The sequence below is a fragment of the Hemicordylus capensis genome, chromosome 3 (assembly GCF_027244095.1).
Source record: "Hemicordylus capensis ecotype Gifberg chromosome 3, rHemCap1.1.pri, whole genome shotgun sequence".
NCBI classification, from domain to species: Eukaryota; Metazoa; Chordata; class Lepidosauria; order Squamata; family Cordylidae; genus Hemicordylus; species Hemicordylus capensis.
In genome coordinates, this window is record NC_069659.1 from 63354909 (window position 1) to 63499087 (window position 144179).

The window sequence follows — 144179 nt, forward strand, 5'->3', positions numbered from 1 at the left end:
TGTTGTTGTTGCTCTTGAATTATGGGAAGGAAATTAGGCAACTGCCACCAATTTCAGGGACTCTGCATCCTAATGTGGCACAGGCTTATTACATGACACACATTTGGAAAGGCTGAGTGAAACCAATGGTATCCCGTTCACCAGAAACTGAAAGATATACTAGCAGATTGTCAAATGCTTCTAATATACCGCTTGAATGCCCCAGCTCCAAAAGGTTCTGATGGCACTATGGACTTCACAAGTGGCTGCATCAAACAGCCATGTAGCTGTTAGTATAATTATCTATACCGCATTGCCTTGTACAAAAAGGAAAACAATTGTTGTAATAGGAACTTCTACATTCTGCTTGATATGAATCCACAATCAAATCAATATCCAACGATTCAGGATTTTAGTGCCGCATTCAAAACTTATGGAATAGCTATGTTTTGGATTATGTTTCTTTGAAGTGAAATCTGCATTAAAGTTCATGCTCCTTGAAAATGAAATTCATAATTTTCTTGTGTCATCCTTGACCATGTGTGCCTTCCCCCCAACCTCCACACCACTCCCCACTACCAGGCCTTAATTTGGGTATGGAAGGGGCTTTCTGCACTCTGGTCCTCCACTCTTCTCTGGGATGTCCTGACAGTGGGCAATATCCTGCTATGACCTCCACCCACATGTCCATCTCCTCCTCAGACTCTCCTTGATCTGTCTTCAATCTCTTCTCCCCTTCCCCACTACCAATATCCTTGCTCACCTACCTCCTGCTGCCCCGATCCCTGCCTGGCTGTGTATGCTTTGTAGGTGTCTCTTGCCCTGTCTCTGATCCTGCTTCCAAATCTCTCCCATCAGACACATCCTGGGGCTATTCCCATGATTTGCAAAAATTGGGCTAGGAGAGCCTAGCCCGATTTTTGCAGATCGTCAGAACCACCGGGCTCGGCTGTGATTCCGGTGGTTCTGGAGCGGGTAATCCGCGCAAGAACCCCTGCCCCAAAACCAGGTTTGTGGAGTGAGTGCTCTGCAAACCTGTTTTTTTAATAGCGAGTAGCCACGGTGCGGCTTCGTGCCACACCTACTCATGAGTAGACCCCCAGAGGGGAGGCAAAAAGCTGCGTCCCAGCTCCGGGGTTCTCCCCAGTATGCCCTGCATGCTCGCGCAGGGCATACTGGGGCTTCCGGGGGCCGTGTGACCCCCGAGCTCCCCAGCCCTGGCTGGCTCCATCTCAGAGCCAGCAATCGTGTGGCCCAGGGCTCCCTCCCCACTCGTGAGTGGGGGGGAGTGGGCTTAGCCTGCTCTTCCCACTCACTGCCCCAAACTGGGTCTCATGGATCATGAGACGCGGTCCCCTGTCTGCTGTGGGAGGAAACCCCATTGTTTTCTCATCAGCCCCACCACCTTCTGGTGCCAACCTCACACTTCATGAGGTGGGCAGGTGTGATGGACATCACCACAGTGGGTGCATGAAGGTCAGATCTTGGCATGTGTGGTGGCCATTCTTAGTTGGGAAGTGAGACTCCTGACACTATGGGGTTATTCACATAACCGCCCATCTGCACGGTCAGATGGGCAGGTGGTGTGGAGGCAGGGTTCAACCTCACTTCCCCCCGACAGCCTCTCTGAGCCCCTGTGGCATGCAAGCCATGAGCTCACATGGCCAGTGCTGCCAGGAGCAGCATGGATGAATATCCGTGCTGTTCCTGGCAATGTAGGTAAACAGAGGCAAGAACTCATCCAGCTTATGAGAATCCCACAGTGCACTAGGTGGATTCACTGACACATGAACCGTGATAAGGGCATATTTGCGCACTTAACCTAGGCTAAAAGCCGAACTTCGGTGCTGGGTTTAGAGCTGCTCACCACTGGGATCCCTGCGGATACTGGCGGTTCTCATGGACAACCAGGCCCAAGCTTGGCTGCTTGAACCTGGGCTTGGCTGCTCATGAGGACCGCCTCAGCATATAAAGAAAAACTGTATGGGTGAGAGTTACATGATAAATCTATTTCATTGATTGATTAAGTGCTGTCAAGTCGGTCTAGACTCTAAGTGACCACATAGATAGATTCTCTCCAGGATGATCTGTCTTCAACCTGGCCTTTAAGGTCTCTCAGTGGTGAATTCATTGTAATTCTGTTGTAATTGAGTCCATCCGCCTTGCTGCTGGTCATTTTCTTCTTCTCTTTCCTTCAACTTTCCCCACCATTATGGACTTCTCAAGGGAGCTGGGTCTTCACATAATGTGTCCGAAGTATGATAGTTTGAGCCTGGTCATTTGTGCCTCGAGTGAAAATTCTGGATTGATTTGTTCTGTGATCCATTTGTTTGTTTTCCTGTCTGTCCATGGTATCTTCAAAAGTCTTCTCCAGCACCAAAGTTCAAAAGTGTCAATACTTTGTCTTTCTTGCTTCTTCAAGGTCCAGCTTTTGCATCCATAGAATGTCACGGGGAAAACCATTGTTAAGTTGTATTTATTTGTTATTTCTCTGTGTAAACTGCCTTGAGCCATTTTTGGGAGGGTGGTATAGAAATTGAATTATTATTATTAGTATTAATACTAATTAATAATAATAATAATAATAATAATAATAATAATAATAACGTGGTGCAGCAGGGAAATGCTTGATGAACAAGCAGAAGTTTGCCAGTTCGAATCCCCACTGGTACTATATCGGGCAGCAGCTATATAGGAAGATGCTGAAAGGCATCATCTTATACTGCATGGGAGGAGGCAATGGTAAACCCCTCCTGTATTCTACCAAAGAAAACAACAGGGCTCTGTGGGCGCCAGGAGTTGCCACCGACTTCATGGCACACTTTACCTAATCTTTGTAGCTATAGACACATCACAGCATCTAAATATCCTTTCCAAGGCCTTCATTACAACCCTACCAATTGCTAGTCTGAGATATTTCTTGACTGCTGAATCCTTTACTTGGACAAAAACTCAAGTTCATCTTCATAGGATGCTATGAAGACAGTGAAAGTGAAGAAGTGCAACTGGTTAAATGTATAATGTATTGGACAGCTGCCCTCTTACTAACTGGCTCATGCCTCATCTTCAATTGATTTTGGTTGTGAGTTCCTCCAACCTATCCTTTAATGAGTCAAACAGAATCCATTGCAAATGTACGCCTTTAATTAACCAGCCATGTATTAGTTAATGTATCCTAAAAGATAACTGAAAAGAAAAAAATAGAACCAATGCATTTAAAGAGGCAGGTAGCCATCTGTTTTTCAGCACTCACACAGATTTTTCACAAACTGTAAATGTTGCAAATAGCTTTTATTTAAACCAAGTAGAATCTGTTTTGACAAAATACAAGGTGACAGAACCTCATTTACGTTGTGACAAGTTGTTCTATGATATTTATTCACAATTATCATGTGTTGATGAATATCTGTCATATAAATACAAGTTTACCAAACATTAATTTTCCCCAATTACCAGTGGGAAATCATGTATAAAATAAAATGTAGTATGCAGCAACACTAACTCCTTACATTATTTCCCCCCCCGACAAAATCTGTAGTGCAATTTAAATTTTACCCATATAATTCAGTGTCTATTAAAATGGTAAGCATTATAAAAACTGTGATCATTACAGAATTATAAAGTAAGAGAACAAACTGCTGTAATGGGAGGGAGATAGCTTTAATATGTAGGAGAGAAATGAATGGCTGAGGGATTAGTAAAGGAATATGAGCTGCCCACATCTACATCACTATTGTTAACTCCAGCCAAGCTAAAATATTATGAGAGGTATAATTTGGCAGCTATTGGTGTCTGATATGAATCGGCCTCTTAGCCAAGCATGGAAAATTGTTCTCCCCCAATCTGCAGTCTCATGAGAATTTTGTCATAGATTCTGAAGAGTTGCTGGAGGTAGAAGGAAAATTACTTCAAACAGGATGGATTTCATATATCATTTGATAATACTCCACATGTGACCCAGGGCAGACATAACACTTGCTCATGGTAAGAGCTAACCATGGTTTGTTGCCTTAACTATTGTTGATCCAAACATTTCCACCCATTTTCCACCCCATTTTGCTGCCCAGTGTGGTAAAAATGTGGACTACTTCTGGCAATCTAGATGGTGAAGGGCAAAATTCTGTCAAAATTTATGGGTTACACAGTAGTGTTGGTGGCTCACTTTGGTCCCTTTTAAGAACCAATTTCATACCTTGTCTCTGTGAGCAGCAGTAACATTTGAAATGCTGGGAGTCTTTCAGTCAGTGGCCTGTCAATAGCTTCAATCAGCGGCCATTTTTAAAACTCTGAATGCACCTGGGAATTTTGCTTCATCATAACACAGTAACATTCTTTGGTGCATAAAAAGGACAGTGAGAGAGAGAGAGAGAGAGAGAGAAGGTGACTTGCCACCTCCTGGGAGTTTCTTAGCACTTCAGGCAGCCGCTGACTACAGAAGTGCAATGCAAAGATAGTTGGTTTTTTTTTAAAACCCCAAAGGAGACCTTTACTACTTTGTGGTAAGTCCTCTCCTGCAATTTGACAGAAATTCAAAAATATATGAATTTTGGCCTTCCTCCTGATATCACCCCAGTTTTGTCCCTTCATAAAGCCCCCCTCAAATTAGCCTCAGCATTAACCATGGCTAAGATCTCAAATGTTCATGGAATCAACTTTCGGTTGCCAGCTTAAGTCCTGTTCCTGAAAGACATGTACAAGGAGAAACCAGAAGGATCTGTATGCTACCTTGCAAGCCCGGAGACTAGAGAGGTAGGAAATTGAGATAAAAAGTTTCAATCATGGCTCACAAAATCCATGGTTTGCAAATGTGCTTCCATTTGTGGTTTGCACACAATCCCTAATGGTGGTTTAAGTATTCAGAGTAGAAGTGAGCACACATCATTTTTTGCAGTTCAATTTGATGCTGAATCGAATCACAAAAAGTCAAATTGATTCATCAAGCCAGATGGCCATAGCTGAATGATGAATTGAATTGGAAATTTGTGAAAAAAATTGAGAATCAACCATAGAGAACAATGGAGAACTTGAATCACCCTACTGTTCCTCCTGGGTAGGTCCTAGGGACACTAAAGTGGGTTGGGTGTTAGGGCATGACCCAATCTACCAACCACCCAACCCACCAAACAATTGGGCAATCAGGCAATTTTAAACACATTTATGAATTATTATCTGGGTTCATAGGTCACTGACCTACTAATCCAGATGATAATTCAAAAATTTATTAAAAATTGCCTGTTTGTTTGATAGGTTGTATGGTAGGAAGGTAGAGTCATGCACTTACACCCACCCCACTTTGGTGTCCCTAGGACCTACCCATGGAGAACAATGGGATGATTCAATTTCCTCATTGTTCCCTATGGACAAAACAAGCAGAGTGCACACAACCCTGCCTTGCAAAACAACAACAACACTGCAGAACAGAAGCAAAGTCTCTCCCAACACAGTCCCTCCCAACACAGAACACCACATTTTGCCAAACACAGTCCAAAAAAAGAATCACTGGCCAAGAATCCATTGCCAGCCATAGTATATGTGCTGCAGTAGCATCACTGGCAAAAGTTGCTCTCACACACACAATTATGACTCTTTCTTCACTTGCAAGAGCTGCCATAGCCCAGCAGCACCCTTAGCAGCCAGCAACCATAGCCATAAGCTCTGGTACAGCATCTTCAACCACATTTTAACTGAGCGAGTAAACCTTACAATGCAGAATGCAAATTGCAGCGCAGACCAGAGCAGTGAGTGAAGCACAAGTTAGTCAAAGGCCAGACACGGAACTCATCACAACAAGAAATATTTATTTATTTATTTATTTATTTTATTTTTGCATTTATATACCGCCTTTCGTTAAAAAGATAACCCCAAGGCGGTTTACAAAAGTTAAAAACATACAATAAAAAGATAATAAAAACATCATGTTAAAAATATAAAAACATAAAAACAGGCATAAGAACAATACAACAAATACAACAAATATGATAGATAGATAGATGAAAGTGAGAGAGAGCGCACTGAGCTGAGCTGCCACTGTCCATTTCTTGAGACTGCAGAGAGGAGGGAAAATTGGCTTTCTGGGGCTTCCTTCTTGAATGAAGGACATCCCCAGCAGCCAATAGCAGCTGGAGTGAGGTAGGAGCTTCCTTCCTCAAACTCCAGTTGCGGAACAGGCTGACTGTGGTGCCACATTCGGATGTAATGCTGGCACCACTAAACTGGAGGTCAAGGATTCGAAACTCACTACAAACTGAAGGTACAAAATTGAGTCTGGGGATGGAAACCATGGGTCCATTTTTTATCTTTACTGTAGTTGCCGACTTTCAGACATACACAAATTGAAACTGGAGACCTCTTCACCTCTGGTTTTGTGTTATGTGCAAACGTATATACTATGATAGAGTCTATATATATATAATGATCTAAGGTGTACCCATGGGTAATCCCATGTGTGCCAACTCTTGCAAGTCTCTAGGCAGAAGCACTGTGGTGATGGGCAGTGGAGATAACATATGGAGATAGGGAGTAGGAGCCTGTAAGAGCAGAAGCACCATGGTAATTAGGCAGTGGGGATTCCCCATGCAGATAGGGAGGATGAGCCTATGGCACTGTAGTGATTGGGCAATGGGGATTCCATATGCAGATAGGGAGGAGGAGCCTGTGATGGTTTAGGACAGTTGGAATGCAACTGTTACTGGTCGGAAGATGTTCTTGATTGTAGAGGAGAGGAATATATATATTCCTCTCTCTCTCTCCCCCCCCCCCTCTCTCTCTCTATATATATACATACATACATACATATATATATGAATGATAGTGGGTAGGAGTCTGTGATGAGAGGGGTCATTAGGGAGCAAAGAGCCTCTTCAGGAGAAGGAGGCTGCCATCGTGTGAATTAGATGAGGAACAAGATAAACAAGGTCTGTTAACTCAGGAAAAGAGATGGAGGGAGGGAGGGAGGGAGGGGAAGAACGAGTGGAGGAGAGAGAAAGAGATAAGAAGAAGGGAGGAGAGAGAAAAAGAAGGAAGGGCAAACGACAGGCCCAAGCCTGTCAGTGGCCTGAGGGGAACGAGTAGTCATGGCAGTGCCTATTGGCAGCAAGGAAAGGCCCAGTCAACCACTGCTACTGTTTGGGGATACCAAGTCCACTGGCAGCGGGAGGCAGGCAGGCAGGCAAGGGACAGGCCCAGGCCTGTCAGCAGCCTGAGGGGAATGAGTGGCCAAGGTGGTGGTGGCAGTGAGGAAGGGGCCAGTCAACCACTGCTGCTGCTGCTCCTGTAGGGAGGAGCAGGAGTGGGGCTCAGGTGAGGATGGTGAGGTCTCTAGGGATAGGGGGCTGTAGCTTGGCCAATAGGCACCAGCAACACTGCATCCATGACCAAGAGGGGTGAGGGGGATAGAGTACAGGGATGGAGGAGTGACAAGAGGGGTGTGGAAGCAACCGGATGGAGGAGGAGGAGCAGGAGTACAGCTCAGGTGAGGGTGGAGAGATCTCTGAGGTGTTTAGGGGTGCAATCAAGTACTAGCGCACAGATGCTCTGTGTAGGTTAAGCTAGCTATTTACTTTTCTATTACTAGTAGAATGTACTTAGCCACAGTCTCTCTAAAAAGTCTGTCATTTTGATAAATATGGTTGACAAGTAGGAAGATGACAACCCTCTTTATCTAAATGATACATGTTTTTGTCTGGGACAAGAAAAATCACAATGAGAATAATTAGATTTTAGAATGCTCACAGAACAATGAATCTTTAAAGAAACCAGTAGCTGAAATCTGGACTAATGGGGCACTAGAATAGTGTAGTGTAGTTAATGCTGTAAGCATAACCATTTGGGAGCAGGGAGCAGCCCCTCTGATGATGACTCCTGCAAATATGTCCCTGTGGACTGTGCAACCCTCAAACATATTTTCGGAAGTCGTAGTTACCTTTAGAGGGAAGTGGAGAATGACAAAATTGCCCTTACCCCAAAGCTGTGTTGCTGTGCCAGCACTTCATAGTACAGTGACACTGTTTCAACAGCTCATTCACTGTGTTTCTCAGATGCTCCTAGATGTATTTTCCATTCCAAAACTCTATCCTCAAGAAGACTTTGGTAAAATACTTCTGGAAGCTGGAGAAAATCCTTGGACAACAAAATAATTCAATGGAATAATCTCTGCAGCACAAATATGTAAGGAAGCTCTGGACTCCAGAGCAAAGGTTCCTGTCCTAGTGTCATTTGAATCAATGAAGATAGACCCAGGAATGATAAATAAGCTTTCCTCATAAAATCTGTTTTGTTAACAATCATGCCACAAAGGCTGGGGCCCATATCCTGACCTCATATCTTTCAAGGTCAGCACAAGTAGTCTATAGAGAACGTAAGAAATGGGATATGAAGAGGACAATGGAGCTATATTAGATTTTTGTGGGCTTGGCTAAGGTCCCTTTACATGTCCTTTTACCCATGTAGGTTATAAAGACATTTTCTCTTCAGACATTTTGTAAAAATGATGACATACTCAGGTATGCTGTCCAAATTGGGTCTAGAACTCCCACCTTTCTGGCACATCCCTCCCTCCCTTCCCCCTCCCTCCTATGCTGCTCACGATTATGGTGTTCATCTGAAGAGGTAAACGCCATAAGCATGACGATGGGTACTTCCATGATTAACAGCCTGAGGCTGTTAATGAAACTACACCAGGGTGATTGGCGAACACCCCTAAATGCATTCGGGCTTTGAGTGGGGAATTAGTGAGGTGGGGTGGAGCAGTCCCACGTCATAATAATTTTTGTGCAAAGCTTGGGTTACAGGAAAATGAATTGACAGAGAGGCTGACGTTCAAAACAAAGTAAGGTTTCATTTGGGGTTCAGGGAATAAGAAAGTTGATTAAAGCAATATTACTACCAAAAATATGTTACACGATGAACCAGATATCTGCAAAAAGGAAATGTAGCTTAGTGTCTGAATTAAAATGACTTCCAGGCTGGCTAGAGAAAGGAGGCGTGAGAGAAACAAATTTTTGGATTCAAGAAAAGGAGAAGGGATAGATAAAGCCCAGAGGGGCCCAGTGATTATCATACAACCTTGTCCTTCCTTTAGTGGTGATTGGACCCTCATGGCTCAGGTGCAACCAAAAGACCTCTCTCCTCAGGGATGGAACCAGGCGATGAAAAACTGAAGGCAGCTTGAGGGTTAGATAGCAGGGCTAAATCTAAAAGCTGTATGTTCTTGTGTAGCCTGCTCCTTGTGGCAGCTAGGCAAGCTGGATGGATTGAGCCTGCAAGGAATCGTGATTGGCACGCAGAGCAAGGCATGACAAGATATTACAGCAGGTGCCAGGTCTAGCGTCCAAAACATGGTGACTCCAAGGTGTAGGAACCAAATGAAGCACACTAGTTCAAGAACCAGGGGCAATTATAACCCAAAATGTGTCCTGTGGCAACATTCCAGTGCCTCTTCTTTCCTGGGAAGAAGGGCAACTTTGGTGAATCTCAAAAGGCTTCATTGTCTGTGCTTGAGTAAAACACAATGAGGTGCTTCACACAAGCAGTGTGAAGCACTGAAAGGAGATTTGCAGGGAGAGTGGATTTGCCTGACCCTCCCCGCAGACGAGCACTCACCATTTGCTGGGCGGGCAGATTGCCCACCCAGACATGCAGCAGCTTGGTTCCAGCTCTTCCACAGCTCATCTGGCAGCTCCAGGGGTCAGGCTCAGGGAAGCACCACTGCGCAGCACTGCCCCCCAGAGCCCCAATAATGCACCACACAAGTGTGCGGTGCATTACTGGGACCCCACTCCCCACAAGTGTGCCCACTGTGGCTTCAAGCAGCCATGGCAGACACATTATCACTTAGCCCAGTTTGGGGGCACTCATTTGGGCCCCAAACCCTGGCTAAGGAGCAGGCGACTTTAGAGGGCTTGCTGGTGGCAGGAGCTGCACGGCTCTCAGTAGTTCTCACGCATAACGAAAAGCAGGCTAGCCTTCCCTAGCCCATTTTTCACTGCACATGAGAATAGCTTCAATGATTTGAATGGGTCAAAAGCAAACTGTATGCAAATGGAGTGAATGAATGTCCAGGTGCGGTATCTCTCAGGTCAGAAGAGCCTGGTAAAGCAATCAGTAATTTTAATGAGTATACCTTTGAGTTCCTATCACCCACTTAGTTCTTTTGTGATGAGAAAGGAGTTGCATTAACTGTTCCTTGTCTGGAGAGGGTTATTCTCTGCACTTGCACACATGCTGGCCTGAATTTTGCTCCTCTGATTTGTTCAGGCACTGTGTTTACAAATCATGCAACTAATGCCACTCCCTCAGGAGATCTGTCACCTGTGTGGTTATGAAAAGCACCTGAGCAGAAGCCTTAACATGCCTCCAGTCCATTACAGAGAAATAACACAAACAATAGCACCAGCATGACTAAAAGGCTCCCCAAAGAAATTCAAGGCATAAGAAAGCTGTCTGGGCAAAGTTATTGTCCAAGTAACACACCATGTGTATGACTGTATGAAACCAGAATGATTGAAAGTGTCCACTTGCTTCTCCCTTGGCACTCAGTCCTGAGCAATGAGCACTGTGGCACAAAATTGCCATCCCGCTGCAACATGTCTGTCTCTTTGAGAACTATCTTACCTTTGAGAGACCTACAGCAGGAGAGGAGAACCACACCAGGAAAGCATCTGTGAGAATGTAAAAGAAGAAGATGTTTATGTATATGAGGCATTATAATCCTTGCTCAGCCCCACAGATAACCCATTTTAAATTAGCATCCCATTCCCAGGCCTACTTTTCACTTACCTGGAAATGTACACTATATAAATAAATCTTCCACACATATGCAGACTGTCAAGACATCTCCCAGCCTGTCCCACGCACTGCCTCTTCCTCTCCTGTTTGCCTATTGACACTTGAAGCAGTAATTACGTTTGGGAGGAAAAGAAGCGGAAATAAATTATGCAGAGATATGCTTCATAAAGTGAGATGATAACAGCATTTGGGGGCAACAGAATGTTGACAAAAATGAGCATTCCATTTTATTAGCATCTTGGAGAATATATATTTTTGTCACTGTTAATGTACTAAAATACAGCAGGTGCTTCACTCTGCAGATGTTTCTCTCTAAAATGTAACAAGCCCATAACGTGTGTTTATAAATAATGAGGTAAGGATTGGCTATTAGAAGAAGGAAATATGAAGATCATAAAGTGAAGAGCCACGGCAAAATTCATTGAAAGGGAGGAAAGGCTCCCGCCTTGGTATGAAGAAACAAAAACAAACCTTATCATTAATCAGCCACAATATAGAATCTCCTCTGTTTAAAAATCCAGCTTCCAAGCATGAGCAAGAAACAGAACACAAGTGGGGGGCTAAACAAACAGCTTAATTTACCATGGCCATAGGCACATAGGAAGCTGCCATATACTGAGTCAGACCATAGGTCCATCTAGCTCAGTATTGTCTATACAGACTGGTGACAGCTTCTCCAAGGTTGCAGGCAGGAATCTCTCTCAGCCCTATCTTGGAGATGCCAGGGAGGGAACTTGGAACCTAGATGCTCTTCCGAGAGTGGTTCCATCCCCTGAGGGGAATATTTTCCAGTGCACACACATCTGGTCTCCCATTCATATGCAACCAGGGCAGACCCTGCTTAGCTAAGGGGACAAGTCATGTCTGGAATCTGCCTGAGAAGTAGGAGTGGAACCGCTGCAAAGCAGTGCCTCCCACCCCCAACCCCTGCAGACGCTCCAGAAGGATACTATGATTGATAGTATCAAAAGCTGACAAGAGGTCCAAAAGGACCAACTGAGTCACACTTCCTCTGTCAAATCCCAATTGGAGATCATCCATCAGGCCAACCAAGGCAGTCTCCACCCCATAGCCCACTCAAAATCCAGTCTGAAATGGTTTGCAGTGGGTTTTGCCGCTCCTACCTGAGGTTGTTATCTGGCAGCGATATGTCTCAACTGTACACTGAGCTGTAAGCAGAGTTGAAGGAGGAAGCTCCTCTCTCGCTCTGGCTGTGATTGGCTGCGTGGGCTGTCCTTCATTTCAGAAGGAAGCCGATGCAGTCAGTTCCCCCTCCTCTCTGCAGTCTCCCTGACTGCAGTAAGGGTCCCACAGGTTATGTCTGAATGGAGATAGGTAACCACATGGGGAGGGAGGGGGACTCACGGCTCCGCATTATGTGTGAATGCGGCCATTGTCTCTTTATTTCCTGGCTTCAGCTTTTCAGGATTTCAGACAGTGGGTCCATCCCAGCTCTATCTAAAGATACCAGGAATAAAACCTGTAGCCTTCTGCATGCAAACCATGCCCTCTGACACTGAACGACAGCCCCTCTCATAAAAACCTGTACCATGAAGAAAGATGTCCTACACGAAAACAATGATTATCAACTTCATTGACCCAAACCTCCATTTATCTTCTTACCCAGGGCTGTCTGTATTCCACTACTTGGCAGCTACATCAGATAAGTATAGAATCAGATTTTGCTCATCAAGTTCATCCTGAGTTTACATCTTATCCTTTAAAGCTGCTATGCTAGGCTTGAAAGTGTCCAGAAAGTACGACTTGAAAAAATTAGGAGGCTTGAAATAGCTACTGGATGCATAGAAAAAATCATCGAGGGGCCTAGACAAATTCATGAAGGATAAGCATATCAACACCTATTAGGTCTTATAGACAAATAGAATCTACAACATCAGTAGTATATATCTCTGTTACCAGTTGCTGAGAGAGTGAGCAACTGCAGTGGAAGGCTGTTGCCTTCATAACATAAAAACATATGAATGGCCATGCTGGATCAGGCCCAAGGCCAATCTAGTCCACCATCCCGTTTCACACAGTGGCCCACCAGATGGCGCTGGAAGCCACAGGCAGGAGTGAGGGCACACCATCTCTTCTGCTGTTATTCCCCTGCAACTGGTATTCAGAGGCACCCTACCTCTGACTGGAGGTGGCCTTTAGCCCTCTAACCAGTAGCCAATGATAGACCTCTTCTCCATGAAGTTATCCAACCCCTTTTAAGCCAGCCAGGTTGTTTGCTGTCACCACATTTTGTGGCAGAGAATTTCACAAGTTGATTATGCATTGTGTGAAAAAGTATTTCCCTTTGTTGGTCCTAAGTTTCTTGACAATCAATTTCTTGGGATGACACCTGGTTCTAGTGCTATGTGTGTGAGAGAAGAATTTCTCTCTATTAACTTTCTCCACACTATGCATGATTTTTTAGACCTCTATCATGTCTCCCCACAGTCATCTTTTTTCTAAAGCCTTGCCTCGTAAGAAAGGTGTTCTAGGCCCCTGATCAACTTGGTTGCCCTCTTCTGCACATTTTCCAGTTCTACAATGTCCTTATTTAGGTGTGAACCAGAACTCCAAGTGTGGTAGCACCATAGTTTTGTATATGAGTATTATAATTTTAGCAGTTTTATTTTCAGTACACTTTCTAATTTTCCCTAGCATGGAATTGGCCTTTTTCACGCCTGCCGCACATTGAGTCAACACTTTCAACGAGCTGTCCACCATGACCCCAAAATCCCTCTCCTGGTCAGTCACCGACAGCTCAGATCCCATCAGCGTATACTTGAAATCAGGTTTTTTTGTCCCATTGTGCATCACTTTACGCATGCCAACGCTGAACCGCATTTGCTGTTTTGTCGCCCACTCACCCAGTTTCGAGAGATCCTTTTGGAGCTCCTCACAATCTGTTTTGGATTTCACTACCCAAAAGAATTTGGTATCATCTGCAAATTTGGCCATCTCGCTACTTACCCCTACTTCTAATTCATTTATGAATAAATTTAAAAAGCACCGGTTCCAGTACAGATGGGGGGGGCACTCTCCATTTATCCCTACCCTCTGTTTCCTGTCCTTCAACCAGTTACCAATCCACACCTGTACTTGTCCCCTTATCCCATGACTGCTAAGTTTTCTCAGGAATCTTTGATGAGGAACTTTGTCAAAAGCTTTTTGGAAATTCAGGTTTACTAGGTCAACTGGATCACCTTTATCCACACACCTGTTGACACTGTCAAAAAAACTACAAAAGGTTCGTGAGGCAAAATTTACCTTTGAAGAAGCCATGCCTATTCTCCCTCAGCAGGGCCTGTACTTCTTCTATGTACTTTACAATTTTATCCTCGAGAATGCTTTCCATTAATTTGCCTGGAAAAGATGTTAAGCTAACTGGCCTGTAATTTCCTGTGTTTCCCCTAGATCCCTTTTTGAAGATCGGTGTTACATTTGCTACTTGCCAATACTCCAGTACAGAGCCTGATTGTAGAGATAAGTTATATATTGTTGCAAGGAGATAGGCATTTTCACATTTGAGTTCTTTAAGGACTCTTGGATGGATGCCATCTGGCCCTGGTGATTTGCTAGTTCTTAATTTTTTCAGACAGTTTAGAACATCATCTCTTGTCACCTCTATCTGACTCAGTTCTTTAGCTTCCATCTCAGAGAAGAATGGTTCAGGAACATGTATATGCTCAGTATTCTCTGCCGTGAAGACAGATGCAAAGAAGTCATTTAGCTTCTCTGCAACCTCCATATCCTCCTCAATAATCCCTTGCACTCCCTCATTGTCTAACGGTTCAACTGCTTCCCTGGCAGGATCCCTGCTTCTGCTGTATTTAAATAAGTTTTTGTTATTTGTCTCGATGCATTTAGCTAAATGTTCCTCAAACTCTCTTTTTGCCTCCCTTATTGTCACCTTGCATTTCTTTTCCCAGAGTTCGTGTTCCGTTCTGTTCTTTTTTGTTTGGGCAGGATTTCCAATTTCTGAAGGAAGTCTTCACTTTCATGCCTTGCTTATAGGCTTCCTGGGCGCTTTCCAAACTAGACTCTACAATGGGATCAGGACATATCTCGGAAGTGTGCTTCCACACTTCCTGCATCGTGACATTGCAGTCCCTATGGGGACAGCAGGGTGCCGTTCACATTTCCAATACCTTGTTGTGAATTTAACAGCTGCGATGTAGAGCAAGGACGTCATACATCCAGTGTGAAAATGCTGCTGTTTTTTCGGGTTGTTAGTTGCTGCGAGATTGCTCCACCTGCTGTTTAAGTTCTGAATGTGACTTGCCCAAACCGAGGCATTTTACTGCTGATGAGAAGCTAGCTGGAAAGTGCCCTGGAGTTGGTCACTATGGGAATCACGATTCTGTGGGAACCAGCCAGCATAGTATACTGGCTAGAGTCTTGAACAGGACTGGGGAGACCCAAGTTCATATCCCCTCTCAGCCATGAAAATCACTGTGTGACTCTGGGACTAGCGGTGTGCACAGAACTGGCTGCTCTGGTTCAGTTTGAGTCTGGCACCGCCTCAAACTGGGCCAATTCAGTCCGGCACCCCCTCGAACCCACCCACCCCCACAGATTGGTTTGGTCTGGGGGGATTTGTGAACATTTTTATATTAAACATTCTTTTGTTTTGTTTTTTAAAATTATACCCTCCTGGGGAGGGTTCTCCAAGGTGGCAGTGGGTCCGCGGAGGTTCCCCCTTCCCCTGCCAGCCTCCTTGCCTTCAAAAAGCTGCCCATTCAGCCATTCTTCAGCCCATTCAGGCCTTTTGGACTCTGTGAGGCTTGGGCATGACCCAGGGCATGCCCAGGATGCCTGAAGAACAGCCAAATGGGCCAGTTTTGGAAGGCAGGGAGTGGAGGGGAGGAGAGGCCTCCACAGACCCCCCTACCACCTCAGAGAATCTCCCCAGAGGGGTAGGTTAAATAATAATAATAATAATAATAATAATAATAATAATAATAATAATAATACTAGGTTTATAGATTAAAATGTTTGTGGACCCCCAAATGGGTTTGGTCCAGGTTTGAGCCAAACCAGGGGTGGTTTGGCCCAACCATGAACCTTCAAACCAAATTGGTTCAACTTTGAACCGGTTTGGTTCTGAACTTGTTTGCACATCCCTATCTGGGACATTCATTTATCTCTCAGCCTAACCCACCTTACAGGATTGCTGTGAGGATAAACATAACACATATACCTTAAACATACAGCAGAATATAAATAAATAAATAAATAAAATAATATGCATATAGGCACTTGGCCTGATCCAGAAGGACTCTTCTCATGTTTATTCTATGCACTCCAGTTGTATGCACTCCAAACAACCAGTGTTTTGTTTGTGTATGCAGTTTAGTTGTCTCTGTGGAAAGGAAACTGCTTGTCAGGAGTTGGTAACTTGTAGCTTCTAGGGCCCTGGCAAAATCCTGAAAACAACTGGCAAAATCCTACATTAATGTAGTCTTTGGCATATATGTATGCCTCTATCACACAGAGAGGCAAATCTCATGAAGGGGGGTTTGCGGGAACGCCAGAAGGCAGTTTGCGGGGAGAGCGGGCGTAGCCTGGTCTCCCCGCAGACGATCAGAAGGCAGTCCTGCCTGGCCGGATTGGCCACCCACATGACTTCCGGCTCCGTTACGGAGCTGGTGGGAGCTGCAAGGATCGGGGGCTGTGCGCCCCCCGGAAGTTGATGGCTAGCTGCCTGGAGCCGTGCGGCTCCCGTTGCAGCACACGACCACCCAAAAGCGGGCTAGGCTCCCTTAGCCCACTTTTAGGTGATTGTGAGAATCGCCTCAGAGTATTTCTTCTGGGTGAGCAGCAACTTATTCTGTGAGCCCCATGGAAATGAATGAGGCATACACAAAGCAAGTTCCCCATTAGCAAGAAGTGCCCTTTCTCCTCATCTCCTGCCTTCTCCTTTCTAGCGGCATGTTTTCCTGTGACTTGGTTGGACATTTCCATGCAGCTTCCCACTGGGTTATGCCCCAAATCTTCCTTTCCGGATTTTACAATCAGGCTCTGTTCTTATCAGAAATAACTTGTTCACACATATACATTGAAAATTGATCTTAGGGAAGCAGCCTCTGGAATGTATGTAATACGTTTATCCCTTCTAAGTGGGCAAAGGTTATCTTTTAAAGTGTTGACTCCCTTATACTTAGCAAGGAAAAGAGCTATTCTGCCCAGCATAGCTTCTCTCTGGTGGCAGTTGCAGGTGTGTGCATGTCCGGGTGTGCATGTTTCTCTGTATGTGGCTGTGTGTTATCCCTTTTGGGACCAAGAACTATTTCCCATATTTTTTGCTATGTAAACCACCTTTTCAACTCATTTGATTGAAAAACAGCATAATAACATCCATCATCATCATCATTATCATCATCATCAATGAGCAGCTATCAGTGGAAGCAGGTCATTTCTCCTCAGGCACTTACAAGCATGCCTGCACACACATGCACATACACAGACACACCCTTCACAAAATACATTAAAATGGTGGTGTTTTTAAAAAAAACAAAAAAACATTTGTAATAAAAGAGAGATAGATGTAGTGCATCTCTATTTTTTCCCCAGAACAGAGCCATACAGCACTGTTTAAGGAACTAATACATGTCAAATCAATTAAAGTACTAGGGGAAAACCCACCATACCACAGAATTATGCAGCTGAAAAATCTTCCCTGTAGGAAGGAAGCAATTTTACCCACTATCAAAGTAAGTTTCTCAGCAAATGATTCTAGAAAATGTGCACGCTGTTTCAAGTAGACTTCTCTGAGTTGTCCTTCATATGAACTTTGAGTCTTCAAAGGGGGAAAAGAAGTTAAACTAAAAAGGAAATAGCTGAACCAAACATTTATGAATTTTGTTAATTGCGGTGCTCTAATATTTCAGTATAACTTTTGCCTTGGCAAGTATATCAGGGAGCTTAGATGTTTCAGAAATTCATTTCTTATTTCCCCCCTCTCACATAATATCAGAAGGTGTGATTGCCTGATGAAGTTGAGTAGATACAGGAGAGACAAAATGAAGTACAACACATAATTAACTTATAGAATGGAGTTCATTATCTTCCTTTGTGGCGATGGCCTGTATCTTAGATAGCTTTTAAAAAATGATTACAGAAATGCATGGATGATAGATTTATTAATTAATCTATGGTTGGAAACCTACTGTGGAGAGAGCAGGAGCAACTGCCTTTCCCCCCTTTAAACTAACAGGAGGAGGGGAGACTTTAAGGGGCTGGTTTCTCTTTAAGGGATAAGTTCTAGTCTGTGTTTGTGTTTTATGCCAGGGCTAGCATAGTCTGTGCGTATGTTATTAGCCAGGATTAGCAAATTCCTATGTTTTAGTTTGTCTCTGCCCAGAGGGGGTGGAGTCAGCTAGGGCTGGGGGAGGCCCCACATTCCTTTGACCCACAACTTGTGTCTCAGTTAGAAGCCTACTCTCTACATAAGAGGCGTAGGCCAGAGAGCATAGCGAACAGAACATAGTGAGCAGGGATAGCAGACAGGATGTTGGAGTTGCGCAGGAGTTTTCCGGGAAGTGTGCAGGGGAGGCTAGAACAAGCCCCTGTGTTCACAAGAAGCCCGGTGGAGAAGAGAAGGTAAGTACAAATCCCTTCCTCCTATTTCTGAGAAAGGCTGTTTGGACAGTTAAATAGCTGACCATTACAGCTTAGACCTAACCTTCAAACAAACTATCTCTTAATACTGTAAACAGTACCTGCCTGGTGCAAAGGTTGCAGACATCACACAGCATCTAGATAGGCTATTAGGCAGTGCTGGGGAGGAGACAGCTGTCGTGGTGCATGTCAGCACCAGTGATGTGGGGAAATTTAGCTGGGAGGTTCTGGAAGCCAAATTTAGGCTGATAGGTAATGTATTGAAGTCCAGGACCTCCAAGGTTTCTCAGAAATGCTAGCTGTTCTACATGCAGGTACAGTAAGACAGGCAGAGCTGAGGGGTTTGATGAGACATTGGTGCCAGGAGGAAGGGTTTAGATTTGTTAGGCACTGGGACACATTATGGGGCAAGCAAGGCCTGTACAAAAGGGACAGGCTGCACTTGAACCAAGATGGAACCAGACTGCTGGCACTTAAAATCAAAAAGGTTGCAGTGCATCTTTTCAAATGACACCTGCAGAATAGCCGACGGTTGCTGGACAGTATCTGGTATAGCAAATGCAATCCCTTAAAGTGTGAGGGTGCAGAGGATTCAGATAAAACAGAAGGGGACAAAGCAGAACCATATAAAGAGCAGACAGAAGGCTGTGCCAGCTGATCAAATAGTCAAAAGAAAAATAGCAGACACCAGGGAAGAGATTCAGAGAACAGGTGCTTATATGCCAATGCCCGAAGCCTCCATGCCAAGATGGGTAACCTGGAGTGCTTGGCTGCTAACACAGAAATAGATATAGTGGGCATAACAGAAACATGGCGGAACAGTGAGAACTAGTGGGACACTGTTATCCCTGGATATAAACTCTATAGAAAGGACAGGGAGGGGTGCCTTGGAGGTGGAGTAGCACTGTATGTTAAAGAAGGGATAGAATCTAACAGGGTAGAAAACATAGGTGGACCGGAGTCCTCCTCAGAAACTCTGTGGGTGACAATACAAGGCCTGAAAGGAAATGTGCTACTGGAGACGTGCTATCGCCCTCTGGATCAAAACACTGACAGTTACTGGGAGTTGCGGGAGGAAATCAGGGAGGCATCAAGGAGAGGTAAGGAAGTAATAATGGGTGAATTCAAATACCCACACATAGACTGGGTAAATTCACAGGCAGGTAATGACAAAGAGGTCAAATTTCTAGATATGTTGAATGACTGTGCCTTAGAACAGTTGGTCTTGGAACCAACCAGAGAGAAGGCGACCTTGGACTTAATCCTGAGTGGCACCCAGAACCTGGTGCGGGATGTCAGTGTCATTGACCTTTTAGGGAACAGTGACCATAGTGTGATGAAATTCAGCATACATGTGGGGAGAGAATCACCAAAGAAGTCTAACACAGACACTTTGAATTTCAGAAGAGGAAACTTCTCCCAAATGAGGGGTATGGTGAAAAGAAAGCTGAGGGGGAAAATCAGGAGAGTCACTTTGCTCCAGAGTGCATGGAGTTTCCTCAAAACCACAATACTAGAAGCCCAGTTAGACTGCATACCCAAAAGGATGGAAGGTACCACTAAGTCCAGGAGGATGCCAGTATGGATAACAGGTAAAGTCAAGGAAGCCATAAAAGGGAAGAAGACTTTCTTCTGAAATTGGAATGCTTGCCCAAATGAGGAAAACAGAAAGGAACACTAACTCTGGGAAAAGAAATGCAAGGTGACAATAAGGGAGGCAAAAAGAGAGTTTGAGGAACATTTAACCAAAAGCATCAAGGGGAATAACAAAAACTTCTTTAAATACATCAGATGCAGGAAACCTGGCAGGGAGGCAGTTGGACCTTTGGATAATGAGGGAGTTAAAGGGATTATTAAGGAGGATATGGAGGTTGCAGAGAAGCTAAATGACTTCTTTGCATCTGTCTTCATGGCAGAGGATACTGAGCATATACCTGTTCCTGAAACAGGCTTTTTAGGGATGGCGGCTAAAGAACTGCGGCAGATAGCACTGACAGGAGATGATGTTCTAAACTGTCTGGGAAAACTGAAAACTAGCAAATTGCCAGGGCCGGAGGGCATCCATCCAAGAGTCCTCAAAGAACTCAAATGTGAAATTGCCGGCCTCCTTGCTAAAATATATAACTTATCCCTGCAATCAGGCTCTGTACCTGAGGACTCTCTCAGCAAATGTAACACCGATTCTCAAAAAGGGATCTAAGGGAGATCCAGGAAATTACAGGTTGGTTAGCTTAACATCCGTTCTGGGCAAATTGATGGAAAGCATTCTCGAGGATAAAATTGTAAAGCACATAGAAGAACAGGCCCTGCTGGGAGAGAACCAGCATGGCTTCTGCAAAGGTAAATCTTGCCTCACCAACCTTTTGGAGTTATTTGAGAATGTCAACAGGTGTGTTGATAAAGGTTGACATAGTATACCTGGACTTCCAAAAAGCTTTTGACAAAGTTCCTCATGAAGGAGTCCTGAGAAGACTTATCAGTCATGGGATAAGGGGACAAATACAGGTGTGGATTGCTAACTGGTCAACGGAAATGAAACAGAGGGTAGGTATAGATGGAGAGTTTTCACAATGGAGGGAAGTAAGAACTGGGGTCCCCCAGGGATCTGTACTGAGGCCAGTGCTTTTTAATTTATTCATAACTGATCAAGAAGTAGGGGTAAGCAGCGAGGTTGCCAAATTTGCAGATGATACCAAACTCTTTCGGGTAGCGAAATCCAAAACAGATTGTGAGGAGCTCCAAAAGGATCCCTCCAAACTGGGTGAGTGGGCGACAAAATGGCAAATGTGGTTCAGTGTTGGAACGTGTAAAATGAAGCACATTGGGACGAAAACCCCCAAATTCAAGTATATGTTGATGGGATCTGAGCTGTTGGTAACTGATCAAGAGAGGGATCTTGGGGTCATGGCGGACAGCTTGTTGAAAGTGTCGACTCAATGTGCGGCAGCTGTGAAAAAGGCCAGTTCCATACTTGGGAACATTAGGAAGTGGATTGCAAATAAAACTGCTAATATTATAATGCCCTTATACAAAATGATGGTGCAGCCACACCTGGAGTACTGTGTACAATTCTGGTCACTATATCTAAAAAAGGACATTGTAGAACTGGAAAAGGTTCAGAAGAGGGCAACCAAGATGATCAGGGGTCTAGAGCACCTTTCTTATGAGGCAAGGCTACAACACTTGGGCAATTTAGTTTAGAAGAAAGATGACTGTGGGGAGACATGATAGAGGTCTATAAAATCATGCATGGAGTAGAGAAAGTGGATAGAGAGAAATTCTTCTCCTTCTCCCATAACACTAGAACCAGGGGTCATCCCATGAAACTGATTGCCAGGAAATTTAGGACCAGCAAACAGAAGTACTTTTTCTCACAATGCATAATCAACTTGTGGAATTCTTTGCCATAAGATGTGGTGACAGCCAACAACCTGGATGTCTTTAAGAGGGGCTTGGATAACTTCATGAAGGAGAGGTCTATCAACGGCTACTAGTTGGAGGGCTATAGACCACCTCCAGGCTCAAAGGCAGAATGCCTCTGAGTACCAGTTGCAGGGGAGTAACAGCAGGAGAGAGGGCATGCCCTCAACTCCTGCTGTAGGCTTCTAGTGGCATCTGGTGAGCCACTGTGTGAGACAGGTTGCTGAACTAGATGGGCCTTGGGCCCAATCCAGCAGGGCTGTTCTTACATTCTTATCCATGGATTACCATGCTTCTTCCTAGCAGGGTGTGGGGAGCAGCTTTGCCTCACCTCTGTGGCAAAGCAGAAAACAGGGAACAGGAGAGCACATGGATGCTGGAGAAGGAGGAGCTAGAGCAGCCATTAGGCTGGTCCTTCCACCCAGTGCCTAAGTTCAAATGCAAGCTGCTGCCCTGCTTATTCACACATCACCCACAAGATGGCTGATCACCAATTTGAAGGCTAAATAGGAATATTTTTTTGCCACTCACCAGATTAGGCATAATTGGGGAGTTTTTCAGCTACTTTACACGGTCTTGAATGTGTTGGATTTACAATAGCAGCTGAGATTAGCAGCTGAGCCATGCTAGTTTATCCATGGATTATCATCCTTCACCTAAGTAGATTATCCAAAAGCAAGCAGCTGACTACTCATTTGGAGGCTAAATGGGGGGTGGAGTTTGCCACTCACACTGGATGAGGCATCTTTGGGGAGGGTTCTTTTTTTAACTTACATTATACTGTCTTGAATGTTTACAATACCAAGTGAGTTTAGGTCACCACTGGCAGATAATGTATGTTGTTTTGAAAAGTGCAGGACGAGATTGATGAGCACACTAGTGGGGAAAGGAAGGGTTATCCAAAACAATCCCTAGAGCAAAACTTAGATGGAACCTCCTTTAGGCACTGGCACAATCACCAGGCTTCAGATGTTGACAGGATCTTGCTTGATCCCACAAAAGGTTGGTTATGAGAAACAGGGATCAGCTGGTCTTGTGGTAGGAAGCATGATTGTCCCATTTACTAAGCAAGGCCAACCCTGATTTGCATTTGGATAGGCGAGTACATGTGAGCACTTCCTGCTGTAAGATATTCCCCTTAGGGGATGGGGCCATAGCGCAGTGGAAAAATATCTGCATGCATAGGTACGCATAGGCAGCTTCTTATGGTTGAGTTCAACCAACAAAGACATCTGTGAAATGTCACCCCTCATGCTCTCTTCTACGACATAACAGCATGCACTATAAGTAGTGGAGTTGAAAGATCAGATGGGACCCACTGCAGACTGTCAAATTATTATTGCATACAGTGGTGACCCTTGAAATTCACTGAATTGTCCTGTGTCTTTACTGGGGCAAATTAACCATGATCAGAGGCACTCTTACCCCTGGACTCCGGGGCCGAAGTCCAGGGCCCCCACAGCCCCTGGGGACCTCCAAATCCTCTTTAGTCTGTCCTGGTTGGTGTGGTTGACCAGCAGAGGATGATGATGCTTAATTTGCAGTGGAGGGGGGGGGACCTTCAAAGGCCTTTAAGGTCCAGGCTCCATTAAATTACCTAGGTGTACCTCCAACCATGATAAGCCAAGTGCCTCTAACTAGAGGCAGTATAGTTTGGCTTGCTAGGTGCTGTGGGTAATCAAGTAGATATGGTTATATGTAAGCTTCCCAATGACACCTAACTGGCCACATTGGGAACACTGACCTTGATGGACCCTTAGTCAGATTCAACAAGGCAAGTCTTATGCTGTTAGAATGAAACATTTATTTGATGCTTTGTTATGTGAAAAGAGAGCTTCAGAAGCAACAAAAGAAATCAGTTTATTTACCACGAGCTTTAACACTTGGATTAATGTCAAGACTCTGATTTTAAAAACAGCCTTAATTTCAAGGACAGACCACCCTCATCTTATTATTGCATTACCTGGTTAGTGGCTCCCATGTTTCTCTCTCCTTAACAGGTGATCTGTTGCTTGTAAACAAAAGATATCCCACTGTAATCAGGAATGCAAGATAAAATTTAATAACACATCATGTAAAGCTGTTCACTAGGGAAATCAACAGCAAATACATTTGCTGTCTTATGGGGGCTCATCACTGGAAAATGACTGTTTAAAAAAAAGAGTCCAGCTGATCTACAGATAAAACTAATGTAGCTTTAAGGTGTTCTAGGTAATTCATTCCCAGGAGATATGTGGCCATCTGAGTGCCACTTAGAGACACCAGCAAAGCCTTACTTCAAATACTGCATCCTGGTTTGAGCACTTAGATGAAAACAAATACATTGTATTAAAATGAAAAAGATCACAAAACTGGATCCCTTTCATATGGGAATAGACTTGGTCAGATTTATCAAAGCAAAAGGAAGTGCATTCATATGGTGGAGCTGAATGCCCCTCCCTCCAATGTCACTGTCCTTTGGAGGGCAAAGGGATGAAGAGAGGTTGTGAGGCAAACTTGTCTCAGTGGCAATAATCACATTTCCTGCTTAAGGCAGGTATCATGATTGCCTCAAGTATTGCTCTCACACTGGTTGCTTCATGACAGTGGTTAATCAGTGATGAAGTCTTCTCATGAAGCCAAATCATGGTGAAGACAATGTTTTCCAGGATCCTTCACACAGTGCATAATTAATCTATGGAATTGCTTGCCATGGGATGTGGTCATGATCACCAGCTTGGATGGTTTTAAAAGGGGCTTCGACAGATTCATGGAGGACAGGTCTATCAATGGCTACTAATCTGATGGCTCTGGGCCATCTCCAACCTCAGAGGCATGATTCCTCTCAATACCAGTTTCAGGGGAGCAACAGCAGGAGAGAGGGCGTGCACATACCTCTTGCTTTGGGGCTGCCCAGAGGCATCTAGTGGGCCATTGTGTGAAACAGGATGCTGGACTAGATGGGCCTTGTTCCAGCAGGGCTGTTCTTATGTTATTCCTCAAAAAACCCCGCAACTGGGAGCACAACAATCACCTGAATCATAGGAACAGAGGAAGCTGCCTTATACTGAGTCATACCATTGGTCCATTTAGCTGTTGTCTACACAGACTGGTAGAGGCTTCTCCAAGGTTGCAGGCAGGAGTCGTGGTGAAAAAAAGGGAGGAAGGTTTGCTCCCCAAGTCTCCATTTTTGATCAAAAAAATTCTGAAAAGAATATTCTGCTCAACCCTAACTATAAGTGCACATTGCAAAGAGAATACATGTTTATATGTGTGATACAACAAAGAAAGGAGTACTGCCAGAAGCCCACCAAAGATTATTGTGAGTAAGCCAAGGGTATGCTTGCATCCTTAATCTCATCTACCTGTGTGTCAACAGTCACACAACTGTTTGTGTATCAGCACCACACAACCTCTGCGCTGACAGAGGCAGCAGCAGAACATCTGGGCCTGTGATCCATGTACCCAGGGGCAGCAGCAGGATTGACTGTGGGGAAGGTAAGCTCCTGCAGCCTTCCTTGCCACCCACCCTCAAGCTGTGAGAAAGGGCTCATTGTCTCTCTTCTTGCCTAAGGCATACTTACCTCTGCATCTGTGTGTCTATGCTGGGTCCTTGGGGTGGAGTCCGTCTTCAGTTCTATTGATTGGTTGTTTTATCAGTTCATTTGGTTTTGCTCTCCCCCTCTTACAGAAGTGACAATTACTTTGTTAGCTAATGTTAAGAAAGAATACATAACTGTTGTTTCTGCAGTGAAAGCTTCTTGTTTGATTCCTTATAAGTCAAGGATTCATTCTGCAACACTAGGGATGTGCGAACTGGTTCGAATTCGAACTGGGGTGGTTCGGTGATTTGATTTGAACCGGTTAGAACTGGTTTGAACTGGTTCAGACCTCCAAAGGTGGGTGGGGTGGTAGCTGGCACCCATGGCTACCTACCACCCAAACCCCAAAGCAATCGGACACTAATACAATATTTATGAATTTTTGAAAATTATTTTTATTTTTTTCTCATAGGGTATAATGGGATGTGAACCAGCCCATTATTCCTTATTGTGGAGCACCCATGGGTGCCAACAACCACCCAAACCCTGAAGCAATCGGACACTCCTACGATTTTTTATGAATATTTGAAATATTTTCAATTATTTTTCTCATAGAGTATAATGGGACCAGAACCAGCCCATATCCCCTATTGTAGAACACCTAGGGGCACAAAAGTGGGGTAGGTGGTAGACACCCAGGGGTGCCTACCACTCCAAAAACCCCAAGGCAATTGGACACTCCTCTGATTATTGGTGAATTTTAAAATTATTTTTGAATTCCTCATAGGGAATAATTAGGATTGCAGCAAATGTATAGCTTCACGGTGGGGGGTAAAGGGTGTCCTAGAGCGGAGTGTGGTGGGTGGTAGTTCCCAGGGTGGGCAAGGAAGCTATCAGAATTATTTGAAAGGAATTGGGCAAAGGGCTGATTTTTAAGTGATTTTTGAAGTTTATGTGTCTTTAAGGTTAGCAATGAGAGTGGATTCATGGTTTGTCATTAAAAATCTAATATGCTACCAAAGAATCTACACTCAGAACACTTCAGAAACAACAGAACGAGCATGGTGTAGTGGTTAGAGTGCTAGACTAGGACCAGGAAGACCCGAGTTCAAATCCACATTCAGCCATGATACTAGCTGGGTGACTCTGGGTCAGTCACTTCTCTCTCAGCCTAACCTACTTCACAGGGTTGTTGTGAAAGAGAAACTCAAGTATGTAGTACACCACTCTGGGCTCCTTGGAGGAAGAGCGGGATATAAAATGTAAAAATAATAATAATAATAACAAAACCCAGTACCCCATGGGTTAGCAACCCATGGGGGTGGTTGGCACCCTCTTTGCACTAGACTACCACTCACTCTGGGCCACCCCAGCACCCCACAAGTGGCTTTAAGGTTTTTCTCCATAGGGAAGAATGGAGGTTTCAGCAGCCCCATAACTGCACTTGGGGGGTGCTGGGGTGGCCCAGAGCTGACATGTCAGAGACCAAAGAGACAAAATGGGCAGACTAGAAACCTACACTTCAGACTCCACACAGAACTTAGAAATCAGTGAGCCACAAACCAGAGAGAGAGAGAGAGAGAGAGATATCTTGGGACATTTGTCATAACCACCAGCCCACAGATCCAATAATATACACTAGGATCACCTTGAATACAGGAACATAGGAAGCTGCCTTATACAGAGTCAGACCATAGGTCCATCTAACTCAGTATTATCTACACTGAATGGCAGTGGCTTCTCCAGTGTTTCAGAAAGGGGTCTTTCCCAGCCCTACCTGGAGATGCTAGGGCATGACCTTCTGCATGCAAGCATACGGATGTTCTTTCACTGAGCTATAGCCCCATCCACTAAGGGCAATATCTTACAGTATTGACAAGTAGTCACAAATCCAAATGAAAATCAAGGTAGGCCCTGCTTAGCAAAGGGAGCCATTCATGCTTGCTACCACGAGACCAGCTCTTCTCCCCAATGTACATTAGTTGCATAAGGAGCTCCAGCATTCGAACCAAAATGTCCTGTGTTCTTATGTACTGTAGCTCGTAGCATCAGGCTGTAAGATGTGTTTGTCTTAGCAGAAGCACATATGAACATACAGTGCAATCCTATACAGCTGTTAAGACAGAAATGGAAAGAAATGATGGTTTCAGGAAATGTCTGGTGCCTGGGCTCTGTGCTGGTACCATTTTGATGTTCATGGTGATAGAGCTCAGTTCCATATAAAATCTCAGACACAAAATGAGGTAATTTTAAGGAGTTAGTGAGGCTATTATCATGATCAGCCAAAAGCGGGCTAAGGCAGCCAAACCCGTTCTTGGCTGCTCATGATAAGCAGATACCAGCAATCGCGTGGGCAGGTGATCCACCCTCCCAGGAAGAGAAGAGAGATCATCTGTAGAGAGGTAAGTGCTATCAGCCTTCCTCCCTGCTTTCCCTCAAACCCTTTCTCACTGATCATGAGAAAGGGCTCAGTATCTATTTTTACTTTACATGTGTCAATTTATTTCAACATGGTTTTTTTCAATAAGTAAGCAACACAAATATAAATGTGATTTGCCAAAGAATTACAGGCTACAATACTCTGAGTTTCCCCTTTGTCTTATAATAGCAGTGAAACAGAGAGAAATTATTTCTTTCTTACTCTGTTTCCTTGCCAATGTACAACAGATGTTGTTTCCACAAATTAGTTTATAATTTCTTTCATAATTCAGTCAGAACTACCCTTCAATTTATAGTCAGGAACTAGATTTAGTGCTGCATATAGTTCTCATAATTATGTAACAAAACCGCACTTTGCTAGATGAAACTACGGCCATCAATCACTCCATTTAGTGTATGTGCAACTTTATCTTCTGTTGCACCAGCTGCGCATGGCTCAGCCAAATGCACAAAGGATTTGTTAGCTTCCCATAGGGTGAAGGGTAAATAATTAGTAAGGTAGATAATAGACAGGCAGAGAGTTAGAACAGGCTATTAGGTAGCTAAACAGAGTTGAACTGTCTCTCAAGCCTCTCATGCAGCAATTACAGACATTGTAGAGAGCAACAAAAATTCAGTTTGCAAATGTATAACACAGTTTGTCATCTGCTATGCCAACATGTAAATAATGCATATAAAGCTTTCTGTTCCTCTGATCTGGATTATGGTCCTCAAATGGCAGATTTAAATGCACAATTGATATCACAATCCACTGGGTTAGTTAAGGGAACTCATTATTGTTAAATTTTTAGGTTCAGTGTAGAGTATTACAAGTAGGAACGGCTGTGGAAGGCCTCGAGGTCTAATCCAGAAATAAAAGTGATGATAAGCTTGACATCCCACTAGATGTTTGAGTTGTGGTTGTAGAGCCTGAATTGTTTCCAAAATGCTTCTCGTCATGTGCAAACGTGGAGGACCCCAACTGCCATCTTTTCTTATTTCCATCCAGGTCAAGTTTAAGTGCACCAAAATGGATCAGAAGTGTCATTCATCTGTTTTGGCATACTAGGTCTGGGGTGAGATATAATGAAGCCTGACTATTTCTGCTCCTTCTCTTCAGAGGAGAAAGGAAATCTCTACAGAGAAGAAACTCTACAAAGAAAGGAAGGGCTCACTAGAAATCATGGCTTGTATCCTAATGAAGCATGTATGGAACAAAATTCCCACAAGGAAAGGGCAGGGAAGTTTCCCTGTGGGAATTTTGTTCCTCCCCAAAGCAGCACATTTGGAAAAGTGAAAATCTATTCCAAAGGGCTGAAGAACCCTCTGGAACAGGATGACATGCAGCACAGGGGGTGGATGAGAGGGTGGAGGATCAGCAAATATTGCCTTTCCTCATTGCACAAATGGAAATGCCTTCTTCTGCTTTTTGCTGTAGTTAAAAGAAATCCATATCAGAAATGTTACCCCTTCCCCCCCACCTTGCACATTTACTATTACTACTCTGCATTTTCAACACTACGAAGCTTTTCAACAATTCTCAAAGCGGTTTATGCAGAAAAATAAATAATAAGAAAGATGATTCCCTGTCCCAACAGGGTTAACAATATAAAAAGAAATATAAGGCACTGGCTGGATGCTACTGCTGGAGTTGGATAGGGACTAGGGATGTGCTTGAAACGTTTCAGCACCTCTATTTCCAGCTGCTGAAATGCTTTGAGCTGCCCCAGATGAATAATTTCAACTGGGCGGTGGGGAGCAGACACTTTAAACAGACGAAGGCATGTCTTACCTGCCGCTCCACTGCCCCCCACCACCCCAGAGCGGCATTGTTTGTATGAAGCAGCTGGGCACTTTGCCGGCTGCATTTGCTTAGGAACAGGAAGCTCCCTGTTCCAGCAGGAATGGCATCTGAGCATGTGCAGATGCCATCTTCAGTGGTCAGCAGCACTGACCTCTGGGGCGATGGGGGGCAGCTGTCCTGATGTGCACATAACGCTTTGTGAACATCCCTAATAGGGACAATTGTTCTCCCCTTGCAAAAAATAAGAGAATCACCACTTCAAAAGGTACTGCTTTGATCCATTAGCAGGGGCAATTTATTTATTAATACAGAAATCTACACTTTCTGCATAACTACTCGTAGTTGCCTATCTATGAACTGCTGCTCTGAGGTAGCAGCAAACTATACACTGGGCCCAGCTGCAGTACAAGGGAATCTTACCCCTTGTGTCATTTGTGGGGTCCTGCAGTGGCATAGCAGCAGCCATCTGCATGAGCCTTGCTTGGCTCAGGTGTGCCATGAAAAAGCAGACTTTCTGGTGGATAAGAGACATGAAGGCCATTCACACAACTGAAAACTAGGTATTCGGAACCGAATCACTCCCGGAGAGCCCTGAATAATTTCGGATCCGAAACGAATCACCCCTGTTTTGGATCCGAAATATTCAGATGTTTCGGCCCTCCATTTTGTGGCCTTCTTCCCCCCCTCCATTTTGGGCAATGATGTATTTTTGAATTTCCCGCCTTTTTGCCTCCAATTGACTTCAATGCAAAAAGGTCTGATGTGGTGTCTGCTCGAATTTCGGATCCAAGGGGCAAAATAGTGGGGTGGGGTGGTAGTGCCTAATGGGTGGAGGCTACCACCCCAATTGCAGAGTGATTGGGCAAAGGGCTGATTTTTGGTGAATTTCTGGAGTTTACGCGTCTTTAAGGTTTTCCCCCATTAGGTATAATGGAGGGTGTATCGCTTCACGTTAGGGGGAAAGGGATGGCCTAGAGTGATGTGGGGTTGGTGGTAGTGCCGGGTAGGGGCAAGGAAGCTACCTGAATTTTTTCAAAGGATTTGGGCAGAGGTCAGATTTGATGAATTGTTGAAGTTTACGCGTCTTTAAGGTTTTTCCTCATAAGGTAATTTATGGAGCTTTCAGCAGCCCCATAAGTGCACTTGGGGGGTGCTGGGGTGGCCCAGAGCGAGTACTGGTGTAGTGCACAATGCACATAGGGTGCCAACCCTATGCTAACCCATGGGGTACAGCGTTCTGTTGTTTCTGAGGTATTCTGTGTGTGGATTCTATGATAGCAAATTAGAGTGGATTCATGGTGTCTCATTGAAAATCTCATTTGCTATCATAGAATCTACACTCAGAATACCTCAGAAACAACAGAACCCTGTACCCCATGGGTTAGCAACTCATGGGGGTTGTTGGCACCCTATGTGCATTGTGCACTACACCAGTACTCGCTCTGGGCCACCCCAGCACCCCCCAAGTGCACTTATGGGGCTGCTGAAAGCTCCATAAATTACCTTATGAGGAAAAACCTTAAAGACGCGTAAACTTCAACAATTAACAAAAAATCAGCCCTATGCCCAAATCCTTTGAAAAAAATCAGGTAGCTTCCTTGCCCCTACCTGGCACTACCACCAACCCCACATCGCTCTAGGCCATCCCTTTCCCCCTAACGTGAAGCGATACACCCTCCATTATACCTAATGGGGGGAAACCTTAAAGATGCGTAAACTTCAGAAATTCACCAAAAATCAGCCCTCTGCCCAATCACTCTGCAATTGGGGTGGTACCCTCTACCCATAAGGCACTACCGCCTGCTGGGGCCTCTAGTGCCACTATCTATCCAGCTCTGATTTGCCTGCTTTCCTGCCCTCTTCATGGTCTGCAGCTCCAACATGCCTCTGAGTAAGGCTGAAGGAAGGAAAGGGGGCCATGCACGTCTGGTGAGTTCACCCTTCAAATGCCTCTTATCCTCCAGGGAGGAGGATCTGGGTCTCTTCAAGGCCTTTATTGCTGGATTGGGAGCCTTGGGAAAGCCTAGGTTGTCACCTCCACCAGGCCTAAGCTGACACCTCTACCACTCTAGCAGGACCATACTCGTGATCTTGCTAGAGTACCCAGTCGGTCTAGCAGAATTCATTAGGTCAGCTGAGAAGGCTAAACTAATGCAGTCTCTTTTGGGCAGGATAGCTCAGCTTGAGGCAGAGAAATGCCCAGGCAGCTCCTGAAGTGATCTAGTCAAGGATGGGGTGTCCTGCATCCAACCATCCATCTCTTGGGATGAGACTGATGGGACAATTGGCCCCACGTTAGTAGGTTGGAGGCTGAGGGTGCAGGTGCTACTTGCCTGCTGATTGCTCTTGACAACACCATTCCAGTGCCAGTACTACCAGCCCTGGTTCCACAGGGATGAGTCCCAGGGACTCCGGCACAGGTGAGATGCCCTTTGGATTTTGGCCTTGGCCAACAGGCCCATATGGCTTTTAACAACTTTTTCAAGTATTCCTTAGGGCAACCTGGAGTTTTCCTCAGATATGCAGGGCTGGCCCTCTGGGGGGCCTGGACAATAGTTGTTGTCTTTTGGGAAATATGCAATCAAGCTTGGCAAGAATGTGGTATTCTTGGATTGGCTGGTAGCATAAGAGCATAGGAACAGCCCTGCTGGATCAGAGATGACTGTTTCCCACTATGTTATCCTGCACATACTGATGTGGGAAAACACCCTGACATTTCCCCCATTTGTTTACTGGGGAGTGCCTGGGTGATCTGTGCAAGGGATTGGCTCCTTTTGCGTGGTTAATGGGTGGGCAATGGACCAAGCTAGGCTAGCCCGTTGTGGTGGAAGATACAGTGAGGAACTGGGGAACCAAATTTAGATTGGTGAGCACCTTAAGGAAGATGTTAGACATAAGGAAGAGTCCCTGTCAGTCCCTAGATCAGGGAGCACTGTTCAGGGAGTTCTTCTAATCTTCTGAAACACCACCAGTCCAAAACGCTTGACGACTTGGGGCTGGCAATGTGAAGGCAGATACCTGACTGTAGGTTGACTAACTGGGCAGCCTCAGCTCTAGGCTGGATGCTGTTCGGAGCCAAGGTGTTTTCGCCCTTTGCGTTATAGTCCAGACTCACACTATGGGTTGTGAGTCTGTAGAGACTGCACTGTAGGTGGGTGGAGAGCCATCCTCTTTGCTTAATTGCTGTCATATATATTCATAAAGTTAATATATACCCTCTATACCCAAAACATGCCTCATGTCCTTATTAGTGTGGATGCAATAGCTGCCTTCTTTCATTCTATCTACTAATATGTAGGGATGTGCAAAAAATTTCGGGCACAGAATGATCTGTGCCCGAAATGAACAATTTCGGGTGATTCGGGGCCGAACCGAATCACCCCCGATGTCCCCCGATATTTTTCGGGCACGAGCCAAATCACCCGAATTTCAGGCATGAAAAATTCGGGTGATTCGGTTCACGGTTGATTTTTGGCGATTTCTTAAAGTTTTAGTGACTTTGGGGCAGTTCGGGGGCATAGCATGGGATCTGGGCAAAAGGATTGGGGTGGGGTGGTAGTGCCTAATGGGTGCAGGCTACCACCCCAATTTCAGGGGGATTGGGCAAAGGGCTGATTTTTGGTAAATTTCTGAAAATTTCATGTCTTTGGGGCAGATTGGGGCATATTGGGGCAGAAAGCGGGGCCTGGGGCAGAATAGTGGGGTGGGGTGGTAGTGCCTAATGGCTGGAGGCTACCACCCCAATTTCAGGGGGTTTGGACAAAGGGGTGATTTTTTGAGAATTTTTGAAGTTTTAGTGACTTTGGGGCAGTTTGGGGGCAGAAAGTGGATCTGCCCCAAAATAATGGGCTGGGATGGTAGTGCCTAATGGGTGGAGGCTACCACCCCAATTTCAGGGGGATTGGGCAGAGGGCTGATTTTTTGAGAATTTTTGAAGTTTGGGTGTCTTTGGGGCAGATTGGGGGCAGAAAGTGGATCTGCCCCAAAGCAGTGGGGTGGGCTGGTAGATAGTGCCTAATGGGTGGAGGCTACCACCCATCCCCAATTTAAGAGTGATTGGGCAGAGGGGTGAATTATGGTGAATTTATTTGTATGAGGTTTGTCTTCATAAGGTGAAGTGTGCTAAATTGATTACTTCCTCATATTATTCATAGTAAAGGAAAGTGTGAAAAAGTGAAAGTGGGGTCATGAGAGTTGTTTAATTGAAAAAAATCTTATTTGCATTGATAGAATGAGAATTCACACCTCAGATTGGTCAAAAAAATCAGCCCTTTGTCCAAACCCCCTGAAATTGGGGTGGTAGCCTCCACCCATTAGGCACTACCACCCCACCCCACTATTCTGCCCCAGGTCCCACTTTCTGCCCCAATATGCCCCAATCTGCCCCAAAGACATGAAATTTTCAGAAATTTACCAAAAATCAGCCCTTTGCCCAATCCCCCTGAAATTGGGGTGGTAGCCTGCACCCATTAGGCACTACCACCCCACCCCACTCCTTTTGCCCAGATCCCATGCTATGCCCCCGAACTGCCCCAAAGTCACTAAAACTTTAAAAATTCACCAAAAATCAGGATTTTGCCCAATCCCCCTGAAATTGGGGTGGTAGACTCTAACCATTGGGCACTACCACCCCACCCCAAAATTTTGCCCCTGGGCCCCTTTTTACCCCCCCAAATCAATTCAGATTCGGATTCAGATTATATCCAAATCCGAACCGAATCAAGGGTGATTCGGGTGACCCAGATTCGGGCACAAAACAGAACAGGGGTGATTCGGTTCGGGTCTGAGCCGAATCACCCGAAATCCCGAATTGCACACCCCTACTAATATGGCAACTGATTGAATGAATAGCTTTATTACGATACGGTCATTGATCAGATGTACATACATACAAACAAATAATACTACATATGGCATCTGATTCAGGCTCAAATGATTCTAATAAATGCTAGTTTCTAGTAAGGGCTTGATTAAAATAAACATTAACTATTATTGAAATTTTTTGTAATTTTCCACCAAGTTTTGTTTTTCTGTCATTTTCACTGCTTTTCTCATGAACTTTTTCTTTGGAGGAGATTTTTTAAAGACATTTTTCTTCTTCTTGAGCAGCTATAAGCAGACTTTTTATTTTCAAAAGACTATTATATTTGCATAGAGGAAATAAGTATGTTAGTAATAACTGACCTGCTGTAAGAAGTAATGAAAAATTAATGTGGGTAAAGCACAACTTTTGACCAAGTTTCTTTTAGACATCTTTGTACCTGCCTGAAGTGCTCAGGATTTCAATATCCCCACTTTCCTCTGCATTTAAAGGGGGGGGGGCAATGGCCAAGTATGAATGTTTCAAGTGACTTTTACATGAATGTAAGAACCTTTTAGCTCAATAAAGATGGGCACCCAAATTCTGATTACAAATTTAATATTCATCAACCTATGTTTTATTTAAAGCTTTGAACAATAATAAAAGATTACCATCGAGACAAGGTCTTATCTGCCTGTTCAAGTTATACTGTGCTTACAATGAACTAAACAGTATGCATGATTAGCCTTAAACGGTCTCCGTGGTGATTTTCTCTTTTAATGAACCGGTCGGATTTCATTATATGACAATTGTATTGAGGTTTCCACAGATAAGCCTGGGTCTTTAGGGTGCATGGTACTGGCAGATTACAGGATTTTTATTTTATTTTTTTAATTTAGCTAAGAAAGGAAATCTGCATACCTTCTTTCCTGCTAAATGAACCATAGACATTAATTTGAAACTTTCTATGATCTAGGGAAAAAAGAAGTGCTGCTAATGGAAAAGTATTATGTGATTATGTGCTTGATTGTATGGCTAGGGAAAGTTAGGGGGAAATTCTACTTGCAAACCTCCAAGGGAAAGCTCTGAATGTACGTTTAATTTAGACATGCCTCTATTGAAATCGATGAATGCATGTGACTGTTTAAAGACCAACGAGTTTCGATGTGATATGTAAGGGCAGAGCTAGATGAGACTCAGAGCATTTGCCACCCCGTATTTCCTTGGCTTCTTTTCTTCATAGCATGCATTGCAAAATAATGACACCATACTGCATCTCCCTGAGCCTCTCTTAAAGGGGAAAGAGGTGAGGGTCAATGTTGTTACATCTTGCATTGCATTGCATTGTGTTATAGTATATGTTACAAGAAAGTGGAGGCAGAGAGATAAGAGTGGCAGCAGTTCAATGTCTCTGCTAGCTCGATATATACTGGCCGAATTCAGAGGTAAGGCAAAACCGGAGTTAAACACACAGAGGGGCAGAGGTTTGAACTCCATTACATCCAAATGCGTGCAACCACAGTTTCACAGCAAAAGTGACCTGCGGTTTGCCTCACCAAACTCCAATTTGAAACTTTAGTTTGAAGCAAGATTTGCTGTAAAATCCTCAGGCTTGGACATCAAAGTGTAACATCCAAATGTGGACAGCGCCATATCTGTTCTATACAGATTTTGGAACTGCAATAATAGAGATGATGGCCCACCTGGGATCGCATCTGCTCCATCTGTACCCTAGCTTGTCAGCCTGTCAAATGGCAAAGTCACACAAGAGCATTCCCTCTTCCAGTTCTGTCCCTTGCTCTCCCCGCTCCTGGCAACCAGGAAGGAAAGGGGACAGGATGGGGAGTATGTAATTTGCCCCGCTAGAATGAAGTGAAAATGATCTATGTTCACTAGCACAAACGCTGCAGATGACAACACAAGCAGGGTACCCCATTAGAGTGCTGGGATAGGGACATATGGCAGGGTGGGAATACCTGGGGTTGGGTTTAAAAGGCAGCCCCAAACAGGGATTCTGGAATGGTAAAAGGTCAGTTCTTTGCACAATGGTGTTTGGGAAGGGAGGCCTAGCCCCTTTCCCATCAGGGCACCTGTGCATTCCCTAGGCTTACTAATGAGAAGGACCAGGCAGCAGGATCAGCATTACCCCCATGAAAGGAGCGGTTTTACATTTGTGATGATGACGGATGCTGATCTGGAGCAGACCGCTAACTTATGAGAGTGTAAGGCAATGGGGATACCCCTTCACAAATCATGAGGAGAACTGTCTGTGGGGACAGAGGTGTCAGGTAGAATCACTAGTAATGTGTGACGACAATCCCCCTTCTCCCATGGATCACTCTCTCATGAGAGTGTCAGGCCATGGGGGCTGGCTGGTAGATGACTCCCAGCCAGGTTGCTATATACAAGCAAGCTGCAGGGATGGGTACCCCATCAAAAGCTCTCTCCCTGTCCTGGCGGCCACTGTCAAGAAGCTGTAAGAGCGTGCTCTCTGCCACCCCGTCAACCTATCTGGACATGTGTACCCTTGCTTGTGCCCAGAAAGGATGACCCCTCTCTGCTGCAGTTGCTGGAAATCGGGGCACCCCCTCCCATGATTCCCCATGGTGACAGGTTTGCATACAATGCAACGCCAGTCGGAACCTAGGAAATTTGAATGAGGGTAATGATCAGTGTTTCCCGGGTCCACACACGGGGTGAGGCCCTGACGGGCATCAAAATCTCTTTTGGGGGAGTAGGGATAGCAATGCAAATTATAATTAACCAGAGAGAGTTAATTAACCAGTACTATAATTAAGCAGAGAGAGTGGGTACCCCATGCAAACGGGGACCCCATTGTTGGCCCAGCTCAACTCATGAGTGCTCAGTCTGACAGAAGATGAAGGGTATTTTGCCCTAAGGTCCTCCACAGCAGACTGGCCCTCTCATGAGAGTGCTAGCCACCTGGCAGCAAGCTGTCAGGGGAGAAGGAGTGTGGTTTGGTCTGTGTGGACTGCTTTGCCAGGGTCACTCCTTACAAGAGCATCCTAGGTCACAGTGGGACAGACCCTCCAGGATCCTTTGCCCTCCCTCATATACATATCCCTTTCTAGAAAGTCATCATGTTTCCTTCCCTTTCCTGAGTTATGGGTGGGGGATGCCCTCCAAGCTCTCCCACAATAAAATGTGCTTGTGTGGACCATTTTGTTGAGGGGATCTTAGGAGGGTGGTGGTGCAATTGCTGTCAGAAGAAATGCTGGGATGGCATGGCATTTAAAGGGATTTAAATGTCCTTTCCATGCTGAGGGCAGGCAGCCCATTCCGAAAAAGTGTGATTTATTCATTTTATTATTTATTTATTATTAAAACTTTTATATCGCCCTTCCAAAAGGCTCAGGGCGGTTTGCACTCGGATTGCACTCGGCATGCCCCTTTGGAGATCAAGCCAGTGGCTGCTACCCTGCAAACGCTCTGACGCCTTGCCCATAGTCTAGTGACACCAATGCTACAGAGCTTGTTGGGATGTGTACTTGGAGGACCAGGAAGAGGGGCTTCCCTACCTTGAAACTGAAGGTTGCCAGGCCATGGTTGGATTAATATCTATGATGCAATTCACGGTTACAAAAATTAACCTCAGTTTCCTCTAACCACGGTTTCCTGTTCCATGCGAATGTGGCCTGTATGTCACTAGTGAAAATCTGGTATGGAAGATTTCCAGCATGGAAAATCAGGCATGGAAACTGCTAGGGAATCCTGAACCTTGCTAAGGGGTGGGAATCTTTTGTGTGTGTGTTTAAAACTTTTCATATGTACAATGCGTGTTGCCCTGTATCAGTTCACCTTCATGTGTTGTAGCACAGATCTCATCTGTGTGCTCTATCAGCGAATGGGGTTTTCTCTGCTAAATCAAGGGTATTTGTGTGTTCACTGTGTCCATTCTTCTCTGTGTGTCCTCCCTGATGTTTAGTTAGTAAAACCTCACATGACATTCGATACCCACATCTGCCCCTATTTCTTGGCAGATTCTCTAAAGAAGTGTGGGGGAAGTAAAGAAGTGTGTGGGAGGGCTTGCAGCAATGTTCTTGAAGAAAAGAAAAGTAGTTAAGGAATGTTGAGTGGTGCAGGAGAAGTGGAAGTACTCCTACTTCTTCACGGAACCAACATACTGTATTTCCACACAGCAGACAGCTGTACCCAAAGGGTGTGGAGTGTTTTCATTTCTGTTATTTTATCTGTGATAAATCTTCTTATGATCAATGTCTTGCTATTAACTTTTATCAACTGTGCATTATTATTGAAATTATTGAAGTTATTATTTTAATTTCTGATATTTTATCTGTGAGAAATCATTTTAATCTTAATGTTCTGTCATATGGCATTTTATTTGACAATATTTTTATCATCACTATTTTTTAATTATTATTATTATTAATAATAATAAATTTAATAAATACTAGCTTAACCCACTCAGAGCATCTGCGTGCTAGTACTTGATTGCTCCCCTTCCCCCCAGCCACAGCCTCCTCACTTCAGAGATCTCTTCACCCTCACCTGAGCTGTGCTCATGCTCCTCCATCCCATTGCTTCCATCCCCCTCACCCCCTCACCCCTCTTGGTCGCTCCTTCATCCTGTAGCTCCATCCCCCTCACCCCTCTTGGTTGTGGCTGCAGTATTGCCGGTACTGATCGGCCAAGCCACAGCCCCCTAGCCCCAGAGAGCTCGCCAACCTCACCCTGCTCCCTTCCACCTGCAGCAGCAGCGGTTGACCCGGCCCTTCCTCACCACTGCCACCATGGCTGCGCATTCCCTTCAGGATGCTGACAGGCCCAGGCCTATCTGTTGCCTGATTGCCTCCCTCTGCCAATGGCCTTGGTAGCCTCAAGCAGCAGCAGCAGCAGTGATTGACTGGCCCCTTCCTCATTGCTGCCACGGCCACCATGGCTGCTCATTCCCCTCAGGCTGCTGACAGGCCCAGGCCCATCCCTCACCCTTCCTGCTTTCTCTCCCTCCTTTCTCTCTCTTTCTCTCTCCTCCACTTGCTCTTCCCTTCTGTCTTTCTCCCCCTCCCCCTCCCTTCCTGAGTCAACACATCTCCTTCATCTTGTTTCCTCATCTAATTTGCAGAGTGGCTGCCTCCTTCTTCTGAAGGAGCTCTTTCCTCCCTCATGACCCCTTCTTCTCAGACCCCTGCTCACTATCCTTTTATATACACAGATTCTTCTCTCTTCTACAATCAAGCACATCTTCCAATCAGTAACAGTTGCCTTCAAACTGACATTAACCATCACAGGCTCCTCCTCCCTAGCTGCATATGGAATCCCTACTGCCCAATAACCATGGTGCTTCTGCTCTCATAGGCTCCTCTCTATCTGCATATGGAATCTCCAGTGCCCAATCAGCATGGTGCTTCTACTCTGTCACCTCTAACAGGTAAAGCACTGTGTGGGCAGGGCTTGCCACTTACGTCCTTAGCCTTTTTAATATATAGATGCTTAATACAGTATATATTTGAATATATACTTATGTAATATATACTTACATATATGGCCATTTTGGGTTGGTTTGCTACATGCAGCCCCCTGGAGGTGTGTTGGAATCAAATCTGGGCCCCCACGTGATTGAGTTTGACACCTCTTGAGACATACCTTTATCAGCTTCCAAATTTCTAATTTAATGAAGATTATAAAGCCAACTCATAGACTTTTAATCCAAGGCATTGTGTTCTATTAAGCACTCCTAGAGATTATTTCCCACTAATTTATTTTCTATAAACAATAAAAGTCACCAAGCTTCTTGCTGCTTAAAAATTTAAACAACAATTAAGAATCCAAAAGCAACTTTAAGACAAAAAATTACAGCAGTAATTAGCACAATATTGAATGCTGGCTAAAGAAAATGCAGTTTGTGAATGTGCATTACCATTAAATATTCTGCTAGAATATTTTATCATAGGAAATAAAGTGGTTACAGTAAAGCACTCCTTATAAACAACAATTCCTAATAGCTCAAGCCACAAGTCAGATGAGGTACTAGAAACATAGCTGATTTATTATTTCAGGGGCATAAATTGGTTTATGTTCAACAGTTTTCAAGTAAATGGTTTGTGGATGGACTAAGCATGGCAAAAGGCTTCTGAATGTACAATCCATAACTGTTTTACCAGGGACTGTGATTATTAAGCAACCAGCTATTATATCATTCATAGAGTTCGCCAGGCATAAATCTTAGATAAGTTAAAAATGTGTCCCAACAAAGCACCTATGTGAAAAAGAAAAGCAGCTGCACATTTCACAACTTATTATGGTGAAAATGTCATCTTCCAGTAAAGTAATCTTTTAACAATATCGTGTTCTTATAAGAAGAATATTAATCTCACCCTACCTAATTAAACTTGAGTTTAATTAAACTTGACCTCCATTGTTAACATCACAATCCAATTTTTTGTGTCTGTTCTTACAGATTTGCTTTCCCTTGAAAAATAGTTTATGCATTTTATTTATCATTTATTTCAAGTATCTCATGTTTCCAATCAATAGCCTACCAAGGCGGCCTACAAAGTATTTGAAACTGTGGGTCTAGCGACCTCTGATTTCACGTTACATGTTAATGTGGTCATAACTAATTGAGGAGTGCTGACATATATTCAATTGCACTGTATGACCTTCCATGGTAATATATATAAACATGAGCCTTGTTTATATGTACAGTATTAAATGTGTAATATGTGAGGGGGGGAAATCAAAATGTATATTTCAAAAGATATAAATATGAAAGACACAAGTTTCATTAGGGAACTGACAAAGCTTGGGTTTACGCACAATGAGAGAACCTTCAGGGACATATTTTCCAGAGGTATAGGTAGCTAGGACGGGGAAATTGCCAAAAATTACCCCCACCCACCACCTCACATGATAGAAAGTTGTGTTGGTGTGGCATTAGTCTTGATGTTGACCATCAACATGAAAGACACACCATAAGGGAACTGAGAGAGATTGGGCTTTCTCAAACTACTGTAAGTGTGTATCTTTTAAAAGGCTCCCTGCAATTGCTCATCTAAACCTGCAAGAAAGGGGGAAGGTGAAGAAAAAGAGATGGGACCTGATCAGACCTTGTACTGGGAGTTTGGGGCTGTGACATCTGAAGTCTTGCAAGGTCAAAGGAAGTAGAGGGGTGGTAAGAAAAGGAAGGCTGGAGGGGGAAAAATTCAATAGGAATGAAGGAAAGATTATTTCCTTCAAGAAGGAGTCTGAAAGGGAAACAAAACCAAGGTTTTCCCTAGAATAGAGAGGAAAAAGTGCTCATCCATTTCCCCAGAATGAGGACACATGACCAGGAAATTCATAAGAAAATAAGAATCACCCTGCTGAGTCAGGTCAAGGGGCCATCTAGTCCAGCACATTGTTTCTAATAGTGGCCATCCAGATTCCTCTGGATAAGTTAGCTTATAAGCAGGGTATATAAAGCCAATTGAGTTATTTGTTATCAGTCTCAGCTATTTAGAGGTAAATTGTCTCTGGATGTGGAAGCTCTGTTTAATTATCATGGTTAATCCCCACCGATGAGGCTGTTCTTCATGAAGTTGTATATGGGTAGTATTATGGACATTGCTGATGAAAACATAATGAAAGAAGTAGTTCACATATTGATCTGAAATCCTGAGCCAAATCGTGGGCTGTAGGTTTCTACTAACACTCTAACTATGCCAGTTATTTGGCTGGCTCCATGACTATCTGTAAGGTCACATCAGAATCTGAAGTGAGAGGTCCCGCCTCCTGTGCTGCATCATTTCTTGCTTATGATGCACAATATCAAATTCTTCTCTCCCTTCTACTTTGTGTCTTGTTGGAATAACAGGAATAAAACTGCATTTTTGCTTTTGCCTTTGCATTTTTGCTTTGCTTATAAATACAAATATGGCAGATATGTATATACTGCTTTTCAACACAAGTTCCCAAAAGCAGTTGACATAGATATAAATAAATAAAATGGCTTCCTCTCCCTAAAGGGCTCACAATCTAAAAAAAGAAACATAAGACAGACACCAGCAACAGCCAATGAAGGGATGCTGTGCTGGGGATGGAAACGGCCTGTCTCCTCCTGCCACAAGAGAATCACCACTTGAAAAAGTGCCTCTTTTTTCATTTAGCAGCTTATGAGGTAGTTCACTCTAACTAATTCCTCTGAGCACAATCATTTATTGTACCGAAAAATGTTGTCTGTTTCATGACACTAATTTATATTTCCTTGTCACATCATCTTTAAATACAATACAATACAATACAATACAATACAATACAATACAATACAATACAAGGGCCAGCGTGGTGTAGTGGTTAGAGTGCTGGACTAGGACCAAGGAGACCTGAGTTCAAATCCCCATTCAGCCATGATACTTGCTGGGTGACTCTGGGCCAGTCACTTCTCTCTCAGCCTAACCTACTTCACAGGGTTGTTGTGAGGAGAAACTTAATTATGTAGTACACCACTCTGGGCTCCCTGGAGGAAGAGCAGGATATACATGTAATAATAATAATAATAATAATAATAAATTAATTCATTGCCTCACACATGGATACTAAAATGTTTAGAAACAACTGGTGCCAACAAAAGCATTCAGATATTTATAAAAAAAGCAATGAGCATGTAGAGTACACAGTTAACAATCAATAGCGAGACACTTGGACAGGTTGGCATTAGAAGAGGCATTTTCCAAGGGGACTCACTATCCCCTCTCTTGTTTGTAATCGCCATGACCCCACTTTCACAAATACTAAACAAAACAGGCCTCGGATACCAAACATCTAAAACATCAAGTAAAATCAACCATCTGCTGTACATGGACGATCTGAAGTTGTATGCAAAGTCCCAGTCAGAAATCCAATCACTGCTAAACACTGTCCGTATATTCAGTAGTGATATAGCAATGGAGTTTGGACTAGACAAGTGTGCTGCATTAATAATGAACTGAGGGAAAATAACAAAAACAGAAGGAATAGAACTGCCCAATGGAAGCAAGATCAAGAACCTGGAAGAGAAAGAACATTACAAGTACTTGGGCATTCTCCAGGCTGATAACATCGCACACATTGAAGTTAAAAGAAAAATGGGAAGTGAATACATCAGGAGAGTTAGAAAAATCCTCAAGTCCAAACTCAATGGAGGGAACACCATACAAGCCATAAACACCTGGGCTATACCTATTATCAGATACACTGCAGGGATAATAGACTGGACCCAGGCAGAGCTAGAGACGCTGGATTGTAAGACCAGGAAAATCATGACCATCAATCATGCTCTGAAAACCCGCAGTGATGTAGATAGGCTCTACCTCCCTCGCAGCTCAGGTGGAAGAGGAATGCTACAAGTCCATCAAACAGTAGAGGACGAGAAAAGAGGCCTTGAAGAATATATCAAGGACAGTGAAGAAGATGCACTTCAAATGGTCAATAATGGGAAACTATTCAACACCAATGAAAGAAAGCAGGCCTACAAGAAAGAACAAGTCAAGAACCGAGCAGAAAAATGGAAAAATAAGCCCCTGCATGGTCAATATTTGCACAATATAAGTGGAAAATCAGACATCATCAAGACCTGGCAATGGCTTAAGAATGGCAACTTGAAGAAAGAAACAGAGGGTTTAATACTGGCTGCACAAGAACAGGCACTAAGAACAAATGCAATAAGAGCAAAAGTCGAAAAGTCAACAACAAACAGCAAGTGCTGCCTTTGTAAAGAAGCGGATGAAACAGTGGACCACCTAATTAGCTGTTGTAAAAAGATCGCACAGACTGACTACAAACAGAGGCATGACAAGGTAGCAGGGATGTTACACTGGAACATCTGCAAAAAATACAAGCTACCTGTAGCCAAAAATTGGTGGGACCATCAAATTGAAAAAGTTGTAGAAAATGAAGATGTAAAAATATTATGGGACTTCCGACTACAAACAGACAAACATCTGCCACACAATACACCAGATATAACTGTAGTTGAGAAGAAAGAAAAACAAGTGAAAATAATTGACATAGCAATACCAGGGGATAGCAGAATAGAAGAAAAAGAAATAGAAAAAACCACCAAATACAAAGATCTACAAATTGAAATTGTAAGGCTGTGGCAGAAAAAGACCAAAATAATCCCAGTGGTAATTGGCGCCCTGGGTGCAGTTCCAAAAGACCTTGAAGAGCACCTCAACACCATAGGGGCCACAGAAATCACCATCAGCCAATTACAAAAAGCAGCTTTACTAGGAACAGCCTATATTCTGCGATGATATCTATAACAACTGACAATAAAATTCAGCCATCCCAGGTCCTTGGGAAGGACTCGATGTCTGGATAAAACAAACCAGTCAATAACACCTGTCTGACTGTGTAAACAAGAAATAATAATAATAATAATAATAATAATAATAATAATAATAATAATAATAATTTCACATTTGAGTACCTTCAAAACTCTTGGGTGGATGCTGTCTAGCCTTGGCAATTTGTTAATTTTTAGTTTTTCAATACAGTTTAGAACAGCTTTGCTTGTCTTCTCAAATTAGCCCAGTTCTTCAGCTGCTAAACCTGAAAAACCTGCTCAATTCTGGAGAGGGTATATAGTCAGTATCTTCCACCGTGAAGACAGATGCAAAGAACTCATCCAGCTTCTCTACAATCCTCCTTAATAATCCCTTTCACACTCTAATCATCTAAGGGTCCAACCAGCTCCCTGGCATGATTTCTACTTCTGATATATTTACATAAGATTTTGGTTATTGCCCTTGACACTTGTAGCTATATGGGTCTCAAAGTCTCTCTTTGCATCCCTTATTGTGTCCTTGCATTTCTTTTGCCAGAGTTTATGTTCCTTCCTGTTATGTTACCCCATAACAGCATACTGCCCAGCACCTAATGGCACAGCAGGGAAGTAACTAGCCTAGGGAGCAAGAGGTTGCTGGTTTGAATCCCCGCTGTTATGTTTACCATACTATGGGAAACACCTATATCAGGCAGCAATGATATAGGAAGATGCTGAAAGGCATCATCTCATACTGCGTGGGAGATGGCAGTGGTAAACCACTCCTGTATTCTACCAAAGAATACCACAGGGCTCTGTGGTCTCCAAGAGTTGACAGCGACTGGACGGCACAACTTTACTTTACACCCCAGCAAATCCCTGGTGTCTTGACTACTGGAAGACCCAACAGCCTTCTGCTTGCCATTCTGCTTTGATTGGTCAGTGCCCCCAGCCAGGAGTCTGAAACCCATAGTACCACACTCCTCCTGCACCTTGGCACAAACCACTGAGAACTATTGCAGAGGGGCTGCTGTGCAGTGACCCATAACTCATGATCCACCTACAGAGCCTGCTGTATGGTTTCATCAGAAAAATAGGACTGTTTTCATCAGAAAAATAGAGGTTTTGTATAATACCCCAGCTTAATCTGCTTTATGTTAACAGAACATGTTTATATTTATATAAACATTACAGAATTATGTTTATATTTGTATTACCAGAACATCTTGTTTTATACTGTTTAAATCAGTGAAACATTCTGTAGCAAATTGAACATTTCACAAAACTAGGCTTATATGTTCTTTTTATAGCAACCTCACTGATTACACTTTGTATAGACTTAAAAGGCACACTGAAATAAGTCTGCATAAAATGGAAGTTAATGATAAAAAGTAGTTAATTATTCTTTACTAAACTACTAGTTGCATCAGGAAAAAAGAAATCTATAAAAAGCACAGTTTGCTTAAGTATACATTTTCAGAAAGGTGAAAGGGGATTTGAAAAGCAAACTTAAAATTCAGGCATTGTGCTGAAAATTATACTCTATCCAGTAGAGTTTGTTCAGGCATGCATTGCACCATATACTGCATTCCAGGAAGAATAGCAGTGTGATTTGCTTCCAGGGAAAACTGAAGATGCACATAAAAACCAAGGGCCCTCAATTCATTTCCTTTATGAATAACACATTTGCAGTGAACATAATCTGCACAATGGAGACAAGAGCAAAGAATTCCCATTTTGTTTGTCATCTGTACAGAAGTAAAATTCAGTAATCCAAAAACCTTTGGTTTAAGGTGAGAGTGGATGCTATACATTTTCACTCGTGCTTGAAAAATAATGGAAATTGCAAGTTAAAGTGCTTTTCAAATCCCCTTTCACCTTTCTACATACTTTCTACAGTCTGGTATATGATGATGGCTTTATAAATGAGGCTCCATGCATCTATATTTTGCCTTGGTCTTTCACTTGGAAATTGGGCTGGGGAGGGATGCATCCAGAAAGACATTTAACAGGTACAGCTTCCCTAAACACTTCCTAGAGATACCCCTGAATAATTTCTGTCTGATGCATCTCTGATCAAGGCAAAGTGTGGGTGCATGGAGCCTCATTTTTAAAGCCATTATCATATACCAGACTGTACAAAGTCTTTACAGATTTATTTATTTATTTGCATTTATATCCCACTCTTCCTCCAAGGAGCCCAGTGGTATACATGGTTATTGTTATTCTCACAACAACCCTGTGAGGTAGGTCAGGCTGAGACTTAAGTGATTGGCCCAGAGTCACTCAGGAAGTATCATGGCTGAATGGGGATTTGTACCCGGGTCTACCTTGTACCTTATAAACTCAGGTCTCCCTGGTACAAGATGGGTACCTTAACTTGCAATTTCCATTCTTTTTAGAGTACAAGTGAAAATTTAAAGTATATTAACTCTCACCTTAAACCAGGCCTGCTCAACTTAGGCCCTCCAGCTGTTTTTGGACTACAACTCCCATAATTCCCAGCAACAGTGGTCAATAGCCAAGGATTATGGGAGTTGTAGGCCAACATCTGCAGAAGGGCTGAAGTTGAGCCAAAGATTTTTTGATTACTGAATTCCTAGCCATTTTAAAAAGGAAAATCAGACTCAACACTGTAAGGAAGAGCTTACTCTTGCTGGTTAATAGGGATGGGCTACCTGGTTCAATTAATAATAATCTTTATTATGGTCGTTGACCAGCACAAGTTGTAAAACAGTAATACTATACAGTAAATGCAATATAAGGAAAGTGTTGCAGTATTACGGAGATTAAAATTGATGTAGCATTAAGACTGAGGGGGAGGGAATCTAAAAATACAAAATTTTAAAACATGATATAAAACACAAACAGAATAGATAAAATGCATGTAAGCTAAAAAGGACTCAGCCAAACACTTTGTTTCAGTCAAAAAGCAGTATAAAATCAGAACAAATTTAAAAGAGGGGATAATCAGCATTCTATGGGGTCCTGCTCAGCACAGAGTCACTGAAAATGCTAGTAAAATACTAGTGAAATAGATTAAAATAAAAGGGCAGCTTATTCCTGCTTACTGAACAATTACAACTCCAAACACAGCTCAGCTCCCAATCTGGGAGGAGATATACAATTCAGGGGCTCTATAAAGTGTTAGCATTGAATTAGCTACTTTAAAGCTGGCAATACCTATCCCCACATGCCCAGCTACAACTAGCCGAGATATGAGTACAAATTGCTCTGGCATTGTGTCGTTTATTTGTCCATTTTTAGGCTCTTCCGAAAGCGAAGGGCTGCACTGCAAAATTTGGCTACCTGTCTAGTGGAAGAGGAATTACTTCCTTCCAGGAGCCTGGCAGTCATCTGAGGTAGATCGAGACCTGGGAATTTGACTGTCAGAGGGTGAATGAAATCCCGGCGCAGGTCTCTGTAGAGCAGGCATTCCAATAGTACATGGGTAACTGTTTCAACTTGACCCTCGCCGCATGGGCAAAGCCTCTCCCCATAGGGGATCCCTCTGTATCGTCCCTCTAAAAGGGCTGAAGGCAAGGCATTACATCTTGCCAAGGTGAAAGCTTTTCTAAGAGGGGGCACCTCCAGGGCAGTAAGATAGGGTGCTGGGGCCAAGCAATACCTAACTGATTCTTGGCACTGAAAATCAGGTACCCTTGCCATGTCTGTCTGTCTCTCAATATCCTCAATTCTCTGTTTGATGGACTTCCTAGCTGTCTCCAACCTGGTTCAATTCATATCACGGTTTGAACTGAACTGTCCCAGTCTAGCCAGTTTGATTTCAAACTAGACCAGCCCCAGTTCAAAAAGAACCGGTCTCAACCAGTTTGGGGGATATACTTGTAAAGGGAATTTACAAGTATATAACAAGTAAAGGGGCCTTCCTTATACAAGCTCATCTAGCCATCTAATCCAAAGAGTTTTTAAAGTTTATCATTATCTCACACCTTCCCACACCCCTCCATCTTGAGCTCAAGTTTCTGAAGGTGTACAGGGAAGGTGTTCAGGACTTTCTAGGAGGTCGTGGTCCAGATCTCTCAAAATGTGACAAAGTTTTTTAGAGACCTCTAAGTAGTAGCGAAATAAATTCACCAGTAGCTGCTTCACAAGATTTGTAGTACACTGAAGGTTTACACCTAAGTTTGGCCTATCTTACAGGGAAGATACAGATCACAAATCAAAAACGTGCATCTGGCAGAGACTTTCAAGAATATATTAAATTTTTAATAATAAATAACTCCACCCTCAAGAGCTTATCACATCTCCTTGGGTTACAGTGACACTCTTGTTTCTTGACACTGCAATACTGCTTTTATATAAAATCCTGTTACACTAAACAGAAATGCAGATTATTTTTTTATCTTTAGCTATATTCATTTCAGGGAGATTATAAGTGCTTGCTTTTCTTTTCACTTTATTGAAGTCTTTTAAGAACCAATATGGTGTTTACATAGAAAGTTTCCCTAACCAGAAATATCAATATCATGAAATGCCTGTCAGTGTGCTTCCCATTGCTAACATGTCATTGTGTACTCTAAGTTAAAGTATGTTTAGTCACACCAGACAAGGGACTGTATCCAAATCAAATGCTTGCATTTAATGGATAATTGAGAACTGTGCCACTAAATGAACACTTCTAATTACACAGTCACTAGGTTGAGGGAGTTTGCTGTCTAATTTTCTGTATGTCACATATTGTCCTTCATGAATTGAGTTGATGAATATACATAATTACAAAATTCCTCTTGCAAATTAATAGCGTTAGGGATGAAAACCTGGTAATCAGACTCATAATAATATCTAGGATGATACTTTCCCCTTTTGCATTCTTAAAAGGCAACAGAGCAGCTGGGGGGGAAAGCCCACAAAACAGCTTAAAACTTTGCAAAATGCAAATAATGAAGACTTTGCACACATCCAGTGGTCTAAGCTTGGTTATGTGTTTCAAGATCCCAGATCAACATCTGATCTTTTGCACACCGCTAACATAACCTCGTCCCTTTGAGTAATCCTAATCAATGCTCATGGGAAAAAGGGGGCTGTGGTGTAATGATATAGCCCTATTCACACATTATGTTCAACCCTAGTATGGATGTTTGTACAGTGTATGCAGGTACATATCAGTACACAGATACAGATGTTCACATGTTATGTTGAACACAGGTACAGCAGTGCATTTCCAGTCTGTATCATGCATTTGAGGAGCCTTTATCCAGGTTCATTTTAAAAAATAACGCAAGTACAGTCATTCATACAAAATGACTGTACATGTATACAGACATTTGTACACTTGTACTACATTATGTCTGAACAGAGCTAATATTATGTCTGAATAGGGCTTCTAACTGTGATCTACGTAGATTTATTGTATTTGTAGAGAGACCACCCACTTGAATGCACAGAGGGTTATCAGCCTGCTACCACAAGCTCTTCCATCCCCATGAGTGTTCACTATAACATCTGAAAGAGACTACCAATTTTGCTTTGCCTTCTATGTCTTTGAGCCAGTTCACACACAGGCATTTAACCATGTCTAAGAACGAAATGTAGATGTTGTATTACTATGGAAATTTCAGCTGATATGGTAACTTCAATGGATTGTTACAATACATGTTCTTCATTTTTAACAATACTCTATTGTCTGATAGGTTTGATTGTGGAAGGTGTTCTAAAACTGTTTTCTCCTTCTTTGGAAAATATTGCATGACACAACGCTTGTTGAAAAAAGATATACTATACCCTCTTCCTAGTGCTGTTTTACACAACTACTGACATAAAGAATACCAGTACTTTAAGAGTCAACAATAGAACTTTAATCACTACAAGACCAGCCATTCTGGCAGCTGAACAAACTGCTCAGGCACACTAAGAACATCAAAACAAGGAGTGTCCAAATAATCATAATATACCACAACAGAAGCCTAGCATGCCAGATCATCATGGAATTTATTACATGGATTCCTGAAATGCAAAGCAGAAGACTCAACATGCCATATGCACATTGTATGTGTCACAAACAAACCCAAAATCATGTGAAAATGCCAACCATCATGAGGTAATATCTGCATTAGCTTTCAGTTCCATCCCATGGTTTTCAACAGATAGCATTCAGATAAAAAGGTCATTCTCAACCTTAAAGCAGAGTGGGGAGAGCTTGCGGAAGTGGGGAAGGAAAGATCAATCTTACCTTTCCCCCAGATGATCCCTCTGCTACGCTTGGTTGTGTGGGTGTGGCATGTGCATCCACACAAGCGGCTCTGCTGAGAGCTGTGCAGCATTCTAGAAGCTAGGGAAATCCAGCCTGGCCTCCAGAAATCCCACAATGCTCTGCACAAGGAGTGTGGTGCATTGTGGAATTTCCCTGTGAGCCAGGTGCTCTAGGCACCTGGCTCTGTGTCTACTTGGGCTGCCTACAGCCTGAGTAGACATATGACAGGGAACTGAAGTAAGTGGGCACATGCCTGTGTGCCCTCTTACCTCAGTAAAAGCCTGGGGGGAAACCCCAAGCTACCTGGCAGGGCAATGCCAGGATTGGCTTCACTCCTGGCAGGACACATGAGCAGCCCTGCCCAGGTAGATTGCACAAGCCTGGACAGAGCTGCTTGTGTGAACAGCCTTTAAGTTAGTCATGACTAAGCATCATAGTGATCAATGAGATGAGATCATCGTGAATAATTTAAGTTCCATTAATTTCAGTGGAATTTAGTCATGATTAGCTTAGTTCAGATACTACCAAATGAATTTAATCATGACAAACTCCTACACTGGATTTGCTGGTGCTGGAGAAGACTTTTGAGGATACCATGGAGAGCCAGGAAAACAAACAAATAGATCATAGAACAAATCAACCCAGAATTTTGACTCCAGGCACAAATGACCAAGCTCAAACTATCATACTTTGGGACATTATCCAAAGATCCAGTTCCCTCGAGAAGTCCATAGTGCTGGGGAAAGTTGAAGGAAAGGGAAGAAGAGGATGACCAGCAGCAAGGTGGATGGACTCGATTATGACAGCAATGAATGCACCACTGAGAGACCTTAAAGGCCAAGCTGAAGACAGATCATCCTGGAGATAATCTGTCTATGTGGTTACTAAGAGTTGACACCAACTTGACGGCACTTAATCAATCAATCAAAAATCCAACACATAATGCTGCATTGTACTCATTGTGTTCAGACAGAATTGATAAAAAGTTCTCTCTGTTCTGTTTTATTTGTAACAGTTCATATACTGCATTCATAATACATGAAATTTCCACTTGATACTGCAATTATCAAGAGAAAAACATGCATGTGTGAACCTGTACTTTATGTGGCTTTTAAAAGAGTACAGGTATGCCAAATGAATGTTGAAAAGGTTACCATTGTATCTTGTTCGTTTGACATTTTCTGTTGAAACAAAAAATTGACAAAGTATATATAAAATGGCATACAAAACATTGTATGCCTATACAATGTTTATACTGGAGAACAGCCTATAGAGGAGTAGGGGAGGCATGTGTTAGAGTATTCCCTGGAGGCCTCTGAAGGACATCTGAAACAGCAACTACTGTAGGACAAAAGGAGTCTAACAGCCTTGGGCTGGGAATCAACTGGGAGTTCCTTACCTGGAAGTAAGTAGGAAGGATAGGGACCAGTTTACTAGATGCATCAGACCATTTATTTTGTTTAAGTGCTTGGATCTGACTGCATGGTTCTTGTAGCTCCTGAGGAAGGAGTTTACTTGAATGGAAGTAGTGATTGCTGATGTCTCTTGTTTTCCTGATCATCCAGTTATTCATAAATGCCTGTTGTTGTTAAAGAATGTCACTCCTTATTGGGCCCTGCCCGAGTCACATGCTTTGGAAGGCCTAAGACTGCTCAAGCCTTTCTTGTAGGGAGGGATTTTCCACTTTATTCCCCTAGAATATTCCCCTGTGAGATTGGGGCCCGATGGTGCTTCATTGTATGGAAAGTTATCTTTATGGCCTCCCTCACGAAACACAAACTCTTGTCTCCCCACACATCTCTCTATCGATCCAATTGGAAATTTTGCAGGGCTATGTTTGGGTCAGATGGCCCATAATTTAGATCTGATTATCCTGAACGGAGCTGCTCCTGGGGATTGCCTGGGCCAATTTACTTTTTGTTCTGGTGTTAAATTCTCTACTATTGGCTATTTTCTGATTACTTGTGACCTAGTTGTGAAGATAGAGGAGCTTAGGGTTATAGCTAGACCTGAAAGTGACCATTACCCACTTACTCTGACATGCAAATTTACAGACCACAGTCATGGAACTTCTAGCTTTTTATCTTCAAGTTCTTCTGATTGCTCTGGGCTGATTAGAGTAAAATGGAACAGACAGTCTGAGCAAGCTGTTTGTGGATGGCTTAATTCTAAGGCTGGGATATCTTGCATGATCAAGGTGTTCCTTTGATCCTCTCTGCCTATGATGTGCTTGTACAATGCTTGAAACTGTTTTTGACTAGAATATGTCATGTCTATCCTTCTCGCAGACCCAGACTCCCCCCAAAATGGTTTGATCAGGATTGCATAGTAGCAAAAAGGGATTTGGTCTCTTTTTCTGTTCAGTTTAAAAATAATCCAACCCTGTTATTGAAATTGGAACTAGCTAAGAAAAAAAAAGCCTATAAGGTGCTCTTGAGGAGCAAGAAAAAAGCCTCCATGCAGGAAAATTGGCTATTGCTTCTTAATACAGTCAAGAATAAGGATTCAGTGGGTTTTTGGAGACTAGTTTCTGCCCCTCCCAATTTCCCCAGTGATAACAGGGATTCTTTAATCCCAACGGAAATTTGGGAGTCGCACTTTGCGTGCCTATATACTGATCAGAGTGTGCACTTCTGCTTGGATCTACCTTTAGGAGATTTGCCTCAGTGGCCTGCTGTATCTCCTCAAGAGATCAAGCAACTGATTTCCCAACTTAAAGGCGGGAAAGCCCCAGGAAATGATTTTATTCCTCCTGAGCTTCTGAAAGATCATGTTGACTGGTGGGCTCCTGTGTTGGCTGCTCTATTCACTTAGATTGATCAGAGGGCCCACATCCCAAAGGACTGGGGTATGGCTATTGTTGTCCCAGTTTTCAAGAAAGGGAGAAGAGAAGATCCATCCAACTACAGACCAATAAGTCTCTTAAATATAATATGCAAATTATATGCGAAACATCTATGCATAAAATTATGTTCCTGGCTGGACCAGGAAGGCTTATTAGAAAATAAGCAAGCCAGCTTTAGACAGGGCAGATCAGTTATAGATCATTGTTTAATCCTGCAACATCTTTTTGAAAAGTACATTTCCTTGGGTAAACGGTCACTTTTTGCTGCATTTGTCGACTTTCGTTCAGCCTTTGATTCTATTTCTAGAAATTTATTGTGGGCAAAATTGGCTAATACATCAATTGATATGCGGCTTTTACTGTTACTTTATAAGTTACATGAGAACTCTTCTATCTGTGTTCATTTGAACTCTGTTGGTCACTTATCTAAAGCAATCCCAACTACAAAAGGTGTGAGACAAGGGTGTATACTTGCACCTTTTTTGTTTAATTTTTATGTAAACGATTTAATTAAGCATTTACAGAAATTGGATACTTTTGCCCCTATATTAGCAAACAGAAGGCTGCCACTATTGATGTATGCTGATGATGCAGTGATTCTTTCCAAAACTAGATTAGGCCTTAAAAGAGTTCTGGGGGCTTTGGTAACATATTGTCAGGAGGAACAGCTGGTCATCAATTATTCCAAAACGAAAATAGTTTGCTTTAACAATAAAGCTAAGAGTTTTAGATGGACATCATTTGATGTCCCTGTTGGGGGACATCAAGTCGAACAAGTAAAGCAAATAAACTATCTTGGTGTGATATTTCAATATAACAACAGGCAACACACCCATGCTAGAATGGTTTCTGATCTGGCTCAACGAAGAGCAGTACCTATTCTGAGACTTCACCATGTGTAGGGCGGAGGATATATTCCTGCTGCCATTAAATTGTTCCTCGCTAAAACTGTCCCGCAACTTTTGTATGGAGTCCAACTGGGCCCCTTTGATAGTTTTATGCACCTAGAGCGGGTACAGTCGGGCTTTCTAAGAGCGCTTTTTGGTACACCTAGATGCATCCCTAATGTGGTGCAATACAGGAGGCTGGGTTGTGGAGGATTGAGATGAGGGCATGGTGGCAGATTATTTTCTACTGGCTGAAGCTTCACCTCCAGCCAGTGGGACTTGTGCCTGGATTTCTTTGGGCTACACCCCGGCCTATTTGGCTGGTAACGATTAAGGATAAACTTCCCAGTATTGGCCTAGATCCTGAATTTTTATTAGAAACTGACCTAGTGAATGCAAAAAAATTAGTTCGTCAATGTCTAAATGATATGGAGTTTCAGAACCAGTTGGCTTGTCTGCCGGCATTTTACAGTCAGTTTAAGGCCAGGGTGGGTTTTCCCCCGGCTTCATATTTGTCTATCAAAGCTGTCAGAAAGTTCCACTGGGCTTTTTCAAGAGCATGCTTTAATGCCTTTCCTTCAGCTGTATTAATGGGGAGATTTCAACATCTATCCCTGGAGGCTCGCTTGTGCCCTTGTGGTTCGGGTGAATCTGAATCAATCGCTCACATTTTATTACGCTGTAGATTCTACAGTAACATTAGATGTCATTTGATTCTGCCACTTCTTTCGAGGTTTCAACATCAATCAGATGATTTTCTGGTGAAATTTTTACTTGAAGATAATGTACTTTGCATCTCTCATGTTGTAGCAAAATTTTGTTACATCTCAATTAGAATTCGTAATTCATTGATTGATGCTAAAGTTAATGACTGCATTAAAGATGAATGCTGGAATTTATTCTTTGTGTTGTTGTTTTGTTTTGGCCATTGGCCGTAAATAAAGTATCTATCTATCCCCTGGAAGGGTGAATCTGCTCTATAAAAAAGTGGATGGAGGCAGCCTACCTGGGACTCCTCAGAGCTAGAGGAGGGATTTTGTATTCCCCCCCCACCTTTGATCCATTCACAAAATCAAACTGAAACAATAGCAGCAGTTAACAACATACCCCGTTAGTACCAAGAACAGATGTTTTTAAAAAGTCCATCATTATCATTTTTCTCTAGAAATTCACCCCTCCTACTTTGTAATTGCTGCTGCTGAGTTAGTTGAAGCCATCGGGAGCACCACTACCTCCCATGTAGCACCAGCGTGGATGTCAGCCATTGTTTTTGTCTGTTGAATCTTGAATTCTCATTCAGGCTCCACAAAGATGTTAGTCTGAGCACAACAAGTTTCTTAAATAAAGTTGTATACAGCTCCCAGTTTATGCGTGGCTCTTAATGCTTGCTTGTGGCAAGATTTATCCTAATTCAAATGAAGAGAGAGAAGGAGAGTCTGGAGGCTGTGGTATACTTAAAGGACCATTCATAGCTAATTCACGGTGCCTGAATACAAAATGGTTATTGAGGAGTACTATCCTCTGTCCAGGGCTTTACAACTTTGGCCCGCCAGCTATTGTTGGACACATAATATCCAATGGTCAGGGATGATGGCAGTTCAACATCTGCAGGGAGTTATTCGCACATGACTTCATGCTTCGGGGTAAATGTTGAGTGAAGCCACTTCGGATGACACTTGAGGGAAGCAGCCCCTCCCCTCTATTCTTGGATTTTGTTTTGAAACAAGTTCACATGGCATGCTCTGTGTTTTCCTTCTAGCCAATGTGCGAGGTGGGGGGGAGAGCTTCCTAAAGAGCGATATCTGCATTTCTAAAGAGAACATCACTCTTATCATGCTAATGATTCTATGTCAGTGCCGCTCCCTATTTGCTCCAGTGTTTTCAGAAAAAGTATCTTAAAACCAACATTTTAAAAATCCAGAAATACATCGAGATAAGCTAGAATTCATATCATAAAGCCCGATTTGTGTGTGGAGTGGGTCCAAAAATCTCGAAGGGACTTCGGGGTAAGTTTGGGTGGTGTGTGAATGTACATACTCTCCTCTTAAGTGGATTCCTGTGTGTAAAGCCTCCAGAAGGGACAAGGTTATGGAGCCATGCCTTTCACTTCTCCAGTCTTAATATTTCAAAACACTCACTGTAGTATAGTTACTGTCAAGGACTCATTTGAGAAAGAATTATACAGTAATAGGTTGATTAGCAGCCCTAACAGGAACATGGTTTTCAGCAGCACAATTTAAATAAATATTAATTCAGTTTCTCAAATGTTTTTTGTTTTTATTTATTTGTATATTCATATTCCTCCCCCCTTCATTTCTATCTGTGGCTTTATTTCAAAATATTTTTGAAAATATTTATTTTCAAAGCTGGAATTTTACAGTATAGCAGTAGAATATTAATCACGTTTGGGAAATAAATCTTCTTTTGTGAGCAGGGCAGAAATCAGCTATGGAGCTTAATTATATAAATGTAAAAGTGATCGCAATCAGGTCTCCTTTCCATCCCAAAGAAAGGATTTCCTGTTACAGAGCTCTTGATAGCCATCTAGAATTCTTCTCTGGTTCCGAGGGGCAAGTCTCAGTATCTCCTTTCCTCTGGCATTATCTGACTTCTGGAACTAATCCTCTTATTTGGTGCACAATCATATTTTAAATCAGAGGTGGTTTTTATTTTTATTTTTTTTTTAAACTTATCTGACTGCCTAAGGTTTAATTTCGCATATTTCCCCCCATGGGAAGCTGCTTTATTTCATTGAGATAAAGCATTGTCAATTTATAAGCTTTGTGCAGCTGTCACTCTTTGCCAAATGTTTTGAAACATAAATGAACTCTGACAAGTCGTTTATCTGCAAATGTCGTGTCAAACTGGTAATAGTATTGCCAGGGGTTAGAATCTGAGAGCAAAACTGGACTTCAAATGCAAAGCAGAAGTGGCTTTGGTTTTTCCAAATAATCAAATGGCTAGAAATAGTGCTAGTCTACAACCGAAAATTAAAGCACAACATCTGGCAACATAACATCGCCTGAATTAAGAGCAGATAATCACAGTCTTGGGCAAAGTTGTGCACATGTCCTCACTTTACTAACTACATCCATGAAATTGTAAAAATCTCAGGTTTGTCAATCTTGCTCAAAGCTCAGTGCGCATTTATTCATATCACAGAAACATATTTCAGGAAAATATTCTACAGCATGATTGACATCCTGTTCGAGGAAGCCTAAAATTGCTGCCATGCCAAGCAATGTTTCTTGTTTGCAAACTAATTCCCAGGACTGCCTGATGTGTGGGTACTTCAGTCGAACTCTAGGCAGGCTTGGGTTTGCTTTCATGGCGTAAAACTCACTGCAGTAATCTGCAGAGCAGAAATTGAGATATAATTGGAAGAAATTATCACTTGGTCACAAAAGTACTTTAGTTGCAGAAGAGAAACTTTAGATTAACCAATGTGGATGGATGGGAGGGGAATTCAAGAGAATAGTGATACAATGTCATGCCCATTCTGGCATCCAAATGGCATCTTCTGGCTTTAAGTACCACAGTGGAAACGATTATGTGCATCATGCAACTGAAAAGAAATCCCATCAGCAGAGGGATAAAGCTAGCTATCTGTGCCTCACTTCCCAGTAAACCTCTATAATTTGCCTTATGCCTCACTATTCAAAAAGGCCAGAACCTGTTTATAGTGTTCCATTGGATGCTACATAATGGAATATAATAGGATGCTACATAATGTAGCCCATTGGATGCTATATATATGGGGCAATAAAAGATCCTGTTCACTCCCCAGATCCATTTTACACTCAATCCACACCTGCAAAGTGCCACGTTGACTGAGGAATGTGACATAGATGTTCTATTCAGGGCAGGAGCAGCTGGTGAGGGCAGCACCCCGGGATGGCGGCAAGAGGCACCTTTAAGGAATAAGAAGCATATGTTTACAAGCATGTAAGCAGCACCTGCAAGCTGCCACGCTCTGCCCGCAATCTTGCATAAGGCGGCAGTGCTCCGCCCAGCATCTGGCATGGCCACAGCATGGCCCTAGCCTCTGCATATGCGTGGAGCACACGCTCAGTGACCAGGGGAATGCTGCAGCCAAGCACCGCTTGTAAGCACCTGCTTATTATTCCTTAAAGGTGCCTCTTGCAGCTGCCCTGGCATTGCCCTCACTGGCTGCTCCTCATTCAAGGCAGAGGGTTGCAACAATGGAAGTACATTTACCAGTGGTTGGCCTGAGTCTTACCTAGGAACATAGGAAGCTATCATATACTGAGTCAGACCATTGGTCCATCTAGCTCAGTATTGTCTATACAGTCTGGAAGCAACTTCTCCAAAGTTACAGGCAGGGGTATGTCTCAGCCCTATCTTGGAGACATCAGGGAGGGAACCTTCTGCATGCAAGCATGCAGGTGCTCTTCCCGGAGCAGTCCCATCCCCTAAGGGGAATATCTTAGAATGCTCACACATGTAATCTCCCATTCAAATGCAAACAGGATGGACCCTGCTTAGCAAACCTTGGAGAAGTTGCTGACAGTCTCTGTAGACAATACTGAGCTAGGTGGACCAATGTTCTGACTTGGTATACAACAGCTTCCTATGTTCCAAAGGGGACAATTCTATGTTCCTATGTTCTAAAGGGGGCAATTCATGTTTGCTACAAGACCAGGTCTCCTCCCTGAATAATCTTGAGCCCTATTCAGTTGTTCTTCTACAACAGAGGCTGTAATTTCAGCCTTTCAAAGCAGGCCAGAAGTCCCACACTCATGACACACTCATGTGTGTCACTCATCTCCCTCCTATTGCTGCTCCCAGAAATGACTAGGGATGTGCAAAAAATTTCGGGCACAGAACGATCTGTGCCCGAAACGAACAATTTCGGGTGATTCGGGGCCGAACCGAATCACCCACGATGCCCCCCGAATTTTTTCGGGCACGAGCCGAATCACCCGAATTTCAGGCACAAAAAATTCGGGTGATTCGGTTCATGGTTGATTTTTGGCGATTTTTTAAAGTTTTAGTGACTTTGGGGCAGTTCGGGGGCATAGCATGGGATTTGGGCAAAAGGAGTGGGGTGGGGTGGTAGTGCCTAATGGGTGCAGGCTACCACCCCAATTTCAGGGGGATTGGGCAAAGGGCTGATTTTTGGTAAATTTCTGAAAATTTCATGTCTTTGGGGCAGATTGGGGCATATTGGGGCAGAAAGTGGGGGCTGGGGCAGAATAGTGGGGTGGGGTGGTAGTGCCTAATGGGTGCAGGCTACCACCCCAATTTCAGGGGGTTTGGACAAAGGGGTGATTTTTTGAGAATTTTTGAAGTTTTGGTGACTTTGGGGCAGTTTGGGGGCAGAAAGTGGATCTGCCCCAAAATAGTGGGGTAGGGTGGTAGTGCCTAATGGGTGGAGGCTACCACACCAATTTCAGGGGGATTGGGCAGAGGGCTGATTTTTTGAGAATTTTTGAAGTTTGGGTGTCTTTGGGGCAGATTGGGGGCAGAAAGTGGATCTGCCCCAAAGGAGTGGGGTGGGCTGGTAGATAGTGCCTGATGGCTGGAGGCTACCACCCATCCCCAATTTAAGAGTGATTGGGCAGAGGGGTGAATTATGGTGAATTTATTTGTATGAGGTTTGTCTTCATAAGGTGAAGTGTGCTAAATTGATTACTTCCTCATATTATTCATAGTAAAGGAAAGTATGAAAAAGTGAAAGTGGGGTCATGAGAGTTGTTTAATTGAAAAAAATCTCATTTGCTATGATAGAATGAGAATTCACACCTCAGAAAAAACTTCTGAGGTGTGAATTCTCATTCTATCATAGCAAATGAGATTTTTTTCAATTAAACAACTCTCATGACCCCACTTTCACTTTTTCACACTTTCCTTTACTATGAATAATATGAGGAAGTAATCAATTTAGCACACTTCACCTTATGAAGACAAACCTCATACAAATAAATTCACCATAATTCACCCCTCTGCCCAATCACTCTTAAATTGGGGATGGGTGGTAGCCTCCAGCCATCAGGCACTATCTACCAGCCCACCCCACTCCTTTGGGGCAGATCCACTTTCTGCCCCCAATCTGCCCCAAAGACACCCAAACTTCAAAAATTCTCAAAAAACCAGCCCTCTGCCCAATCCCCCTGAAATTGGTGTGGTAGCCTCCACCCATGAGGCACTACCACCCCACCCCACTATTTTGGGGCAGATCCACTTTCTGCCCCCAAACTGCCCCAAAGTCACCAAAACTTCAAAAATTCTCAAAAAATCACCCCTTTGTCCAAACCCCCTGAAATTGGGGTGGTAGCCTGCACCCATGAGGCACTACCACCCCACCCCACTATTCTGCCCCAGCCCCCACTTTCTGCCCCAATATGCCCCAATCTGCCCCAAAGACATGAAATTTTCAGAAATTTACCAAAAATCATCCCTTTGCCCAATCCCCCTGAAATTGGGGTGGTAGCCTGCACCCATTAGGCACTACCACCCCACCCCACTCCTTTTGCCCAACTCCCATGCTATGCCCCCGAACTGCCCCAAAGTCACTAAAACTTTAAAAATTCACAAAAAATCAGGACTTTGCCCAATCCCCCTGAAATTGGGGTGGTAGGCTCTACCCATTGGGCACTACCACCCCACCCCAAAATTTTGCCCCTGGGACCCTTTTTACCCCCCCGAATCGATTCGGATTCAGATTCGGATTAAATCCGAATCCGAACCGAATCAAGGGTGATTCGGGTGACCCAGATTCGGGCACAAAACAGAACGGGGGTGATTCGGCTCGGGTCCGAGCCGAATCACCCCAAAATCCGAATTGCACACCCCTAGAAATGACAGCATTTGTGTGAAGAGGCAAATGCTATAACCTGATGGCAGACATTTCTGTGATTGGGAGACTGAGGTGATCCAAGCTGCCAATCATGGAAGCGCCTGCTATTACAGTGCTCCCTTCTACACACAAACACTGTCATTTCCATGAGCAGAACCAAGAGGGAGGCGAGTGACATGCTGGGGTGGGACTTCTGACCTACTTTGGGCACTTGTAAGCATGTTGAGCAGTATTCTTTTGAATGCCTGAATAAGGCTTTAATTTCCTTTCATGCTAGTAGAAGGCCTCTGCTGTCAGATGGCGATGTATGAGGTTTGAGGAGGCCCTCAGCAAAGCAACTTCTATTGGGACCCTCCCCTTATTGTGGTGACGGATGAAAGTTTCTTTAATTCTTGGTGAGCTTGCAACATCAAAAATATTCTAGCCAACAGCTGTCACTTGCCATGTTTTCCCACAAAATACCCAAATAGTGTTTTGCTGTTTCATGAGGCACATTACATGGAGTGGGGGGGTAACATGGTAGACACCAACTGCTGGCTGAAACAGTGTTGTTGCTGCTGCCCTGTCAAGAATGAAATACATTCACACCAACTGACACAATTGGAGGGAGGGGCTACACTGCCAGCAGCCACATTTTACTGGCTGGGTCCACCTCTTCCAGGGTGCTGGGCCTTTGACAGCTATCCAAGTTGCTATTTGCTGATGTTAATCCTGGCCTTTTGTTACGATTCTGACTAGACTTGATACTCATCCATAATTCTGGAATACAAAATAGGGAACAGATGAGCTTGTTAAAGATGTCCTTTGTCAATATTGCACTCCTTCATGTGTGGAATACATTGCAAACAGCAGCTTAACATCTCCACAACGTTGTAAAGTAGCCTACAGATTGTTGAGAGGGCTCATTGAAAAGTTATCCTATACTAGCCATGCACTGGCTGAGCAGTAGCTGAGCCCTAATCAAGCATGCTACCTGTTGGAACACCCTAACTTTCATGCCTATTCAAACCCAAGTGATTTTATGAGTGGTTTCTGACAGCCCATTGTTTCAGTCTGTAGATAAAAGATCCCCCTCTGTACATTTAATACATTTTACTGTGGAATATATTAGAAGCATGCATGTTTAAATGGAAATGAAAGAAATTTCAGTGTTATTTTTGCCTGTCTTTTACCCCCTTGTTTTTTAAAAAAAAAAAAAATCTGTGAATTGACAGTAGGTAGCTTCCAGCTTTGTTCAGCTGAAATGGCAGGAAGTGAAACAGAACTGAAAACAGGCACTTTGGCAGCGCTATCCATCATCAGCGTCTTTTATTCACTGCACGTGAATTACATATTTTTGAAACTCATAGATAAAGAAAATGCATTGGGGGGGGAAACACTGCTTTTTTTGGTGAAAAGTCAAGGCAAATATATTTTTACTCAGTGTTCTTTAAAAAAACAAAAGAAAACATGGATACCATCTACATATCCACTGCTATAGCATTGACTTCATCTGTGTTTTAAGGCCTTAGGGGTTGAATTTCCAATTACAGAAATTCTCAAACTGCACTACAGCATTTCACCTTTTCCATCTAGGGAGGCTTATTCTATTATTCCAGCATGACTGATATGCACATAGAGCTTGGCGATGTCTATTATATGCTTCCAGCATTTTTGAAGTGGCGGGTAGTGCTTCTGAGTTGTGCAAGCACTCAAAAAAGGTCTTGTTCTGGGAGCATATGATGGGCATCACCAAGTATTAGTGCTTTGCATTGGTATGCCTTATGCTATCACTTTTCAACTAAAATCAAAGCTAACAAATATTCAGAGTGAAAAGCTAACCACAACAATGAGAATGCCTAAAAGCAAGTTCTGTTCTAGGGAATGCAAATTCTTTCAAAGTAAATGTGCAATCTGGAGAACTGTGGAGGAATTAGCGGAAGGGTAATTGCTGTTTATATGGCTAAACAGTACATATGTGTGGGCTGCCCAAAGGATCACTCTGAGGTTATATGTGCATTAAGGAGTAATCTTTTCTTTTAACTGAAAATGTTGCACTTTCTGCAGATGGTGGCAGCAGCAGCAGCAGCAGCACTGGAAGCCAGTCAGTCATCTTTATTCGGTCAATTGACCAGCAAATCAAATAAATAAAACAGCAGCACAATCAAGAAATGCATTCAAACAATGCCACCAGTCCCACCACACACCAGAGAGATCCGAATTCTACCAGCAATGTAGCAGAATTTCGCCACTGAATAAGAGATACTAGAGTCTTTATCTTCAAATAACAAGTTCACTACCAGATCGTTAGGGATACAAAAATGCCCAGGACCATCAGAAAACTGAGACAGCAAAACGGTTCCTGACATCTTGATAAAATTCACAGTAAAGTAACACATGGACAACTGTCTCGATCAGCACTTGAAGCACTGCTGTCCATTTTATGCCCCGGGAAGGCACTAGGGATGTGGTGCATCAAGTTTCATTATTCATTCATTCATTCATTCATTCATTCATTCATTCCTTAAAATATTTATACCACACCCTTCCAGTGCACTACAGCTTGAGATGGCTCACATTAGTAAAACCAATAAATCAATATAAAAGCTAAATACAATGATATAAATTAATATACATTTAGCACAATAGGAATTAATTAAAAACAAGATCCAGTTAAAACCAGATTTAAAAAGTTACACATTAGAAAGTGAAAGTTAAAAAGTTTAAAAATACCCACCAATTGTTGTTGTTGTTGTTGTTATTATTAATTTGATTTCTATACCGCCCTTCCAAAAATGGCTCAGGGTGGTTTGCAAAGAGAGATAACAAACAAATAAGATGGCTCCCTGTCCCCAAAGGGCTCACATTCTAAAAAGAAACATAAGACACACACCAGCAACAGTCACTGGAAGTACTGTGCTGGGGGTGGATAGGGCCAGTTACTCTCCCCCTGCTAAATAAAGAGAATCACCATCTATGGTATGAAAAAACTAAAGTACATAAAGATTTTTTGAATCACTATGTAAGAAGGAGTTTAATGAGGGTATGGTTAAAATATAAAAATTGGTTGGAACCAAAAACTCCGTTATGGATATCCCCGATTGAAGCTTTATCACGTAAAGAAGTAAATATGCAGATGTCTGGGGGTACATATAGAGATCAGTTGTATTTTCATGGAAACGATTGTAAGTTAAAATCTTTAACTGAATTACAAAATGTGGTTAGAGATTGGTTTCAGTACTATCAGTTAAATGAGATGTATAAGAAAGACCTTAAAGTAGGATTTGAAGATCAGATTTCGAATTTTGAGAAGGGATTATGTCAAGATGATGAAAAATTAATCTCTAAAATGTATAAATTACTACTTTTGGAGGAGACTAGAGAGGAATTGGTTAAAAAAACTATGATAAAATGGGCTCAAGATGTTGGACATAATATAGAAATGGCAGCATGGGAGAAGCTATGGAAAAGTGATTTAAAATTTACTGCTTGTTATGCTTTGAAGGAAAATTATTACAAAATGATGTATAGATGGTATCTAACGCCTAAAAAACTGGCATTAATGTATAAAAATGTTTCAAACAAATGTTGGAAGTGTGGGCATACTGAAGGTACTTTTTTTCATATGTGGTGGACCTGTGGGAGGGCCAAGGCCTATTGGGACATGATATATAATGAACTGAAGAAGATATTTAAAGTGACATTTCCTAAGAAGCCAGAATTCTTCCTGCTAGGAATAACACAAGGAGCAATTTCTACAAATAATTTAACTTTTTTTATGTATGCTTCTACGGCGGCCAGAATATTATATGCATAGAAATGGAAGACTAACGAACTGCCTTCAAAAGAAGATTGGCTGATAAAAACTTTAGAATATGCAGAAATGGCAAAACTTACAACACTGATCAGAGACCAAAGTTTAGAACACTTCAAGGAAGATTGGAAACCTTTTTTGGTTTATTTAAAGAATTATTTTCCTACTATGGATCTTACAGCAGGATTTGAAATTTGAAATGCAGGTTGGGCAGATTAATGGTGGTGGAAGGTTTAAATTTGTGTTTTTCGTTTTTAATTAATATTACAATAAGGGTAAAATTTATAGTTGGTATCACGAAAAGAGGTGCACGGGAAATCAACTTGTAACTGTGTTTATTATGATTGCTATGGTTACTATTATTGTTAAAAGTTAATAAAAAATTTGAAACAGAAAAAAATAATAATAAAGAGAATCACCATGGTAAAAGGTGCCTCTTTGCCCAGTTAGCAGGGGTGAGATTTTATGCGCTTTTAACAAGCCCCTCTAAAAAGAGGGGTCTTTAGATGGGTTTTTTTAAAAAAATAAAATCCCTCAGGGAGGGAGCATGGTGAAGCTCTTGTAGGAGGTGTTCCAAAGGTGAGGGGCTCCAACCAAAAAGGCTCTGTTTCTAGTCTCTGCCAACTGGATCTCTATTAGTGGCCATGAGCAGAACTGGAGATGTCAAATGAAAGGCCCTGCCAGGTTCACATGGGTGTATGCGGTCTGACAGGTACCCTGGCCGCAAGCCATGTAGGGCTGTAAAGGTAAAGACCAGCACTTTGAATGTGGCAGCAGTAGCTGGCGAGGTTGGCTCTAGGGGACATCCTTAGGGAACCATCTAAGCGGCTGGGGTGGTGGCCATCTGAACAGCTGGGATGGGGCAGCCTCTCCACAGGATTCTGAGTGAGCCACTGCCAGTTCCCTAAGGATGCCAGGTGCTGGAGGCGTGTAAGTTAGGGATTTTTCAAAGGTATCTCCCGCCACCTTCACTGCCACTCCATTGGCCACTTCTGAAATTTGGCCTGGAAGCAAACCGGTAACCAATTAACATTTTTTTTCACCATTGAAAAAGCATTCCCTATTAATTATATTTTTGTGAGGCACTCAAAAGTGGGCAAAATTGATTGCTGATTGGAAAGAAAACACATCCCCACTGTCTCAGCAGTTGAATCAATGCTTCCTGCCACTGCTGCATTGTGGTATAAAACCCCAAAGTTCAAAATATCAGGTAAAATTTGTGCATGCACTGCAGACATTGTATGTTGGAATGAGCACTTGGATACACATTGGAAGCATGTGTATGCTACCCATCAATCTCAGTGAAATGTGTGCATGAATGCACATTTTAATTCACATCCAGACGTGCATTCTGGCATTAACAGACCCAGATTCAGGCTTCAGAGTGAAGGAGATGTGGCTTGTTTGACCTCACTGATGTCACTACATAGCAAAATGTGATCAGTTCTGTGACATCACTGTGAGACTATTCCTGAAGATTTGGGATTTTGTAAAAAAGGAGAAAGATGAACTGCTATTAAAGTTAAAATTAGGCATTGAAGAAGTAGCTGATTAGAGAAGAAATTGCTTCAAAGGGCAGCAAAGAAGGAATAGGCTATTGAGTAAAAATAGTTCATTTATTTTGTATGCATGCTGTATCTTTTATCTTTTATATAATTTCTATATTTTATATGCATGCTTTCATATAGTTCTTTTATATTTTATATGCATGCTGTATTTTTATTTATTAACATATTAAAATAAATATACAACATGCTTATGTGTACAGAGCAACAGATCAATCTTCAGTTATCTTGAACAAATTATATATATTATAGTCTAGTACCACCAGCTTTTCTACCCAGAGAGCTGGCCAAGTAACTTCAACTACCTGTAGACTATTTATCTGAAACCATTATGACAATAGTTAATGGAGATGCATTCTTTAAATCAGTTTAATTGGGAAATTAAATAACCAACTATTTAGTTATTAGTCAGGGAGGCTAATTTTATTTTCTAAAGGACTAGGGTTATGTGCACTTTTGTGATATCATATTATTTGGTCTTTGGTGTGTTATTGTAATAGAGAATGAAAATAAAAAAATACTGAGAATGACCTTCCTTTCTAATAACGTGTGGTCCTTTTTGTTTATTGTAAGTAACCAAAACTTCCTTCAGCATCACAAATAAGAATTCAGGTTTACTAATATGTAAATGTATTTTAAAATTCGTTTATCAACTGCTTAAAAGGAAGGCGATCAAATGAAAACTCTTTGTTTGACAGCCCTAACAATGCATTGCCAATCCACTTCTTTTCCATTTCCAGTATAAAGCTGTAGTATAAAGTGGTATAGCAACACAGATATTTTTAATCAATGGTTTTCAGTATAGGATTAGGGTTTTTAAAGCAAAATCGTTGTCAAAAACTTTCCTTAAGATTTGAAAATCTTGGTCGCTGCAGGAAACAAAACCTCCTTCCATCTAGACCTCCTTTCCTGCAAACTTGTCCTTGTGAATCTCAGCAGGCTACCAGCATTAAGAAAGTACAGGGAGACTTCACACTCTCAAATACCAGCTGCTCTTGGCAACGTTTCTGACTCTCACCACACAGGGACATGGAGGAAACAAAAATAACTCAAGGATAGACTGATGGGCAGTACAATCCTACATTCTAGCTTAAGGCTGCACTATGCTGGCATTTATACCTGCATAGCCTACGTTGTCCAATCAGTAATGTCATAAGCAGTAATGTTACTAAGAATACCAGTTAATACGGAAACAAATATTATTTATTTATTGTTGAATTTCTATACCGCCTTTCATTAAAAACAACCCCCAGGTGGTTTACAAAAGTTAAAAACACACAATAAAAATGACAATTAAAATATTAAGCTAAAAATATAAAACAAATCTTATTTAAAAACTATAAAATACAAGCATAAAAACACATAGACACAAGAGTAAAAACACATAGAAGCAGCATAGAAACAGTCATGTAAAAACCTGGGTAAAAAGCCAAGATTTAAGAAGCTTTCTAATAACTGTGATGGAGTCTGAGGAGCGAATGGCCACTGGGAGAGCATTCCAAAGTCTGGAGGCAGCAACAGAGAAGGCCCTGTCCTGAGTGCACGACAGACGAGCCTCAGATGACCTTGTCAAGCGGGCAGCAACCCTTGGGAGCAGGCGGTCCCTCAGATACCCTGGGTGCAAACCGTTAAGGGCTTTAAAGGTCAAAACCAGCACCTTGAATTGGACCCGGAAACGAACTCGCAGCCAGTGCAGCTCTTTCAGGATGGGTGTGATGTGCTCCCACCAGGCAGTTCTGGACAAAACCCTAGCTGCCGTATTTTGAACTAGCTGCAGTTTCTGGATATTCTTCAAGGGCAGCCCCACATAGAGCGTGTTACAGTAATCCAGCCATGACGTGACTAAGGCATGGGTAACCGTGGCCAGATCGGCCTTCTCGAGAAAGGGACGCAGCTGGCGCACTAGCCGAAGCTGTGCAAAGGCACCCCTGGCCACCGCCTCCACCTGAGCTTCCAAAAGCAGAGCTGGGTCCAGTAGTACCCCCAAGCTGCGTACTTGCTCCTTCAAGGGGAGTGCAACCCCATCCAGAACCGGTAAAATCTCCTCATCCCAACTGGCTCTCCTACTGACCAACAGTACCTCCGTCTTGTCCGGATTCAATTTCAGTTTATTAGCCCACATCCAACCCATAATTGCCTCCAGCCCCCAATTCAGAACATCTACCGCCTCCCTAGGATCAGATGACAAGGAGAGATAGAGCTGAGTGTCATCCCCATATTGCTGACAACTCAGTCCAAGTCCCTGGATGACCTCTCCCAGCGGTTTCATGTAGATGTTAAACTGCATGGGGGACAAGACTGAATCCTGCAGAACTTCACAGGCCAGTGGCCACGGAGTGGAGCAGTAGTCCCCCAGCACCACCTTCTGGACCCTCCCCCCAAGAAAGGACCAGAAACACTGCAACGTAGTACCTCCGATTCCTATACTCGAGAGGTGGCCCGGAAGGCTACCATGTTCGATGCTATCGAAAGCCACCAAGAGGTCCAGCAGAACCAACAGGGACGCACTCCCCTGTCTAGTTCCTGGCGTAGGTCATCCAATAGAGTGACCAAGGCAGTCTCAGTCCCATACCCGGGGTGGAAGCCAGATTGAAAAGGGTCCAGATAATCCTGCAGCTGGGACGCCACCACACGCTCTATCACCTTGCCCAAGAAGGGCAGGTTAGAGACCGGTCTATAGTTGTCCAGGTTGGAGGGATCAAGGGAGGGCTTTTTTAGTAGTGGTCTTACCACCGCCTCCTTGAGTACCCAGAATGTTGGGGGGCAATATGCTAAATCATTGTAAACCGCTTAGAGAGCTTCCAGCTATAGAGCGGTATATAAATGTAAGTGCTATTGCTATTGAGGCACGGTGGTATCCTGCCCTCCCTTAATGAGGCATTAATAGTCACCTCCAACCATCTACCTGTACCCTCCCTGACAGCTTTTATTAGCCATGAAGGGCAAGAGTCAAGAGCACATGATGTCACCCGCACACTGTCCAGGATCTTGTCCACACCCTCAGGCCGCACCAACTGAAAAGAATCCAACACAACGGGACCAGATGGTACCAGAGGCACATCTGCCGGAACTGCCAAAACTCTGGAATCCAAATTGGCATGGATGTGAGCGAATTTATCTGCAAAGTGAAAAGCAAACTGATCTCAGTGAGTTGTGGATGATTCCTCCCCTATTACCTGGGGGGATGTGTGGAGCAGTGTTTTTACCACACAAAACAGCTCTGTTTGTCTGCACTGAGAAGATGCAATGGAGGCGGAGAAAAACGTTTCTTCGCCGCCTCCACTGCCATGGCATAGTCCCTAAAATGGGCTCTGGCCCGTGTTCGGTCGGATTCGTCACGACTCTTCCTCCAGTGTTGTTCCAGCTGTCGTCCGAATTGTTTCATCGCCCTGAGCTCTGAGAAAAACCAAGGAGCAGATCGGGCTCCATCAAGCCAGAGAGGGCGTTTAGGAGCAACCGTGTCAACAGCCTGGGCTGTCTCTCCATTCCAGAGATCGACCAGGGCCTCAACAGGGTCACCAGCTCTAGACACTGGAAACTCCCTGAGGGCCGTCTGGAATCCAAGCGGATCCATAAGCCTCCGGGGGCGGACCATCCTAATCGGCCGACCACCCCTGCAGAGGGCAGATGGAGCAGTCAAACTAAACCCCACCAGATGATGATCTGTCCATGACAAGGTCATGGTCTCAAAATCCCCTACCTCCAGATCATTTATTTCCTGGTTATAATGATGATAGCCACTCCCTAGCAACATTATGACATGACACGGTGACACCCACTCATTAAGTTGCTTCCATGGAAGGCATTTGAAGGCAATCAATGAGGCTCCCCGCAGACGATCAAACGGCAGCCCTGGGCAGCTGGATCACCTACCCACATGACTGCTGGCTCCATCATGGAGCCGGTGGGGGCTGTGGGAATCAAGGGCCACATGGCCCCTGGAAGTTCCAGGATGCCCCGCGCAAGCATGCTGGGCATCCTGGAGAGACCCCAGTGGGGGTCTCCTCATATGTTGCCATGGTGCGGAGCTGTGCCATGGCAGCACACAATCGGAAAACCCAGGTTAGCGGAGCACTCAGTCCACTAACCTGAGCTAAGCGGAAGGCTACTTTGGTGGGCTAGCCGCCAGAGAACTACCGGTCTCACCCACATTCTGCCAGTTCTTATGATGGGGAGAAACCAGGATGGGCTTCTTTTGCCCGGTTTTTCCCCATCGTGAAAGTAGCCTCAATATGTGGCAAAACTTTAGCCCTATTCAGTCATTCACCCAAAGCTGCTCCACACAGGTAGACCATTCCAAGTGATAGGGATGTGCGAATGGATTTGAGTACAAAACGATTTGTACCCAAATCTGGATGATTAAGGTGATTTGTAGACAGAACAAATCACCACTGTGTTCAATTGCCCAGATTCGGGTACAAAATAAATCACCCCAGATTTGGATCCAAAAAATCTGAAGATTTTAACCCCCATTTTGTGGCCAAAGTGGGTTGGGTGGTAGTGCCCAATGGGTGGAAGCTACCACCCAAATTTCAAAGAAATTGGGCAAAGGGGTGATTTTTTTTAAAAAAAGAAGTTATTTAAGTTTTTCCTCATAGGAAATAATGGGGATTTCAGCAGCCTAATGATTCCACTTGGGGGGCACCAGGGTGTCCCAGAGTGGGTTGTGGTGTGTGGTAGTGCCCAATGGGTCCTTTATCATTTCCTACCAGAGAATCAACTCTGAGAACACTTCAGACATTGAAAACAATAAAACCCAGTGCCCCATGGGCTTGTCATTTCGGGCATGGTGGCACCCTATGTGCATCACACCACAACTTGCTCTGGGCCACCCTGGTGCTCCCAAGTGGAGTTATGGGGCAGCTGAAATTCCCCATTATTTCCTATTGGGAAAAGGCTTAAAGATGCGCAAACTTCAGAAAAAAATTAAAAAGCACCCCTTTCATCAATTTCTTTGAAATCTAGCTGGTAGCTTCCTTGAACCCATTGGGCACTACAAGCCACCACAACCCACTCTGGGACACCCTGGTGCCCCCCACGTGGAGTTATAAGGCTGGTGAAATCCCCATTATTCCCTATGGGGGAAAGCTTAAAGGCACGCCAACTTCCCCCCCCAAAAAATTAAAAATCACCCCTTTACCAAATTTCTTTGAAATTTAGGTGGTAACATCCATCCATTGGACACTACCACCCACCCCACTCTTTTGCCCCGGAACCCCTTTTTTGCCCTGAATTAAATTGTAGCTGGGGATGATGCGAGTTGTAGTTCAGCTACATCTGCATGATGTAACCCTGGGAAACCCTGACTTAAACCAATCCATACCATTTCATCTACACAAACAGCATGCTAACAAAGAGTTAGTGTTCCCTGCAGCAAAGGGGATACTTTGTGGTTAAACAGGAAGTAATCTGTGCTCAGAATTCCATGGCTGTGTGGTCAGCATGGTGTTTCTGACCATGCAAATGGCACTGCATATGTGTAGAGACCACAGAGCCACCATTTAGGATGCCGGGGGGTGCTGCTACTCCCCATGGCATCCAGGTGCCGGCAGTATCTCCAATAAAGACTTTTAAAGGTACCCACCGCACCCCCTGAGCCGCCCTCACCAGCCGCCATTGCCTCTGTGTCCATAGCATTTGTGGGGTGGTAGCAGGATGATCCACCTGAAAGACCCACTTGAGACCTGAAGAGTAGTCTGCTACTCAGGTGCCCTGAAATGTGGAAATGGCCCTGAAGGGGAGTGCAAACACTGACAGCTTACATAACTGTATCGCCTCTGCAGACAAACACATGACAGTTAGCAGTGCCTGAAGAAAGAAGATTTTCCTCTTCTAATTCTCCTCGTCCTCTGGTACTGTGTTCATTAGCTGTAATGGTCTGAATGGCTGTGAACATTTTTAACCATAATATCAACCCAACCATCAGTGTTAGCTACACTTTGTCAATTACACTTTATGTAAGAAAGCTCCTTCCTAGGTTAAAAATCCAATTGCAGCTAATTAGACAAAAGCTGTAGCTTTCAATAATAAGGAACTAGTTAAAGGCAGTAAACAGATGGTGTTTCCATTCAGAACAGACCTTCTTCCATGAAGAACTGAAGGTGAAGAAATATCTGCACAACGTATGCACTTCTACATCTATTTATACATTTATTTATAGTGCCCTGTTAAGCAATATATGGCATATTAAGATATATATGGCCCATGCTTCGAAGCCTCATGGTCTGTATTAGATATTCCACTTGTACCTTTCTCATTTTCTAAAGAATTCAGACAGTACCTACATTTGATTCTCAGGTGGTCACTCATGGCTGACTTTGCTCCGGGAAACAATGAATTTAAGGATTTTTTCATATATATTGCATTTTGAGAAGTGATTGATTGATTGATTAATCAATCAATGATTGATTAAGTGCCGTCAAGTCGGTGGCGGCTCTTAGCAACCACATAGATAGATTCTCTCCAGGATGATCTGTCTTCAACTTGGCCTTTATGGTCTCTCAGTGGTGCATTCATTGCTGTCGCAACCAAGTCCATCCACCTTGCTGCTGGTCATTCTCTTCTCTTTTCTGCAACTTTTCTCAGCATTATGGACTTCTCAAGGGAGATGGGTCTTCACATAATGTGCCCAAAGTATGATAGTTTGAACCTGGTCATTTGTCCACAAATATATAGTATGAATATAGCAAATGTGTGCATCACTTAGGCTGCCTTCAGACGTAATGGCAAATGGACCTGCAGTTTGCCTGCATTCCCCCAACGTGCTCCCAGATGAAAATTCTTTACAGTCTGGGAGACTGCAAAGGGGGAGTAACCTGTATGATGTGAAACTGGTTTGCACATCCCTACTGCCACCCTGCAGAATGCAGACATTTTGTTGCCTTGCCCACAGTCTAGTGACGCCAGTGCTACAGAGCTTGCTGGGATGTTGATTCAGCCGACAAGGAAGAGGGAGGCCTCCCCTACCCTGAAACTGGAGATTTCTGGGCTCTGGTTGGATGAATGTTTTCAATGCGATTACAAAAATTACAAAATTACAAAAATTACAATTTTTTAAATTTTTTTTAAACAAAAATTAACCTCAGTTTCCTCTACAAATGTGGCCGGTGTGTTACTATGTATCACTACTGAAAATCTGTCATAGAAGATTTCCAGCATGGAAAATCGGGCATGGAAGCTGCTAGGGAATCCTGAACCTTGCTAAGGAGTGGGAATCTTGTATGTGTTTAAAACTTTTCATATGTACAATGCATGTTGCCCTGCATCAGCTTCACCTTCATGTGTTGTAGCACAGATCTCTCTGTGTGCTCTGTTCTCAGCAAACAGGGTTTTCTCTATGAAATCAGGGGTACAGTATTTGTGAGTTTACTGTGTCCATTCTTCTCTGCGTGTCCTCCCTGAAGTTTATTTAGCAAAATCGCACACAAAATCTGATACCCACATCTGCCCCTATTTCTTGGCAAGGTCTCTAAAGAAGTGTGTGGAAAGTAAAGAAGTGTCTGGGAAGGCTTGTGGCAATGTTCGATGAAAAGAAAAGTAGATAAGGAATGTCGAGTGGTGCAGGAGAAGTGGAAGTACTCCTATTTCCTCACGAACATTAATGGGAAGCCAATGTACTTGATCTGCACACAGCAGATAGCTGTACCCAAAGTGTATAATTTGCAGAGTGTTTTAATTTCTGTTATCTTAACTGTGATAAATCTTTTTATGATCAATATTTTGCTATTAACTTTTATAAACTGTGTGTTATTATTGAAATCCTTGAAGTTATTTTGTTTTAATTTCTGATATTTTATCTGTGAGAAATTGTTTTAATCTTTTAAATTTCTGTTAATTTAACTGTGAGAAACCTTTTTAATCTTTTAAAGTTCTGTCATTGCGTGACATTTCATTTGACAGTTCTTTTATTATTACTATTTTATTACTACTATTAGTAACAACAATAATTTAATAAATATGCTTAATGAATTGCTAAGTATATATGATCATTTTTGGTCGTGATGCTATGTGCAGCCCCCAAGAAGTGTCTTGTGGAGCTGGTCTTGTGGTAGCAAGCATGAATTGTCCCCTTTGCTAAGCAGGGCCCGTCCGGATTGAATTTGGGTGGGAGACTACATGTGAGTACTGCGAGATATTCCTGTTAAGGGATAAGGCTGCTCCGGGAAGAGCACTTGCATGCTTTCATGCTGAAGGTTCCAAGTTCCCTCCCTGGTGTCTGCAAGATAGGGCTGAGAGATTCTCTTGCCTGAAACCCTGGAGAAGCCACTGTCTAGTCTCTGTAGACAATACTGAGCTAGATGGACCAATGGTCTGACTTGATATATGGCAGCTGCCTATGTTCCAGTGTTCCTAAACCTGGTCCCCCACCTGATCGAGTTTGACACCTTGTTCTAGAGAATGTGTTAAATAATATTGGCTAATTAGAAGAGACATAGTTTTCTCAGCTTCCAAATTTCTAATTTAACAAAGATTATAAAGCCAACTCATAGACTTTTAATACAAGTCATTGTATTCTATTAAGCACTCCTAGAGATTATTTTCCAGTAATTTATTTTCTATAAACATTTTTATAAGAGTCACCAAGCTTCCTTCTACTTAAAAATTCAAATTAGAATTAAGAATCAAAAAGCAGCTTTAAGACACACAGACACAAAAGATCAATTAGCACAATGTTGTATACTGGCTAAAGAAAATGCAGTTTGTGAATGTAGATTACCACTCACTCTGCTAGAATATTTTCTCATAAGAAATAAAGTGGTTACAGTAAATCATTGCTTATAAACAGCAATTCCTAATAGCTCAATCCACAAGCCAGTTGAGGCACTAGAAACATAGCTGATTTATTATTTCAGGGGCATAAATTGGCTGAAGTTCAACAGTTTTCAAGTAAATGGTTTGTGGATGGGTTTAAGCATGACAAAAGACTTCTGAATGCACAGACCATAACCTTTTTACCAGGAACAATGATTATTAAGCAAACAGCTGTGATGTCATTGATAACATTTGCCAGGATTAAATCTAAGATCAGTTTAAAATGTGTCCCAACAAAGCACCTATGTGAAAATGAAAAGCAACTGGATGTTTCACAACTAATAATGCTTATTATGGTGAAAATGCCATTCATTTTTAAAAAAATTATCTTGTTTTTATAAGAATATTTATCTCACCCTACCTAATTAAACTTGGGTTTAGTTAAACTTGACCTACCATTTTTTAAAACCACATTCCATTTTGTGTGTGTCTGTTCTCACAGATTTACTTTCCCTTGAAAAATAGTTTATGCATTTTATTCATCATTTTTAAAAAGTATTTCATGTTTCTAGTCAATGGCCTTCCAAGTTGGCCTATAATGAATTTAAAACAAATAGTTCCTCTTTCCAACTCAGGAGTGGCAATAACTCAACACTTAGGCAAGTGAGGGATACATGATTAAGCATCAACAGAATGGCCACATTTGCACATAATGCGGAACCACAGGTCCCACAGATTCTCCCCCCACTGCTGCTCTCCCGTCCAAATTCAGACATAATTAAGAACATCCTCTCTGCAGTCAGTGAGACTGCAGAGAGGAGGCGAACTGGCTTTGAAGGCCTTCTTCCTCTGAAGGACAGCCCACACAGCCAATCATAGTTGGAGTTAAAGGAGGAGCTTCCTCCCTCATCTCCAGTTGAAGGGGACACAGCCTTCAGTTCTGCATTTGGATATACCGCAGGCTGCATACAGCCTGGTGGTTTTGTATGTGGTGATGAAACTCACTATAACCCAAGGGTTCAGACTGAAGGTCCAAATCTGAAACCTTTGGTTCATCGCTGTGCCAAACTCCAATTGCTCGCATTTGAACATAACACTCATGGAACCTCTGACCCCTTCAACTGTGGTTCTGTGTTGAGTGTGAATACGGCCAACCTCCTTCTGAATCTTGTTGAAGTTTCTGCACTTGCTGGGGGTAAAATGAGTTCCACAGTTGATCCCAGCAACATCAGGCAAAAGGTAAAGATATATCTGGCCCTGGATAATTTCAGGCAATGGATTTGCCTATGCTTGCCATATTCTTGGCAAAGTCTTAGCAGTACATAAGATAGGACTGGATCAGAGGCATAGTCAACTTAAGTTTTCATCTAGAGAAGAGGCAAGCAGGATGAAACAGGGCAGTATCACACATTTAGAGGTTGAATTAATTAGGCGCAAGCTGGCTCAAAGATCTTTTTACAGAGCATAAATGAACTAGTGAGTGGCCATTAGGGATGTGCACGGAACCAGTTCTGTGCACTCCTGGGGGGTGGGGGGTTTGCTTTAAGGCATGGAGGGGATATACTTACCTCCCGAGCCATGTTTCCCCCACTGGCACCGCTGTGAAAATCTCTGGTGCAGGGCAGCTGTATACCCTCTTGCTGCCCTGGTCAGCATAATACTGGAAGTGGCTGGTGCGTGTGTGCATGTGTGATACACACATACACACACACACACACATGCTGGCCACTTCTGGTATTATGCTGACAGGGGCGGCAAGAGGGTATAGAGCTGCCCCGCGCCAGCAATTTTGATCTTTTTCTTTTAGGGATGATTGTAGATGTTGAAAAGTGGGAATGCTTTGCATACTTTCATTCTACGTACAACAAACTGAGATTCTTCATCTATTAACAGCACATAATAACAATCAACAGCAACCATAAAAAGCATGATCCAGTTTCCACATAAAATACTATGAGCTGTTGGGAAATCACCATAGATTTGATTTGAGGACTGCATCCGTGCTTTGAAGAGGCTCCCAGTTCAGTTCAATGTTTAGGAATAGCCTGAGTTTCTTCGGCCAGTTGTGAAGAGGTTGCTTCAAATCGTAATGAAGCTGACCCAACCCTTCCTCACTCTTGCCCTGACCCTTCTTTAGCACCTACAAGGCAGGATCAAGAGAGACTTTTTTTTAACCTGATGTTGAGGGAGCAGTAGCTGCTGCAGTATAGCCTCCTTTAAAAAAAAAGACTTCTGGAAAAGTCCACTCTCCCATCCCCCCAGTTCTTCCTTCAGTTCTAGGAAACATGCAACATATCTTGGGAGTTGGAGTTTTTTCAGAGGCTCCCTCAAAAACTGCTCCATTGCCACCAATATTGAAAATACAGTAAAGCCTCTCCTGATCCTGCCCAGTAACTACTAAACAAAGATCAGATAAGTGGTAAGGGGGAAAGGGATAAGCCAAGCCAAAGCTTCAAAACCTGAATCAGGACTGAATCATTGGCCCTGATTCAACCCAATTGACCCCAAACAGACCATGATTTCATTCAGGACAATTTGATTTTGCCTCAGTTTAGCTATTAAAGTTTTGCACATTCCATGTTTCATAGTTTTTCACACTTCTGGCTGTTCATAAGTTCACAGTATTTTTTTAAATTCTCTATTGCAAAACTTCTTAACTCCAACATGTGGGTTAATTACAATGATCCACACAGCGTGCTGGCATTATTTCATTAACAGCTCTTGGATCGAGTGACAGCTATTTTGAAGCAACTATTTATTATTATTCAGCAAATGAGCTACACAAGAGCCATTAACATTTCCACAGAGAGCTCTTATGCCAATAAAACAGAAGGCTGCATTATGCTTCTTACTGTTGCAACACTTAAAAGAACAATTTTTAAAACAAGTAAGCGTAAAAAGTTAAAACCCCAGCTTATTTACTATTGCCTACAGCAGCATACAGTTGATTGATAAAGTGACAGATGAATCATTTCCAGATTGCCATCCAGCTTTCTGCCTTTCGTGTCAGTAATATCTCTAGTCATTCAAGAACCCTTCCACAGCTGTTAGCCCCCTTATCTATATTGTTCCTTCATGTATAGTCTCCCTTTTCCAGATGACATCCTTGTTCAGTGTATAAATTGTGTGTAGGTGACTAGGAGTCACCTTAAGTGGCGCAGGGGGTAAATGCTTGACTAACAGGCAGAAGGTTGCTGGTGAAACACCTATATTGGGCAGCAGCGATATAGGAAGATGCTGAAAGGCATCATCTCATACTACACAGGAGGCGGCAATGGTAAACCTCTCCTGCATTCTACCAAAGAAAACCACAAGGTTCTGTGGGTGCCAGGAGTGGAAATTGACTTGATGGCACACTTTACCTTTTACCTTTATGTGACTAGACCAGTGTGACCAATTTATCTGGTAAGGGATATGCCAGGTACTTAGAAATCATTATAAAGGTAAAGTGTGCCATTGAGTTGGTTTCGATTCCTGGCAACCACAAAGCCCTGTGGTTGTCTTTTGTAGAATACAGGACAGGTTGACAATTGCTATCTCCCACACAATGTAAGATGATGCCTTTCAGCATCTTTCTATATTGCTGCTGCCTGATAGAGGTGTTTCTCATAGTCTGGGATATACACCAGCAGGGATTCGCCCCCAGCAACGTCTTGCTCCCTAGGCAAGTTACTTCCCTGCTGTGCCATTAGGTGGCTTTAGAAATCATTATATCTACCATTTATAGTTATTTATACCAGGAGTGGGCAGATTTAAGATTTCTGGGGCCTCCCCCTGCCCCAGAGCCTTGGTAGCTAAGCCAGCCTTGGTAGCTAAGTCATGCTTGTGGTAGCAAGCATGAATTCTCCCCTTTGCTGATAAGAATTTTGCTTGGTTTGCAATTCGATGGATGATTACATGTGAGTACTGTCTGCTGTAAGATATTTTCCTTAGCGGATTGGGCAAGAGTTCAGTGGCAGAGCATCTTCTTGTATGTAGAACATCCCAGGTTAAATCCCTGATATCCATGTAAGTGATATTTTAACCATTCATCTGTAGTCTCTTACACATCACAGTCAAACAGTAAGAATGGGTGTCTAAAACAATTATTTTTCCCTTTCTATGAAAAACAAAAAATAGTGTTTTAGATTTTTCTGGAAGGTGCTTTAATGATATTCAATGCATATTCAAGAATGTACTGAATTACCAGTTTGTCATCAGGTAATCTGCAGTAAACTTTGGTTGATAAAACTACAGAAATAAGCATGATTGAAGATTATCAGTATCTTGCACAGAACTATCTCTCAGTTTATATTAAAGCTAAGCAAAATCTATCAAAATATTTGACTATGTCATTTTAATTTATTGGAAAACATATGCTGCATATTGCAGATATAAAATTCATCACAGTGGTGATGAGAGCATGCTTCTGACAGTCCATAAACAAGTTTTATGGGGGTTTCATCAAAAGGCAATTCCATTCTATGATCATAATTACCTCAATTACCCCGGCTCATTAATCTTTATTTATTCACTCAATTAATGTGGACTATATCCATTAAAAAATCAATATGCATTTTTTTTAATTTGTACCACAATTTTACTAATTGATTGTATCAAATTTGAGAACATAATATACAAGCCTAAAAAATCAGGTTGCTTAATTTGATACTTTTACATGCATAATTTAAGGTGTCATGCTGAACCTTTTAAAAAAAAATAATATACTTTACTCAATTTTCTTTCTTTTAAAAAAACCTGAGTTATGGATGTTCTTTTCCACCATTGAATGAAGGTATTTTTCATGTTAAATTTAGACATAGGTTATTAGACATAACCTGACTAGGAAAATCGTGATGATCCTTACTTGTGAGTGTCAGTACTAAAAGGCCATGTGTTCACTCTCAGCATAGGGCAACCTGAAGATAAAATTTGGTATATTTGCCGTCTGCAATCCTACACTTGTTTTCTAGGAGGTTTATTTAATGGGCCTTACATATGAAAAATCAAAGACTGAAGACCATATTGAAGTTTAAGGCTCATATGAACTTAAATAGCTATTTTCTACTGAGTCAGACTGTGGGTCATTTTTATTTTTTCGAGGGTCTTTCCCACTCCTATCTGGAGAGGGCAGAGATTGAACCTGGAACCTTCTGCATGCGAAGCATGTATTCACCCTTGTCCCTCTTGCATATTTGGATGAAGCAACAAAGTAGCTGAATATAGTAAAACTGACTTCCAAATAAATATGCATAGGATCAGGGTGTAAGAAAGCCTGATTAGTTGTCACAGTGAATTGCTTTGGCCCAGCCTTTCCTTAGAAATTCTGCCTGATTTATTTGTAACAGAATCATGTTATGATTTAATGCAGCTTCATTCTGTTCTGTAACAATACATTATATTGGTCTGGCAAAATAATTCTTTATATAATGCTTCAACTTGTGTCTATGGTCAGCGCGGAAACTCCTAAGTAGCATGAGGACTCCTAAGTAGCATGTTCAACACTGGATTTGGAGTTCTGGAAATCTAAAACTGGAATTCTGAATGGACAAAAGGACCCGAAAATGCTCTAGGAACCTGTAGCAATTTAAGCAACTTCTTGAAGTGTTACTTTCATGCTTCCACTAGCGGTGTGCGAGCCGGCTTGATTTAAATTGTAGTTCGAATTGAACCAGCCTTGTTCAGCCAGCCAGAGTTCAAACAGGACCGGACCCAGTTCTAAGAACCAGTTCACAGGCCGATTCAGGTATACTTGTAAAGGGGAATACTTGAGGATTCCCCTTTACAAGTAAAGGTGGAATTCCCCAACTCTTCCTAAAGGCCACGGGGGGGGGGAGAAAAAGGGGCCACTATACCTTTAGCAGTGGCAGAGACATTGGAGGGACAGTGGGGGGGGCTCCTCCAAACCTCCTGTGGGTCATCCCACTGACAGCCCAAGCCAGCAGTCGCTCAGTTAGGGCATCTGGGCAGGCACTGGCTTTATTTTGATATGGAATGCCACCAACTTCAGTTTCTTTCAGCATTTGTGGTGATTGCCAGCTAACTGCATTCCACATCAATATTCAGCTGCAATAGCATACCATATGTATTGAAAATGCCGCACGAATGAGTCATTGCCAGTTCTACACTGACCATTTTTTGCTTGCAATAATAGCATTGTAGTTATGCCACCCCTGCACAATATTCTGGACTGTGGTATTCCCTTGGCATAAATGTGTCCCTTCAGAGGATTAGACTGTTAAACTTTGATTCTAATTTGTTATTATTTACACATAATCTGAGTTATATTAAAATCTATAAGATTCAGGTCCAATGTATACATGTGTCTTCTTTGTCATTGCTCTTCATTGTCCTTGGGCAAATGTTGGTTAGAAGAAAATGTAGTGTGTGAATTAGTGATACATGGACATTCCAAACTTATATTTAGCAGTGATAACTGTCACATTTGGAAGTCTCTGCAATCGCAAAAATACTGCTTAGGATATCAAAATAGTAACTACTGTATGTACCATATATGTTTATGTATCACTTTTTTCATGTGATAGCTACAGGACTACATGACAGATGTGAAGAAATGAAGCAAGGCAAATTATGCATTAAGACTGTATGAAACTTTGGTGGATGCATCTGGATCTGATTGGCCTTAGGAAATAAAGATCTGAACCCCATTTGGCTCAAATCACGCCAAATGAAACCGCTATCTGTTCAAGGCAAATTTAAACTGGCAACTTTGCTTTGTCTCTGCGTTCTTCCCCAACCTTGCCACTCCCCTGACACTTGAATTGATGTACTGGGCTTGACAGGGAAAAGGAGACAACTTGGATATACTTAAATTTATTCCTGGCAGTGAGGGAGCAGTGATGGAGGTTTTACTTTTTGAAAGCTTTCCAGCAAAATGGTTTTTGTTCTGTTCCCGTGCAGTCTTAGGAAAGGTAAAAAGGTTCTTGAGAACCATAGTCATTTGGAGGTGCTGCTGCAATGGTTGCAACCTCAGAAAAGACTATTGTTCCCAATAAAACTTGCACCTTTCTCAGGCTGCAGGGAAATTAAACAAACAAAAATCCTTCTACTTGAAACCTTTTTAAAAGTGAAACATCCACAGCAACTGCTCCCTCAGTACCAGAAACATCAAGTCTCTCTCTCCTGTTCCCTGTCCAGTCTGTAAGTACATACAGATTGGGGGCCAGTCTTCATCCCTGATTCAGATCAACCTTTTTAAAACCATTTTAAAAATCATGAATTTAGCAGAAGGGAATCCAAAACGATGAGGCCCCCAACTGAATTGATGCTGCACCATATAACCCTGGTATGTGTAAATTGTTCCTCATTTCAAATGAATGATTAGTGTTTGGGTGCTATTTATTCAGAACATTCTGCTTCAGAAAACACTATGGGGCTATTCACATTACCTCACATGTGGCCGTGTGGCCAGGGTTCGCCTGGTGGGGGGAAGGCCGGATTCGACCTACCATCCCCCAGATGATTGTGTTTAGCCCCAAGGGCATGCAAGCCACACTTCCACACGGCCTGTACTGCCGGGAGCAGCATGGAGCAACAAGGGTCGGACTCATTTTCCCTGCTTCTGCATATCCCACAAGGCACTGTGTGATGATTGTGGTGCCTTGGGGGATTCCCCCATCAGATGGGCATTCTAGTTGCATGTCTCTGTGTCTCCTCGGCTCCATGGACACACCAGCCCAGCAGCCGAGTTAAGGAAGTGCTTGCTTTCTTAACCTCAGCTAAGAGCCGGGCTCAAGAGTGGGGTTAGGCTGGGCAAGAGTGCTGGGATCTGTGTGAATACCAGTGCTCCACACGAACAGCCTAGCCCAGGCTAGGCTGCCCTAGTCTGGCCTAGGTTGCTCATGAGAACAGCCTCTATGAATCTTGTAAGTCACCTAGATTTTCCTGCTGATGCAGAAATTTCCCCAGCAAGATTTCCTTCTCTTTAATATTCATGGCTGGAATCTGTCTATACTTTTGGGGCATACTGTTCCGCAGCATTCCAGATTTACTATTCAGCCAACTCTTGGTGTTGAAGATACAGCATGAATCAGATGACCTAGTGCCTTAGAGTGACAAAAATATGTGTTTAATTTAGGAAATGGAAACAATAATGCACTAAAAAGAAAACATTTGTGCTGTCGACTGAGGCGTAATTGGCAACAAAGCAAGCCAGAAGCCAGAGACCACCATCACTCTGAGATGCTCGTGCCTTGTGGCTGACTAGTACGTACACACATGTCTGTCCTTTGTTGTGATATTCTTTAGAGAACTGGCAGCAGCTCTAGAAGAGTTACTGTATTTCTTCCCATTGTAGCAACATTTCTAAGACTTGTGTCCATTCTCTACAGCAGTGCCATGGCTTTCATGTCTCCAGCAGCATCTCCACAAATCCTTCCCATTCATGCTAGACATGTACATCATCAGCCAATGAGTTTGCATAAACACCCCCAAACACCTACAATTTAGCCTCAGTTGTTCTCAAGTTAATTGGCTTGAAATCCAGGCCAGGCTCCCTTGGAGCTCCAGACACCAGTAAAATGCCCTTCTATACCCTGCTAAAGGTAACGTGTGCCGTCAAGTTGATTTCGAGCCCTGGTGCCCACAGAGCCCTGGGGTTATCTTTGGTAGAATACAGGAGGGGTTTTACCATTGCCTCCTCCCACACAGTATGAGATGATGCCTTTCAGCATCTTCCTATATCACTGTTGCCCAGTATAGGTGTTTCCCATAGTTTGGGGAACATACCAGCGGGGATTCGAATTGGTAGCCTCTGGCTTGATAATCAAATCATTTCCTCACTGCACCATTAGGTGGCTCGCTATACCCTGCAAGGGCCCTGGGTATGTTTCTACAAGTGTTTCTCAATTGTAATTGCTCCTTATTATAGACACACCAGGTCCTTCAATCTTTCTTTCTCAAGCTACAGTGTGACCCTGCTCTCTGCACATCCACATTATTTAATTCTCTATGTAGAATTGCTCTTTCTCAACAGTTCAAAATAAAATTTGTACAGAATTAGAGCATATAATAGTTTTTGTTACAATCAGGATTCATTTATTCTAATTTGTGTTTGTGGGGATGAGCACTGCCTGGGAAGATCATAGTGGTCATGTCATTTTTTCAAATGTCATCATTTATGCATACATCTTTCAACAGCAATTTTCTCTTTTCCATGTATACTTTTGAGGAAGGAAGTTTGCCATCAATATTAAGATTTGAACTATTTTAGATCTGTGTACTTAGCTTATGAATACCAATTTCCATCTATTATACATTTATTTAAAAGCCTAGATTGTATTTATATTGAATCATTAATAATAAGATGCTTGTTTCAGCACTGGCAAAACAAAATCATGTCAGATAATTTTTGCATGTATTGCATAATCATAATAAGACTTGGAACTTGTTAAATTACAGGCATTTATCAAAGAGATTTTTTTAAAAAATGTCTCTGGTATAAAATACTAATGCTTGTTTAAAATATAGACTCAGATATAGGACATAAATTAGCAGAAATATCTCCACAGTCCTTGCCGCATTCGGGGGAGATGACTGCTCCATCCGACTGGAGGAGCATGAGGCATGGATGGGTTAGGACCAACCACTGGGTGATATTGGGTGAGTCACTTATCTCTCAGCCTAACCTACCTCACAGGGTTGTTGTCAGGATAAACATAATATTTACCACTCTGGGCTCCATGGTGGAAGAGTGGGATATAAATGTAAAAATAAAATATAAATTAATAAATCCCCAGTAAGAGGAGCATGGCCTGGCAGAAGTCTCTGGCACACACCCTCACCTAGCACCTCTTTGGCGAATTTATCAGTTTTCTTCCCTCCCTCCCCTGGGACAGAATGGGCTTTGGCTATTTCCCTGCTTCAGGACTGGGCAGGATTTTTTGTTTCCCTATAGACTGGCTTTAGTCAGGAGCTGGTTTGCCTGTGGCATCTTGAGTTAGCTCGTCACAGCTGGCAGGTTCAGTGTGAACAGGAAACACCGGAAGGGGGGATATTTGGTGAGCATTCTTGGGCATTTTTTTAGTGAAAGGAGTGGTTAGTTGGCCCTTTATGGATCCAATTCTGACCCATTTGCAAAGGAATGTGAAAAATTACTAAATGGGGAGCATGGTTTTCAGGGTCAAATATGTGTGTGAAATGTGTTCTTCCATTTCAGCTTAGCACTGCTCCTAAACTTTAATGTGTTGTCAAAAATGAATATGTCATAACTTTAGCCAACATTCTAACTTACGTATTTGATGGACTATTTTTTTTGTCAAGCATCATATAATCCATGTCTTTCTGCACAGTGTCAGAGCAAAGCAACATAAAAAACCCCACTTAAGTGGGGGGAGGTTACTGGCTCATGCAAGGTGCTTCCATAGAAGTTCTGGGAATTCTTTCCTCACATTCCAGCCACCCACATTGGATCCCAACCTTTCCCTGTCCACTGACTCTCAGGAGTGTCTTTTCAGGAGTATATGTGGCTTCTAAGAGGAGGAGGAGGAGGAGGAGGAGGAGGAGGAGGAGGAGGAGGAGGACATAAGAACAGCCCTGCTGGATCAGGCACAAGGCCCATCTAGTCCAGCATCCTGTTTCACACAGTGGCCCACCAGATGCCTCTGGGGAACCCACAGGAAATAGGTATGTGCATGCCCTCTCTCCTGCTTTTGCTCCCCTGCAACTTGTATTGAGAGGCATTGTGCCTCTGAGGTTGGAAATGGCCCACAACCATCAGACTAGTAGCCAGTGATAGACCTGTCCTCCATAAACCTGTCTAAGCCCCTTTTAAATCCATACAAGCTGGAGGCCATCACCACATCCCATGGCAAGAAATTCCAGAGAAGGAGAAGGAGAGCACCTTTCTTTTGAGCATGCTTTTTAGGATCCAACTCATAGCTTCCCAGGCTGACATGATGTGAAATCCTAGGTGATGGTAGGTCTTGTGGCACTACTGTGGAGACCCAGAAGTAGTGGTTCCTCTGCAGAAAGCCAGTGGTTGTGCTAGCAGCGTTATCATATTTATCTTTGTCACAAATGGGAAAACCTGTGGTAATGCTGCTAGTACAACTGCTGGTTCTCTACAGCAGTGTCGCTTCTTTTAGATCCACAGCATCCCCATTAAAACTGTGCATCATACCATTATTGTTGTTATTGTTATAACTATTGTTATTACTATTACTATTACTTTTACTATTATATTTCTTCCTCATTGGCTTCCGAACTTAGCCCATTTTGTTATTCAAATCCACAGTTTAAACCCTTTCCTTACTTGGCTGCTACCCTTTTCTGTAGACTTTTCCATTCACCATATGAGTTTTGATAGAGCTAAGTTAGAAGAGGAAAGGGAAATCTGGAGGCATAATCTATCTTGATTACTCTGAGAAGCACTTGCTAATTATTATATTGAAAGCTAGTGATTAAGGTTTAAAAAAAGCTGGCAGCAGATTGGTGAGCTAGATTGACTGGCTAACTGACAAATGGTAGAGGATTGTCATAAATACAAACAGATTCTTGTACAAGCTGCCAAATGGGATTCCCTTGAGCAGTAATGGAAATCTGAAAGGTTTTCCCCCCCTCAAATGGAAAGTCTTAAGTACACAACTATACATAAAATAAAGAAGTAATTCTCATAACAAGATCTTTACAGAAATTGAGATATCATGACAGTCTTTTAACATTTTGCACATTATTGAAATGAATCACATTTTCAGCCTGATAGGAAGATGTTTTAATGAAACCAGAAAAACTTAATTGTCATTTAAAAAAGCACAGAGAGAGGGAGGGGGAGGGGGAGATGGAGGGAGGGAGAGAGATGGATTGATGTTATTTAGATGTAAATTTTATACAAACATCTAAAACTATTTCTGAGCATGCATCACTCTTTCTCTACACAGAACAGACCACTGGATAAGGGCAACTTTGCTTGTTTATATATGTCAGACATGGTTTCAAACAGCACTATTTATTTATTTATTTATTCATTCATTCCATTTTTATCTTGCTTTTTATATAAAGTGTACTCAAAGTAGCTTACATAAATAATCATATAAACAACAAAAAAGTTATTATATGAAACCGACACAAAAAAACCCAGCATCCAGATCTTAAAAACAGAACATCAACCAAAGAAGGCAGCATAAAGCACAGGAAAGAACAGAGAAAATCACACTTTAAATGCCTGCCTGAATAAAAAATTTTTCAGAACCCATCAAAAAATAAAAAGAGAAGCAGAGTCTCACAAAGCTCTCCAGAGACCAACATCCAAAATTGTGGCATCACCACTAAAAGGGATCCGTGCATCAGGGGCCCTCAGAAAATGGCACTTCATGGACTTCCTCTTATTTGGGTGGGCCCTGAGAGAGTAGCTCCTTCATACCACCTGAAGCCTATAGGTACAGAGGTAGTTTGAGGGATCAGCAGTGGGCCCTTGGTAACTGATTATGCTAACCCTAGTGACAACTGTGATGTATGTTATTCCCACCCATCAGATTTCTAGTGGGGATGGGCCTGAGAGCAGGGTCTTTGAAGCCAATCTTAAGGCTTGAGCATGAAGGTGATCTCTGAGATAATCTCATACCAGGTTGTTAAGAGCTTTAAGGTTAATACCACTATCACTTCAAAATGAGCATAGAAACTATCTTTATATATAATTCTCTTAAACTAATCCCATGTGTGGCAGCTCTCGCGAGAGTTCTCGAGCAGCTGCTGGATAGGATAGTGATGGGGATGGTGGAGAAAATAAATGCTCTGAGGTGGCCCAGCAAGTAGATAATTAATGTGGTTGGTATAAGATTAGTGTAATTGCTGGGCTTCAACCAACATTCTGGTAGCCACATTTTTACTAACTGCGGTTTCAAAATTCTCTCACATACAGCACATTACAATAATGTGGGCCTGCTGTAACTTAGGCATAAGAAGCTAACTCCACTTTCTCTAAATAAGACCACATCTGGTGAACGTAGTGAAACTGGTAAAAGCCCTCCTAGCTTCTCATGTAATTTGGACATCCAAAGACAATGCCAAGTCCAGGAGCATCCCATCCCCAAACTGCTTACTTTGTCCTTTAGAGAGAGTACAACTTCATCTAGAACTAGTATGGGCACGTGGTCCTTGTGGGCCCTTAGCCAAGTAACATTATGGGTCTGACTTAGTATTGTGGTAGAGCACCCATACTGTTGTCCACTATCTCTGTTTACCGGTAATGCAGTGTGCTGGTCCCTATAACTGCGCCTAGTGTCACAGTGGTGGAAACAAGTGCATTGACTCCATCATTATAAGTAAGCTTAGCTCCCACAAGAGTTTGGAGTAAGCTTGACTTGATAACAGCAGCAGTGCTTGGGATGCTTCTTGGAGCCTGCACTGGTGGCCACCATCTTTTCCACCAGGGATTCATGAGTTGGTTATGGGCTGCTTGATTACTTTAGGCTTTTTGTCTGTGTTCCAGTTGACTGTCCAGAACAGGTCCTCTGGCCCTTGGCCAGAACAGTCAGGTTGCACACCTACATCCAGATGAACAGAACTCCTTACAGCAGTACATCCATCTTGTTTGGATTAAATCAGTTTACTCAACACTGACCAATTATGAACAGTGATTCAGGCTTTCCATCACCCTTGGAACAGATGATGGAAATGAGAGGAACAGCTGTGTGTCATCAGCATCCTGATAACATTTTAGTCCCATCCTTCAGATGACCCCTCCTATGGTTTAGTGTAGATGTTTAAAAGCATGAGAGGAATGATATATTTTTGTGACACCTGAAAACCAAAGGCCACAACATGGAACTGTAGCCTCCCAGCACCCACTTCTGGGACTGAGACTGTAGTGTCTAATGGAGCTACTGGAAAACTGCCTAAATCCACCCCAGAACAATATTGTGGTCACTGGTATCAAAGAATTGCTGAGAAACCCAGGAGAATCAATAGGATCATTTTCCCCGTTTCCATTTTCCAGCAAGGTCTTGTCAGGCAACAAAGTAGTTTGAGTGGTATCTAAATTAAAACTTTAAAAATTTGACTGGTGATATGCAAGCTCCACCCACTTAAATAATATTGGACAAGTGATTACATTGTGAATCATTTTGAGAACTGTAAATTGATTCATAATGTTTTTGTCCATTTGCATTTTCAAAATGCCACTTGTAGTAGTGTCGGGATAGACAGAAGGTGTTCAGGCAACAGAACAGAATGGACAAAACAGGATGAACAGACAACAGAACAGAAGAGTGCATTGCTGAAGCTACTGCACAATGTTACAGTAATCATGCACCACAAGCATCATGCATCACAAGCATATGCCACAAACGGTTTCATTCTTGAACAATAGCACCCATACTTCAGAAGCATGGGGGCTAGCACTATATGTGTTAGAAGTATGCACAAAGCATTCATCAGGATGTCAGCCAGTGAAAATTCATATTAGAGCTCCCTTGTTTGTGAATGTCATCAACTTCTCGACTTGTGTCTTGAAAGAACGAAATAATTCCCTTTGTTAAATCCAGATTTCATACAAAGCATAAGCAGGGCAACCTGTGAACCCTCAGCAACAATGTGGACTGTACTGATAGTAGATTGCAGCAAGAGGAGGGAGAGCATAGAAACCAGGTGGAGGTGGAGAATGGAACACCTCCTGCTAGCAGATCTCCAGTCCATTTCAGGTGCTTCCAGCTTGTCCTGCAGCCACCCTACTACACTGCCCATATTATTGCCAAGGGTCCCTTGACCCTTGGCAATGCCTTTATGGCAGGCTCAGGGGTACTGGTACTAGGAGGAGAGCTGGTTTTGTGGTAACAAGCATGACTTGTCCCCTTAGCTAAGCAGGGTCTGCCCAGGTTGCATATGAATGGGAGACTAGAAGTGTGAGCACTGTAAGATATTCCCTTCAGGGGATGGAGCCACTCTGGGAAGAGCAGAAGGTTCCAAGTTCCCTCCTTGGCAACTCCAAGATAGGGCTGAGAGAGATACCTGCCTGCAACCTTGGAGAAACTGCTGCCAGTCTTTGTAGACAATACTGAGCAAGATGGACCAATGGTTTGACACAGTATATGGCAGCTTCCTATGTCCCTATGTTCCTATGTACTGTATCAAAGATTGCAAAGGAGAATGTGCTGTATCAGTCTCATGCTATGATCTAGTTGCATTTGACCCTTGTGCTGCAACAGAGTGGGGAGGAGCCAGGGGCGTAGCAAGGTTGGAGTGGGCCCAGAGACAAGATTTTAAAATGGGGGCCCCCCACTCAAAGTCCAGCGCCTCCACACACCGCAGGCCCCCAAGGATTTAAGTCTGATATTCCAAAATAAGTATGCTGCCTGGAAATACATTTCACTGAATACACACACGCACACGTCACAATATATAGTGATATACATTGAGTACTATACATTTGTTTTACTTTTAATGCCTAGAACACACTAAAAAGATGAATGATTAAAATGGGCCCCTCGCTGCAGATTAGCCAAGGAGCCTTTCAACCATGCAGGGTGAACCTATGTTTGTTTTCTCAGAATTCTGAACAAATTCAGTCAAGTTCGATTCCAGGAGGTTTTTCACAGGAGGCTTTTAAAGCCCTTTAACACACATCTCCTCTGGAATGGAGGTGCTGCATTCACATGTTGGCCAGATTTACCCTGAAGTCCCTGCAAGTTATTGGGGAGCAGTTCACACACAAGAAAAATAAAATAAAATAAAAGCAGAAGACATGCTTCACAGTTCTCACTCAGACCTTCTGGGTTACAAAACATCTTGAACATAAGTGCATTTATAAATGAATGAATAAAATAAATATAATACTGTTTCTTCCAGAAGTTTTTGTAATTTTCTGCCATGAAACAAGCCACTTATAGGACTTTTTAGATAGTTTTTTTTAAGCCAGCAAATTTTCCAAGCTGTTTAAAAATAAATATTCAGAGACTTCTCAGTCCCTCCCCCCCCATATCAAAGCCCTATGGCAAGCAGATCCCTATATATCCGGGTGGGGGGGTGGGAAGGTAACCACAAAAAGGAGTTCACACTCTACCTGGCAGCAGGGGGTCTTCTGCTGCAGAGACCAGTGGTAGCCACTCTGGCTGCCTCCTCCTTCCTGGCTAGCTTGGGCCCTACTGGAGTTCAGGCTTCACAGAGGCCTATACCAGACCTCCGTGGAAGCCCCGCCCACCCGCTGATCAGCTGAGAGGCGGGAGAAAAGGAGCTCTTTGCAGCTTGTCTGCTGCTTCCATTGCCGGCCAGGAGAACAAGCTGGAGAGACGGCGAAGAGGGCAAGTGGGTGAGAGGCTATGGGGCTGGGCAGGGGGCAATGGGGAGTCACATGAGGTGCCTCTGGGGTGCCCCTCCAGGCAGTGGGGCCCCCAGACAACTGTCTCCCCTTGCCCTATCATTGTTACGCGCCTGGGAGGAGCAGTAATTGAATGTCAGTACTGCAAGCAGCTGCTGCATTGGTGCCTAAGAGCACATCCAGCTTCTGCAAAAGCACCTTTGTAGTACAGTTTAAAAGGAAAGTATCATGTTATCTGCTCCGTGAATGGAGAGCTGAAACATTGATAGGATTCGACTGGAAGCAATTCAATGAATTTCAAACATTTATTTCAGGAAAATAAAAGTCAGCTTGATGGGGGTTTGAAATTACTAGTTCTGCTGGTACTGAAGGATATTTCTCATATTTAACTTCACGATAGCCTGTATCAGCTGAAATATATATTGTCCTTGATTGAACTTGAGTGTCTTTTTCAGAGTTATGCTTTTTGTTGTGAAACATCGCACAAAATACACATGGTAGGGATCATCATAATAAAAATAATAAAAATGATGCAGTATATCACATTGCAACAAGAGAGTTTTAATGTACTATAATGTTTGCAGATACAGATGTTAAACTGATTATATATATATAAATTTAATAATCATATTTGTACGCCATCCCAAACTTCCTTCTTTGGGCTGTGAACATATGATAATGATATACGTGCAGTATAAGGCAGAAACCTTTTCAGAGAGGAAATACACAGGATCTGAAGGTGCATAACAGAAGATACCAACCAAATGAGTGGGAAAGTTCCACCAATACTTGATTGAAAACAACTCTCTAGCCAGGGCGAACACCAGTCCTCTTGATGGATAGCCTAAACTGCAAGTTTATAACCCATTGGATAGAATGAAGAACACTGTCCTCGATGTCAATTGTATTCAGCAACTTAGCTTTTCTATGAAGTATATGTTCAGTCATATTCCAGGTGGAATTTCATCAGGTTCACAAATCTTGAATTAGCTGGACAAGGAAGGTTCTCTTTATTATGGTTAAACCATCACAAAACTGTCAGCCACAGTAGAGGCCATTCAAATATTTCTTGGTATAAAAAAGGCACTAGGAATCTAGATCAATGCCTGCCTGTTGATGTTTTTTAGTTGAGACTTTTTAAAAAGTGATGTCTGCAATCTCTGTTGCTATAGTTCCAATACAGCAGGAAGCAGAAGGAATAGCTGTGAGCTTCGTTGAGCCTCTAAATTTAGGCATAGTGTGGGACAGGATGCCCCAGTATTTGATACTGCTCCTGATTCTATCAGGACTTCAGCTTCTCATCTGCAATTGTACCAAAGTCTGTGCTGACATCTATTTGCACTAGTTCAGAACGTATGAATGTATATACAGGTGAAACTTGGAAAATTAGAATATCGTGCAAAAGTCCATTAATTTCAGTAATGCAAATTAAAAGGTGAAACTGATATAAGAGACAGACGCATTACATGCAAAGCGAGATAAGTCAAGCTTTAATTTGTTATAATTGTGATGATCATGGCGTACAGCTCATGAAAACCCCAAATCCACAATCTCAGAAAATTAGAATGTTACATGGAACCAAGAAGACAAGGATTGAAGAATAGAACAATATCGGACCTCTGAAAAGTATGAGCATGCATATGTATTCAGTACTTGGTTTGGGCCCCTTTTGCAGCAATTACTGCCTCAATGCGGCGTGGCATGGATGCTATCAGCCTGTGGCACTGATGAGGTATTATGGAAGACCAGGATGCTTCATTAGCGGCCTTCAGCAATTCTGCATTGTTTGGTCTCATGTCTCTCATCCTTCTCTTGGCAATGCCCCATAGATTCTCTATGGGGGTCAGGTCAGGCGAGTTTGCTGGCCAATCAAGCACAGTACACTGTATACTTTTCAGAGGTCCGATATTGTTCTATTCTTCAATCCTTGTCTTCTTGGTTCCATGTAACATTCTAATTTTCTGAGATTGTGGATTTGGGGTTTTCATGAGCTGTACGCCATGATCATAACAATTATAACAAATTAAGGCTTGACTTATCTCGCTTTGCATGTAATGCGTCTGTCTCATATATCAGTTTCACCTTTTAATTTGCATTACTGAAATTAATGGACTTTTGCACGATATTCTAATTTTCCGAGTTTCACCTGTATGTAGTGCATGTATGCACTAGTGCAGCATTATTGAAATGTGTGTGTGTGTGGGGGGGGTGATTTTCACCAGACTTTCCTCCAAGAAGTGCCCTGCACCACTTGAAAATATGCCTCTGCTAAATGGGCACTTTAAAAAGTGGTGGCTTTCATATATTTGGCACTGGAATTATTTTTATTCTACCCAGCACAACATCCTTTCTAATGATGTTGCTGTTGGGGTTTGTGTCTGTCTGCCTGTCTGTCTGCTGGTTAGATTGTGAGCCTCGGTGGGACAGAGAACCATCTTTTAATTGCTGTGAGTTCCTTTTTATTGAATGGTGGTATATAAATATTCTAAATAAGTAATAGTAAATAATAGGGACATTTTCAGATCTACACGGCATATATTATTTCTCTTACCTATCATGAGGCTGCCAATATTATTCCTTGCTAAAATACCAATATTTACCCATCTCCAGCATAAGAAAGGTAACCTTTGTTAGCTAAGGAACTCAAAGAAGACAGGAAAATCGTATTTATTTTTCCAAAATTCTGGAACAGACTGATCTCTCTATACATAAGTGTCTGGTTATTGATTACCTCCTCTGTCTACTATTTCCCTTTTTTTCCTATAATTATGTTATTCACCCATAGCATTATCAACTTTGGACTGTGATTTTTTTCTTCTAAAGGGCCAACCAACATTGCCAGAGCAGTGGTTTTTGCCCATACAAAACAAAAGCTTTATCCAATGATATTACACATTAGAACAATGATTACAGCTTTCTTGTCTATTGTGATCATAGCCATAACCTTTCAGTTCACTGAAAAGCATTACACAACAAATGATATGAAAATGCACAACATTTCATTCCAATAAATTATATTTAGCCACTTTGCATTTATTCGCTTTAAGCTCTATTGATACTAGATATATGTTGTGAATATCCTAGGAGGCATACATTAATATAGTACAATATATGTCCTGTCATGTCTTATTGCTTAATTATCTGGATAAAATGAACAAGATACAGTGTACTCACAGAACAGTATGATGATGGGCTAAAAAGGATTTCTCTCTCTCTAATATAACTCTCTTGTACTTAACATCAGTATGCTTAAAGCTAATGCTCTTTCATTTCTTCTGGATTTCCATTGTGCATTAGACACAATTCAAGGTGCTCTTGAGTTACCTTTAAAGCATTAAACGGCTTAGATTCAATGTATCTTAAGGTGAAGACAGATCAACAAAATGGTTCAGGACATTCTCTGCCCTGATAAGAAATGTCTCAGAATGCTGCAAATCTGTGTTCCAGCTATTTCCATTACACTTTAAAACAATGATGGCTTAAAGCCTGCTCCTGACTCAATTCCGAACTAGGTTCAGAAAACTGAGCTGCTTTAAAAAAAACATCAAAAAATGGTGTGCGCTCTTTCTCTTTGTTGCACCACCCAGAAATGTGTGTTTTGGACAGTATATAAATATTTTAAAAATTTATATATTTATAATAAATATAAATAAATAAAATTTCTAAGCCCAAATTAGAATTTGAAGTCCATCATGCTCCTGATCAGGAATTTAGCAAGGTTGGAGGAGGCTCTGGGACCTCCTACCTGATGTGTCAGCATCATCAAGGCCCGGATGCATCTTCATAGCCTAAACATAACATAGAACTGGAGTCAGGTACATCAACCAGCTCCTGACACCAACTCTATGTTATATTTAGGCTATGAAGTTTGGGCTATGCCCTTTATGTAAGTGAAGTCTCAGTGATGCTGCTTAGAAGTGAGGGAGGCAAGATTTATGCCATGGGAGCTCTGTGTATTCACTAAAGATCCAATCCCACAGTAAGTTGGCTTGTTGAAGCACATAATCTCTCAGCACCATCCTTTATGAGATGCCTCTAATGGTGCTATCATGAGATGAACTGCAAAGAATTAAATTAATTCCAAGTATGTATTTTCTGGTTCATTGTTAACTTGCACGATGAGGCATGTGACGCACTAAGGACTGTTACAGAGTGCTTAATGCCTCAAAAAGGGGAAATGAGTCAGAACATTGCTTAGTAAATGAAGCAATTAAAATGAAGGAAATTAAGAATTACTTAGAAAATACTAAGTGTGAAACTAAGTTCTAAGTCCACAGTTTATGTGAAAAAGTCAGGACAGTGAAGGACTAAAATCAAAGTTCAAGAACCCATTTTGAGACCTGGAAATCAGAGCTACAGCATGTCTAAATCTTTTTAAAGGGCCTGACACTGGGATCCAAATGTCATAGGAATCTATAGCTGAGAAATGGCAAAGTAGATGTCAGGAGTCACACCGCAAAGAGCTTCTTGACAGCTCCATGACCATGAAGCCCCTGTGGAGGTTTGGCCACCTGGACAGCCATTCCTCCACGTGGTGCTCGATGACTGCTGACAGCTCATTTGCTGTGGGGTTTATGTCCAGGCAGCAGCTCCACATGCAGCAGAGCCCACCTGGGCTTTGCTGCCTTGGAGGATGTGCTGATGCCATTGTCATCCCCTCTCTCTCCTGCCCCCATCAGTGTGAAGTGAGAGACAGGAAAGCCTACCAGAGCAAAGGAGATCACTAGCCAATAGGAAGGCAGTGGCCAAAAACCAATAAACAGGGAAAGATTTTTGTCAACAAGCTACACAAAATGGTGGCTGCCACATTAGAACCTTTAAACTGGTTTGAACCAGTTCAATTCAAACCAGGCTCGAACCAGTTTGAACTTGGACCTGTTGGAGATCCAGCTCTAGATGACATCAACCTTTTGCACCCTAATGATCACTAGGGGCCTTGAGAGTAGAGACAGATAGGGTCTTCTCTTTCCTGTTCATCTCTGCCTCTATGACCCCTCTGTTGATAGAAAGTACTCAGGAACTTCCTGAGGGTGCCTTCTTCTTCCTTCTTCTTCCCAGAATGCTTCTAGCTCTTTCTCTGAGCATGTTTCTTTAAGTCTTTCTCTGACCAACATGTAACCAGCTGTTAGATACAGGTCTTTCCCTATCAACATGTACTTCTGAATAATGTAGATTAGTTTAACCTTACAAGAATCTCCATGCTTATAATTTACAAGCTGTTGCCCCTGAGAACGGTAACTTCTGCTGTAATGGGAGTGAGTTAGCTCCTGAAATACTCTGCTATATAAGTAATTACCCACAGCAAGACTAGCCCCCTCTTATTGGGGGCTAGTTAGGTTCTAACTCAAACCGTTTCAAGTCAAACCCGGTTCTGCACACCCCTAACAGCAGCGCACTCCACATCACACTTCCTCATATTATAAACAGTGGAGAACAGAGAGAGACGAGCTGTAGGGCCTGAGTGTGCATATTCTCAGGCTAGCATTAGCAATAGCAATAGCAATAGCACTTACATTTATATACCGCTTTATAGCCGGAGCTCTCTAAGCGGTTTACAATGATTTAGCATATTGCCCCCAACATTCTGGGTACTCATTTTACCGACCTCGGAAGGATGGAAGGCTGAGTCAACCTTGAGCCCCTGGTCAGGATCGAACTTGCAACCTTCTGGTTACAGGGCAGCAGTTTTACCACTACATTACATAAGTTATGTAGGAAGCTGACTTAGTAAAAGTCAGACCCTTTGTCCATCTTGCTCAGTACTGTCTACACTTACTACAATGGCTCTCCATGGTTTCAAAAGGGTAGTTCTGCCAGAGGTGCCAGAGATTGAACCTGTATGTAAAGCAGATTCTCCACCAAGCTACAGGCCATACCAAGAGGACAGGAGCTGGAATCTGGTGCAGAGTTTCCAGGAATATCAAGTGCAAGATATTTTCCCTTTGTGGGGGCACAGCAATGTGAAGAATTCAGGGAAAGACCTTTTAAAATGTCCTGGGAAGGCCTAGGAAGACTGGCAAACCCACCCATACTACCAGTGGTCAGCAGTGAAGTGAGAATTGTCCAGTTTCCTTCTCAGAGACACTGGCTGACATCCCGAGTAATGAAGTGAGGATGCAGAGAGAGGCTGTGACCTTGGAGGGGAAGGCTCCCCCCCCTTCTGCAGGGATGTCAGCCTTTTAAAAACAAACCTGTGATGTAAAGACTTAGGAAAATGGAGAAGAACATAGGGAATGATGGAGGAGAACATAGGAAACATTGAACATTCCAGAATGATGGAGTGGAACCCATTTAAAGGAGTGCTTTAAAATAATTTTGTTAAAGCCTGTTACACTGCTGTTAAACTCTTAGATCCAAGATTCAAAGGAAATTATGTTAGAGAGTTTGAAATAAAAATTAGGGGTGTGCATGAACCAAAAAATGCAATTCAGTTCAAATACAAATCTATTCTAAATGGATCATGTTGCTCTGAACTGGTTCGGTTGAACTGGCCAGCCGGTCCAGTCCATTTGATCAAACTGGTTCGGGCAGCCATTACTTGTAAAGGGGAATCCGGAGAGGATTCCCCCAACTCGTACAGGGGGTGGGAGGCCCTTCAAGGGTAAGGGGCAGCCAGGCAGGGGTGGCAAAAGAGGAGGAAAAGGTGCTTACCTGGGCGGTGGTGGCACTCACCACCATTTGCCCTCCTGGCACAGCCCCAAGCGTGCTCTCCCTCCAGCTCGGCAGCAGCTCATTTCTGGCCTCCATGCATGTATCTGTCTGGATTGTTGTTAACCCATAGCTTTGAAAATGTACAGATGAGGAAAAAGGGTGCTTATAACACTGTAGTACAGGGCTCCCACTTCTGCATATAGACACACATAATTATATCTTGATGAAGGATGTACTCCACCTGATGTATCTGTTTACTGTACAAAAGGTGGTCCTGCATGATTTAAAATCCAAGAGGCTGATTGTTCTCTTACCTAGAAATATACTTGAACAACATAATTGCCTTAAAATATATTGTTGACATTTCAAAATTAGTCTTGCCAGCATGTGAAATGGCAACCATTTGTCATTGATCATCACATTGCTAAAACCATCTGCCACTGGCCCAAAGTGCAAGGCAGGGGCACTGCTGCTGGCCAGTATCTGGTGGAAATGGAGGAGGGTGAAATAGGTGAGTGGGAAAGTTAACAGGTAAACTTCCTTTTCCATCTCTTCCTTCCAAGTGTCCAGTGAGTGTGCACTGTTGTTTTGCCACTCTGCCTCCTGGCATCTCTAGTTAGGGGTGTGCACAAAACCGGCTGGCCCAGTTTAGTTCCAGTCCAAACAGGACCCAAACAGGACCGGGCCAGTCCTCTGGGGGATTTCTCTGAGGTCACAGAGGGTGGGGGTCCACAGAGGTTCCCTCTCCCCCCACTGGCCTTCCTCGTGCCAAAATTGCCCAGTTCAGGCATTCTTTGGCTTTTTCTGAGGGCCTTGGAGCAGTCCCCCGGAGGGGGTAACCCCCAAACGGCTGGGGTAGGGTGGTTGGGTTCGACCTCAAACTGTTGAACTGAATACGTTCAATGTCGAACCTGTTTGCACATTCCTACCCCCAACTGGCCTGGATGGAGAAACAGTGGTAGAAGAGTGCTCCATGAACAGCAAAGGTTCAGGTGTTGTTGTTTTTTTTAGGAGCAAAGGTAATGGAGGGGAGCTAACATAGACATGTGCCACCACTGATCTGCTCTGCTCTACTGCCTCCTCCTCTTCTTCTGAGCAGTTGAGAAAGGCAAAGCAGTGTGCTTGCTCAATTTCTAATAGAGAAAGGGAGAAGAAGAGGCATGATGAAGACACCCAACCAGTCACAGAATGGCTGAAGAGGCTGAATAGCCTAAGGCACATCCATAAGCACTAGACACAGGCACTAGACAAGGGAACCTCAGATAGGAAAGAGGTAGTTCATTAGTACAGCATAGGACTTATAAATGGTGCTAAATTTATTTATTTTTAAAGAGATGAATATTCTCAAGGGAAACTATGTGTTCACAGACAAAAACATGTCTGGCTGTGCTCAGTAAAAGGTTAGCAAACAGTTTACAAACAGTAATCAACCAATATCAAAACCAACCAAGATCAAAGCTATGCTCCACCATGGCCTTCTATGGCTGCTGGCTCAGGGCCCCAGTCCATCATTCTGGCCTGGCAGTGGTGTGCATGTGTGTCAGCTTGTGTCAGCAGCACTGACAGGCAGACTGTGACACATTCTGTTTTTGGTTGGCTAGGGTGAGCTGGAGTTGCAGCAGGTGCGGTGACCATGAGTCACTCACCCTCTAGATCCAGCTCAGGATAGCCTAGCAGGGGGAGGTTGGCCTTGAGGAAGACCAGCAGCTCCATCAAGCCAGCATCCAGGTGTGCATGATGGGGTGTCAGCACATCTCTGGCCATGGAATACACTCTTTCATTCTGGATGCTGGTCGGGGGGGCAGTAGAGGAACCATCCGGGAACTGTTGCCAAGTCTGGCCAGACTTGGTGATGCATTGGCCCAAATTGGACCAGATCAGTCTCCAAATCCACCATCACTGGCTCCTGTAGGTACTGCAGAATGCTCTGCTTTGACATCAGTGCAGGGCATGGTCGACACCTTCCATCCCCCTGGAAAGGTACCAAGGCATCCCTGTTTGAGCCACAGGGTGGAACGAATGAGCTTCCAGTCTGTGCTGGACAGGTTTCACACTCCCAAGCCACAGTTCCTCTTCAGGGCATGGATGGCTGCCTCTTGATCCTTCAGGAGCAGGAGCAAGAGAAAGGTGGAGTTCCACCATGTCTCAACATCCCTTGGGATGTTGTGTCCAGGTAGGCCAAGCTCACACTGCCTCTCCTGGAACATCCACCTACCCTTCTCGCTGCAGTGGAAATAGACTGCTATCTTGCAGTACATCTCCACAAGAACAGCCATGGCAGCAGCAGGCCTTGCAGTGGGGGGCCTGATACATTCCGTCGCCCTATCCTCCTTGATGCCAAGAGCACCCATCCTAACCAGGTGCAGAGTGTATACAGTGTATGGACACAAACTGCAGCTGACATGCAACCCTTAGCACACTGGCACCATTGTCAGCAATTATGAGGCACCGACAAAGGTTTGACCACCTACTGCACCCACAGTGTGACAGGCAACATCCTCACTTGACAGCAGGAGCACATCCCTTGCCACTGCTAGGGGAGGGCACAGCAGGTGGCCAAGTGCCCCCAGCAGGAGCAAGAATGCCCAGATGATGCCATTTGATGTGCCTCCACATCAATGACATCCCAAGATGCTTGGTGTTTTTGCCCCTGCTGACCTGTGCCCTGCAGGTTCAAGTAATCCAATCCTATCCAGAGATCAGGGGTCCAGCAGAAAAGCAGGGGTCAGGGGTCCAGCAGCAGAGAAGCAGGGATCAGCAGAGCAGGAGCAGAAGAGCAGGGTCCAGGCGTCCAGCAGAAGAGTAGAGGTCAGCAAAGCAGCAGCAGAAGAGCAGGGGTCCAGGGGTCAAGCACAAGAGCACAGGTCAGGGGTCAATTAGAGAGCAGCAGCAGGGTCCAGCAAGCAAAGCAGTAGCAGCTGTCTGGAGCAGAGTTGCACCTGAGTAATTTTGCAGCCTGGACCTAAAGGCCTTTGGAGGCCCCCCTTCTCTGCAAATTAAGCATTATCATGCTTGTCTGGGTGACTACACCACCTGAGACAGACTAAAGATGATTTGGGGGTCCCCAGGGGCTGTGGGTGCCCTAGACTTTGGCCCAGAAGACCAGGGGTAAGAGCACCTCTGGTCTGGAGAGATCAGGGGTCCAGATTCCACAGTGAAAGCAGGCTACAGGCAAGACATAACAGGGCAAGGTAACAACAAGGCAGCCAGCAGAGCCAGAGCTCTTCATCAGAAGCCAGAGGAAGAGTAAATGCATTCTGAAATGTCCTCCTTTTTTCTCCCCTGTCCCTCGTCTCTCCCCCCAGACAATGGGAACAAAGTTGCCTGGACAACACTCTGATTTGAATGATAACAAGCCAACCAGGAGAAAGGAGACTGCTGGTCAATCAGAAAGCAGTGGCAGATAACCAATCAGCAAGGGAGGAAAAGTGTCAACTAACCTGACAAAGCGGCAGCACCATCAAACTAATTTGATTCGAACCGGGTTCAGTTCGGTTCAAACTCAGACCGGTCCCCTCTTTTGGAGGGCCAGTCTAGTTAGAACTCGAACCAGTCAAACTAGTTCAGGTTGAACCCGTTTGAACTGAACCAGTACTGCACACTCCTATCAGGGAGCAAGACCATTCACTGGATGACATTATTGGAACCCACCCAAAACTGCCCAAATAACGTTCACTAAACTGCACAAGCATTAATAAGCCTTTTAGCTTATTTCTGCACCTGGAGCTTTAGAGACAAAGGCACAAGGGAAAGAGTGAGCCTCCCTCCTTCAGAATCATAGCCCAAGTCCAAATCAGGGTGCTGCATGGCTCATATTAATGAAAGATTAAAGGAAGAAGAAGATAGGAGATTGATCATGGAGCTCCTGGGTTATGTAAAGTTCGGCTATGAGACCCAGGTCATTACTATCTGTTTCATTCCCTGCTGAGTTCCACAAATGGGGCACAGTATTCCAAGCACTGATGTCCTGCATGGCCTATCACTTTTCAGTAGCAGTTGTCTAGGAACACTGCTTTCCACTTTGCTCTTTGTATTTGCAAATTGCCATTGCACTTTTATTCACATGAATAATAGCTGTGTTCATGGATAATGCAATATGTGTGAGTTTGTGTATTAATTTATGAGATATATTATTGTTTGATGGTGGAGAAGTGCTCTGGACATATGGAGAGCACAAAGGTGCATAAGCAATAATGCATTGTAGATTCCCCTGTTTCATGTATTCTGTACTGAGCGAATTGAGGATGCAATGATCCATCAACATTATTTAGATCAAACAACAGTTATTCTAATATCAGCATGATAACTGCTTTTTATGTCATTATAATAAAGGCCATTATGTCATCAGCTTTTCAATTCTGGAACCAGTGGCCATTTATCTGCATAACTGAAACCAATAGTGAGCAAATTTCTGCCAGTGTGTGATTTATAATGACTGCTGTTAAAGTATTTTTTAATGATTCAGTTTAAAGCAGAGTAACCGACAGAAAGACAATGCCATTTGTTGCTTTGTGGTTTTTTCCCCGAGCAACATAATTCTTTTCATGAAAGATAAATGTAGACAAAAATATCTATTTTTGAACATTGTTTGAATTGTATAACAGTGGAGAGACTGGAAATGACTGAGCATGGAATGAAAGATCAGCTCATTCAAATATTTAAATGGTGATAGTGAGCTTCAAGAAAAGTCAGTTAATTATTTCTGCATAAGTCATTTTAACGAAAACACATTAAGAATCATGATTTCCTTTTTATGAGATCGTACCTATGAAATTTGACAGCAAAGATTTGAATTGCAAATTATGCACGCCTATGCATTGATATGAGATGCCAGGGTGATGAGGTGAAATATCTAGCCTCTTGTTTTCCAGTTTTATTCTTAACAGACTCATAATGTGGACTCAAATATCCAAGTACAATACAGAAACATGGACAGACATTTTAACCCTGAGGAATCTTGCAAGAAAATTCCTTCAATTACTGCTGTGCACACATAGGGAGCAACAATAAGCCACCTTTGGATGTAACTTGAAACAGTGGGTTCAATGGACCCACAGTTTGTGTCCAGTCGCCTGGTGCACTCCCACACAATCATAATGTGCACTCTGGGAGACTGCAAAGGGGGAGGAAGTGGCTGTGTGGGCTTCCTCCAATGCAGGAAGGACAGCCGCCGCAACAGCTAATTGCAGAGAAGAGAGGGAGGAGCTTCCAATATTTAACTCTGCTTTGTGCAGCTTGCCAAACCAGATGACACATTGGAGCCTCTGGACCCCCAATTTAATTCAAACCGAGGGTTCATTCTAGGTTTGGGGGAGAAATCTGAACCCCTGTTGGGTCTGTGAATCATGGCTTTGATAATTTGGACATCACAGGGGGGTGAACCTGGCCAAGAAGGTTTTCCAAACCAGCTGAAAAACCCCAAGTGCGTGTAGTAGGTAGACTAGTCTAACAGCCTCTCCCCTACTCTCATGAAGACTACAGAATCCATCTCAAGGGCATCACGGATGATGCCTCCCACTACAGACAAATGTGTTTTCATCCAATATACATGCACCAGAACAAGTTCATGACCTGCTGAATGTATTGTGCCAGATTTACAGCAGGACAGTCTCATGATTGTCGCGAAGTTCTGAGATGCACCTATTTGTCTTAACCCACAAACCAGTTCCAAGGGGACTGATAGCATAGTAGTTTCCCCTGTTGCCAGAAATTATGTGTAAATATACAGTGTCCCTATTCAGTCCCAGCACAGCTTTCCTCCAATGGCTGTTGCTGGTATTTCCCTTGTGTTTCTTTTTAGAATGTGAGCCCTTTGGGGACAGGAAATGATCCTCTTCCTATTTTCCTTTTCTCTTTGTAAACCGCTTTGAGAAATTTTATGTTGAAAATGTATATAAAATAATAATATTTTAATGATATTATTTTGTATTCAAATATATGAAAACCCCAATTCCTGACTTCTCACTTCCTTGTGCCTATACATAACAAATCTCCTGAGACATAAGCATAAAATATGGATTCTACAAAAAATGCAAGAAGTTGTACACTTTTGTAAGTTTTTCTTTGCAGTTTTGTTATTTTAATTCAACTTCGGTTAGCTTTTATACCTTTTTTAGATCTCACAAGTGGTGTTTCATGAGATTAGAGGTTTAGTCTCTGTTAACTTAACATTAACTGGCCATCTGTCTTGTTGGTTTCATTTGGAACTTTTGTTGGCAACATATTTAGTGTGTTTTTAAAGAGAGAGAGAGAGAGAGAAGAGAGATTTAACAAACTGTGTGGAGGAAATGTGAGGGAAAAAGCAGAAGCTATATTGTTTCAGAAGAATAAATCAAGATTGACACAAAAAGGGATGACTGACACACAAAGTATATAAAATAGGGATCAAAAACTGACAGCCTCAGAACCCCGAGGGGTACCATCTTGCCCTTCCGTTTCCAATTCCATGGCTAGAGGAATATATGGAGGAAATTGTAACTTTGGCAATGATACTTGCCAGCAGCCCACTTCAGGTAATAATAGTAATAGCATTAATAGAAGGGTCCTGGCTAATCACTCACCACCCATACTCCATGGTCATCCAGTAAAACTAATTCCTGGACAGGCATATATAGACTTTCAGCTTAATATCCACCTTATTCATTGTGATGGCTGGAAGGAGCTCCAGTCCTGTCAATCAGCTTTTAAAGCCCAAAGAACCTCACCCCAGGTTTGAATCCTAAGGGAGGGGCTTTAGAATGGAGCAAAGAGTGGCAGTTAAACTGACTTTCTTCATGCTCAGAGTGTTAGATAGGGATGGACCAGGCTAGAGAGCAGATCTCTAGAGAAATAGGGTCTGCTCTGGGACTAGAGGGCTTCCAGGGAAGGACTGGGTAGGACAGGATCTGAGTCTATAGGTGATATATGATCCAACTGTGGTTACCTCCGTCATATTGCTTGAGGTTGTTCTCATGCTCGGACAAAACTGGGCTAACAAAGCCCAGCCCGGTTTCGCCCACGCGTGAGAACTGCCGAGAGCTGCTCAACTCCTGGCGGCAGCATGGAAACAAGCCTACCTCCAGAGCCCACCTAAAAAATTAGGTTAAGGAAGCAAATGCTCCCGTAACCTCATTTTGGCAATTGTCTACCAGCCCCAGCTGCTTGCAGACGGGACTGGGAGGCTGTGGGGCTCCTGGCCAGCATCAGGAGGATCCCCATAATGCTCTGCACACTAGTGCTGGGCATTATGGGAGTTCCAGGGGGCAGGGAGATACTCCCTGCTGCAAAGGCAGCTGCACGTCTGGGCATGCAATCTCCACACCCAGACTCATCAAAAGGATCATCTGCAGGGGAAGTAAGCTTTTGAAGGCTTCCTTCCCTTGCCCCTTTTGAGCCCTTTCTCCGATCGTGAGAAAGGGCTCATTCACCTATCTTTCCAAATAAACTGTCTAGAAGTTCTGCCAGTATTTGAAGGCTGTGTGTCAGAACCATACACCACTTGTTATATACACTTTAGCCAAGCCTTGACATTGTTGTTAAGAAACCATTACGAGTGTGAAGCTCTGCTTTGGCAGAGAGAAATCATTAAGCTGCTTGTAAAAACCCAGTCAGGAAGAGCTTGGTGGTGGAAGTGAAAGTGGTGGAAGCGAAAAGCAAGGAAGGATAGAACATATCCCTTAGTAATATTGGTTCACATAGTTATAAGTTGATAACCTCTGTAGTTTGGGTACAGACCCCACTCAAAAGCAGTGTCAAGGTGGGGTGTCGCTTGCGAGCATACAGTTTGTATTTTCTCAGTACTTATGTTTCAGGATTACTCTGTTGAGAACCTAGAAGAGATACCACTGTAATGTATTGTTGATGAGACTGCCAATCAAACCAGTTTTGGAAATTTCAGCTAATGCAGAATGCAGAGACTTACTACCAAAAAAAGTGCAAGTATGTTATATTAGTGCTTGGAAATCTGCATGGGTGTCCATCTCCCCCCCCCCACCCCGCAACACTTAAGCAAATCCTAAGTGTTTGTTATTACGAATAAACCCTGAATTTCCCAGGACCTAGATCTCTGAAGTATTTCATTTTCTCATATGTCCCACCTTAGCATTTGATATTGGCACGGGATTTTATATTTAATTTTATATCTATAATGACTTGAGATGGACTCAAGAGATAAACTTGTGAAGGAAAAATCATTGTGACAAGTTAGAAAAACATCAATATGCATTAGGATGCTTTTTTGGTGCTAGATTCCAGCAACATAGATATTCCTCGGTTTCTATTCCATCCCAAGTTCACATGGTTTCCTTTGATTTCTGATATACTCTCTTCCAAAAAATTTTTCCAGATTTCTTTTCACACTAAAAATTATGACTAATATACTTTGCAAATTATGTGGTCACGCAAATGGCCTCTGCACATGCTCAGAGTTCAGTAAAATGACATCCATATATGCACAGAAGCCAGTAATATGGCCTCCACGCATGCGCAGAGGCCTAAATTGGGCTGAAAAAGGCCCGAACTCCAGGGGAGTAGGCACCAGATTCCCCTTTACCAGTAAGGTTCTGAGATGTTTTGAATCAGCTCAGTTTGAACTCAAATCAGGTCTGATTCGATTGGGCACAAAACCAGACTAGACCTTAAATCTGGTTTGGATTCAGGCCAAGCCAGCAAATCCAGTTTTCTGCACATCTCGATGCATCGTTCTAGAATTTAAATACATGCTTACACAAACTAACAGAATGCATTGAATCCATGGCCATCACTTGTATCTTATAAAATCTGATTCCCTGAGAAAGAGAGGTTTGCCACCATGAGTTCCATGGTGAATTTTGGCAAGAGAGAAGTTTGGTAACATCCCTGTATTTCAATAGCTATTAAAATTCTTGGAACTCTCTTTCAGTCTTAACTTCACTATAGTGCCTTACAAAAGCTCTTCTCGCCCTCACCCCATGTATATTCAGTTATTTTTAGAAGCCAGTGATCAAAGGGGAAATTGTGAGGGGCTGGCCTTCATCCTTTTACTTATTTGTATTCCATTATTATGGTTATGTGTGTGGTTTATATTTGTTGTGTTTTAAATTGTGTGAACCACCTAGAGATGCACATATCAGATGGTATATAAATATGATAGCTAGATGGATGGATGGAGAGATAGATAGATATGTAAATGACATGATTTATTCCACATTTGGTAACAATGTTTTCACATATACATACTTTAGGATTTCCTTCCTAGGATAATCTACAGTTTCAAAAAGTCTTTCACATGACCACAACTTTACATGTTTTTAATCATTTGGTTCTTAGTTATGACCTGTCACATAAGTTTATAGTATACACAATAGGGAAATATAATTCTGCATAAAGATGTATTGAAGCTTGTGTTCTGATAGATACTTTGCACGGCAGTGGCAAATATCAAGTTTATTTCTGAAATGTTATATCTTTGCATGGAAATGACAAACCTATCATTTCCTACTAGTGCAGTTGAGAGGGTGGTATCTCAAATGTTTCATTTCCCCCCCAAATGTTCAGTAATTACCATATGTTCCTAACCTCTGTTGTTTCTTTGAAATGATGATGACTTGCCTAAATAGCAAGCTTTGCTGGACCAAAAAAAAAAAAAAAGGTGTCATACAAACCAGTGCATCATTCTTCAACATTAGCAAGCAAGGTTGAACAAACTATATATAGCTTGTAAGCAGATTTAATTGTGCATATAGTCCAGTAAGCAGATATAATTGTGCATATGTTATTTTCTGTGTTTTGAGAATGTGCTTCAAACCCAGCATACAAAAAATTAATGGTTAGTACAGCAGTAACGTCGTATTACTACAGTAACTTTAATGGTAGAAGTTCTATAGTGCTTCATGAACACTGATTCATGAATTCTAGCAATGTAGTAATTAAATGTACCCTGGAGTTCACCACTGCAGTTATTACAGCAAAGATGGAAATTTGCTCAAGGAGAATGGGCTGTGGGAGAGGCCTTTTTAGGATTGCCTCCTATTTCAAGGAACTGTTCCTTATTTAAAATTCAAATGTTATGTTCCTTTTTGAGTTAATAAGGAACACAGTTTGCTCCCTTTTTTACCCTTGTGGCTGGGCCAGGGCCACTGACTGCAATGGACAGCACACACAGTGACAGAACAGTGGCCTCACATTGCAGACCTCTAGAAAGCAGACTTCAGCCCTGTGGATCAGATTGCAGACTGCGCTGTGGTCCACAACACCCATGAAGCTTTGGAGCCAAAACGTCATCCTTTCCCCTGCAGGTAGTGGTGGGAGGGAAGCTAAGCCTTGTGAAGCAGAGCAGTGAGGCCTGTAAAGGCATAGTTCATTCTGCGAAAGAACCTAGTCTTTAAAAGAGACGCTGTACTCAAATATAGCATCTCAAATAGGGCCAGAAGTCCCACCCTGGCAGGCCACCACTCATGATAACAGGGGTGTTTGTCCGAAGAGGCTGTGGGGTGTAATCATGTGTGGTGGGCTGGGAGTGAGTGAGGGGGCTGGGATGGGACTTCTGGTCCCATCTGAGAAACTGTGCATGAGCACAATTTCTTTTTTGTTAACATCTGAATAGGACTTTCTTTTGTCAAGGGTTTAGAACATACTGTCATCATGGCATCTTCCTCCACACTTCACCTCCAGCAAAAAAAAAAAAAAAGGCAGAGAAATGCAGAAATATTGTGAAGAAGGGGGATGGAAGTTTTACTAGAACATTTTCAGACATGGCTTTTACCTCAAATCTGAGCCCGAAGTGAGTGTGTGTGTTTGCACATCGGTCAGATTCTTGCTGAAGCCAAGGTGAGATCTTTGGAAGCATCTACATACATACTGGACTTTCCCTTCTGAATTCCCAATGTATTTCTGGGTTTTAAAAAACCTGTACTTTAGTGGGTTTTCTTGATACACCAGAGTAGCTGCCAGGGAGAGACGCTGAAGTAGGGTCTTCACATAATCATTAACATGACAAGAGCAAAGCACACTTTAGAAATGCAAACAGGAAGCTGCCTTGCCTTCTAACCCAGATGCACACAGTGGAAAAATCGGTTTCCAGGCAGCATAGCTACCTTTTTACTCTTTGAATATTTTTGGAGGAGGGGATCTGGGGAGGAGAGAGCATTTGTAGCATTTATTTATTTGAAATATTTATATTTCACAGCAACCCTCAGGACTAAGCACAAGCTCTGTTTTCACTTATTGTGCCATGATCAGCAGCAGGAAGGAGAACCCAGCAGGCAGGCAGCTCCACCAGAAAACTTGCAGCAAAGAAATTGCTCAGCCCTCCCACCCCACTGCTCCTTGCTCTCAGCAATCCAAGCTAGAGGCAGGCGTCTTGCCCTTCCTTGCTCCTCCGGAAGCAGGCTGTGTGAATTTAACAAAAGAAAATTGGGGGGAGGCGGGCGGGGTGCTTCCTAATTCTTCGAATCCTAGTGGCTTTGCTTGCTGGATATTCTGAGAGCTGAAAGCCCTGTCTGTAAAGGCTCCTGGTTGCATAAAGTGCATTATAATGCTTGGAAAGCTCATTGCAGTGCACGCAACAGAAACTTCTTAATTTTGCATGGTGAGATGTGTGATATTATTAAAGTCTTAACATGTGTTCCTTATTTTGGAGCTCTTCAGGTAGCACTTCTAGGCCTTTTTTTACAGGACCAGTTCCCAGCAGGAAGAAGGGGAGGGAACCCCTCTTTCTTTCCTCCAGTACTTGACTTTCTACTGTAGAGGTATGAGCACCAGGCCTGGCAGGAGAGAGAGACAGACTTTCCTTCTTTGCACTCCCTTTGGTGGAGTCAGAGTGTTGCAGCCGCCGCCACAAGATAAGCAGGCCACGGGTGCAGCAGAGGGAAAGCTTGAGAAGCAACTCCTCACTCATTTTTTTTCCCAGGGGAAGAGAGGAAAGACACAAGAAACATTTTGGGGAGAGATATGGGATACTAGGATTGGCAGGAGGGAGTTCAGTGAAATGTGGGGGAAACTGCACCTCTGCAGCAGGTAAATGCTTAAGGGGGATCTGCACCCCTGAAGCAGAAGTCAGAGGGAGAGGGGAAGGAGGTTAGTAGGTGAGGAAGAGGTGGGTGGGGGTTAGAGGCTGATGGCATTGTGGGAGAAATTGAATCCTGATATTCAGGGGGGCAATTACAGACATAGCAGACTGTAAATTAGATTAGTTTATTCATATCCAAACTATTCCAAGGAGAACCACTGAAAGTGAAACTAGGTTTGTAATACAGTCTAGTATTATGAGCCGGATAAATTCTTATTCGGCACTGCAGTGGAATCATGATGATAATGCAACCAAATATTCGGTGGTAATGAGAATCAACAGTCCAATTTAGCTAAAGTTCAGCAACGGGATTAAATGGGATTTAATCTTTATGAATGGGATTGAGAGTTATGCCCAGTTCTTACTATGGCCACGATCCAGAGAGGTCTGTGCTTTCGTGTTTGCATCTTTGACTTCTGCTTTCAGTCTATGTGCCTTATAGAATACCTTTGTGGAGAGTTGCTGACTAGGGGTGTGCATGAACCATGTGATCCTGAACCAGTTTGCTAAGAACCAGGGTGGTTTGGTGGCTCAATAGTGAACCAAACTGGAGGCGGTTAAGTCCACAATTGAACTGAACCAAGCCTGGGTTGGGTGGACTAGTTTGGGATCTAAAGGGCTGTGGTGGGGAGGCTAGCAAGAGAAATAGTTTAAAATTCTTACTAGCCCAGCAGTGGCTGACAGCGCTGCCTTTCACCCCCTGGTGCAGCCCAACTGTGTGATGATTCCACTTCAGCAAGCTGCCCATAAAGCAGCAGTGCAGTTCTGGCCTCTGTACATCTGCACCAATGCCATGTGGGCAGCTGGATGGCCTTTATAGGATTCCCCCACTACTTTGCTTGCAAAAGGTAATTCTCACCGGATTCCCCTTTTACAAATACAGCCCCTCAAACCACCAAGCCAGTTCAATAAAATGGACTGGACAGGATGGTCAGTTCAACTGAACTGGTTCGGGGATAGGCAGTTTGGTTCAAATTTGGTCTGAATTTGACCCAAACCACAATTTTCAATTTGTGCACCCCCCTATTGCTGACCTTTAGAGTAAGGGTGTGATTTAGCCAGTTTGGTGCCTCCTCTGGAAAGCACTGAAACAGCTCAGGCATCAGTGTTTGAGCCAGCTCGACGGGGTGGGGAGCAGTTACCGCCTTACCTGCTCCTCCTTGCCCCACTGCTTCTGCCTGCTGCTTTTCCTATGCACGTTGGTCATTATTTATTTATTTATTTATTTAAAAATATTTCTATACTGCCCAAAACTTGCATCTCTGTGTGGTTTACAATTAAAATCATTTAAAACACTGAAAACATTTAAAACCCAATATTCAAAATATTAAAACTATAATTCTAACTAAAAGCCTGGGTGAATAAATGTGTCTTCAGCACCTTTTTAAAAGTTGCCAGAGATGGAGAGGCTCTTATTCCAACAGGGAGTGCATTCCAAAGTCCAGGGGCTGCAATGGAGAAGGCCTGTTCCCGAGTAGCTGCCAGATGAGTTGGCAGCAGCCGCAGGTTAACCTCTCCAGATTATCTTAGCAGGCGGTGGGGCTCATGGCAAAGAAGATGTTCTCTTAAATACCCAGGGCCTAGGCTGTTTAAGGCTTTATAGGTAATGACCAACATCTTGTAATTCCCCCGGAAACATAGCAGCCAGTGCAATTCCTTCAACACAGGAGTAATATAGTTTCAGAGACCAACGTGGCTGCCGCATTCTGAACCAACTGCAGTTTCCGGACTACGTACAAAGGCAGCCCCACATAGAGCACATTGCAGTAATCCAGCCTAGAGGTTATCAGCAGATGTACCACTGTTTTGAGGTCATTCATCTCAAGTAACGCAGCTGGCATATCAGCCAAAGCTGATAAAAAGCACCTCTGGCCACTGCTTCAACTGGGACACCAGGGAGAGGTTCGTATCCAGAAGCACCCCTAATCTACACCCCTAATCTACACATCACGCTTCCAGGGGAGCGTGACCCCATCCAGAACCGGCAGATCAAAATCATCTCCAGAGTTTTGACCCCGCACAATAATTACCTCCGTGTTATCAAGATTCAGACTCAGTTTGTTATCCCTCATCCAGCCCATTACTGCCTCCAGGCAGGCATTTAGGGAGGTTATGCCTTCTTCCGATAATGTTGATATGGAGAAATAGATTTGGGTGTTATCAGCATACTGATAACACCCTGCACCAAATCTCCTGATGATCTCTCCCTGTAGTTTCATGTCGATGTTAAACAACATCGGAGACAACATGGAGCCCTGAGGGACACCACAGGAAAGTTCAGATTTTGAAGAACAACAGTCTTCAAGAAACACCATTTGGAATCTGCCTGTGAAGTAGGAGTGGAAACACTACAAATCAGTGCCTCCCATTTGCATGCCTAGTCCTCATGGAGGCTGCAAGGAACAGTGCCTCAGCCCCACGCGGCCAGTTGGAGACCGGGCGCTGTGCCCAGAAAAGTGGCGAAGTGGTGAGGAGCAGGTATGGAGTTCCATACTAGGGAACCACTCCCCATCCCACCAGTCATTCCAGAAGCCATTTGTGTACATCTCTAATTTAGAGGCAGCTTTTGGAGGTGGTTGGAATGATAAGAGGCTGCTACTGAGAAAAAAAGGTTGTGTGGGGTGAATAAGGTTGTGGCAGTGATCAATTTGATTTTGGGCTACCACTGCAGCAGCATTGCAATAGAACTATATTTCCCAAGATATCCTGCACTTTTCAGAAGTCTTTTTTAAACTGAAGCCATGCTGCAGCAGTCACTGCTCCCTCACAACCAAGAGCAAATATAAAGCTTCTCCAGATCCTACCTGATAATATTAACAGGAGAATGTTGAGGGAGGGAGGACGAAGCGTTAGGAGGGAAGGGCTGAATTGAATTGGGTCCAATTCAACCGAATTGAGCCCTTAATAGGTATTGGTTTAATATGTGTTGAACTGGGCCCCCATTCAGCCATCAAAGCTTTGCACACCCCTAAAAAATCCTTGTGTACAATGGTCCTTTGGATCCTAGCACATATATAAACAAAAGTAAGTCTTATTTAAATAATGGCATTCACTTCCAATTACTAAGGATTACAGCATAGCATAAAAGGGGAAAAATTGATAAATTATATATAACTTTTTAGAATGAAGTAGTGTCCAGTTCAATGTAGTTTTCTGATTAGCGATGTACAAGCCAGTTCAACTTGAATTGTGTTTGAACTGAATTAGCCCAGTTCAGCCAAATCCTGGTTCGCACTCAAACCATGGCAAAACTGGTTCTGTGCACACCCCTATTTCTTACAGAAACCACTTTGATTACCATTGCGAAGCACTATTTGAATTTTTTTTCATACTATTTTAGAAATCCATATGATGTCTATGTGAAAATTATTTTTCCATTTTTATCCTGCATTTCAGCATTCTAGGAATTCTAAGATAGCTGATAAGCTATACAGTACTATTAACTATGATCAATCAATCAATGATACCTAACAACAAAAAAAGCATGACTCATAAATAAGAGACTAGCTCTGAAGTAATTATAGCAGCATAACATATTAAGTCAATTAATTGTTCCCATAGATGCCCAAACTATGGACGAATATAATAGTTTACTACCTATTTCCTAACATTTTCAGGGAACTGACGTTGTGGCTATCCTAGGGAAAAGGGCTGCCAAGGTAAGGGCCTATCCCACTGGATACAAATATAGTATCTGATGGAGGTGGATAAAGATCTCATCAGATTATCTCACGACAGTGGAAGAGGATTGCATGAGATGATGTAATTCTCAAGATATCACTTATACCAAGAACAGCCAGGCAATGGCACTCTCTGAAACTGGTATTATATGCTCCATGGGGATGTCGCTGACCAACAACTGAGCAGCTGTCTAGTGCACCAGCTATAAATGTTGTGCATGCAACCAGTTCATAGGCAGGAAGCAGTAGGTTGCATCTACTTTCTCCCCAGATGATTGTCCTGCTGTTCAGAGCAGCACATTTTGAGTGCCCACACAATCCATGCATGGATTGCCAAAGGTAGGAAAAATGACTTCAGCAGGAAGAGAGCTAGTCTTGTGGTAGCAAGCATGACTTATTCCCTTAGCTAAGCAGGGTCTACCATCGTTGCATATGAAAGGGAGACTAGAAGTGTGAGCACTGTAAGATATTCACCTTAGGTGATGGAGCTGTTTTGGGAAGAGCAACTAGGTTCCAAGATCCTTCCCTGGCAATTCCAAGATAGGGCTGAGATTCCTCCCTGCAACCTTGGAGAAGCTGCTGCCAGTCTGTGTAGACAATACTGAGTGAGATGGACCTATGGTCTGACTCAGTATATGGTAGCTTCCTATGTTGCTAGCCTACGGGCATACACCACATGATGTGCACTGCATGGTATATTGGGGGAATCCCCCATGATTTGGATGCTCTAGGCACCCAACTCTCTGTGCGTTCAGGTAGTATGCTGCCCAAGCACATACATGACCCCAGTCCTGGAGTTCTAACTCATGCCCTCTAACCCCAATTAAAGGCTGGGGTTAGTAGTCAGGTTTGCAGTGGAGGGAACATTGGGATCAGCACACAACATTAGGATCAGCACACAAACAGCCCCACCCAGGTTGGATTGCCATAACCTTGGTTGGACTGTGTGTGCTCAGCTTCATTGTTTCTGAGAGTGTTGTCTCATTTATGATAAACAAATGTGTTGATAGATAGATAGATAGATAGATAGATAGATAGATAGATAGATAGATAGATAGATAGAATTTAAGGACAGTCTTAAATAGACCACATAATCAAGACTATACTGAATTGCACTTGAATTGGTTGAGAAAAAATGTTTTATTTCTGTAGATATACTCATATTAAAATCGTGAGGTGTTGTAGATCCTTCACTGATAGCCATTTCCAGGAACTGACATAATGAGTTTCACTGGTGTTCAAATTTTAAAGGAACAGCATGACTACTTCAAGATGTGTTCAGTAAGCCAGAGAACCTATGGTACATATAGGTGAGTATTCAAGGGATGAATATAATGAATTTGTATTCAAAAGACAGTGTAGTCCCACTTCCCTGTAGCCTTATTAATACTAGTTTATATTTCAAATAAGAACTACATTGTAAGTTAAAGGTCAAAATAGCTTTCTTCACTTTTAAAACCTTAATCTTAATGTTTAACTGAAAGATGACTTTGCAATGACTTACAGAACCATTAACTTTATAATTGCAGCATCAATCATGATTGTTCAACATTTTGCAATACACAGCAGGAATATGGCTATAAGATGTCCTTTATAATCTGTTTAAGGTTAATAACAACAGGTGCTACATACAGGGTACCACTAAAACAATTCTATATAAAGGATTTTAACAGATGGAAGGGCTGTTCCGTTGCTTTACAGGATGATATAGATCTATTTATTTGATGGCAAAATGGCACTGCATCTTAATGGTAAATTCTGTTATGTCTAGAGTATTATTGAGGGTGATGAGACTACTCCAGAGTAATTTGAGGATGATAGTTAAGCTGTTCTTAGTGGTGCACTGTATACGTATATGAAATTATGTTCGTTGCTTCATCATTCATAATCTGGAATTTCTGTTGCAAGAAGTACCTGAGAAAACTGCCAAAGTTTGTTAGAAACTATAATTCCCCATGTTTGTTCTCATTTGTCCGTTACATAACTAAATAAATATATTCTCTCTCTCTCTCTCCCTCCATCAAGAACATGCATGCATCCCCTAAAGTAACTAATGGCATCCTGAAGCTACTGCCAGTCTGTGTAGACAATACTGAGCTAGATGGGCCAATGGCAAATGCAGTTCAGTGTTGGCAAGTGTAAAGTGATGCTTATTGGCCGCCTAGAGATGTAAGTTTGGGCGGGGTATAAATTTAATAAATAATAACAACAACAACCCCCAGTGAGGCACTACCTTGGCGTGGTTGTGGGGCTTGCGTGCTCTGAGGAAGGTGAGAGCTATGCCAGAGGTCCAACCATACTGGACAGGTCTCACCAGAGGAGCCAGACGAAGAGTGCCTCTCCCATCAACAATATGGTGAGACGTAACTTTAATAAATCTATACTGGATCAGTTGTCGCCCAGGTAAACAAGGACCACGCCAGGTGCTGGAGTCCCTGGACATCTGGTGGCAAGTGGGCAACAGGACTCAGAATCTTCAGTTAAGCAACCAGGGCTGGAGATGGCAAGGTTACAAGAAGAAACATCGCTTAACCGAAAAAAATATATGGAAAATGCCAACAAGGAAATAATGATCTGCTATTACAAGTCTAGTCCAACTAGAAGAGGTTATTTAAAAAGAATGTACCAAATTTGGAAAGAGAAGCATCCAGATACAGAAATAACAGAACAAAGGCTAGCAGACCAGAGAAGATTCCTAATAAGAAATAAAGTATTCACAGAAGTTGAGCTGGAAGAACTGCAAAGAGCAACACAGGCTCCAGATATGGAAGAAGAATTACCACCAACTGAAGCAGTTGCTCAGGCGCAGGTGGAGAAGGTGTTGGAAATAGAGGATGCCACTGTTGCTGAACTGTTTCAAAATCAAAACCAGGCAACCTCCCCTTTGCCTTCACCTCAAAAACCCAAATGCTGTTTAACAGAAAAGCAGCAAGAACTAAAGCAAAAAATAACTGAGCACATGAACCAAACAACCACCAGGGTTCGACTTCCAGCTCTAAAAACAGTTGCCAAAAAACAACTTGCTCAGGCATTAAAAGATGTCAATGCTGCACTTGCAGAAATAACAACCAAGAATTTGCAAGAAACAAACCAACTAATGTACAGTACAGCAACAATAACACAAGAGCTCGGATATAAGATCAGTGAACCTGTAAAAAAAGAAAGTAGTAAATCACCTACATGGAAGATTAGATTAGAATATAAAATCTCCAGGCTTAGATCAGATGCTAGTAAATTGAAAGATATGAAAGACAAGAAGCTGAAGAATGAAAACACCAAACAGTATCTGATCCAAAAATAACACCTAGATTCAAAGAAAATTAGAGACGTCTTGGAAATAATAAAGCAGCAAATCACAGCAGTGTCAAAGAAGATTAGCAGATATGAAGTCAGAATTACAGAACACAGGCAGAATCTCCAATTCCAGTCAAATCAGAGATGTTTCTACCAAAGCATAGAAGGAGATAATGCAAGAAACGTAGAAACTCCAAATAAAGAAGAAACAGTGCAATTCTGGGGGAAATTATAGGACAATCCAATGGATTATAATAAAAAAGCAAGCTGGGTGAAAGAGGTGGAAAAATGTAAGCAACAAATGCAAGATCTAAAAATAACATCAGAATTAATAAGTGAAAGAGAAAAGAAAATTAAAAATTGGACTGCGCCAGGCGACGATGAACTGAATGGCTTCTGGCTTAAACACCTAACAAGCCTTCATAAACAACTATCAAAACAGTTCAATCACATTATGAAAGGCGGTGATATTGAACAATGGCTAACAACTGGGAAAACTCATCTCATCATGAAAGACCCAGCAAAAGGTGCAGTTCCAAGTAATTATAGACTGATAACCTGCCTGCCAACCATGTTCAAATTATTAACTGGAATAATAGCAGATGAAGTGATGCAACACTTATTAACTAACAAACAGCATCCAGTTGAACAGAAAGGAAATTGTCCGAACACCAGAGGCACAAAAGACCAGCTGCTGATTGACAAAATGATTTTAGAAAATTGCAAGAGAAGAAAAACAAATCTAAGTGTTGCATGGACTGACTACAAGAAAGCCTTTGACTCATTGCCTCACACAGATACTAAAATGTTTAGAAACCACTGGTGTCAGCAAAAACATTCAGATATTTATTTAAAAAGCAATGAGCATGTGGAGTACACAGTTAACAATCAATGGCGAGACACTTGGACAGGTTAGCATTAGAAGAGGTATCTTCCAAGGGGACTCACTATGCCCTCTGTTGTTTGTAATAGCCATGACTCCACTTTCACAAATACTAAACAAAACAGGCCTCGGATACGAAACATCTAAAACATCAAGTCAAATCAACCATCTGCTGTACATGGACGATCTGAAGTTGTATGGAAAGTCCCAGTCAGAGATCGAGTCACTGCTGAACACTGTCTGTATATTCAGTAGCGATATAGCAATGGAGTTTCGACTAGACAAGTGTGCTGCATTAATAATGAACAGAGAAAAAATAAGAAAAACAGAAGGAATAGAACTGCCCAATGGAAGCAAGATCAAGAACCTGGAAGAGAAAAAACATTACAAATACTTGGGCATTCTCCAGGCTGATAACATTGCACACACTGAAGTTAAAAGAAAAATAGGAAGTGAATACATCAGGAGAGTTAGAAAAATCCTAAAATCCAAACTCAATGGAGGGAACACCATACAAGCCATAAACACCTGGGCTATACCTGGGCTATATACACTGCAGGGATAATAGACTGGACCCAGGCAGAGCTAGAGACGCTAGATCGTAAGACCAGGAAAATCATGACCATCAATCATGCTCTGCACCCCCACAGTGATGTAGATAGGCTCTACCTCCCTCGCAGCTCAGGTGGAAGAGGAATGCTGCAAGTCTATCAAACAGTAGAGGAGGAGAAAAGAGGCCTTGAAGAATATAGCAAGGACAGTGAAGAAGATGCACTTCAAATGGTCAATAACGAGAAACTATTCAACACCAATGAAACAAAACACGCCTACAAGAAAGAACAAGCCAATAACTGAGCAGAAAAATGGAAGAATAAGCCACTGCTTGGCCAATATTTGCACAATATAAGTGGAAAATCAGACATCACCAAGACCTGGCAATGGCTTAAGAATGGCAACTTGAAGAAAGAAACAGAGGGTTTAATATTGGCTGCACAAGAACAGGCACTAAGAATAAATGCAATAAGAGCAAAAGTAGAAAAGTCAACAACAAACAGCAAGTGCCGCCTTTGTAAAGAAGCAGATGAAACAGTGGACCACCTAATCAGCTGTTGTAAGACTGACTACAAACAAAGGCATGGCAAGGTAGCAGGGATGATACACTGTAACATCTGCAAAAAATACAAGCTACCTGTAGCCAAAAGTTGGTGGGACCATAAAATTGAAAAAGTTGTAGAAAATGAAGATGTAAAAATATTATGGGACTTCCGACTACAAACAGACATTCATCTGCCACACATTACACCAGATATAACTGTAGTCGAGAAGAAAGAAAAACAAGTCAAAATAATTGACATAGCAATACCAGGGGATAGCAGAATAGAAGAAAAAGCAATAGAAAAAAATCACAAAATACAAAGATCTACAAATTGAAATTGAAAGGCTGTGGCAGAAAAAGACCAAAATAATCCCAGTGGTAATTGGCACCCTAGGTTCAATTCCAAAACAACTTGAAGAGTACCTCAACACCATAGTGGCCACAGAAATCACCATCAGCCAATTACAAAAAGCAACTTTACTGGGAACAGCCTATATTTTGCGATGATATCTATAATAACCAACAGTATTGGTGATAAAATTCAGCCATCCCAGGTCCCTGGGAAGGACTCAATGTCTGGATAAAACAAACCAGTCAATAACACCTATCTGACTGTGTAAACAAGAAATAATAATAATATTGGGGCAAAGAATCCCAACCACATATATGGTGATGGGATCTGAGCTGTTAGTGACTGGACTGACCAGGAGAGGGATCTTGGGGTCATGGTGGAAAGCTCATTGAAAGAGTAAACTCTATGTGTGGCAGCTGTGAAAAAGGCCAACTCCATGCTTGGAATCATTAGGAAGGGAATGTGTGGCCACATTTGGAGTACTGCATGCAGTTTTGGTCACCATATCTTAAGAAGGACATTGTAGAACTGGAAAAAGTGCAGAAGAGGGCAACCAAAATGATTAGGGGTGTGTCCGAACCGGTCCGGAGGCCATTGTAAAGGCCTCCGGACTGTCCAGACCGGTTCGGAACTGGCTGGTTCGGGTCCGGGTGGGTGGGTTCCTTTAAGGGCGGGGAGGGTTTACTTACCCCCCCCACCGCTTGCCCCCGTCCAGCGCGCGTATTTAATGTAATAATTGGGGCAGCAGGATACTTCCCTGCTGCCCCTTGTCCCTCTGCAATGCCGCCAGCCGCTTTGACTCACAGTTTTGAAAAGTTATTACTGCTGCCCAGTGCCAATAATGAAGTCGAAGAAGCCGGCCTCTCCACCCGGCGGCTCCCCCAGGAGCCGCCGCCGCCTCCCAGCAGCCACTGAGAACGGCTCTGCCATGGAGGATGCGCCGACGCGCCACGGCAACCCTCACTTCCGGCTACCATGCGACTTTCCCCCACATACAGAGTGGCTGCATTCTGCCATGGCAGAGCCGTTCTCAGTGGCTGCTGGGAGGCGGCGGCGGCTCCTGGGGGAGCCGCCGGGCGGAGAGGCCAGCTTCTTCGACTTTATTATTGGCACTGGGCAGCAGTAATAACTTTTCAAAACTGTGAGTCAAAGCGGCTGGCGGCACTGCAGAGGGACAAGGGGCAGCAGGGAAGTATCCTGCTGCCCCAATTATTACATTAAATACGCGCGCTGGACGGGGGCAAGCGGCGGGGGGGGGGGGGGTAAGTAAACCCTCCCCGCCCTTAAAGGAACCCACCCCCACAGCGGTTCCGTGCACACCCCTAAAAATGATCAGGGGCCTAGAGCACCTTCCTTATGAGGCAAGACTACACCACTTGGGCCTTTTTAGTTGATGATGACTGATGGATGACATGATAGAGGTCTATAGTTAGCTAGTTAGTTAGTTCTTTTATTGCAGCTGTCAGCCAAACAGAAACAAAAGTGACAATAACACAACCATTTGGAATTACAGTAAATAGAGTAAATATAATGATACATATACAGATAAACTAAAACTACCATAAAATCAAACCTATAAAAGACTGTGGCGGGATGCCCCATAAATAAATTTGGCTACCACTTTGGTGACTTCATCGTTAGTATCAGCCAATAGTAGTTAAGATAGAAGGAATCAGGCCTACCAGGGAATTGGTCTATTAATGGATACAGTAATTCACTCCTAGAATCACGATAAAGGGAGCAGTATAGAAGAGTATCCGTGTCTGTTTTCAGTCTATCCTCCCCACATGGACATAACTCCGAAACAGGAGGTTCTTTAGAGAACCTCCTTTGGAGCAAAGCTGAAGGTAGTACATTCAGCCTAGCCCTAGCAAAGGCTGATGATAGAGGTCTATAAAATCATGCATGGTGTGGAGAAAGTTGATAGAGAGAAATTTTTCTCCCTCTCACATAACACTAGAACCAGGGGTCATTTCAAGAAACTGATTGCCAAGAACTTTAGGACTGACAAAAGGAAGTACTTTTTCACACAATGCAGAATTAATATCTGGAATTCTCTGCCACAAGTTGTGGTGACAGTCACCAACCTGGATGGCTTTAAGAAGGGATTAGATCAATTCATGGAAGACAGGTCTAATTACCGGCTAGTAGTGGGAGGGCAATAGGCCACCACCAGTCTCAGAGGCAGGATGCCTCTAAATACTAATTGCGGGGATGTAACAGCAGCAGAGAGGGCATTCCCTCAGCTCTTGCTTGTGGGCTTCCAAGGGGCATCTAGTGGGCCACTTTGTGAAACAGGATGCTGGAGTGGATGGGCCTGATCTAGCACATCTGTTCTTATGTTCATATTTTCTAATGGTCTGATTCAGTATGTGTCAGGATCCCACCCTATGTTCCTATGTCCTTTAATCATGTGAAAGGGGTGATCATCCAATTTGCCCTTCTAAACGCACAACAATATCTTTTTTAAACAAGATTGCTGAAATTCACTCACACAAACACAGACTAGCCCTGGTGCTGCATTAGACTGGATCTCTTCAGAAGCACCAGAGTTTCTCCCATTGCACTGGTACTTCAGTAGTCAGGATGCCAGCTACTGAAAATAATGCATTGTTTTAAATAATTTGTAAGTTACTTCAAGTGGTAAAAGAGGTGGGGTAGAAATATTACAGGTAAATACATACTCCATTATTATAAATCAGATACACATTCTTAATTGACATTATGTGGAATCTGCAATCAACTCCCCAATTCAAACTGCCAGCAAGTAGCTAAAATTAGAAGCTGGCATAACTTTTAGTATTTATTAATCATTTGATCTGTCTGTTCTGTTCTTCTATTTCTTTCCTAACATTTTGAACAAAAATGGAATAAACTGAAAATGTCTGAAGTAAGACACTTTGAAGTATAATTAAGAAATGACTAGTGTCTCTTTTTCAATTAACACTTCTCTTGAAAATTGATTCTGGCGACAATCCACCGTGAATGACACATTTTTAGAACTTCTCTTACATTTGGTGTCATTGAAATTCAATTATATTGACTACACAACGAAACCATCACTATATTTAATTTAGAGATTCCCCCACCCCTTCTCTGTGTAATTATTTATTATTCTGGTTGTTTGCTAGACAGTCATTCTGGGATTGGCTCAAAAGCCCCCAGGCCTCCATCAAGTGAAGATGAATTTATTATTCAAAGGTCAGGTTTACATGTAGGGATTTCAGTATAAAGAAGCTTCCAAATTCTTAATTTTGATTAATAACTAGTATACCTCTCTAGAGTATAATATTTATAACTGACTGAATTCAGGATACACTACACATACTAAAGTGACCACCATACCCATTTTATCTCCTCCCGGATGTGCTGTTTTAGGCTTTTTGTCTCATATCCAGGCTTCTATCCTGGATATGGGACTGAAATTGCCTTGGTCGCTCTAGTGGATGACCTACACTGGGAGCTTGATGTGGGAGTGCATCCCTGTTGGTTCTGCTGGACCTATCAGCAGTGTCCAGCACCATTGTCCACGGTATCCTTCTGGACTGCCTCTCATGTATAGGGATTGGAGGTCCTGCTTTGGAGTGGCTTTGGTCTTTTCTTGTGGGGAGGGTCCAGAAGGTGGTGCTGGGAGACTACTGGTCGGCTCCTTGGCCATTAGCCTGTTTGGTCCTGCAGGGTTCAGTTCTCTCTCCCCGCCCCCCTGCTATTTAACATCTATATGAAACTGCTGGGAGAGGTCATCCAGGGACTTGGACTGAGTTGTCAACAACATGCAGCTGATACTCAACTTTATGTCTCCTTATCACCTGATCCTAGGGAGGCAGAGGATGTGTCAGTATCCCACCCTGATTCCTCTCTCAAGTCCAAGGGTGTGATTTGTTTTTATATTGTTTTATAATAACTTAGTCTCCAGGTTCTGGGAATTTACTCAGTTTTTACTTTCTTTTGCTGCCACCATATGATTACTTATTACCTTGCTCTTAGTTCTCAATACCTTGGTTGCATAGCCTCATGAGCACAGGATAGGAGTATATGTTCAGTGTAGGTGTAGAACAAAAACAAGAATAAATAAGTATATTATTTACAACTGATTAGAATAAAGATCTCTTTAAGGCAGGGCACATAAACTTCTCTGCAAGGTTGCTCAGTATATCAGCTGTTTAACTCTGAGTGGTTTTTCCTTCTTGATGAAATGTTTAGGGAGGTGATACAACTGGGACAGAGGTAAATAAAACTTGGTTTGTAGAGTTACTGAGTTTTCCCAGACCTTCTTGCCTGTCACCAGGAGGTCTCACTTCTGGGCACCTCTTACATTCAAGGTTTCTTTCCCAGGCTTAACACACCCCATTCTTAGAGTACTACACCAGTGTACTGCTGGTTCCACAGTCTCCACACATTCACCAACCTAGTCTCACACAAACCCCTGAACAACCTCTCTGCTATGCTCTGTCCAACCTCTCACTCCCAATGCTCAGCTCCAACTATCTCCAACTCCAACCAGGAGCAAATTAAGTTCTTTGCTGCTTATAAGTGGCCAAAGATTTGCTGCCTCAGTGGCAAGGAAGGGGGTGGTGATAATTGAATTTCTATTTTAATTAAAACTGGCGCTGTGCAAGAACACGGTGGTGCGAGCTCATCATGTGCCTGTCCACTCACCTCTCAAATTATGATGGTGGCAGGCAGGTGCGTGCCATGCGGGATGCAAAGGGGCAATGGGCAGTGGAGAGAGCAGGCAGGCAGTGAGGCAGCAATAGACAATGAGGTTGAGAGGGCAGCGATAGGTCCTTTCCCAAGCCCGTCTACCTCAAAAATGATGCATGCACAGAAAGGCCCAAGACAGGGCGATCACTCTTATTTGGGAGGTAGGCGGGCTTGGGATAGGACGTATCACTGCCCTCTCCGCTGCATTGGCTATTGCTGCCCTGCTACCTGCCTGCTCTCTCTGCCGGCCTTTGCCTCTTTACATCCCGCATGGCAGGCACCCGCCGTTGTGGCATCAAGTGAAAACATACACACATATGCATTAAAAATGTATATTTTTCTTTTTAAAAATGCTGCTGGTGGGATATTTGCTGCCCTAGGCAGCTGCTTCCACTGCCTCTCCCGTAATTCACCTATGACTTCAACTCCAACTGTTTTCTCCTAACCAACTGTCCTTATTTAAATCCCTCCTGCCAAACGTTCCATGCCTGGTTACTATGGCAACACACACTCTCATGCACTCACTCTCCAGCTCCTATATGTACATTCCATAACAGAATGTCCTGAATTGGGGTTGGAGGCTGTGATGGGTTGGATGTGAGCTAATAAACTGAGATTGAATCTGGGCAAGACATAGGTGCTGTTGGTCAGTAGGAAAGCCAATCAGGATGAGGGGATTCGACTGGTTCGGGATGGGGTTGCACTCCCCTTGAAAGAGAAAGTGCACAGTTTGGGGTATTGCTGGACCTGGCTTTGCTTTAGGAAGCTCAGGTAGCGTCAACGGCCAGGGGAGCCTTTGTGCAGCTTCAGCTAGTGCACCAGCTGTGTCCCTCTCTCGAGAAGGCAGATCTGGCCACAGTGACCCATGGCTTAGTAACGTCACATTGGGATTATTGTAACACACTCTATGTGGGGCTGTCCTTGAAGAATATGTGGAAACTGCAGCTAGTGCAAAATGTGCCAGCTAGGATTTTTGGATCTGGAGTTGCCCGCTGGGATCATATTACACCCTTTTTGAAAGAGCTACATTGACAGCTGCCAACTTGTTTTTGGGTCCATTTCAAGGTGTTGGTTTTGACCTTTAAAGCCCTTAACAATTTGGGGCCTGGATATCTGATGGATCATCTGCTCCCAAGGATTTCTGCCCATGTGAAAAGGTCATTGGAGGGGTCTCTGCTCCACATGCTGACAATGAGGGAGGCTCAGCTGTCATGCACGCGGGACAGGGCCTTCTCAGTTATTGCCCCCAGGCTTTGGAATGCCCTGCCCTCTGAGTGGGCATCTGCTCATTCTCCATCACAGTTTTTAGAAAGCAAGTGAAATCTTGGCTATTTACCCAGGTTTTTATATGAGTGTTGTTTTTGTTGCTTCTGCTCTGTATTTTATGATCCTATTGTGTATGTTTTTTAAATTTTTAATTAGATTTGTATTTTTATATTTCAATACAATATTTTATTATGTAACTATTTTATGGTTGTATTGTTTTAAATGTTTTGCAAACCCCCTTGAGATTGTTTTAACGAAAGGTGGTATAAGAATGTAACCGCAAATACATACATTTCCTGCTATAACTCTTTTCTGCAGTTTCCCGTGCATTTTGAGAAAGTTTTTGTACACTAAATGGCATATGTAGGGAAATCAGTGGATTATTCTTCTCCATATTCCAAGAAAGGAAAGCATCAAGAATGTCTCCATAGCCTCTCCAGAGAATTGGCAAATGAGTCTCTTACAGTAAAGCAAGTAAGTCCCATAAAGAGAATGCTAAGGTTAGACAGTCACTTGAAAGCACAGTGAAAACTAATTGGATTAGTAGGTCTATTCTGGTCATTTCTCAATTTGTTACAATAAACTGAATTTGGGGCTCCTCTTCAAGTGAGCATAATAACATAAGAACAGCCCAGCTGGAGGCCTATCTAGTCCAGCATCCTGTTTCCTACAGTAGCCCACCAGATGCCTCTGGGAAGCCCACAGGCCAGAGCTGAGGGCACACCCTCTTTCCGGCTGTTGCTCCCCTGCAACTGGTATTTAAAGTCATCTTGCCTCTTAGCTTGGAGTTGGCCTACAGCCCATCTGCAAATTTGACCACCCCTCTGCATACCCCAGCTTCTTGATCAGTTATGAATAAATGCCATAACACTGGTTCCAGTACAGATTCCTCTGGGACCTCACTTCTTACTTCCTTGCATTTAGAGAATTCCTTTATTCCTATCCACTGTTTTTTGTCTTCCAACTAGTTAACAATCCACACATGCATCTGTCCCCTTATCCCATGGCTGCTAAGTTTTCTCAAAAGTCTTTGATGAGGAACTTTTGTTGGGAGCTTTTTGAAAGTCCATGTATACTATATTGACTGGATCATGCTTATCCACACACCTGCTGACACTCAAAGAACTCGAAAGATTGGCAAGGCAAGATTTACCTTTGCAGAAACCATGCTGATTGGTTCTTCTTGAGCAAGGCCTGTTCTTCTGTATGCTTAACAATGTTTTCTTTGAGAATGCTTTATATCAGTTTGCCTGGAACAGACATGTAATTTTCTGCATTCCTCCGGACCCATTTTTGAAAATTGGTGTTACATTGGCTACTTTCCAGTTCTCTGGTACAGAGCCCAATTGTAGGGATAAATTACATATTTTTTGCAATTTGAGTTTTCTAAGGACTCTCCAGTGGATGCCATCTGGCTGTGACAATTTGTTAATTTTTAATTTTTCCAGACAGTTTATAGAACGTCACATCATGTCACTTCTATCTGATTCAATTCTTTAGCCTCTGTCCCTGACTAATTTAGTTCAGGCACAGGTATATCCTAAGTATCTCCTGCCTTGAAGACAAATGCAAATAACTCATTTAGCTTCTATGCAATCTCCATATCATCCTTAATAGTCCCTTTCACTCCATCTAACGGTCCAACTGCCTCCTTGGCAGGTTTTCTGCATCTGAAATATTTAAAGAAGTTTTTGTTATCCCCCTTGATGTTAGCTAAATGTTCCTCAAACTCTCTTTTCACCTCCCTTATGCTCTCCTTATAGCACAGCAGAGAAATGACATGACTAGCAAGCCAGAGGTTGCCGGTTCGAATCCCCACTGATATGTTTCCCAGACTATGGAAAACACCTATATTGGGCAGCTGAAAGGCTCAGCACTTCTCATACTGCAAGGGAAATGGCAATGGTAAATCCCTCCTATATTTTACCAAAGACAACCACAGGGCTCTGTGGTCTCCAGGAGTCGACACTGACTCGACGGCACACTTTACTTTTTACTATTGTCTCCTTGTATTTCTTGTGCCTGAGTTTGTTTTCTTTTCTGTCCTCTTCATTTGGGCAGGCCTTCCAGTTTCTGAAGGAATTCGTCTTCCTTTTTGTAGCTTCCTAGACTTTACTTATTACTAATAACTGGGCAGCAATGATCTCAAAAACAATGAATAGTTTTTTGTATGGAGTGCAGACTGATCCAGTTGTTTTTTAAGGAGAACCCAGGAGGCAGCTCCTTACTTTTAAATGTGTAGTTGTGGTTGTAGGGAAAGGTGCTCTCAACATGATCAGAGCCACACTGCTCCTTAATTTTAAGGACTGAAGAATCAGGAAGGGAAAAGTCTGCAGTTTATTGGGGAAAAGCACTTTGCTGTGGATGCTAATCCTCTTTCTTTCTAATCTGGCAATTTTCTTTCTTTCTTTCTTTCTTTCTTTCTTTCTTTCTTTCTTTCTTTCTTTCTTTCATGCAATTGGACCAATCTTTATTAATTCGCCCCCCACGAAGGTGGAGAAATGATGGCTGCCATCCTGAGCAAGGCACTGGAAGCACACCAGGATGTTTTGTCTCCACTGTGGAAAGCTTCCCTAGCTATCCACGGTTGGATGCTCACTGGAGAGAGCAACCTTTGGCAATGTGTGCTCTGTGCACAGAGCCTTCAGAAATGCTCTGTGTCTTCTGAATAAAATGTATCTGAGAGCTGCATGACTCTCAGGGCAATATCTCAAGTGACACAGGACAATTCTAGAGTGCCCGATCCCAGCCAATAAAGCGAATAGCAGGCATCTATGTGGCTAGCAGCTCATTGGCAATGTCATGAGTAGCAAGATAGTAAGGTTGTATGGTGGCCAGGTAACAATGTAGCAAGATATCCAGGTAACAAGGAGGTACAGTGGCAACGTGGCGAGGTAGCAAGGTAACCATGTAGCAGGGAGCTACTGCAGCTTAGAATCATAGTAGCAAAGTATCTAGGTACCAAAGAGGTTAAAGAACCAGATGCCAAGGTAGGTAGCCAGGAAATTTAGTAACAAGGTAGCTGGGTAGCACAGTAAATTTGAAGCTTATCAGTCAATTGGTTGATTTTTAGTTATTTTTTTAGACAGGGAAGGGTTCCCAGGAAAATGTTTTAGAAAGTATAACTATTTTGTGAAATACCCTCCCATTCTTAAAAAAAGAAATAGTAAAAATCAACCAATTGACTGATCAGCTTCAATTTTAGTACACAGCATCCTAACACAAACGATGGGGTGTCACCAAGTCCCTGGTCAGCACCCGCTTTCTCTGGACACTGGTCAGGAAGCAGGAGAAGAGCTGTTCAGCAACTGTTGCCAAGCCCAGCCATACTTGGCACCATATTGCCTAAAACTGGATGACATCCATCTCATTGTATTCCACCACTGGTTCCTGCAGGTAGTACAGAACACTCTGCTCAGCACCAGTGCAGGGTGTGGTCAGCAGTTCCCATACCCCTGGCAAGGCACAAAGGCAACCCTGCTTGAACCATAGCGTGGAACAAGCAGATGGAATGATTGGTTGCCTTGATGCTTTCAGGGACACCACACCGCTGGACTGGGAAATTGTACTGATGCTGGGCATGAAATGAGTAGGGATGTGCAAAAAATTTCGGGCACAGAACGATCTGTGCCCGAAATGAACAATTTCAGGTGATTCAGGGCCGAACCGAATCACCCCCGATGTCCTCCGATATTTTCGGGCACGAGCCGAATCACCCGAATTTCGGACCCAAAAAATTCGGGTGATTCGGTTCATGGTTGATTTTTGGCGATTTTTTAAAGTTTTAGTGACTTTGGGGCAGTTCGGGGGCATAGCATGGGATCTGGGCAAAAGGAGTGGGGTGGGGTGGTAGTGCCTAATGGGTGCAGGCTACCACCCAATTTCAGGGGGATTGGGCAAAGGGCTGATTTTTGGTAAATTTCTGAAATTTTCATGTCTTTGGGGCAGATTGGGGCAGAAAGTGGGGCCTGGGGCAGAATAGTGGGGTGGGGTGGTAGTGCCTAATGGGTGGAGGCTACCACCCCAATTTCAGGGGGTTTGGACAAAGGGCTGATTTTTTGAGAATTTTTGAAGTTTTAGTGACTTTGGGGCAGTTTGGGGGCAGAAAGTGGATCTGCCCCAAAATAGTGGGGTGGGGTGGTAGTGCCTAATGGGTGGAGGCTACCACCCCAATTTCAGGGGGATTGGGCAGAGGGCTGATTTTTTGAGAATTTTTGAAGTTTGGGTGTCTTTGGGGCAGATCAGGGGCAGAAAGTGGATCTGCCCCAAAGGAGTGGGGTGGGCTGGTAGATAGTGTCTAATGGGTGGAGGCTACCACCCATGCCCAATTTAAGAGTGATTGGGCAGGGGGTGAATTTTGGTGAATTTATTTTTATGAGGTTTGTCTTCATAAGGTGAAGTGTGCTAAATTGATTACTTCCTCATATTATTCATAGTAAAGGAAAGTGTGAAAAAGTGAAAGTGGGGTCATGAGAGTTGTTTAATTGAAAAAAATCTCATTTGCTATGATAGAATGAGAATTCACACCTCAGAAAAAACTTCAGACCCCACTTTCACTTTTTGAACTCAAACCAGTCAAACGGGATTTGCACACCCCTATTTGGAGCAATGATAGAATTGTTTGACACCAGATGTGGAGCCAGCCAAATGGCTGCTTGTGTCTGGCCCCACCCGGCAGCCCCTCTAGTGACATCCTGTGTGTGACATCACGCACACAGGGGTGTGGCTCTGGCTCCAGAGAGCCCGAATGAGCTCTCCCCCTGTCCATTTCAGGCAGCGTTTGCTGCCTGACAGTCTTTATTTCCCGTTCTCTCCGTCCAGCAAGGGAGAGCCACCAGCCACACCTCACCTCACACTTCCCAGAGTTTAGCTGCAAATCAGTCTCAATAATGCTTTTTTTTTTTTTTAACAGTCCACAGCTGAAACAAAAGGAGAGAGAAAGCATGAATCATGGATGGGTCAGGCTGTTAGCAGCAGACATGCTAATCCATGTTCCTTTGCTTCAGGGCCTTACAATTATTTGCTACAGATCTATAATTGATAAGCCCAGGATTCTCATAAGCTGGTAGTATGTATTTGGTGAAGATCCTGATCCGATATTTGGGCATTCAGTTAGTCTGATAATATGGAATGTATTTGTAGCAGGGGGGAGGTAAGGGAATAAAATCAGAAGGTTTTAGGCTCACCTTCTTGACTGCAAAGCACCAAAGCTTTGGACATTTTTCTCTGCTCTCTCAAATCAAACTAAGTATATAGCAGTTAGAAATTCTCATCGATTTGCACATAATTGCAAATAGTGATCATGGCTGACATACTGCACAAACCTCTGTGCAAGTTGTAACACCATGTGCACACAGTTCAGCAAGTGTATTCTTATGCATATGCAAAAATTACACACATATACTGCCATGATTTCTAATGGCCGTACTATCACACAACCAAATTTGTGCAATTTTTGCATGTGTGAAAGAGCACATTTACAAAGCTGTGTGTATGTTGTGTTACAATATAAATGGAGTTTTGCACAGTACATAGAAACATAGGAAGCTGCCTTATACCAAGTTAGACCATTGGTCCATCTTGCTCAGTATTTTCTACAAAGACTGGCAGCTCAGTATGTCAGCCCATATCTATCTGTCTATCTATCTATCTATCTATCTATCTAAGATAGATAGATAGATAGATAGATAGATAGATAGATAGATAGATAGATAGATAGATAGATATAGTTAATTTTATCTGACCTGATAAAAGCGACCACGTGCAACACTCTGCCCCTCCAGCTGGGTTTGAACCAATTGTGTATAGGCACTAATGGGGGAAATGATTGCTGGTGCTTTAGAAATCATGTGCACACTGTTGGCTCACTCCCCCTTCACGGGTCATGAGGAGGTGATAATCTGAAGCCAAAATTCCTTATGTTCCTTGACCCAAGGGGGGTGGGGCTCCAAATAAGTTCTCATGCAGAAGCACTGGTCATATCTCTGTCAGGCATTTCTGGCAAATTCCATGAACCTCTGATTAATTATATCAAAATATTTATTTATTTATTTATTGTTTTATTTATTTATTCAATTTTTATACCGCCCTTCCGAGCAGGCTCAGGGCAGTTTACAATTAAAAGACAAAAATCATTAAAACAATTAAAACAGAAATACAAATATAAACACCAATTTAAAAACATCTTATAAAACAATTAAACTATCAAAACAATTAAAACCCTGAAAGCCAGGTTAACATCAAAACAATTAAAACTAATTAAAAACCCTGAAAGGCCAGGCCAAACAGATGAGTTTTAAGGGCTTTCTTGAAAGACAATAAAGAATTAAGATTACGAATTTTTGCTGGGAGTGCAATCCACAGCCCAGGAGCAGCTACAGAGAAGGCCCGCCTCTGAGTCACCACCAAACGAAGCGGTGGTAACTGGAGACGGACCTCCCCAGATGACCTTATCGTGCGGTGGGGGTCATGTAAAATACTTCACCAGGCTGGGTTACAAGCCAGCTGCACAATTTATTTTTTATTATTTATTTATTTAACTTATATACCGCCCAAACTTTTGTCTCTGGGCGGTTAACAATGACATAAAAACAATTGTTTTTATTTGCATAATTACTCCCATAATTACACATGCATAATTACTCCCATATAGATAGTGAACACAGATATCCAATTGGCCCAAAGGTGTTCAGTAGATTTACGTTTACTCTTTTCCCGATTTTTTACCTGTTCTCCCTCCTTGGGCATCAGCTCAGGTTCTCTAAAGAGGAGCTGGAATATTTCCATGTATTCATCCCTCTAAATATGTTCCTTAGTGGCCAGGAGAAGATTTCCCAAAGGGAAGGAGACACCTCCTGTAGATGAGGACGGGGATGTGCAAGGGGTTATGCAAACAGGTTCGACATCAAATGTGTACAATGTTGAACCAGTTTGTTTCAACTGTTTGGAGTCGAACTGAACTACCTCGTTCATTCTGACCCCGGACTGAACACCCTCCCCCCCACCAGGGGTTCGCAAGTTGTTTTTTAAAAGATCAAATTGATTTTTTTACACTCACCCCCTCGGGAGGATTTGTCTGAGCAGTGTGGGCAGGGGGAGGATGGAGGTTCCCTTCTCCCCACCAGCCTCTCTTATTCCTGAAATGAGCCCAGGTCATCCAGAGGCCTATTGCACAGGTGTGGTGGCCTCCAAAATGGCCACCATGCCAAGGGGGGAGGGCCAACAACTGGTCAATTTCAGGAATAAAAGATGCCCACAGGGGAGGGGGAACTTCTTTAGAGCCCTCCGCCACTGCTGCCTAAGACAACACCCCCAGAGGGGTTAAGTGCATTTAAAAAAAAAAAATGGATCCCACCCCCAGACCAGACTGACCCGGAGCAGGGTGGGTTCAAGCAGGTACCGGACCAAACTGGCCTGGTCTGGTTTGGGTCCAGTTCAGACTCAATCCAAATTGGACCAGCCAGTTCCATGCTCACGCCTAGCATCTGGTGGGCTGAACTGGCCTGCCTTCTATCTTACAAGTGGCCTTCTTTGGTGGCATGACTGCACAAGGAAGAAGAAGCACACACCAGGAGGCACCCCAGTTATAACAAGCACACTCATGCCATACCAACACTGCCAAGCCAAAGCAACCAACCAAGTTGGCAGACAGGTCCAGAAAAGAGGGCTAAACATGTATAGCGGGTGGGTGGAGGATATTTCCTTCAAATGTTACATTTGCTTCTCTTCAGGAGACTGAGAACAATGAAGAACCATTTAGGAACCTAGGATGTTGCCTTATACTGACTCAACCATACACATACAAAGCAACTTCCCAGATGTATAACCCTCCAACAATGTCCTACCCGGCAGGGGGCTAATGAGGGAAAGGTACCCCAGCCCTGAAATGACCCCCCTCCCAACTCACATGACCAGAAAAGCGGAGGGGGGAGATCAGGCAGAGCCCACCTTTCCAAAAATGGAGGCATCTGCCTCCAAACGCGCCATGATCCAGGAGACACCGTGTCCCCTGATTCCAGGGGAGAACATTTTAAAAAGCTCCACTGGAGCAGCCACCACTGAAATGTCTACCACTGAAATGTCTCCAAGCCATGAACTGAAGCCACAGGGAGGCCAATGGAGGTCCGGGATGAGTGCCTAAAGAGTACTCCTCACATCACTTCTCAGTCTCAGAAAGAAAAGGGCTGGATCATGGTCACAGCAACAGACATGCTAGCCACACCCCCAACAGCCAGCTAGGTGGCCATCCCTACCTCGTGCCTCATGCATGAGGCTTGGGCAAGGAGCCCACCCCCGCAGACGAGCTAAGGGGAGCAGCGAAATTTCATTGCAGTTGTTAAATTGATGTAAAGAATAACAAGTTGTTCCAGTAAGAACAAATCAGCCTACTTTCCTTTCACTGTCTCTACAACTGGGCTAAATTTGGTTGTAATCAAGGCCACAAGTTAGATCTCTTGCACCTCAGATGTACATGCATCTGCCATCTTGGATCAGGGTGGATGACATCATTACAAACTACACCACTGAGGTGTTCCTGTGTGTCATTCACTACAATTGTAACAAATTTGGTTCAAATCAGATAGACAGTCATCAAGTTAATGCATTTACATCTCAAAGGTTCGCACATCCATCATCTTGGATTGGGGTGGATGATGTCATCACAAACTACACCATTGGGTCATCCCTATATGTCCATACAGCTGTAGCAAATTTGGTTCAAATTGGTTAGACTGTCAACATGTTAGTACACTTGCACCTCAAAAGTTTATGTGCCCACCATCTTGAATTGGGTTGGATAACATTGTCACAATCAACACCATTGAGGTGTCCCTATGTGTCCCTACAGCTGTAGCAAATTTGGTTCAAATCAGATAAGTGGCTCACAAGTTAGTCCACTTGTGCCTCAAAAGTTTACACATCTGCCATTTTTAATCATTGTGAATGACATCATCACAAACTATGTCATTGAGGTGTCCCTGTGTGTCACTTACTGCAACTGTACCCAATTTAGTTCAAATGGGTTAGACAGTTCACAAATTAGCTGTCTTGATTCTCAGACGTTCACACAACCATCATCTTGGATTGGGGTGGATGACATAATCATAAACGATGCCAGTGTCCCTATGTGTCCCTACAGCTGTACCAAATTTGGCTCAAATCAGTTAAGTAAGTTAACTTGTAGTTAGCCCACTTGAGCCTCAAAAGTTTACGTGTCTGCCACCTTGAATTGGGGTGGATGACGTCATCACAAACTGCACTGTTAAGGTGTCCCTGTGTGTCCCTCACTGCAACTGTACTTAATTTGGTTTAAATTGGTTAGACAGTCCATAAGTTAGTGCACTTATGCCTCAGATGTTCACGCAGCTGCCATTTTGAATGGGAGTGGATGACATCACCATCACATCACACCATTTGAGCATCCCTATGTATCGCTACAGCTGTAGCAGATTTGGTTCAAATCGATTAGGCAGTTCACAAGTTAGTCCACTTGCACCACAAAAGTTTATGCGTCTGCATCTTGGATCAGGGTGGATGACATCATCACCAACTACACCACTGAGGTGTCCCTATGTTTCCCTACAACTGTACCTGATTTGGTTCATCTTGGTCCAGGCATCGTGAAGTTGATAGCGGGGGACACATACACGCACACACACACACACACAGAATGCCGGGTGATCTCATAAGCCTACAGGAAAGTAGGCTAAAAATAATGAACAAATTAACTTCACCTAACTGAAAATCAAATTGGCAGCTGAATTCTCCATGAATTACTGCTCGAGATGGATAAACACAAATGTTGCCATTCGGAGTATAGAGAATGCAGGTTAACAAATATTTAACTCAATGAATGCAGAAGTCTTTAAATTCCATTCTTATTTAAGTTGTAATATAGGGCAGCTGAAACTATTCCAGTCTCAATTTATGCATTGAAACAGATTGTAGATGGTTTTATTCTCAAGTGATATCTACTTTTTTAGGTTCTGACAATTTTTATATTTTAAATAAACTGATACTGTTTTGCCCACTTGACAAATATAAGACAAACTAGCTGGGCTGAGCACAGAGCATCTGCAACTCTAGCTCCACCCCACCCCGCCCGGCCCTACCCACCACCGCCCACCCACCACTGCTATTTTCTTCTCCACCTCCCTGCCCACTGCTGTTTCCCCCCGCCTGCCCACGCACCACCACCGCTGCCGCAGTTTTCTCCGCCATTTTGTTTCCTGCCTCACCTGCAAGCCTGTCTTCCAGCAGTGCCGCTTTCCTCTCCCCCTGCCAGCAGCTCACTTGCAAACACTCGTGAGAGTTGCCACACACATGAGATTAGCAACGAGTACACCTTAGAGAAAAATATAGATAGATAGATTCCTAAGCCACACTTTATCTTGAAGAGTCAAAAGCACTATCTAGTACCATAAATAGATAGACTCAAGCATACAGCTCAGTTTGGAGGTTTTCTTCTCTTAAAAAAACAAAGCTGTTGATATATTGCTCATTCATTTTATGTGTGACAATACCAAATACAATAGTACCCACAACCATACATATTTCAAACCACTCTCTGATTCTTGTAACAAAACCAATGCTGACCTAGAAAGCTATCAGAAAAGGATTAAGTTATTTTACTACTGTGCGTGCTAATACATTTCAGCTCTACATCTCTGTAAGCTTGGCCTTTGCGTCGCTTCCTCTTCTCTTTCCTCCTAATCTGTGTTCTCTTTTTTGTTGTTGATTTCTGCTTTTTAACCATGGTTTCCAGCCTAGATGTTTACTAGTAAATAACAATTCCCCCCCCCTTAAATGTATGCACAATGCTTTGTTTCTTTCCAGTACTTTTCTGGTTTTCCTTCTAGTTATCTGCCCACCCTCCATTTTCCTGGCAATCCTTGTGAGAACTTCAAGGTCAAGCTTTACATGCAATGAGCAAGGCTCATATTCAGCTTTATAAAGGTACAAATCAATAGAATTCATCAAATGTGATCTTTGAGGAAAACATCTGTTCCACACTGAAGCAAATCATGAGTTTTAAGGTCAACAAGGAACCTTAAGATCATCTAGGTTTATCTCATTTTTAAAAATTTTTATGCCTGTCTAGAATGATTAGATGTGCCTTTATCAGTTCTTGATATGCCCCACTACTCACTGCTAGAAGCTAAAATACAAGGGTTCAGAGTTTCACTGTTCTTTGGGAACCACTGAAAGCAACATTGGACATTATCCAGAGGACAGGAAGGCATTAATTATTTGCACTTGCTCTCTTCATCCTTTCTGTCTAATGTCTTTATTTTGTAGGATGCTTTTTTGCAATATTATACAGCCAATAATGCTCCCAGTAGGTACACATTTGCTGTCAACAGTGGTTTAGTTGAAAAATAATTGGCTGTTTTATTCACTGAAAAAAGTAAGGTTAATATTTTCTTCAATATTCACATATACAACTTACTTTTTCAATGACTACTTACGGAATAGTGAAAACAATACATTATTTACAGACAGTGTTATTCATATTTGACAATTAAGACTTCAAGCAGTGTTTTGACCATAAAGGTAAAGTGTGCCGTCAAGTCAATTCTAACTCCTGGTGCCCACATAGCCCTGTGGTTTTCTTTGGTAGAATACAGGAGGAGTTTGTCATTGCCTCATCCCACACAGTATGAGATGTTGCCTTTCAGCATCTTCCTATATCGCTGCTGCCCGATATAGTACCAGTGGATTCAAACCAGCATCCGGCCTTTAAGCTGGACTGGGCCTAGTTTGACTCAAGGTCAATCCGAACCTGCTGGGACAGGCCAAGATTTTTAAAAACAAAAACAAAAAAATGGTGGACTTACCGGTGCTGCCACAGCCGCAGGTGTGTGTGTGTGTGTCCTGATGTTTTCCCTCCCTCGGTCATTTTTGGCCTGTTACAGGTCTCTCTGCTGTGGTGGTAGTCATTTTGGAGGCCGCCACACATGCCCACTGTTGATCTGCATGACCAGACCCATCCACACAGATGGTGAGTGGGCATATATGATAGCCTCCAAAATGCAGAGAGCCCCATAATGGGCTGGAAATGGCCCCAAACAGGCCAAAAATGATCCAAAATCAGCCAAAAATGATCAGGGAACATCAGGAGACCACCCCCCCACACACACACACACCATGACAGCACCCCTGAAGCCTGTCAGTGGTGGTAAGTATACCATTTTTGTTTGTTTGAAGGAATTCCATCACCACCACCCATGAGCTGAGCCCAGACCAAGCATAGAACCAAACTGGATCTGGTTCAGTTTGAGTCCAGTTCTACTCAAACCGAACAGGGTTTTCCAGTTGTGTGCTCACCCCTACTCAGTAGCTGTGTGGATGGAGTTTGGAGCATAGCAGAAACAGCATGTGCAGCCCATTCTAGGATTGGCAAGGTGCTGTGCAGTATGTCAGCCAGTAGTATATATAATGGAGATGGTTTAATGGACTATGATCGACGTAACCTGATTTTCCCCATAAGCAGCATTTAAATACAAAGAGAAGAATACAATGGAGCTTTCTTGGAAAATATATCAGAACACCACAAAATATCAGTAGGAGGGATGTGCAAGCCAGTTTGAGGTCGAGCTGGCTTGCACTTGAACTGTCCTAGCAGGAGGGCTTGCCTTCAAGCTGGACTGGTCCTGGTTCAACTCAAGGTCATACTGAACCCACTGGGTCAGGCCGGGATTTTGATATGAATGGGGATAGAAACATATCATATGACTGGCATGACCTTTAAGCCACATTCAGAATGAATCTGAAGGAACTCTTGTGGAAGTAATGTTGTCCTTGATTATTTTCTAAAATAATTAGAGGTTTTTGATGGATACTTTAAAATAAACTGAAGAGAGCTATTGAAATATCTTAAAGGGGCCATATGGACCCTTGTTGTTGCTGGTCTGGGTAGTAGCAACACAGTTCTAGCAATCTGATGTGATTCAACATTCTGATAAACTCTTTATGTGGATTTATCATAATGTTGTATGCCCTGAAGAAGTGGAAATCACATCAGTCTGGTAACATATGAATTGAACCATAGTGAGTGGGAAAATATTGGAGTAAATGTTTTGATCTCAATGTTTTGACCTGCTGGGCTAGGCCAGGATTTTTAAAAACAAAAACAAAAACAAAATGGTGGACTTACCAGTGCTGCCACAGCCATGTGTGCGCGCGCGCTGATGTTTCCCCTCCCCTGGTCAGAGAGCAGATTCTGCAGAGAGCACATTCATATTGTGTATCTCAAATTTTGCTGATTGAGTTCAGCAGATCTGCAAGATAGTTGGCTCACTCACCAGTAAATATATGTGTTGGACATCACATAATGTTGCACATTTGGAGTAGAAGACCATAGCTGCATTCAGGTGTTCAGGCAATTGTGGGCACTGTACTCTGGTACAGAGTACACAAGAGGATTCATGTAACCCCATCACCACAATAACATGTTTTGAAACTCTGCACAACACCTCCACTCACCATGAAGATAATGTTTTTCTGAAGAGACAAATGCTGTACTTGGGGGAGATTTTCCCCATTATTCAGAAAACTCTCCCCCCAACATGCAGGCTGTTCTCACAACCATTAAAGCTGGCCTACCTCAGTCCTTTATCATCTGCATGCAATCTGGGCTTTATGCAGCTCCTGGGAGCTGGTGGCCATCAGAGTTCCATGACTAGAGGGGTCAGGCAGATCTTCTCTGCTTGGCCCTTCTAGCCTTGGGACTCTATGATAAAAATGGCCACCATTGGATCCTGCTTTGTTTTTCCTTCCTGGAGCACCAGGATCCTTGATCATCTGCAGGGTGAACTGCAAAGAGTCCTTGCTCATGCGTTGGGATCAGCGTAACCATTCTTCCCACCCCACAAACCACTCCGGGACAATCATATGACCTCACTGTTTCTTGTCAGATAAATTCCATCCTTATGGTGAGCATGGGCAGAGGAATATGGAGATATTTCTCCAAAGTGAAAATTCTCCCCATGGAGAAATTGAAATTCTCTCTAAATTGCAGGGATCCTCCCAAGGATAAACTATGAGGAATTTTCTCAGCTTCTCCACCTCCTGAGTATGCCAGCACAATTGTGGGACTTGGAAGCATGCTCGTGTGGACATTGTTTACAGCATCCATGATTACCTGACTAGAGATTTTGAACAGAGTTATTTCTATCACCATGATCAACTTTGGCATGCCACACCATCAACTTTACCTTAGTAGAAATAATAGCAATGCAGATATGTCTAAATTTTCAATATCAGGTGTTCATTTATTGTTTACATTGTTAATTGTCTGTCTGTCTGTCTATTTGTTTGTGTGTGTGTGTGTGTGTGTTTGTTTGTTTGTTTATTTATTTAATACATTTATATACAGCCCTATACAAAAAGGTCCCTGGACAGTTCACAATACAAAACCAATTAAAACATTAACATAATTAAAACAATTTAAAATACAATAAAAACTCTAAAACTGAAACTTTAAAACTATAAACTAAAAAGCCTGACTAAACAGGAATGTTTTTAGGTCCTTCTTAAAAACGTTCAGAGAAGCGGAAATTCTAATATCATTAGAAGCGCATTCCAGAGTCCCGGGACATCTCTAGAAAAGGCCCAGTTTCAAGTTGCCACCAACCGAGCCAGTGGCAACCACAACTGGATGTCCCCAGATGACCTTAACCAGTGGTGGGGTTGATGAAGAAGAAGGAGCTCTCTTAAATCACTCGGACCCAAGCCGTTTATGTCAAGCAGCAGCATACATGACAAGAGTAACATGATTGTGTCCTGTGAATGTTCGCACAGTGTTTCTGTGCATCATTCTATGTATTTTTTGGGGGAAAGTAGCAGAATGTTCCTTGTGGTGGCATCTATTCTGACCTCATGTTATGGCTTTTGGGAACTGCAAAGTGAGGCCAACAAACCTCCATGGATGCCTGTTATATTAGCATGTGATCTTTTGGATCACATTCATGTTTGCAGAGATTGTTCATTTTAGCAAACCATATCTGAATCCCCATACTTGCACAGGGTTAAACTAAAGCCATTGGACAGCACAACAAGCTAGGTATCTAGCCACCTGATGATTCTCTATTAATTCCTAAAAGGTCAGAAAACCCATTATTTTCTCAGGTTGCAGCTTTTCAAGCACCACTACTTTGTCACATTTCCTTCTCAGTGTTTCGCACATACCTTCTGCCTCCCATATAGCATACAGTCCCTTCTGATCTTAAGCACTGTGAAGTTGCTTCAAAGTCTCATCTGACCAACACCGGTTTTTGATAAGCCTTTTTCTTTTCACCATACTTGCTTTCTGTTTGTAGCTTCTCTGCATCTTCTCTTTAGCCTCCTCTAGACTCCTTGTCCCTTAAGCTGCCAGTATTTAATTTCATTTTAATCCCAACCAAATTGACAATGTTCCTTTCTCTTACAGAAACTGGCCTGCATACTGTTTATCTCCCTGACACGGAATATTCCAGAGCTACTGTACAAACTCATCCAATTGTTGACAAAGGTTTCAGCTCTGTATGTGCCATACTGTATAGACTGGTATGAAACACTTAGCTAATTAAGTCACTGAACTGCACAGTCGGCTTTTCTGAGTTCATGTAGCTCAGTAACGTTTTCCATTTAAAATATTTAATAAACCTATTTGTAACTCAACAGCAGGCAAGGGTTTTTGAAAACAATGAACATGGGAAATGATATTTTTCATCTAATGTCTTAAATCTGGCTATCTTTTACTCATCTGTTTACAGTGAGAGTGTTCAGGTAATGAAAAGAAATGGTTTGGGACTTATTCTCATCCTCAAGAGATCATTTCATTTCCCTGCACCATAACAACATGGCTGAAGAAAATGCAAGTCGGCTTGTTATTATGTGGTGACTACTAGCGTACTTATTTTAATGCTTTCCCATTATTTACCATCTGTTCTTTGTTTAGCCAGAATAGATTTTCTTCATAGTTCATTTGGACACTTGAGACAAATAAAGCATTCTTGTCAATGTTAATGTTTCTGCTGTGGATTTTTTAAAACCGAGTACTTTATTTATAATAAAATGTGTTTTCTCTAACACAATATATTTTTGAATAATTGTACCTTGTTTTATTACTCTCCTTAAAAGGGGGAATTAGTTTTGTCCCTTGCATCTTTTCAAGGTCTTATAATATAATAACTTTAAAGCCATTCGGGTCCTGAGAAGAGAATAATTCACTGCAGAAACAAGCACATGGAGGTTAATCAGGATCTTGTCTGCTAGACCCTTCCCAGGGCACTGTGTGATCAAGGACCCATTTGCATAGGGGCCTAAATACATCCAAATGAGTATAGATAATCTATAATACTTTTTTTTCAGAATAGAGATTGCACATACGTATATTTTTCTGCATACACTTATATGTGTACGTACTCATGTGGAAACAGGACTTGAACCTGAGATTATGGCAACGTCAGTTGGTACAGTCATGTCTACTCTTCCCCCCCCCCCCCCCACACACACACCATTTCTACAGTGGATAATTATCTCTCCAGGGTTTACATATCTACCCATGCCAGGGTAAAGTTATTTTGTTCCAGATCGAAGCCATCTACAGTTGACTATGAACTATGTTAAAGGAAAGAAAATGCTAAATTGTACTATTTTTGCCTGGAGGAAATCTATATACTATCAGACAGCTTGCCAGGATCATGTGGAATGAGTAAAGAGATTTGTACTCAAAGTTCAAGTTGGGTCAATGAGGGCTTCCAGCAAAGCTCACATGCTAGAAGTTTACAGAAAAATATTTATGTGAGGGAACAAACAGGAAACATTTCCCCAAATTCATTTAAACGTTCTGAAGCTTGTTTTTCCACCTCAAAGAACTTTAAAGATGAGGATGATAAAGAGGAGTTGATGGGGTAAGGTGTAAATGAGAGTAAGTCTGGACTTTGGGAGACTGAAGCCCTGTGCCAGCTGCAACCCTGACTTGGCACCCCTGCCAGTCCTATCCCTTGACCTCCAACACTGCAGTGAAGGCCTGAAAGGGGACTTTGTGCATGAACTGCTCTGCATGTGTAGGCCAAGATTTCCTTTTCAGACCTTCATCTCAACACAGGATGTGAAGCTCATGCACAAAGCCTTCTCCCCCATCCTATGTTCAGTGAAAATGTTCCTTTCAGGGGAGTTAAGGATATATACATCCTGTAAGTAGACATTGCTTTAAGCATATGATTGGAGAGCTAGCATGCTTGGTTTTCAATGGATATTGGACCCCCACAGATTAATTACTGTGGGAGGGGAACTCAGCCTTCTGCCCCCATCGTAGTACAGAGAATCTCTCACTCTCTCTCTCTCACTCTCTCTCTCCCTTCCCCCACTGGGAGAGGATCTGTAATGGGATGGTGGTGAAAGCGGAGGGTTGAACTCACCTGCCTGATCTGGCTGAAATTTACCAAATAAAAAATAAGCGCACTAGCTCCTCAATCACATGCTTTAAGTATTATACAGTTTGACCCTGAAAGAGCCAGGATAGGCCAGGCTGGGCCCTGAACTTGAGCCTGAAGAGAATCATTCAGAAGAGACTGCTCTGTTGAACAGGCAAAGGCAAAAGGCCAGCCTCCTGATATTGACTTATGTTAAGTCCTAAACGCTGTTTAGAAGTTGTAAATCCATGGATATTCTGCTCAGGGATAATCCATAATGGGATAAGTCGATCCTTTTATAGTTCACATGATTAAAAAGGGGAGCACCCCCATTTTGAAGATTTTCCTGACATCCTCCTGCCGTTTTCCTTTATTTTGTGTGGGGGGGGGGCAGTCCAAACTGCTGTTCTACACATGACTGAAACAGTATTTGAGTTGTATGTAGAATGCAATTAAGATGAATTCCCCACACTCCAAGCAACAAAGGAACATACCACTGTCAGGAGATCTGCAAAAGACATCAGGATAGGTATGCTCTTGATACGTCCCAGAAATCACAGGAGCTAGAAAATATGGGCCTGAAAAGTCTCATCTGAACCAGCCCATTATTTATTTGTCTACCCAGGTACAGATATCCCATAATATATAATAAGTTGGCAAGCCCATATACCAGTGTTCTTAAACTACACTTCTCCCCCAACTCCCTATGGTTATAGCATTTGTTTGTAGAGACAAACATTGTACTTGGGAGAGATCCTACCTGTGAATGAGAAGGCTAGGCACCCAGAGTTTGTCATGGGGAAGCCCCATTCATACGGCCATCAATAAGAGGGTAGAAGGCAGTACAGTAAACCCAGTGATGTATGCTTATGTTGACCCATGGGAGTGCTTCCAGCACAGCTTCCTCAAATGTGGGTAGCACAACTTTTGTACCTTGGTTTTTACCGAAATAGGACAAACAGAGGAGCTTCCCTACTATCAAATGTTGATTGGGTGCATTTGCTGTTTCTAACAGTTCCCAGCACCAAGTGGCCATCTTTGTAATAGAGCACTGTGGCTAGAGGGGTTGTCAACTGTGTATGTGCTCTGCAATGCACAC

The 144179-nt window shown here is 42.9% G+C and overlaps 2 long non-coding RNA genes across 5 annotated transcripts; one reads left to right on the forward strand and one right to left on the reverse strand.

Moving 5' to 3' along the window:
• Nucleotides 1-8553: 8553 nt before the first annotated feature.
• LOC128352479 (uncharacterized) lies at nucleotides 8554-91588 on the reverse strand. The gene is made up of 3 exons (XR_008320437.1): nucleotides 91479-91588; nucleotides 10756-10864; nucleotides 8554-10637 (listed from the first exon to the last, which is right to left on the reverse strand). It is a non-coding gene; the product is annotated as an uncharacterized LOC128352479 (long non-coding RNA).
• Nucleotides 91589-105173: 13585 nt separating this feature from the next.
• LOC128351840 (uncharacterized) lies at nucleotides 105174-141683 on the forward strand. Of its 4 annotated transcripts, XR_008320070.1 has the most exons (6): nucleotides 105174-106301; nucleotides 112623-112887; nucleotides 114027-114068; nucleotides 115242-115399; nucleotides 126003-126158; nucleotides 139702-141683. It is a non-coding gene; the product is annotated as an uncharacterized LOC128351840 (long non-coding RNA). The 4 variants fall into 4 exon arrangements; XR_008320071.1 differs by lacking the exon at nucleotides 114027-114068; XR_008320072.1 differs by lacking the exons at nucleotides 112623-112887; nucleotides 114027-114068.
• The last annotated feature ends 2496 nt before the right edge of the window (nucleotides 141684-144179 follow it).